The 143398-nt window shown below is 42.0% G+C and overlaps 3 protein-coding genes, 1 long non-coding RNA gene and 1 pseudogene across 6 annotated transcripts; 4 read left to right on the forward strand and 1 right to left on the reverse strand.

Annotated features, from left to right (window-relative positions):
* The first annotated feature begins 1555 nt into the window (after positions 1–1555).
* MATN3 (matrilin 3) lies at positions 1556–20704 on the forward strand. The gene is made up of 7 exons (XM_049652011.1): positions 1556–1772; positions 6780–7346; positions 10390–10515; positions 11309–11434; positions 13054–13179; positions 16821–16946; positions 20544–20704. Exons 1-7 carry the CDS (start codon positions 1556–1558, stop codon positions 20702–20704), a joined length of 1449 nt encoding a protein of 482 aa, XP_049507968.1.
* A 1411-nt stretch (positions 20705–22115) lies between these two features.
* On the reverse strand, positions 22116–25753 carry LOC125937355 (uncharacterized). The gene is made up of 3 exons (XR_007462363.1): positions 25552–25753; positions 24390–24508; positions 22116–22408 (listed from the first exon to the last, which is right to left on the reverse strand). It is a non-coding gene; the product is annotated as an uncharacterized LOC125937355 (long non-coding RNA).
* Positions 25754–25803: 50 nt separating this feature from the next.
* Positions 25804–87035, forward strand: WDR35 (WD repeat domain 35). Of its 2 annotated transcripts, XM_049651979.1 has the most exons (27): positions 25805–25949; positions 26640–26757; positions 28459–28530; positions 29554–29646; positions 31345–31473; positions 34593–34726; positions 35845–36010; positions 36142–36287; positions 40874–40999; positions 43559–43744; positions 48266–48326; positions 55521–55665; positions 59522–59591; positions 61072–61125; positions 65037–65146; positions 65878–66088; positions 71259–71339; positions 73807–73943; positions 74494–74697; positions 75818–75964; positions 76585–76717; positions 79214–79324; positions 80283–80447; positions 81557–81697; positions 82356–82512; positions 84322–84562; positions 84864–87035. In XM_049651979.1, exons 1-27 carry the CDS (start codon positions 25926–25928, stop codon positions 85012–85014), a joined length of 3513 nt encoding a protein of 1170 aa, XP_049507936.1. In that variant the 5' UTR covers positions 25805–25925; the 3' UTR covers positions 85015–87035. The 2 variants fall into 2 exon arrangements, with proteins under 2 accessions (XP_049507937.1, XP_049507936.1); XM_049651980.1 differs by lacking the exon at positions 71259–71339 and having other exon boundaries at positions 25804–25949.
* LOC125937350 (ATP synthase subunit e, mitochondrial-like) lies at positions 43751–46792 on the forward strand (annotated as a pseudogene).
* A 2022-nt stretch (positions 87036–89057) lies between the features above and the next one.
* On the forward strand, positions 89058–95435 carry TTC32 (tetratricopeptide repeat domain 32). 2 transcript variants are annotated; one of them, XM_049652005.1, is made up of 3 exons: positions 89058–90042; positions 93473–93639; positions 94600–95435. In XM_049652005.1, exons 1-3 carry the CDS (start codon positions 89891–89893, stop codon positions 94737–94739), a joined length of 459 nt encoding a protein of 152 aa, XP_049507962.1. In that variant the 5' UTR covers positions 89058–89890; the 3' UTR covers positions 94740–95435. The 2 variants fall into 2 exon arrangements, with proteins under 2 accessions (XP_049507962.1, XP_049507963.1); XM_049652006.1 differs by lacking the exon at positions 89058–90042 and adding an exon at positions 90061–90416.
* Positions 95436–143398: the final 47963 nt, after the last annotated feature.

The raw sequence follows: 143398 nt of genomic DNA on the forward strand, positions 1-143398 counted from the left end.
GGTGAGGGAGGGGCAGAGAGAGAGAAAGGGAGAGAGAGAATCCTAAGTGCTATCATTGCAGAGCCCTACTGTGTGCGTGCGTGTGTGTGTGTGTGTGTGTGTGTGTGAGTGTGCACTCCATCTCACCAACCCAAACCATGAGATCTGACCTGAGCTAAAACCAAGGGTCCAGCACTTAAGGGACTGAGTCACCAAGGCACCAGCCACCCCCACCCCACCCCACCCCCAATTTGGATTTTTCTAGAAGTGAAGTTGCAAGGTTTAAGAAAAGAAGTGATTTAGGGGCACCTGGATGGCTCCCACTTTGGCTCAGGTCATGACCTCACAGTTAGTGAGTTCGTGCCCCACATCGGGCTCTGTGCTGACAGCTTAGAGCCTGGGGCCTGCTTGGGATTCTGTGTCTCCCTCTCCTCCCCCCTACTCCCTCCCTCTCTCTCTCTCAAAAATAAATAAATAATAAAAATTACAAAAAGAAAAGAAGTGATTTTAAGGTTACTGCGCAGAGTGTGGATTTTAGAGGGCTAATAGTCTGGAAGCAGGAAGACCAGATAGGATCTGCTGGAATTCATGTTCATTGTTTCATTTTAGGATCCAGCTCAAATCTCACCTGTTTTTAGAAGCCTGTCTGGTTCCTTCAGGGATATTCAGTCTCTTTTTCCTAAATTCACCATGTTCCTTTAGACAGGTAGACCATTTATGCCTTTTTTCTTCCAGGAGACTGAGTTCCTGGAGGGTCCCCTGGGTGGCCTCCAGCCCTGCACCGCCACCATCTCCCTTCCGGAGAGGAAATGCGATATAGGAGCGCCTTCGAAGCTTCTGTGGGTACAGGCGGTCCTTCCAAGCGGGCAGGGGGCTCCCTGGGGAATGTATGTTTGACTTTCTATTCCTGGCAATATAAGTTCAAATGTTTATGGATGTTTGAAGCTGGGATGAAAGCATTTCTATTCTTGCTGCTAGAATCTGAGGCTTTTTTTTTTTCTTTTTACCGAGAGTCCATAGCAAAAACTTGGGTTACTTGGCTGGGGAAAGGAATGCAGTGTGAGGAGCGAGATGAAACCTCGCCGCAGGCACCCCTGGCCGGAGCGGGAAGGCAGAGCCCTGGGCCTCCTGGGCTGGGGCCGAGGGTCAGGCCTTGCAGGGGCGGGAGGAGGGCGCAGGGCGGCGGGGCTGCGGCCGGGAGGGGGTTCGCAGGCCAGGACCCAGGTTTCAGGAGAGGCGGGGCGCGGGCAGGAGGCGCCCGGACGAGCCCACCCAGACGAGGCCCGGCGGGGGCCTCCGCGGGCCGGGCTCCGGGCACCGCGCCGCCGCCGGCTCGCCCAGACATTCCGTTTCTGCCGCCGGAATGCGCGCACAGGCTCCCGCGGCGCCCGGCCGCTCCTCCCGGGCGCGGCGCCCGGTGGCGGCCCGGCAGGCGGAGTGGGCGGGGCCGCGGGGTGGGCGGGGCGCGGGGCGGCGGGACCTTTAAATTGGCCTCCTTGGCGCGGGGCTCAGGCCCGCAGCTGCAGGAACGAGCGAGCCCTCGACGACAGACCCCTGCAGGAGTACAGAGCCCGCCATGCTGCGCCACCTCCCGGGACTGCTCCTGCTGCTCTGGCCGCTGCTGCTGCTGCCGCCGCCGACCCCCGCCGCCCCCGGCCCCCTGGCCCGCCCGGGCTCGCGGAGGCTGGGGATGCGCGGCCCAGCGGGCAGCCCCGGGCGCCGCCCTGCCCCCGCTGCCCCCACCGGCGCGCCCTATTCCGGGACCGGCCAGCCCGGCGGGGCCCGCGGCGCAGGTACGGGGGCGGCAGTGGGACCCCGGCTCGGGAGGGACGCGAGCGGCCACCAGGGAGGGACAGCCGGCAGAAGGGAGGGAGGGAAGGAGGGAGGCCCAGGCGGGAAGGATGAGTGGTAAGGGAAGCGGAGCATCGACCTGGAGAAGCCCCGTGCAGCCTCCAAGTGTTCCGTCCATCCCAGCCTGAGCCAGACTGCGATGCGAGACAGAGAATCCCGTTTCCCGATGAAGCCTGTGGGGAAACCGGTCCAGAAAGGGGAAGGGCGATGCCCAAAGCCACTCCTAGTGGGGACTAGAATTTGGGTCACCTGAAGCTCAAAGTCCAGGCACTTCCGTCTGCAATTTGGGCCTGGAGGATGGGGCAGCGCGGGAACGCCTCTCAGCGTTCTGGTGCCAGCCCCTACCTCTGAACAAACCTTTTCTTCCTGAGATTCTGCCTTTAGTTCTCTGGAAATCACTTCATCGATAGCCCCACTTCTGTGTGTGTGACCCTTCCTCCCCTGGCCACAGCCTTCAGGCTGTCTTGGTCCAGTCTAGGATCTGGACCAGAATTCAAACTGGACTTCACACGGGGTGGAGGCAGGGGAGGGGGGGATATCGGGGGTGGGGGTGGGGTGGGGGTGTGAGTCTAAGAAGGAAACCTGAGAGGCCCCCTGGATGGCCCCAGACCTGTCTTGTAACCATCCTGGTCTCCATGTCTTCTGCCAAGACCAGGTGTCATGCTCCAACTGACTGGGTCCCAATCCCAACCTTTACTCACTTAGATCCTCAAACACCAGGACGCTGGGTCTTTGGCGAACAATTCCGTTTCCCTGATTGGTCAGTAGTTGGTTCCTCTGGCAGAGGTTTCTAGTACAGCAGAGCTGGAAGAGCATCTGACACAACCTCTAAAAGCACATAAACAGAGGTTTATCAAATGGCTGAGCAAATCAGTGTCAGAGCCCAGAATAAAACTCCTGAGGGCTCCAAAATCCTACACAAGGGTCTTTCCACTGCTACAGCCTACCAAGCTCTTAAAATGGTTTACATACAACTTTATCTTCATTACCAAAATGTCCAGTTTCAGTCTTGCTGAAGATGGGCTGCATCAAGCCATTTTCTGGGTCTCCAGTCTCATTCACCCAGTGACGCTTTATGCCTCAGGTTGATTTGTTTCGTCTCTCCCCTTCTGCACCTTTCTGGATAATGTTGAGAAGGAGCCAAAGGACTCATTCCTGCATCAGCCCCAGTGGGCTGGATTTGAAATGGTGACAGCATTGGAACCAGGGAGTACCAGGGTTCACAAAGGTTAATTTCAGTGGTAACCTACTGGTTGCTCCAGGATGGGAGGAAGGGTGGGGTTGGGAGTGTAGGGAAGCCTTTCTTCTAAAAGGTAACCTTACCTCTTGGTCCTGACCCACCTCCCTTGGGGATGGGACTGGGAGAGGGAGGAGGGATTCTGCATGGGGTGTTCATGTTCCTCCAAAGCAGCACTGGTCCTGCATTACTTGAAATCCAAACTGATCTTGAATGCAAAGCCTTTAATAAACATTACATGTCACCCTTTTTCAAATTGCCTTCTTTCTGCACCCAGAAATTGCTACGCTTTGCTATAGGCTTTTATTTCTAGCAGGACTATCAGAAATCAGCAAAATTGGAAGTATGGAAATCTTTTAGGAAATTCGGATTCTCACTTTCTTGGTTTCTGAGAATCAAAGCGCTGCCATCTATCTAGTAAAGGGGAGTGAGATTCAAAACCAGTGATACTGCAGAGGGCATCCAATCAGGAAGTAACCAGATGTTCACAGAATGTCTTGCCATCGACGTTGAGTCTCCCTGTATTAGTTTTCTATTGATACTGTTATGAATTAGCACAAACTTAGTGACTTAAAAACAGCACATATGTATTAAGTAAGTGTTCTGTAGATCAGAAGTCTCACACTAGTCTCAAAGGGCTAAAATTGTGTCAGCAGGGCTGTTTCCCTTTGGGGAATGTCTAGGGAAGACTGTTTCCTTGCCTGGTTCAGCATGTAGAGGCTGCCTTCACTCTTTGGCTCATGGCCTTTTCCCTATTTTCAAAGCCACCAAAGGCAGGCTGAGTCTCCTCTCCTGCCTCTCTTCCACTTTTAGGGGCCTCTGTAATTACATCAGACCCATCCCAATAGTTCAGGATGAACTCCCTTCTTAAGGTCATTAACTTAATCACATCTGCAAAGTCTTTCTCCCAGATAAAGTAACATACTTATAGGTTCTGGGGATTAGGGCATAGACATCTTTGGGGGGAGGGAGCATGATTCTGTCCACCATATCCCTCTGACACAGGATTCCATGTGAGAAGGAAGGAATCATGCATATTTACTAAAAGAACACAACCTTGGCGTTAGTAAGGACACCATTTGGGTGTTAGTGAAATCATTGTCAAATATGGGCTCACCATGTATTTATCCTTTTACTCCAGTTATGCAGAAATACCTATATCTATGTCCATGGAGGATTTTCAGTATGATTCTTCTTCCTTGTTCCTGATGCATGGTAATCAAGGGATGAAATGAAATTCTGGGTTTTTTTGTTTTTTTTTTTAAAGAATTAATTCCTTTTGACTTAACTAAATATATGACATACAGCATATTTCAGGGTGGTGACTCAGAGACAACAAGCAGGATGTTTACTAGGTACATGAGATAATGTTGATTTTTTTGTGGTGGAAAATACTGCCTCAGAAAGAGAAAGCCATGCAGTGAAAAGCCCCTTTAGGCTGGGAGTCAGGAAACTTGGAATCTAGTCCATGATCTGCTGTTTTCTGACTCCTACACCTCCCTGAACCTCAGTCGTCTCACCTGTAAAATGGGTATAAAAACAACTTCTGCACCTCTGAAGGTTGTTCACAGAGTTACTGTGTTGGTACAATAACTGTGATCTCTAAGATGTTATTGAAATAAGGTATGGTTTATTTTTTTTAATTGAATACCTCCAGGAAGCTGGGTAAAACCAAGAGGATAATTTTCAGTTTTTATTTATTTATTTAAAAAAATTTTTTTAACGTATATTTATTTTTGAGATAGAGAGAGAGACAGAGCATGAATGGGGGAAGGTCAGAGAGAGGGAGACACAGAATCCGAAACAGGCTCCAGGCTCTGAGCTGTCAGCACAGAGCCTGACGCGGGGCTCGAACTCACAGATCGCGAGACCATGACCTGAGCCGAAGTCGGCCCCCCAACCGACTGAGCCACCCAAGAGCCCCGATAATTTTAAGTTTTTAAAGAAAACTATATAAAGGCATCAATCCTGTTCCAGATTGGGCTTTTTCTGTCACAACCCGTCTTGCCTAGGAGTTTGTTTTGAATCCATCTTTTCCCCTGGATCACTGTGTAAATTGCCTTCTTTTTTTTTTTTACATTTTTTTTTTTAACGTTTATTTATTTTTGAGACAGAGAGAGACAGAGCGTGAACAGGGGAGGGGCAGAGAGAGAGGGAGACAGAGAATCCGAAACAGGCTCCAGGCTCTGAGCCGTCAGCCCAGAGCCCGACGCGGGGCTCGAACTCACGGACCGCGAGATCATGACCTGAGCCGAAGTCGGACACTTAACCGACCGAGCCACCCAGGCGCCCCTAAATTGCCTTCTTACAGTAGCATCACCTTCCAGCCCCCTGCTAAGAAAGGCAAGAACCCTGGTTGATGCTTCATGCTCAAGCATCAGTTACATTTCCATTTAGGACTTGGTGTGTACGATGAGTGGTGTGTGTGTGTGTGTGTGTGTGTGTGTAGAGGAGGAGGAGGAGGAATGAATTGAAAAAGATGTTTAATACCTGGCTTTTCTCTCAGCCAGTCCTGACTTTATGACTTGATTTTGGTGGCTGGGAGAGGGAGGAGTGTAGAATGAGATTGGGGGAGAAAGAGAAGAAGGCAGAGACGGAAACAAAGCTTTGCGGTGTTACTGCAACTTGCTTGGTACTTTTAAGTAGGAAAGATACAAGCTCCTTTGTTTCTGTAGCCCCAGGGCTTAATATGTGGGAGGCCCTCAAGAAAGTATCTGGTGGATGAAAAAAGTGAAAAGGGGGTGACCATGAGAGGTTGGTGGGGGCAGAGGGTGGGCACCAGTGGACGTCTCTGCTTCTGAAAACCAGACACACGCACAGAGTTGGAAGCACAGCGGACATGGGTCAGATTTAAAAAAAATTTTTTTTATGTTTATTTTTGAGAGAGAGAGAGAGAGAGAGAGAGACCGAGCGAGCAGGGGAAGGGCAGAGAGGGAGGGAGACAGAATCCCAAGTAGGCTCCGTACCATCAGCACAGAGCCCAATGCAGGGCTTGAACCCATGAACCGTGAGATCATGACCCGAGCTGAAACCAAGAGTTGGACACTTACCCGACTGAGCCACCCAGGCATCCCACATGGGTCAGATTAAGTTGTTGTCATTCTTCTTCCCACTCTCAGGCTTGTGGGGCCCCAGAGTTCGCTAAACCTGATGAATGATGAGAAGGAGGGGGCATTTAGGGCTTCCCTTGGGTCAGTTTTTCCTTAGCACTGGAGTAGGAGAAGGAAATCTCCAGAAAAGCAGTCGTGTGCTTGCCTTGAACTGCAACATTGCCTGAGGTGTCTGTGAGGCCTAGACAGTGTGCAGGTAGGCTGTCCTGAGCTCACCTTTCACACCATTTGGGGACACTGTCCCATTGGCTCATGGCCAAGGTGCCTGAGAAAGATCTGGAATCCTTTCATTCCTGGGAGTCAAGAGGAATCTTGGGAACAAAACTTGAAGCAGAGGGATGAGGTTCTAGGTGAAATTTTGGGGTTCAGCCAGCCTGTAGGTGAGATATTTGGAGAAACTTCACCCCCTGATGTGAATTCTTAGTAAGGAATTTGGACGGCCTTGGAGTTTTCAACATCTAAAGGGAGGATGGTCTTGGGGGAAGATAACAGACAGTGGGGTCTCCAACACCAGGGCTCTCTGGGTGTGAGGATGACTCTATTGCTGATTGGGATCAGATTATTGGTTAGTCATGCCTGTTTTCCCACACCCTCCTTTGCAGGTGTTTGCAAGAGCAAGCCCTTGGACTTGGTGTTTATCATTGATAGCTCTCGCAGTGTGCGGCCCCTAGAGTTCACCAAGGTGAAAACCTTTGTCTCCCAGATAATCGACACTCTGGACATTGGGGCAGCAGACACACGGGTGGCGGTGGTGAACTATGCTAGCACTGTGAAGATTGAGTTCCATCTCCAGACCCACTCGGATAAGCAGTCGCTGAAGCAGGCTGTGGCCAGGATCACACCCTTGTCTACAGGCACCATGTCGGGTCTGGCTATCCAGACAGCGATGGATGAGGCCTTCACGGTGGAGGCAGGAGCCCGGGGGCCCACATCCAACATCCCTAAGGTGGCCATCATTGTGACAGACGGAAGACCTCAGGACCAGGTGAATGAGGTGGCCGCTCGGGCCCGGGCATCTGGTATTGAGCTCTATGCTGTGGGCGTGGACCGGGCAGACATGGAGTCCCTCAAGATGATCGCCAGTGAGCCCCTAGATGAGCATGTTTTCTATGTGGAGACCTATGGGGTCATCGAGAAACTTTCCTCTAGATTCCAGGAGACCTTTTGTGGTAAGTCTTTGCTCCCAAATAGAAAAGATGTTGTATTCAGACACTGTGTATCCAAAGAAAAAGAAATAAAAGATTTATTCTTTTTTGGGGGGGGGGGTGGAAACTCTATGGAAAACCAAAATATAAGCAGTGCTTTTCTTGTTTTTTTTTTTTTTTTTTTTACCAACATAAACACACTTTGTTGGTTTAGGAATATAGAGTTGCTTTATATGTAACTTGGTTTGCTCATAAAATCTTCATGTTTGCATTAGAAATGTGAAGGTCTAGAAATATCCAGGATAAATGATCCTGCTGTTCCCTGATGGGGTCAGAGAAAAATAAAAATAAAAAACTCAAGACACCTCTTTTCTCCCCTCTGCCCACAACTCCATTTTCCCCAGATATTTTCCTTAGCTTTACCATCTCTGAATGTCACAGAATTCTACCTGTTTTCCTGCAGAAAACAAGGAGCAGCAGCTGTCTGTCCATGGAAGGATCAGCTGGCCTGTTTTCCAGTGTAACTGGCAGTCAGGGTTCTGCTTATTCCCTAGATACACTAGTTTTCAGATTTTGTTCTTCCTCTGACTATTCTTCATGGAGGGATGGGATTAGGAATTAGGGAGGTTGGGATTTCAGCTCACTTGTGAGGTAGCAAGAAGCAGATTAAAAAAAATCATTGTTACTGTCCTTCTGTCTTTTTCCCTTTAGGATGGAGTTTGAATATGAGTATGTTAATTAAAAAAAATTTTTTTTAAATGTTTATTTATTTATTTTTGAGAGAGAGACACAGAGACAGAGCATGAGCAGGGGAGGGGCAGAGAGAGACGAAGACACAGAATCTGAAGCAGGCTCCAGGCTCCGAGCTGTCAGCACAGAGCCTGCCTGACCCAGGGCTCAAACTCACGAACCGGGAGATCATGACCTGAGCCAAAGTTGGATGCTCAACAGACTGAGCCACCCAGGCACCCCTGAGCATGCTAATTTAATTGGAACTTTTAGCAATCAAATCCATGAATATGAATTTACTTAAGGCTGGGCTTTATTTTTAGTCACTGATCAGAGTTATGGATGTGTGAGACTCATACTTTTTTAAGTTTCTTTTTTCTACTATCTATCCATCTGTCTGTCTGTCTATCTTTCTCTATCTATATTCATGCTTTAGTTTTTAAAATCATTTAGAGGTATAGTCTTTCAAAGCCCTCCATGGAGTTATCCAAACAGGTATGGGCAAATTTTTAGTTCAGGTGAATTTTATTATTTTTATTTTTTATTTTTAGTTTTTTAATTTATTTTGAGAGAGCGAGTGCATGCATGTATGTGTGTGCGTGCATGCACATGAACAGAGGGGGTGGTGGAGAGAGAGGGAGAGAGAGAATCCCAAGCAGACTCCATGCTGTCAGGACAGAGCCCCACATGGGACTCGATCTCACAAACCATGAGATCATGACCTGAGCCGAAATCAAGAGTTGAATGTTTAACCAACTGAGCCACCCAGGTGCCCCTGGTTCAGGTGAATTTTAAAATGTAGATACCGTTTGCTATGTAATCTATTCCCCATCTCTTTATTTGATGTATATTAATTAATCACTGATGATATGAAGATAAAGATATTCCTTCCCTACTATCAAGCAATAAAAATAGTTTGGGGGTGGTGATGAGACAAACAAGTGAATCAATAATTACAATTGCAAATTTCAAGGAGTCTTTATATCAGAATTAATGTGGAACTCAGCAATCACCAGTTTGTCAGGAAATGGGAGATGAAGTCTTGGTCTGGAGTTAAGTTTGGCCTCATCTCAACCAGACCTGGCTGGTGGCCCCTTGTCTTTCCTGTCCCAAGACACTGGGCCTTCACAAGCTATCCTTGGCTTTGGTGGCATCTACTTAGTATTCATTGGTTTCTCAAAAGAACATGGCTTTCTTTCTCCCAGGAAAACCCCTTATGCTTGTGGGTGAGAGCTTTTCCATAAAGATGCTGGTCTGTGGCAGAGTTGGGTCTCACAGCTAGCACCTGGGTTTGGGCTTGAAGGCCATAAAGTAGCAAGTGGTGAGTGGCAATCTTTTCCTTCTGGTACAAAAGGCCTGCTTGTTCTGGGGGAAAAAATCCCCTCTCTATGGAAAAAAGACTGAGGGCCAGCTTGTTGTAGTCAACGGGTTGGAAAGATCATCCCATGAAAAGGCCCTTCTTGGGCAAATATTAGCCTTGACCTGTTGCCAAAGCAGTCGAGGCTGGGTTACCTGCCCAGGGATGCCAGCCTCCTCCAACAGTCCTCCTTGGTTTCTCAGAAATGACTAAATTCATTGATTCTTCTTCAAGGCGTGTCACTAGGGGAAAAAAAAAATCCAATGAGATATTAACAACTCCAGGAGCGAAACGATGGGTATGCAGTTTAGCTAACATAATCTCATTTATTCTGGTCTGCCTTTTCTTTTCACCTGCTTGCATCAAGCATGTGAGTTTATTCTCCTTGCAGATATTAGAGGCCCTGAAGTTTCATACATAAACATTTGGGCTCAAGCACCATGCTGCACATTCAGGCATTGCCCTCCACCATTTGCATGTTCAAATATGTATTGCCGCCCAAGAGTGAGAGAGTTCCAGGCCCAGAGGGATGCCTGCCTGTGACTTCTGTTTTGACACAAATGATAGAGCCCTTGGAAACCAGATCTCTGGCTGCAATAGGCCAGCTAGCTCGCAGACCTTCAAGAAGTACATTGTAGTTCTCCCCATGTCTTGCAGTTGGGAAGTAAAAAGTCTTTTTTCCTGAACAGGTGGATAAATTGAAGACCTGACCCATGTAAGTGCTTGGCTTTGGCTCCCAATTCAAAATTTCCTTTCTCTTTGAGAGAGTTGACAATAAAATCTGTAATTTTAAATTCATAACATTATTAGTTGAAGAGTTGTATTTCTAATAAGCCAGAGGCCAAAAACAAATACCCAGTGTTTATAGTGAACTATAATTGGAGAGGAACCCAGAGAGTGATGTCTCTCTGACATGGAAGAGAGTTATCTGGAATGTGTCTTACGTGTCGATACTGACTATTGTAAATTTCCTGTGCACAGCCCTGGACCCGTGTGCACTTGGCACACACCAGTGCCAGCACGTGTGCATCAGTGATGGGGAAGGCAGATACCACTGTGAGTGTAGCCAAGGATATTCCCTGAACGCCGATATGAAGACATGCTCAGGTGAGGCTTGCTCAGGGATGGTGTCTGACTGCTACTTACCTGGGGACCTACTCTCTAGGGTTTGGACTGGCCGTATGCTTTTCTCCTGACTGCCTTTTGGTTGGCTTACTCTTGCTTATCCACGTTTTTCCTCCAAAATTGTTGCAGAAAAGTGAGAGGAGAAAAGTGAGGTAATATCTAAATCAGCTTATTTATAGTACTTATTATTAGTTTTAGAGAAAAGGGTTAGTAGGGAAATGGGTTAGGAAGGAAGGGGGCCAACACTTTTGGTCCTTTTGAGGATTTGGAACTTTTCCTGGATTTTACTTAATTAAATACAAGCTTCCCCTTTGTCCCTGTGACCAAAGCTGCTTATTGAATTTAGACACAGAAGAAACTTTAGGGAGCTTCTCACTCATCTAGTATATGAATACTCACATATAATCAATAAAGATGGGAATTAGGTGTATTTTTTTTTTAATCCTAGAAAAAAGTTTTTGAGAGGAAGGAAACTTAGAGATTATTTAATTCAACATACTCATTTTATAGACGATGAAATGGAGACACAACGGAGGAAGAAGACTTACCCATGTCATAGGGTCTGTTAGTGAAAGAGCTAACACAGGACTTTAGTTCCCAACCTCCTGTCCTGTAGTCTTCCTGTTGTGCTGAGCTGCCTTGTTTCAGTAGCAGTATGTGTGTGTGTGTGTGTGTGTGTGTGTGTGTGTGTGTATGTGTGTGCATGTGTGTAGTGGCTCAATTAATTTACCACGTTTTCTGTGTGTTTACATTTGTCCCGATCATCTTTTGATAGCTACCAATAAGTGTGCTCTTAACACTCATGGATGTGAACACATCTGTGTGAATGATAGAACTGGCTCTTATCACTGTGAGTGCTATGAAGGTTACACCTTGAATGAAGACAAGAAAACATGTTCAGGTAAGTGGGAGAGGAGGGTTTACTTTTGCTACCTCCCTATCTATATGCCTCCCTAGCTGGTGTTGGAGGCATAGGTCATGCTGACAAGACACTTGGTTGGTTTTTCTCTCTTGGGGTTTTCCCATTTCTGACTTGTCTAGTAAGTCAGACCGGTCTTATTAGACAAGTCAGAAATGGCAGGATGTATGTATCATGGGCCACACGCATGAGTGTGTAGTTCATTTCCATCTCTGTACCGAGCCCTTTCAGTGCTTTCCAGATGCTGAAGACAGTTTAGTAGGTTAAAATCAAAGAACGCTCCACAAGGTATTTATTACCTACCATGGGAAAAACAGTTACTTCATAGCGGAGAAACCTGGCAGGCATTACTTGAACCAAGTGGTCAGAGTGAACACCTCCAGTAATGCCCCGCGGTGACATCATGCATCTCCTGACATGATGTCCTGAGGGCACCATAGTACTTCTGTTGTATTCTTGCTAAACATCCAGAATCATGAGGAAACTTCAAACAAACCTAAACTTGGAGACATTCTACAAAGTGATTTTCCACCGTTTCTCGGAAGTGTCAAGGTCATGAAAGATAAAGACTGAACTAGGGACATGTGACAATGAAATGCAATGTGGGTCCTAGATTGGATCCTGGACCAGGAAAAGGACATTAGTGGCGGAACAAATGGCAAAATTTGAATGAGGGTCTGTAGATTAGTTAATAGTACTGTGTCAGCGTTAATTTCCCAGTTTTGATAATTGTACCATGGTTGTGTGGGATGCTAACATTTGGGGAGATGGGTGAGTACAGGAATTTTTGTACTATTTTTGGAACTTTTTCATATGCCTTGCGATGATTTCAAAGTGAAAAGTTTAAAGATAAAAAGTAGTTGAAAAGTATCCTGTCTGCATACAGAAAAGTGCGCTGAGTTTGGGTCTTGAGTTCTGATGCTGCTCTGAGTCAGTTGGTTTCCTTTGGATTCAGCTTCCTCACTTATTTATTTATTTATTTTTTACTGTTTATTTATTGTTGAGAGAGAGACAGAGTGTAAGCAGAGAGAGAGGGAGACACAGAATACGAAGCAGGCTCCAGGCTCTGAGCTGTCAGCACAGAGCCTGACATGGGGCTCAAACCCACGAATCGTGAGATCATGACCTGAGCTGAAGTCAGACGCTTAACTGACTGAGCCACCCAGGCGCCCCTCAGCTTCCTCACTTATAACAGGAGAGGGCTGAATTACAGTTTCTTCAGATTCAAATTTGATGTCTTTCTAAATCTAGTGTAATTAGCCACATATTTGCTGGTATCCCTTTGATTCAGCGTAAATACAATAAGTCCTGAAGGAATGCTTTAGAAAGTATTTATGAGATACTTAGATTATAAAAACTCCTTCTTGGTGATTTTGAAGATCAGTTGGGGAAAGATGAAGAATAAGCACTGTGTGTGCAGGATTTTGTTTAACTCAGCCAACGTCCAGTATGAGCCAATAGTACGGATGGCTGTGGAAAGTTTGTAATAGGAAAGTTTGCCTCTTATATATTTCTAGCTGCAAGTAAGAAGATTGTTATATACGGGTAATACAAAAATTTTCTACTTTTCATTTCTCTTCTCCTGGACTTCTGTTTGGCAGCTCAAGATCAATGTGCTTTTGGTACACATGGCTGTCAGCACATTTGTGTGAATGACAGAGGTGGGTCTCATCACTGTGAATGCTACGAAGGCTACACTCTGAACGCAGATAATAAAACGTGTTCTGGTAAGGTCCACTGAACAAATTCTTTCGTTGTTGGCTCTTTGTATGGCAGGGAAACCAAGTTCCAATTCACGTAGTGAGCGATTCTTAAAGACAGTTTAAAGAGTCGGACTTTAGACCGTCCACGGTACTTATAGACAAAGACACACATAGCTCAGACAGCAGTGAGCTCGCTTCATTTTGCAAATACAGCTCACTTCAGAAATGGGTAGGGAGCGGGGGAGATGAGAAGAGCTAATTGAATGTAGGGTCTTGATCCAGGAAAATTTTATAGCTCTGTATACTGGGGACTTGTAAAGCAAATGGGAACTTTAAAGGAAGTCAGTTGGACAGTAACTATTTGGTGTGATAGGCTGAACTGATCTTTTTCCAATTAAAACTTGGCCAGGAACTTTTCTGTAGCGTTAATCTTAAAGCTGGATTCTTTTAGTAAAGGAGACTTTGTCAATGACTAAATTAGACCCACACAGATCTTCCAGTAAGTTTGAAGTAAGTTGTTCCCTGACAGTTTCTAGATGATCAATCTTCAGTGAATCTGAGCCTTATGACTTGGCCAATCCTCATTAATTTGATTTAAACTCACTGGCAGAAAAGGGTGGCATTTATAATGTAAAAACACTTTCTAAGAGAAATTTGTGCCTCTCAAGGCGGTGTTTAATTTTGGCATATTCAAACTTTTAAATAAGATTTTTATGTATATGTTCCTATCCCTTGAGGAGAGATATTATGTGACCTTTTGAAGAGAGAATAAGGGAAATGGCAAATCACCAATTCCCTTTAAAAAAAAAAAAAAAGAGGGGCGCCTGGGTGGCTGAGTTGGTTAAGCATTCGACTTCAGCTCAGGTCATAATCTCCCTGCTCGTGAGTTCGAGCTCCGCATCGGGCTCTTTGCTGTCAGCCTGGAGCCTGATTCGGATCTTCTGTCCCCCTCTCTCTGCCCCTCTCTGGTTCTCTCTCTTTCTCTCTCTCAAAATAAATAAATAAACTTAAAAAAAATAAGAAAAATAGGGGTGCCTGGGTGGCTCAGTCAGTTAAGCGTCTGATTCTTGATCTCAGCTCAGGTCTTGAGATCAGCGTCCTGAGTTCAAGCCCCATGTTGGTCTCCACACTGGGCATCCAGCCTACTTAAAAAAAAAAAGAAAAGAAAAAGAAAACAAAACAAATCAATTAAAGAATACTGAGTACCTATTTTTTTTTCCAGGACTGTGCAAAATGCTGTGGGGATGTAAAGAAATGCATTTTGTGTCTCTGAGCAACTTCTAGACTGGGTGCAAAGAGAACCAACACCTTGAGAAAGCAGAGACTAGCCAGGAAGAGGGGTAGACAGTAACCGAGGGCTGTGGATGCTGGGGAGGTGGGCTGCCTGGAGAAGGGTATGGAGTGGGTAGGGCAGTAGGTGAGCCGTGAGGATGGTGAAGGTTTAGACAGAGGACTGGAGAGCCAGATGGCCAAGGGGAGTGGCTTGTGTTGGTTTGCTCAGTGATAGGACTAAGTCCATTGGGGTGGAGAAGCCTCATGGCTGTACTTCTCAAACTGGTTACAAATATCCCACTTGGTACCTTAAGCCACCAGGAACACTGAAGACCTCGAAAAAGGAAACTAAAACAAATGTACACTTAAATTAACAGATATTATGGAATAAAGTAGAACATTTTATTTTGAAAAAATCAAAGAAAGTGTTCAGTTAGGGCAGACTACCCCAGGCAATACTCCCAGGTCACAATATCCAACATTCTTCAGTGCCTGCTGTATGCTGTGCATGGTTCTAGGCATTTGCTGTGAGCAACTTTATGAGGAAACAAGGCACAGACAGGTTGAATAACTTGGCCCTGGTCACTCAGCTAGTGAGTAGCAGAGTGAGGATTTGAACCCAGGCCCTTACTCTGGTGGTTACACATGCTCTCAAACACCAAGCCATACTGTTTCATGGTTGCAAAGGTAGCTAGAAGAGCAAGGCCAGGTTGTGGAAAGTTAGTGTTTATATATTTTAAAGTAATGATGGATACTGTTCTAAAGCTGGGGTACGTAACCTGGGTCACATCCCCTCCAATGGCCTGCTTTCCCCTGCTGGCCGGTAGCAAGGCTTGTAGATTAAATATGGAGCCCCGGATTGGGGGGGTTGGGGGTGGAGGCATGGCCCGTTGTTGTCGGTAGAGCCGCTGGTAGCCTGGGATGAGGGGAAAAACGAAACATTCTGCTATTTGGCATTTTGCTAGAAAAATCTGAAGTAATGAAGGGGAATATCAATGTTAAAGCTGGAAAGATGATCTATGAATAAATTATGTAGAGACTTGCATTTCACTCAAAGCTCTTTTATTAAAAAAATTGTTTTTAATGTTCATTTATTTTTGGGAGAGAGAGACAGAGACAGAGTGTGAGTGGGGGAGGAGCAGAGAGAAAGGGAGGAAGACACAGAATCCGAAGCAGGCTCCAGGCTCTGAGCTGTCAGCACAGAGCCGGATGCAGGGCTTGAACTCATGAACGGTGAGATCATGATCTGAGCTGAAGTCGGATGCTTAACCAACTGAGCCACCCAGGTGCCCCAAAGCTCTTTTATAGGCAATAGTGAGCCACGGAAGTTTCCTGAGTGTGGAGGAACACTTAAGAGTTAGAGGGGGACAAACCAGTTAGGTTGGTCTCCTGTGATGTTGGACGAAGAACCTGTGTTTCCATGAAAGACTTTCTGGGTTTATTAAGGGAGACCTGCTGTTTTCATTTGTCCTGGGCCAGTGTGGACATGGGACCAGACAAGCACAGCACTTTTGTCTGCTCTCCACTCAAATCTGGGCAAACCATCTACCTCCTTGTAATATATTTACTGTGACAGATAATAAACGCCTCACTATCCAAACATACACATCTCCTCACCATCATCACTGTTATTGCTATCTCTTTGTGTATGTGTGCATATGTGCTCAGGCTCGTGTTTTCTCTCCCACTTTGTACACTTTTTTTTTTTAATGTTTATTTTTTGAAAGAGAGAGTGCAAGCCAGGGAGAGGCAGAGAGAGAGAGAGAGAGAGGGAGAGAGAAATCGCAGGCAGATTCCATACTGTCCATGCAGAGCCTGTCGCGGGGCTCGAACACACAAACTATGAGATCATGACCTGAGCCGAAACCCAGAACTGGACGCTTAACTGACTGAGCCACCCAGGCACCCTTTTCCCACTTTGTACACGCTTAAGGCCAGGCCGTTGGTCAACACAGCATCAAATTTAGCTCCATGCGCAAGTGGGTCTCTAATACATTATTTTTGGTGATGGTGATGATGATCCACGTGTGGCTGGAGATGTTGGAGGCATTCGTGGTCATCACGAAAAGCCAAAGGTAAGGTCTGATCCATATAATCAAAGTCAGAACTGGCCAGGAGCAAGGCAGGAAAGAAAGAGAAGGCACCCCCTAGATATCTGCAAGAAATGAAAGGGAAAAGGGGGGAGCCAGGAAAAGGCGAGGCTAGAGGCATGTGAGATGTAGAACAGGAAAACAGGCTTTCTCCTGAAAAGTGGGAGATTTGTTGCTGACAACTGAAGGGTTCATCCTCAGCATCTGTTGCCTCCATACCGAAGCTTTTCTCACCCAGAAATCTGCATTTGGTTTCCTGCTGTAACTTGGGAATATTTTCTTTCCTGCCGCGCTCCCGGCCAGTTCTCAGCAAGTGTGCTCTGGGCTCTCACGGCTGCCAGCACATCTGTGTGGACGACGGGGCAGCGGCCTATCACTGCGAGTGTTATGCCGGCTACACCTTGAATGAAGACAGGAAGACGTGCTCAGGTAAAGACTGGACTTCAAGCCTATGTCATTTGGAAGGACAATCTTCCAGGAGGAAGCCTTCTTCTCCAAGTCTGAAGCACAGTCCTGATTGTTCCTCCCAGTCCGAATCCTCCAGTGGCTCTCAGTTGTCTTCAGAATGAAACCATTCTGCCCACGGCCATTCATCCCTCGTGGGTCCTTCCTCTGTCTTTGTTTCTCTTTCTAATCAAAGTCCTGTCCTAAGTTAGAGTTTCTGTTGTGGTGGTGGTAAGACACATAACGTACAACTTCACATTTTAAACATTTTTAAGATGTTTTAAAAGTATAGTTAAGTGGAGTGCATTCCTATTGTGCAACCATCCCACACTCCATCCATAGCATTTGATCATTGCAAACTGAAGCTCTGTACCTGTCCCCTCTCTCCCTGCCCCTGGTGACCTCTCTTCTTCACCCGGTCACTCCCTTTATCCCCAGATTCGTTCCTTTCCACGTCCTGTGCTCCACCACGTGGATGTTCCGGAAACATGCCCTGCCCGTTTCCACCCTCTGCTGGGATCCCCTTCCCTTGCCACTTTTGCTCGTCAAAATCCAAGAACTGCATCCTTGCCAACATTTGGTTTTGTTGCATTAATTTTTTGCCAGTCTCATCGATGCAAAAAAGTATCTCCCCGTGGTCTTTATTTCTTTCATTTCCTGGTTGCTAGAGAGGTTAAGCACCTCTTCCTGTATTTTTTGGTCATTTCAGTTTCTTATTGGGAAATGCTATTTATGCCCTTATTTTTCTATCTGGTTATTTGTATTTTTCTTACTGACTCAAAGGAACTTTTCACATCTCTGGATATAAATTTGTGTGTGTGTGTGTGTTGGAAATATCTTCTAGACTGTGTTTATATTTTTACTAAAGGATGTGTCTACAGCAGTATTCATAATATTTTCATTAGTGCAGTAACTTTATTAGTGTTTATTTTCAATATGCTTCATTACCTGCATAAGTGTTCTCTAAATTACCTGTGTGAATCGAATACTGCAAAAGAGTGTTTGTTTGTTTCTTTAATTTCCAGGCCTAGTTTTAATTTTATCCCCTCTACCAGGGTTCCCCTTCTACTTCTGTTGAGCTCCGCCCTCTTTCAACGCAGGATGCCTTGTGTTGTGGTTACTTGTGTGTTCCTTCAACCATTCCTTCATCCATTCGGCAAATAGAGCGCCTACTATGTGCTAGGCACTAGGTATATAATTGTGAACAAAATAAGTATGGTCTTCGATAATAGTCTAAGGGGAAAAGACAAGGAAGTGACAATTTATAAATGAAATAAGAGCCAGGGGTAAAGAACAGGGTCCTCAGACAGTGTGGGTTGGGGGAGTGCCTGGATGAGGAAGTGACATCTGAGACCCGAGCATCAGCCATAGTTAGGTTGGGATTGGGGGGCTGGCAGATGGAGGGAGAGCAATGCCACAGTCTGTGCTTGTGCGGTGATGGCTTTGGTGGGAGAGGAGGGGAGAAAAGCCAGTGTGAGGGAAGCATGACCAGCCAGAAGAAGCGTGGTATTAGATAGCTGGGAGAGTGAGGCAGGGGCCAAGTCCTGCTGATCTACTGGGGTGAGGGCAAGGAGTTTATATTTTATTCTATGGGAAATGGGAAGTCACTGGAGAGTTTTAAGCAGCAGAGGCATTCTGTTTATATTTTCACAAGTCACCCTACCTGCTGTGTGGATTGCAGGGGATGAAAAGCAGAAGACGGGACCAGTCGGAGGCTGTTGCAGTGGTCCCAGTTTGGGCAAGGAGGGTGGCAGTGGTGACAGAAGCAAGATGATTTCAGATACTTTTCAGAGGCAGAATGAACAGGAACCAGGGAATAGGGCAGGAGAGGAATAAGGATGATTTTCCTATTTCAGCCTTAAGCAGCTGGGAGGAGGATGAGGTATCTCTGTTGAGGTGAGGAAGACTGAGGCTGAAGCAGATTTCGGGAGCAAAGTCAGAGTTTGGGACTTGTATGTTTATGCTCCTGTAGACTGTGAATTCCAGTCCCTGAAGGTAGTAGATGTCTGTATTCCTAGCCTCCTCCACGGCCCCTGACAGTTACTTGGTAATTACTTCTTCATTTGAAGTACGGATGGATCAGCTTCTTGAGGAGGGCGAGGGTAATAGGGAGCAGCTTGCTTCTAGAATTTGAATATGTCAGGGTACTGTCACCCTATCTAGGTGTTTAATCCTCAGAAACATCAGTCTTGGGCATTTTTTCTTCTCCTGGAAAATGGGGATTCCAGTATAATTTATGACGGGTTAGGTAACGACCTCACTTGTCTAGCCATTCACTTATTTTCTCAGCAAGTGTTCGTGGAGCTACTCATATATCTAGTACCCTGTCAGGTCCTGAGGAAGGAATGGGAGACAAATCAATGTTTTTGTAGTTTGCAGTGTATAAGTCTTGTACTTCTTTTGTTAATTTTTTCCTAAAGATTTTATTCTTTTTGATGATATTGTGAATGGATCTATCTCTCAACTTTCAATTGTGCTATATCCTAGTTTTAAATTTTCTGTGGAGTGTTTTAATTAGAATACCCCGCTAAGCCCTTGCTCTCATAGAGCTTATAGTCTATCAGGCGAGATAACACTGGAAAAGTATTCTAAGTGCCAACTATATGCTCTGTACAGGGATGATGGGCATGTACTTAATTTCAGTAGCTACTTTCTGGCTTACTGACTGACTGGTTTGGACTGGCTATCCCTAAAAGTCAGCAGGATTTGGATAGGTAGGTAGATTATATTTAATCAAGTGAATTTATGGTCCCCTCAATAGCCTATCTTTGTAAAATGTAGGAGAAAATGTGGGAGCAAAGACCACTCCCTGTCCTCAGACAGTGGTACCACCCGACTGCAAGATTGTATACCAGTCTTCAGACCTGGGAAGTTACTCTTACTTCTGTTAGGCAACTTTGGGGGCTGTGATACTGAGTAGGAATAGCTGCCTCACTGTATTTCAGAAAGAACTAGAAGTTAGCATTATCATTCTCCCAGGTTCTTTGCTTAAATGTTGATACCAACCTGAATTTTTTAGTTCCAAAGTATTTATGGGTAAGAACTAGAACTCTCAATTCAGACCATCCAATAGAATAAGAGTCTGTATAGGACATCAGGAATTATCCTTGAATTTAATCCCTTTATTTCCCTTTATTTCATTTTATTCATTTAATCCTTGAATATTTTGGCCAAAGAGAGAACTGTTTTCCTCATTTTCATGTCTTAATAAGGACACAGTATCATAATAAGATTAATTATCTTAGCTCTGTATGTTTGGCTTGCGCCTACATCAACTTTTTAAAATTTTCCTTCATATCACAGAAAGTTTCCAATGATCACAAAAGTATAGAGAATATAGTGAACTCTCATATAACCAACACCCAGCTTTGGCAACTGTAAGCACTTCCCAACATCTAATTCAATTTCTTCTGTGACATTAGCATTCCAAAGTATTTTCTCCTCTTTCTGTGTGCTTATACCCTTTTACCTCCTGGAAAATGCATTTAGGTAAGTCTTAAAAATGGAAGTATTGAATTCTAGATTTCTTGACTTGCTATGATTTCTAATTAGCTGTAACATTTTGTATACTGTCATCATCAGCCATTCAAGAAGCACGAAGACTCATCTCCACAGAAGATGCTTGTGGATGTGAAGCCACTCTGGCATTCCAGGATAAGGTCAACTCCTATCTGCAGAGACTGAACGCCAAACATATCCTTTCTGGAAGGTTTTCTGCTTCTGCTTTAAGCCACTCTCGGTAGTACAACTAAGCCAAACATTTTAGGACATTCCATGGGATAAGGGCCCTATTCATTACATTTTAAGATGAGCAATAGTAATACAGTGTTTATTTTTTTAGAGTTCTTTTAAAATATTTTAATAGACTGTTTTCCCCAGTTAGTATTTACATGTTAAAAGCTGCCTATTTGTTTCTCCAGTGCTTTTCCAGTAGTATATGCTAATTGAGTTCTTATTAACAGATGGAGCTATTATGCTAGGATCCCTTAATATGGCTCAGTTCAGAATCTGTGCATGTACAGAATGAGTTAGCTGACTAGTGAGGCAATAGCTCAGATAGCACATATACTGGCTAGCCAAGTGGTCAAAAGCAGATTTCAAAATGTAACATGTAAGAAATGTGTAAGATTTCAAAATGTACCATCTAAGAAACTGTAAAAATCAGTTATTTTATTTTTAATTTTTTTAAATATTTATTTATTTTTGACAGAGAGAGAGAGAGAGAGAGAGAGAGACAGAGCATGAGTGGGGGAGGAGCAGAGAGAGAGGGAGACACAGAATCCAAAGCAGGCCCCAGGCTCTGAGCTGTCAGCACAGAGCCCAACACGGGGCTTGAACTCACAAACCTTGAGATCATGACCTGAGCCGAAGTCGGACGCTCAACCGACTGAGCCACCCAGGTACCCCTAAAAATCAGTTCTTTAACCAAAGGAGTAATTCAGGAAAAGTACTTTTTCTTAGACAGCTCAAGTTAACAACACTGTCCCTAGGGATCTTAGAGGAATGGTATTCAAATGGTGATAGGGACATGGGGGTGGTGCACAGAAAGTTGTACCAAATTCATTTGCAAATCCTTAAGTTGACCTGCCTAAAATGCTACAGGGACTCAGTTGGCATTCTCTGTTCCCATTTCTTACTTCACATCGCTGTTCTCCTGACTTTACACCAGGAAGGCATATCTCTTACCCAGCCTCAATCTTCTAAGGTGAACTTCTTGGAAAAGTAAAATCTCCAGAGAGCCAAACAAAGGGATGGATGGTTCAACAGTTTTTAAATCAAGGCCTCATAAACACCACTCCCCCAATTTATTCCATTAAGAGATACTTTTCCAATTAAAGTTTGCCTTTCATCTTTCATTTTTACTAATTTTATGCCAAAATTTGTAATTTATTTGTTGTTTGATCAATTACATGCTTATATTAGTTGTAATGATAACTCAATCCAGATGGTTAAAAATACTGGAGGCCTTATGGTCAAAGAAAATTAATTTAAAGGTAATTTCAATATCAATGTTTATGTGCTTGTTGTTTGTGTTAAGTTTATTTCAAAGAAGTGTTAATAGAGATCAAGAAAAGATTTCCAAGATTCAAAGTAGAATAAAATTCTGTGGAGAAAGTAGAAAGTAAATATAAAGTCAAGGAAATACAAATTCCTTTATTTTAAATATTTTATTTTGGAAGAATGATAGTAGGTATTGATTCAGTATGGTATTAATATTACATAGGACATTTGGAAAACTAATTTAGATTTTATGTTAAAAAATCAGTATTTTTAATATGGCAGATATTACATATTTTGTAACTAAAATTTATGATGAAATTTTCATCTAATTTAAATATGCACAAGGCAGCATTTATTTGTCAAAATTATTTTAGGGGATCGGAGCAAAAAGTTTGAAGACAAGGGCTCTGTATCATCTCTGAAGACCACTGCTTTGTAACAGGACCCTAAAGAACAGAAGTTAGGAGTTTTAGGTTAAATTAGATTTTGCTGAGAAAATAATTTCACTCTTTTTCTTCTTTATTTACAATAGAATGTAATTATTCTCATTTATCTTGTATTTAAGTGTATGAAACTGTGTTTCTGTTTTCTGATGTTTAAAAATGAGGGTACCTTGGCTCAGTTGGTTGAACGTCAGACTTCAGCTCAGGTCACGATCTCATGGTTTGTGGGTTCAAGCCCCGTGTTGGGCTCTGTGCTGACAGCTCAGAGCCCACAGCCTGCTTCGGATCCTGTGTCTCCCTCTCTCTGTGTCCCTCCCCTGCTCATGCTCTGTCTCTCTCTCTCTCAAAAATAAATAAAAAACATTAAAAAAAAAAAAAGGCATTGGCCTTAACAACTAGTCACTTGATGACATTTTAGGGAAGCTGCAAGAAAATGAATCTGGACAAATACATCATTAAATTACTCAAAATTTTCACCTGGAAATACGGAGAGCTTGGTGTGTTTGATACTTTTGCATACTTCCATGTTCCTGCTAATATCTGCCCTTGCAATTGCCTGAATATTACTGGATAAACAGTATGAGGATCTTCTAGAGAATCGGTGTCATTTTTTAAAGGAAATAAACATTCACATCCTTAAGAGCAAACTTTAGTGTCTCTAAGCTATGACTGTGAAACGATTGGTAGGAAATAGAATGAAAAGTTTAATATTTCTTTATTTACCAATTGAGCCATTTAATTTTTAAATGTTTATATTAGTAAGATAACCATACTTACAATGGGAACTTTTGACCTATTTTCTCTTGATAGTATTTATAGTATAAACCAGACTTACTACTCAGAGTGTAAATTGTATGGAGTATTTACACATAAAAAAGTTCATATAACTAAATTGAGGTGAATATAATTTAGCACTGTTTAACACTTTATTTTTTGCTCTTTTTTTGCTAGAGTATTACTGAAGCTGTGATCAGGGGATTGTAATACACATCTCTAAAAATAGATCAAGTGAACATTACATGAAACATTATAAGAAACATGTAACTAAAGATTTTAGTTTTGAATTAAGAGTGTTATAACTTTATACCAAGGAAAAACTATCCTACTTTATCTTTACTGTTTTACCTTAGGATCCAATCAATAAAATTATATTTTTATAAATATCACTCTAACAAGTAACAAAAGTAATGTTGTCTTTTTAAATTTTAGTGATAAGCGTAACCATTCTTCACTTATACATTTGATATATGTATTTTATTTTTCAGCTTGAAAGCTTATAGTTTTTAGAGAAACAGTCCTTTAAATTGTGTATTACTGAATTTTTTTTTTTTTGGTTTGTATTGTCTTCAGTATAATAAAACGTTAATATCTTTACATATTATTGTCATGACTTTTTCTGGCGACCCATATCAATTTTGTCTATTAACATATTTCCTTAAATTAAACTGAATTAACAATTATTTTGAATATATAACAGTTTCTTATCAAAGGACACAATGTGGTAACTCTTCCTATAATCTCATAACTTTTAAGGTTAAAAACGTAAATTCAGGTTAAATAAGCTTTAATTGAGAATATTTTGGGAGACGGAATAGAACAAAATTACCTAAATTTGGATAAAATAATGAAGGTATATTGACATAAGCACCTGAAAAATAAATATCACCTACAGATGTAAGCCCAAAATCAGTCAAAAATCTAAAACAGAAACTTTAAAAGGAAGAAATGAAAAATAAATATATCAAGGCAGTATACAGTATATGAAACATACATGGTTGTTTCTCAACATTTTTGAAAGGAGATGACTTAGAGCAGTATTATTTTCCAAACTTATTTCAACACAGAATCCGTAATATCTATTAATATATCATAGAGAAAAGGTGCTATAGAAGGAATAAATGAGAAGGCACGTGCAAGCACTAGGGGAAAGTATTTAAAGAGATGATTTTTCAAGTGTGACCACCAACAACCAGTTTCAACTTACCATCTCTTAAACTTGACCAGTTGATTGGAATCCCCTTAGATAGTTCTGGTTTGTTTCATGAGTCCAGTATAGGGAGCTTGTGCACAGGTGCCAACATATCTTCAGAATTCAGCTTGATGCTGAAAAAACAGATACACACATTTGAAAGCAAATATATTGTCTGAATGGGATGGGGGTTACGTTTGGAAAGAATTTCTCAGGGAGACCTGATTTGTACATTCGGCTAGGCACAATTGGCAGAGAGGACAGGAACATCAGGGGATATGTAAGATGGCCTTGGAGGCAGAAAGCACATGGACTTGCTTAGAATGGGGGCATGATAGTAGATATTTCGGTATCCAAGGAAAATCTAATTTTAGCTGGGATTTAGATTTGATAGGAAAGGCACTGTGACCATTGTCAATTCTTGAATGTGCTGGGTGAGGCAACAGACTCCCTTCAAAGGATCTGAACATTATTTGTCTGAAATTGGGAAAGACTAGGTGGGGAAATTAGCTGCTGCTGCTACTGCTGCTGCTGCATAAAGTACATTCTAGATTATACAACTCAACAGCAGTGGCCGCAGAATATGGTAAAAGGGAAAATCAGATATAAATTAGAAAATGGGTTAGACTAAGTAATTTCGTGGGATTTTCTACCCCGTGCCCAAATTGCTGTGCTTTGTAACTCTCCAAGCATTCAAAAAGGACAAGGGAGATTGAAGAATTAAGGTAGAAAAAGAAGAGAATACACAATAGTCGTTCTCAGGCCAGGGATCAAACACCAACTTTAATTACTCAAAAACGGAAGGCTATGCCCAAATGGCAATTACATGCTGCAATGGCCCAAAGCTCATATATATACTCCTTGACATGTACCATTGGGCTGCAGTAACACCTGAAATAAGCTGTTAAAAAGTTCTAAAACAAACAGAATAAACGCAGTCTCCTAAAAACTGCTCCAGAGGGTTCTCCAATCCTCAAAGGAATAAGGGAAGGTTTACAGACTTCAAAAATGTACGTTGGCGCTTCCTTGTGTCCCACGGCGCCAGCCGGCCAAACACAGTAAATGACTTTCCACAATGCTGGATCTCTGGGGCTTACAAAATACCCAATCACCGTGACCTCAGGCGCCTTTGCTTGAGTTGATTTTAACACCCCAGGCAAGTTCCACCGCGACCTACTGAGGTTTAGCCTGCTCTTCGAGCCGCTCGAAAAGCAGACAGCTGAGGTGAAGGCAAGGCGCTGAGGGACACCGAGCTGGCCCCCCAGGCGTAGGGCAAAAAGGCCCAGAAACAAAGCAACCAGCCCCAACCACAAGTGCCGTCTGCTGTCTGCTGCTACTCCAACACCCCGATCTCCGCGCAGGCGCACGACGCTCGGCGGTGCGACGCCGCCGCCGGAAGTGTCTCTCAGCGCCCCGGATGCGCCTGGGCGGCGGTGGTTGCCAGGGCGACAGGCGCTTCCAAGAGCTTCTGGTACTCGCGACTGGAGACTTAGAAAAAGGTTTCCTTTGGCGGGCCTGGACGGCTGGGGTCGTCTTCTCGGGGTTCCCAGGATGTTCTTTTACCTGAGCAAGAAAGTGAGTTTTCCCGCTGACGCCCTAGCTCCTCCTCTGTTCTCGCGTCCTGCAGGCGAATCCCGCATCCTGTCCCGCATCCTTCGCCTTCCCACCTCGCACCTTCCTGCCTCGTCCAGCCTCGGACCTCCTCCTTCGGGTCCCGAGTCCCAGATAATTCTCGGCGGAGCCAACAGCCCTTTCGCACGACTCTCTCCCATTCCTGCCCCCTGCCTGAGTCTTTTTGGGGACCTCAGCAGGACAGATCACTGCGTGCTTCCCTACCGCTCCTTCTCCACCTGTTGATCCAGGTGACTTCAATTCACTGGATCGTCATGGGCTGGCGGGCGAGAGAAAAGTAATAACAAAAGGGTATCCTAAGTGTTATGTGTGGAAAGGGAATATGGATCAATGGTATGGATTTATACCTCTTTTCCCCATTTCCTTCCTTTAAAATTTCCCAGGTGACTCTCCCATTGGGTTCCTCTGCAGTCAGTGTCCTTCTTGTGTGCCCCCCCCCCCCCGCCGTCCTTTGGAAAATGGTAGGGCTCGGGGCAGTTCAGGGGATCGTGCCATGCCCATTTTCCTAACAGTACACTCTCTGCAAGGCTGACCATTTTTTATTTCTTGGGGGGATTTCTCCAGCCTGCATCTGTAACTCACTTTCCAACTCCTCCATGAAAAGCTGTGAGAGTGGCTGTGGTTGTTTTTCAGGTCGCCATTCCCGATAACGTAAAGCTGAAATGTGTATCTTGGAACAAGGACCAAGGATTCATAGCATGTGGTGGTGAAGACGGATTACTGAAAGTTTTGAAATTAGAGACACAGACAGGTAAATGAAAGCAAGCCCAAGTGTTTGAACTGGATGGAAAATAGCCTAGTATCGTTTGTTCGGTGAAATTTGCTCTTGGTATTTGTCACTATGCAGTTCTAATTCTTTTAAAATGAAAAACAAACAAACAAGACTCCAAACATTCAGTGCTGTTTTCATAGAGTATTTTTGCAGTAAAGTTCAGAGAACATCGAATGTAAATATCAAATGGCTTTTACTCAAGTTATTGATGGAAAATGAAAAAGAATGAAGAATGCAAACTAAGTCACTACATTGCCTTGTGCTATGTCTATTTATTCTGCTCTATTATTTAGAGTTTAAGAAAAATGACAATTTGAGGTTTTTTTTTTAAATTTTTTTAAACATTTATTTATTTTTGAGACAGAGAGACAGAGCATGAACAGGGGAGGGTCAGAGAGAGAGGGAGACACAGAATCTGAAACAGGCTCCAGGCTCTGAGCAGTCAGCACAGAGCCCGTTGCGGGGCTCGAACTCACATACCGCGAGATCGTGACCTGAGCCGAAGTCGGATGCTTAACCGACTGAGCCACCCAGGCACCCCGACAATTTGAGTTTTAATAAGGTCACAAAATCTCACATTTTGTCACATTTGGAGGCTGGTGTCATCTTTTCTGCTTATCAGATATGTTAATAATTATTCACCTAGTTCTGGAGAACAGAAAATGAGATGTTTAAAAACATTTTTGTTTATAAGTTCTTTGTGTTTACAGCTTGATTTGTCTTTTTTTAGTTCTCTGGAATCATAGCAGCTTCACATTTCTTTAGCATCCCTAGTGTTGCTGTAGAATGGAGAGCTAGACAGTCCCCCGATCTAAGTTGGAGATGTAGGTAAGGTGATTGGAGTTGGAACCTCAGCCCTATCTTTGGGCTTTAGTTCACTCTTCTGTAAGATAAAGGGCTGAAGCAAATTACATTTTGGATTCAGAGCCTCTACACTTGACCCGTGGGGTCTTTGCACTTGGTATTTCTGAGTCTGGACTCCTCCTCCTCCTTTCTCCAGAAAGCCTTCCCTGGCTCTCCCTTCCTCCAATCTAAATCAGTCTCCCTCTGTTACTGTCTCTTCTTATGGCTTTATTTTCTCAATTTATGATTTTACATATATGCGTATATATTTATGTGGGTGGGTGAGTGTGTGTTTAATATCTGTCCCTTCAGTAGACTACAAACTCTCTTAGGGGAGAGGCCTTAACTATTTTATCATTTTATATTCGGAAGCTTCCACAGTGCGTAACACAATGTAGACATTCATTGAATAAATGAATGAATGAATGAGTGAATATAAGATTCTGCAAAATGTAGTAAAAACCAGTTTCCAAAGTCTTTACTTTCTGAGCCCTCTTATGCTTTAGAGTTTTCATTCTATATATCGTAAATATTTCTGTTTGTGATCTTCTGGGAAGGAATAGCAGTAATAATAATTACCAGTATATTTCATATACTAGGTAAACAATGTTTTTAAAATACATTTTGCTTTATTTTGTCAGAATAATATCTCTGCAAGGGGGTATATATTACTGTCCATGTTTCCACCATGAGAAAAATAGATCAGAATGAGGCATTCTTAAAAAATTTTTTCTAAAATCATCCAGGAATAGTAACCCCTTTCAAAATAAGCAAGAAATGTCAAAGTCATATAATCTATTACTTTAATGTATTTGCCATGATGTCTTTTTTTCCTAGATGATGCAAAATTGAGAGGTCTTGCAGTCCCTAGTAACCTTTCTATGAATCAGAATCTAGAAGGTCATAGTGGTGAGTCATGTAATTTTTAAAATCCTATCTGAATGGTCTTATTTTTAGACATTGAGAAACCATCTACTTATTGCAGAAATTATATCATTTTTTATAATGATAATATTTAAAGTAATCATTTCTGTTGAGCCATAGTTAATTGAGCTTAGAGTCCTTCAACAACTTTTACATGATCAAACAACATCTTCGATAAATCTAAAACTGAGTAGTTCTTTTATATATTAAAAAATACTGCTGTCTATGGGTAGGACATAATCCTTTTTTAGAATCTATCCCATGTTTCCAGATTAAAGTAGACTAAAGAGACACGACAACTGAATGCACTCTATGATCCTAGATCTTGGAATGAGAAAAACAAGTATCTATAAAGGACAATATTTGGACAGTTGATAAAATTTGAATGTAGACCGGGGTTAGATAATATTATATCAGTGTTAAATTTCCTAATTTGTAATATGGTTATGAAAGAGAATGTCTTCTTATGAAATATACACTAAAGCATTTAGAGATTAAAAAAACTAAAAGAATCAGTTGTTCATATAACCCAGAGGCTTAAGATATGTTCAAGAGTGTGTTACTAATAGAATGGAAAACAAGAGGGAGAAAGAAGAGAAATTAGGGCATATATCAACCACAGACAACCTCTACACCCCTGGAAAGAAACTCCAAGTTCGTAGTATATTGTCCTTTGGGAATTATAATCCTTGGGAATCAGGCCATTTGGGTAAATCTTACTTATATTTGTTTCTGTCATCAGATATATGGCAGCTTTTGCATTTGACCATAATAGGTGCCTTTGCTGGCCTGAAATAGGAACAAACATGAAAATTAGTATCACACATTGTTGTAGAAAATGAGTGATAATACTGATTGCATCCTGTGAATATTTTGGAATGATATTAAATCCTGTTTAGTTGCACAGGAGCCATATTGATTTTAACATGCTGTTGGTGTTTATTATAAAAATACAAATTTGAAATTGTAGCCTTTTTTTAGTTTCTGAATTGTTTTATGGTTTTTTAGGTTCGGTTCAAGTTGTAACATGGAATGAACAATATCAGAAGTTGACTACCAGTGATCAAAATGGGCTTATCATTGTTTGGATGTTATATAAAGGTACACTAGGAGAGTTTATGTAATCTTTCACAGATTAGAGTCCGGATCACAGTATTTGAATGGGGGAAACAATATATTTGAAATAGACTCCTTTTAACCAGCAGCAGGAATTCATCCTGACCTTACGGGGGTAATATTTCTGGATTTATTGCTGCCTACTTTTCCTTTTAACTTTTTTTTTTTTTTTTTGAGCTGTGACCTTGCATGAAGAAAGTGAATTAGATGACTGTTGGTTATCTCCACAATGAATTTACGCCCTTAGCTGGATAGTTTCTACTTGAGATCTTTTTTTGCCAGGTTTCCGATAAGAATTGTTTTCTGTGTGATCAGTGGCTAGAGTTGGTCCAGTACATAAAAACATTAAGAAGTCAGAGGCAATAATTCATTCCCCTTATGGAGCCATTTAGCATCCTTTCTTTCATGGATACAGATTTTATCTCTGCTCTACTGGCTCATGATTTGTGCCTTTTGCCTACAAGACAGAGCGAGAGAAGGATTAATTTAGGCACATCACTATTATCAGAAAAATAACTCACAATACATGATCTCTTGGGGTCTCATATTTAAATGAGAAGAGTACCTTAGTTCATGTGTGGTGTTTTGAAAACATTCAGGGTATACCATTTAAAAATTCTTAATTGAAAAATTTAGTACCTGAGTTTTATTTATGTTTCTCAAGGTTTATGTGTGTATATGTGTGTGTAGGGATGGAAGGTGAGAGTATAGGAGATGAGGATAAGCTGTATTTTTACTCTGTGGGTCTTCTCAGGTCCTGAGTTCAGACTCTGATAATGCCTGCTCGACTAGTTCTTCCAAATTACGTGGTTATTTGCTTGGTTGCAGGCCAGAGTTCCTGATACCAAAATGGCCTTGTGTTTTGCCTCACATTTGGTTGTACCTTGAGACCTGTCACCCCAGCCCTGTGTACATGAATGTTTTGTCTTTCAGCATTAATGATGTGAAATCACTAAAGTGATTTGAACTGTTGAAAATTTTTGTCAAGCAGGCTTAGAGTTTTTACCTAATATGCTGATATTCAATATACTTGTAATTAATCACTGGAGAGTTTATGCATACATATAAAATTATTGTGGTTATTTTGTTTTTTTCTTTGGTTATCATCTGAAGTTTTTCAAGTGGGAAAAGTTAGGCTTTGAGAAAAGTCAGTTGTTTTGGCCCTTCAAAAGCAAATAAAGTTTTATTTATTTAAAAAAAAATTTTTTTAATGTTTATTTATTTTTGAGAGAGAGACAGAGCATGAGCAGAGGAGGGGAAGAGAGAGAGGGAGACACAGAATCTGAAGCAGGCTCCAGGCTCTGAGCTGCCAGCACAGAGCCCCATCCGGGTCTCGAACCTGCGAACCGTGAGATCATGACCCAGCCGAAGTCGGACGGTCAGCTGACTGAGCCACCCAGGCGTCCTGAGTTTTATTTTTTAATGGACAGAAAGGAAGAAAGAGAGAAAAGATGGGCATTTATTGTGTTTTCTGTGATAATCTTTGAAGCAATTGTTGGTCAAGGCCTCAGCTAATTTTTTTTTTTGTTTGTTTATGTTGGATTTGAAGGTTTTATTGTTTAACGTCTCATGTTGTAGAAAATTTTGCACTCATTTATCCCACAGTGTATTTTGTGGAATGTTTTCAACTCAAATGTGAAAGTTTTGACTTGTAATTTTTTTTGTGTGTGTATGTGCAAATAGGCTCTTGGTACGAGGAGATGATCAACAACAGAAATAAATCAGTGGTTCGAAGTATGAGCTGGAATGCTGACGGACAGAAGATCTGCATTGTGTATGAAGACGGGGCTGTGATAGTTGGTTCAGTGGATGGTAATACTTTGTTGCACGCAGAACTGAGATCAGGATTTGGCTGGCATTTTTATCTTTAGAGGTTTAATTAATTATCATATGTTAGTCTTCTGACAGAAAAACACAGAGAAAATGGTTGATATACAATTTAATAACATTCAAGAAACATTTACTTTTAAGTATACTCAAGTAAAAAAACCCCGTTTTTTATTTTATTTTTATTATTTTTTTAATGTTTTATTTGTTTATTTTGAGAGAGAGAATGCGTGCACGCCGGGAGTGGGGCAGAAAGAGATGGAGGGAGAGAATCCTAAGTAGGCTCGTGCTGTCTGCACAGGGCCTGATGCAGGGGTGGGGGGTGCCGCTTGATCTCATGCACTGTGAGATCATGACCTGAGTCGAAATTAAGAGTTGGATGCTGGGGTACCTGTGTGGCTCAGTCCGTTAATAATGGTCCGGCTTTGGTTCAGGTCATGATCTCATGGTTTGTGGGTTTGAGCCCTGCATCAGGCTGTTTGCTGACAGCTCAGAGACTGGAGCCTGCTTCAGATTCTGTGTCTCCCTCTTTTTCTGCCCCTCCCTTGCTCGCACTGTGTCTGTCTCTCTCAAAAATAAATAAATGTTAAAAAACAATTAAAAAAAAAAAGTTGGATGTTTAGCTGACTGAGCCACCCAGGTGTTCCAAGTAAAAATTCTATTTTTAAAAAATTTCCTACAGTGACACAGGAAAAAGGTAAATTAATTTTTCAGGATTATTTTAAATATGTCTGCCTAATTATGTAACTTATTTTGTATGTATTAGACTGTATTATAAATACATAGATTTACTTTCAAGTATATAGAGATATAACAATCTATGGTTATTTTGAAAAAATTGAACTGTTAAGTATAATTGACATATAACAGTTTTAGGTGTACAGCATAATCATTTGATATTTTTATATGTTGCGAAATGATCATCTGGTCATTTTTTAATAGAACTGAATCTGTTATTGCTACATGTGTTTTGTAGCTTTAAAACTTAGGTCTTTCAAATTTTAATTCATAGCTAACACTGGGGCTTCCGAGGGTCTGTACCTTTGTTTTAATGTGAAATTTTCTCTATAGAGAAATAATTTATTTCAAAATGATTTTCATTTTTCCATTTGTTTTTTTTTCTGTTGTAACTTCATTTATTCCCCAAATGTTTCTGAGAATTCATAAAGTGACAGCTGTAGTTCTAGGCACTAGGTATGATAAAAAGTATTTCAGATCTAGAGCAGGAGAGGTGGATTAGTAACCAAGCAGTTACAGTGCCTTGTGATAAGTGCTGAGATGGGAAAATACAGCAAACATGTAGTAGAAGTATCTAAGCCAGACTTGGAGGGATCAGGGAAGGCATCCTGGAGGAAGTGATGTCTGCTGAGGCATTAGCCACCAGGAATGTGGGTTTGTAGAATGTCCTAGGCCTAAGGAATAGCACTTGAGGAGGTCCACAGGGGTTGAACTTAGCCATGTTTAGGATATTGAAAAAAATTTGAGAGTCAGTGTACTATAATACTAAAAGGAAAAGAGTTGTATGTGATGAAATTAGAGACATTAGTAAAGACAGATCATGTAGATTGTAAGTTATCTAAGAAGTTTGAACTTAACTTTAAGGGCGTAATGAAAGGTGTTAAGAATGGGAGCAGGGTGATCAGGTTTGTTCTTTGGAAGCATCTCTGTGATTGCAGAGGAAGGAAAGAAAGATGGGGCAGGTGTACCACTTAGGAAATTCATATGGTAATTCAGGTGAGAGGTGATGGTGGATGGTAGCTGAACCAGGGAAATGACAAAGAGGATGGAAGTAAGTGGACATATGCTAGAGATATTTAGGAGGTAAAATAGATGGGGTCTCATTATTGATGAGTTTGGGGCTGAGGGGATGGAAGTGTCCAGAGGAATAGCCAGGTTTTTAACTTTGACAGCTGGGTGGATGGTGATGCCATTGAAATAAGGGATGTGGGAGAAAGACTGGTTTTGAAGGAAGATTTCAGTTATGGAGATGTTGACTTTGTTATGCTGTAGGACAGCCAAGTAGTTAGATATATACATTTATGGCTCAGAAACATCTGGACTGGAGTCATAATTTTGGGAATCACCAGCATGTAGATGGTAATTTAAACCATTGGAATAGCTGGAAAACTGGGCCATCTTGGGATAAGAACCTGCAACATTTAATGGGCTGGCAGAAGAGAATTCTGTAAAGGATACTGAATTACAAGCATTGGAGATAAAAGAGTAAACAGATTCACAGAAACCAAGAAGGAAGGAAGGAGTGGTTAAAAAAAAAGAAAAGAAAAGAAAAGCAACAGGTCATTAACAACCTAATGAAGGCCATTTCAGTGCAGGTGTGGGGCAGAAGCCAGATCGGGTTGGACTGAGGGTTGAATGGGAGGGGAGGAAGTGATGATTGCCTGCATATGCTCTTTTAAGAAGTGAGGCTGGTAGAGGAATGGTGGAAATAGGATGGTGACTAGAGGGGAACTTGGGGTAGAGGGAGGTGTTCTTTGTTTTGTTTGTTTTTATTTGAGGTGCTGGTTTTCAAGGATGGATCTGAGTATGTTTAAATACTTGTAAGAAAGGGCTTAGAAGAGTTTAAAGACAAAGAGAAAATGTGCATAATCAGTAGAGGGAGATCTTTGCAAAGCTGGGAAGGGCTTAGACCAAAAAATAGGTGGAGGGATTAGCCTTAGATTGGTGCCTGGTTGGGGACAAAACTCTTCCTTTGTAATGGGGGGGCTAAGCAGAAAGGGTCAGTGTGGATTCACTTAATGTTCTGAATGTTTGAAAGTGGGAATGAGGGATTTCTTCTTTGAAAGCGTTTATTTAATTTTACAAAGTTGAAGATGAATTTATCTGCTAATTGGGAGTGAGGTCTTGGGTCAGAGTTTTGAAGAGAAGGGAGAAAGTTGGAAACAGCTGCTATTGCAAATATTTAGTAGGGTGTTTGGCACATAGTAAGTGCTTAGCAGATATTTATTGACTGAATAAATTGAACAAACACATGGTTCTGTGAAGAATGTGAGAGCTCTTTAGAGAAACACAGTTTTAGAGCAGTTGTTGGAGAATCGTGACCTTGAACTTTTAATGAAATAATTTTGTTTTATGTTTTACTTTAGGGAATCGCATTTGGGGAAAAGACTTGAAGGGTGTACAGTTATGCCATGTAGCATGGTCTGCAGATAGTAAAATCCTACTTTTTGGAATGACAAGTGGAGAAATACACATTTACGATAATCAAGGGAATTTTATAGTAAGTATATATGTATTTGTAGTTTTAGTTACCCAACTTTATATGGTTATGTTATATATTATATATGTATATGTACATTTATTTATTATGATGGTTTGTGTAATCAAGAAAGTTTTCAATTGATGTTTTTTCCCAATTATTTAGATTTTTTTTTAATTAAAAAAAATACTGGGTCTCTTCAAGGTAAATTAATGCTTTTAGTTCTGAATTCCTGGTAACTGGGAAGGACAAGATTTCAGTGTATTGAAGCTGAGGGATAATGAGTCAGATGATATGCAATTTAATCTTTGTGTTGTCGTCTTCTTCTTCTTCTTCTTTTTAAAGTTTATTTATTTATTTTGAGAGAGAACACAAGCAGGGGAGGGGCAGAGAGAGAGGGAGACAGGGAATCCCAAGCAGGCTCTGTGCTATCAATGCAGAGCCAGACGCAGGGCTCCAACCCATGAACCGTGAGATCATGGCCTAAGCCAAAATCCAGAATCGAATGCTGAACTGACAGAGCCACGCAGGCACCCCAAATCTTTGTGTCTTCTGATAGCAGAAGCCAAAGTTTATATGAGATACCAATGCTATATGTTTTTTTCCAATGATATTTTTATAGCAAGTTACTCAAGATTGTAAAAGGAATGGAAGACTTAAACAGTAAGGGATAAGAGTCAGGTCCTGGAAAGAAGGCAAAATAGAGTAGGCTCAGATAGCATGATCTCAAGGAAAACTCTAGCTTTGTGAGACTGAGCTATGTCAGATCTCTGATCTTACTTATGGGGCAGTTTTGTTTGTAGTGAGGTTGAGGGCATTATACAAATGCACTTAACCGGTGTTAAGTGATAATAGCCGACTTCTCCATGACACTGCTGTTCTTGAGGTTCTTTCATTTACCTCTTGTCATTTGAGTCTCATAAATTCTCTGTGAGTTTTTTTTTTTTTAATCCCTATTTTGCAAATAAAGAAAACTGAAACTCTGCTTGAAGTGGTTTGTCCAGGGCTGGTAAACCAGTAAGTGATGGAACTTGCATCTGAAACCAGATTTTTAAATCTCATTTTCAGTGCTCTTTCTATAATAGTCTATACGGATCTGTTTTAAAATATGAAGTATTAACTTAACTGATTTTGTTTAGATGAAAATGAAACTGAACTGTTTGGTGAACGTCACCGGAGCAATCAGTATTGCTGGAATTCACTGGTACCATGGCACAGAAGGCTATGTGGAGCCAGACTGCCCCTGCCTTGCTATTTGTTTTGACAATGGGAGGTGCCAAATCATGAGACATGAGAACGACCAGAGTATGTCATTTTTCTTTCTCTCTTTCTTTTTTAATGTGGAGAATTAAAAAAAAATATTTTAAAATTGTTCTTTATAAAGTTCTTAAGGCTAAGTATTTTACCACAGTTACTTCATTTTTCTTTTTGAGTAGATCCCGTTTTAATTGATACTGGCATGTTTGTAGTAAGTATCCAGTGGAACCACACTGGCAGCGTGTTGGCTGTGGCAGGCTCCCAGAAGGTTGTCACTCAGGATAAAGATGTAAACACTGTGCAGTTTTACACTCCATTTGGTGAGGTAAATGTCTTTTTTTCTTTCCATTTAAATATGTAGTGAGTGTGGTAGAGGAAAAAAGAATGGGGGAAAACGTATAAACTTCTCACATTGTTGAAAAGGGACATTTTGAGTAAAAATGATGAAAAATATCAGGCATCTTGCTTTAAATAATATTCTCACTAGGGGCGCCTGGGTGGCGCAGTCGGTTAAGCGTCCGACTTCAGCCAGGTCACGATCTCACGGTCCGTGAGTTCGAGCCCCGCGTCAGGCTCTGGGCTGATGGCTCGGAGCCTGGAGCCTGTTTCCGATTCTGTGTCTCCCTCTCTCTCTGCCCCTCCCCCGTTCATGCTCTGTCTCTCTCTGTCTCAAAAAAAAAAAAAAAAAAAAAAAACGTTGAAAAAAATTTTTTTAAAAAATAATATTCTCACTTATAAGTCTTAATAGTTGTATTTTATCATGGAATTTAGTTTATACTCTGAACATTTAGAAAATCAGCTGTTTCACATAAGAAATCACTATGCAGTACCTATTTAGGGTATTTTTTCTGTGATCTGAATGCGTATCTTTTCCCAGCTGTTTTCTTGAGTTGTTTTTAATGTGACTTAGTTGTTTCAGATTAATATTTTGGATTTTTAATGTGACGTATTAAACATACATAGATATCAAACACCCATAACTGTCTCTCCTTACCACAAACTTCTAACAGTTTTAATTTGTGCAGTAATCAACTATTTTAAGAAAATCTATCTTGGGGCGCCTGGGTGGCGCAGTCGGTTAAGCGTCCGACTTCAGCCAGGTCACCATCTCGCGGTCCGTGAGTTCGAGCCCCGCGTCAGGCTCTGGGCTGATGGCTCGGAGCCTGGAGCCTGTTTCTGATTCTGTCTCCCTCTCTCTCTGCCCCTCCCCCGTTCATGCTCTGTCTCTCTCTGTCCCAAAAATAAATAAAAAACGTTGAAAAAAAAAATTAAAAAAAAAAAAAAAAGAAACTCTATCTTGGGGCGCCTGGGTGGCTCAGTCGGTTGAGCGTCCAACTTCAGCTTGGGTCATGATCTCACGGCTGGTAAGTTCGAGCCCCACGTCAGGCGCTGTGCTGACAGCTCAGAGCCTAGAGCCTGCTTCGGATTCTGTGTCTCCCTCTCTCTCTGCCCCTAACCCACTTGCATTCTGTCTCTGTCTCTCTCAAAAATAAATAAACATTAAAAAAAAATTTAAGAAAATCTATTTTAATAACTAATCTTAGGTGACGCTACATTAAAATACAAGCATTGTTTTCATAAATGCATGGGTTATCCTTCTCAATAGTGTTATTAATAAATTTTAATGTTTAAGGAGAATTTTGTTGAAGTCATAATGGAAAATATCAAAAGGAGAATTAGTATACTGTGAATTTTTTTTTAATGTTTTATTTATTTTTGAGACAGAGACAGAGCATGAGCAGGAGAGGGGCAGAGAGAGAGGGAGACACAGAATCCGAAGCAGGCTCCAGGCTCTGAGCTGTCAGCACAGAGCCCGACGCGGGGCTTGAACTCACCAACCGCGAGATCATGACCTGAGCCAAAGTCAGACGCCTAACTGACTGAGCCACCCAGGCTCCCCAATATATTGTGAATTTTAAAGAATTTAGGAAACGAAAACTTAATATTAACTAAGCTTAATAACTTTATACTTGTTTTATTTTCTAACTCTAGGTTCCATTTAGTCCCTGTTGGATTTTATAAATTCACCATAGATTTCAATAATATGTGTTTTTGTTGTACAAAAGCCTTCCCCAGTTGTTTTAATATTTTTATGTAATATTTAAAAATATATTTTAATAATTTCTGTGAAAGAAAAAAATGGTGTCAGCTCATGCTTTTGTATCAGTATCTCAAAATACGCAGTAGAGTGTGATGTAGAGAGTAGGTACTCTCCCTACGTTGCTACCTGATAATATTTCTGGTAGATGTTAAAAGCTAAGGAAAACAGAAGTATAGTTCTCAAGGTTCCTAACTATTAAAAATCTGAATTCCAGTTATTTCAATGGTTGCAGCCTCCTTTTTAATTGATGTTCTTTATTGGTTGTTTTTGTCGCATTGGCTTATTGTTACATTGTTTCATCTGCTTATTTTTGTTAGCTCGGCCTTCTCTAAGTAGAAAAACATGGATCCTAAGGCCTGTTTGTTTTACCTTGCAAAACAGTGTGCTATGTGCTCATGTGAAAAGTGTAAGTTGGTTTGGTATGGTTGTAATTAAAAGTATCTAGCATAGTTCCTCGAGGTATATTAGTTACTTAGTATTTTTTTGAATGAGTGAATATATGGGGGACTTATTGTGGATTTATGTTATGAAGATAACTTGGAAGGAGGTTATCTAAAGATTTAAACTTAAGGAAACTTCAAGAAGCAATTTGCTTTTGATCCTGAAGGCCACAGTCTTCTGGTTTTTATACTGTGGTCTCAGCCGTGGAAAGGGCTAATAGAGCATGCGATTTGTAGTCAGGTTGGCCTGGCTTTGGCTTTGAATTCCATTTCCGCAGTGTAGTTTTACTTAGCGAACTTATTTAACCTCTGAGACTCAATTTACTTATGTTCTGAAATAAAGGTAATACTTCATGGCACTGTTGCAAAAATTAAAGGAGGTAACAACGAGAAAATGCCTAGCACTGTGCTTACTACAAGTCAGCTTATCTCTCCTTGCTGCTGCCATCACCTGGCTGGTTTGCAGAGTGGGGAGATAGCCTTATTCTTCCAGTGCAGGCTGTCAGTACAAAGAGTGCTGTCATGAGAGCCTGCTTTCTCCCTTTGGTTTCCTACAGGCAGCAGGACAGATAGAGTGGATCTTTCTAGGTTAAAACATCTTTACCCTTATCCGTTTTCCTGACAAAATGGAGTTTAATACATTAAATTTGACTTTCGAGCATATCTGCTTAAGAACAAAGGATGCCGTTGGGGCACCCTGGGTGACTCAGTTGGTTAAGTGTCCGGCTTTAGCTTGGGTCATAATCTCACAGTTCGTGAGTTTGAGCCCTGCATCGGGCTCTGTCCTGACAGCTCAGAGCCTGGAGCCTGCCTCACATTCTGTGTCTCCTTCTTTCTCTGCCCCTCCCCTGCTCATGCTCTGTCTCTCTCTCAAAAATAAATAAACATTAAGAAAAAATTTTTTTAAAAAAAAGAACAGAGGATACTGGTACAACTTATTAAAATTCTTAGGTCAAAAAAGCATAGATTTAAAATATTTTCTTTTTTTATGACCACCTGAAAATGTCTTTGTATTCATTTATTCACTGTTAACTTAGCCATAAAATGTGCTATGTTAAATTGAAAACTGTAAGTTTGGTATAGTTGTAATTAAAAGTATCAAGCATGTTGTCATATTTGAAGACATTAATTTGGATGCATGATACATTTATATACTTAACAGATATTTATTGAGTACCTGTTTACCAACCAGTCCATTAAGGGGTAGGGACATAGATATAAGCATGATGAAGTTAGGGCTCTCAGGTCGCTCACTATCTGAATTCTCTGGACCCACAGAAGGAGGGAGAAGGCAGGAAGCAGTATTAAAGTTGTGTCTTGGAGGATGGAGAGCGGTGCTCCAGTAGGGCAAGGGAGAGTAAGGATGGGGGAGGAAAGGGAGATTTCAGGCAGAAGAGATATTATCTGGGCCAAAGGTCTGGAGGCATAGTGGTCCTCTCATGAGTGAGAACACAAGCATTATGGCCAGATAGTGGGGTACTGAACCCAAGAGTATGGTTTTGGGCCAGATGGGAAGAGGCATTGCATACTCTGCTAAAGAATGTGATGGTGGGGAGCTATTGATTTTTAAAAATTATTAAACATTTTTTAAAGCAGGGTAGGACATGATTGGATTTGTGTCCCAGAAAGGTAATTATGACAGTAAAATGAAGAATTGAATTTGGGGGATGGAGGCTGGGAATGAGGAAAGAGGTGAGAGGTAAAAATTGCAGTTCGACCGTTACCATCATTCACTCAGGAAAAGAGGCTGTGGCAGTGGAGGATGGATGTGAGCGGAAGCGATGGGACTGCTGACCCACTGGCTGTGGGGGGTGAAAGAGAGCCCAGCCTTAAGCATCGTGTTTACTGCCACAATTCATTGATTCCAAGAAGCACAGTTTTTTAAAAAATATTTTATTTTTAAGTATCTCTACACCCAACGTGGGGCTCGAAGCACGACCCTGAGATCAAGAGTCGCGTGTTCCACTGACTGAGCCAGCCAGGCACCCCCAGGAGGCGCAGTTGTTTTTTTCTTTTAACAACTTCAAAATTGGGGTGCATCGTATAGTCAGAGTTTCTATTTTAATTAACAATGTATTTTTTTCTTTCCTGAGTTGTACATAAAAGTAAAGATGCATATTTAAATCTCTGGATTTCAAATCTTAGATTTGATGAAATTTGATACTGAATTCTTTGGTTATTGTTCATAAATTTCTCCTATCGTATGTATGTTTTTCATTATAAAAATTCAAGGAAAATGATTATGAAGTGAGTGGTAACCTTTCACAAAATAATTTTTATGCCACTCTTGATGTCTGTGAAGTGGTGTGGGTGGTAATTTATATTTTATTAATTGCAATACTTTAGGTTAAATATAATCATTTTTTTCAGCATTTGGGTACTTTGAAGGTTCCTGGAAAGCAGATGTCTGCACTATCTTGGGAAGGAGGAGGACTGAAAATTGCACTAGCTGTTGATTCTTTTATATATTTTGCAAACATTCGACCCGATTATAAGGTGAGTATTATGAGCAGTTGTAAAAAAAAAAAAAAAAAAAGGCTGTTTTTACTAAATAGTTTTGTTGTAGCTTGAAGTATAATATGTTTCTTGCATGTATTCACAGCCACTTTATTTTAGAAACCAGATGAAAGGAGGTGTTTTTAGTGTGGAGACTTTAGAACCAGAAAGCTTTTCTAGAATACTATATATAATTAATAAAATACTCCCAACAGTCAGGGTCTCAGCAGGAAACGCATGGCACACACAAAAGAATAATTGAAAACAGATTGATGAAGGGTTTATTACAGAGGTGTGGGCAAGGTTAAGGGGTTCAGTAAGGGTTGACAAGGCAAGCATCCAGGTATTAGCAATGGTGGGCAAGATAGGGAAGTATTATAGTTTCTGGAACCCACTGGGGCTGTGGTTATACAAGACAGACTGTCCTGTGGGAGCGCAGCTTCTGCTGACTGGCTGGACAGAGACAGCTTTGGGGAGGGAGTACTTCAGCCATCTCTCCACCTGCTGGTGCCTTCTATTGGCCAGACCCAGCTGGAAACTAGAAGGCAAGGCAGCCCACATGATGGAGTTCATAGAAGATAGTTTCCAGGGCATAGTGTAGGGTAAAGAAGGGGAGAGGATGGATCGGAAGAGGAAAATGAAAATAAGCAGCATGATACTAACCAGTACTTTATCTTAAATTTAACATTTGACCCAAAACAAATTCAGAAGTATGAGATTAATTGAGCTGCAAAATGCTAAGAATATTTGTTATGTGTGAAAAACTTAATCCATTTTTTAGAAGGCAAAGCGCCTTGGAGAGCTGTCTGATTCTAGGACTAGGGTGGGAAAAATGCAAGATGAACCTGGAGCCTCTGATAGTGGCAGAAAGTAAGGAAGTCTCAAACAAAAGGATGGGGGCATGCCAAAGAGACAAAGGAGCCAACCTGAAAGAGCTCCCAATGGCCAAAACTGGAACAATTTGAGCAACAAAATAAATGATGTAACATTGGATTGTAACCCAAATTATAAAAATAAGTGTCCACAAGCAAAACCTGATCTAAAATAGATTATTTAAATACATAAATGGGGGAGAAGAAACAAATCTTCCTTACAGAAGTATTTGAGTTACTTAGACACTACCCCGGCTGGTCCCCCGCCCCCCTAACTTGAATGTGAGTCGCATTTAGTGACTCACTTCCAAAGAGTAGAGTATGGAAAGGGTGAAAAGCAAAGTCACTTTACAGTGGAGGAACCTGGCAGACACCACATTGTCTAGGTGATCAAGGCTAGCATCATCACCGGTGTCACATAGATATCACGTACCCCTAATGTGGCACATGAGAAGAGGTCTTCACTTCTCTGATGGTCTTTCTGAAAATCCCAGTCTAAGCAGGAGAAAAACATCACACAAACCCACATTGAAGGACATTCTGCAAAATACCTGACCAGTACTCCTCAAAACTGTCTAGGTCATTAAAAATGGGGAAAGACTGAGAAATCATCACAGACCAGAGGAGCCTAAGGAAACAAGATGACTAAACATAATGTATTCCAAGTAGGATTCTGAGATAGAAAAAGAACATTGGCGAAAAACTCATGAAATGTAAATAAGGTGTGGAGTTTAGTTAATAGTACTGGATCCGTGCTGGCTTCTTAGTTGTGATGAATGTACCACAGCAATGTAAGGTATTCACAGCAGGGGGAAATGGAGAGGACTATAGGGAACTCTGTATTATCCTTGTGACTTCTATATAAATCTAAAATTATTTTAAAGTAAAAAGCTTATTTTAAAAACTAACCATCCTATAAAAAGTAAATATGCCTTAATTTTGAATAGTAAACATAGTCATAATATTAACTTTGAATATTGCTTTATTCAAAATTACATTATGAATATATTGGGAGAGTTAGCCCAAGAGAAAGACATTCCATAAGCCATAATCAATACATATGTGATATGGAGGTAGATAACAAGAGTCAAAGCTCAGAGTTACAAATGGCTACCACTGGCAGGAAATTAGTCAGTGGGGTCTGCATTCTATTTTTGTTTTAAATTAGCTATGTAGAATTATTTGACTCTACACCATGTGCATATGTTACTCTGGTAAAAACAAATGTAGAAAATGTAGATAGGGGAGAAAAAGCAAAGCATCTGTTTTTGAAATTTGGCTTGGGGACCCAGAAGTTAAGCTTTTGACAGGGGTCACTCCTCCTGTTGTCCCTCATGGCAGCTGTTACGGACTACTGAAAAATCCGAGATTTTCACCACCGAAGCGTGAATCTTACAAATGGAAATAAGGAAAGTTAAACTAAACTTATTTTTGCAGTACATTCTTTGTTTGATAACTGTGTTTCTCTTAGATTTTTTGTTATTTTAGTGAGAAAAGGTATTGTGCTGAATGTTCAGTCTTTCTGTCTTTTATTCCTGAAGAATATATTTTGTCAGCACCAAAAAACCACGTATCTGCAGTACATAATAAGATTTTTTGTTCCCAGTGTTAAATGTTCTTTTCCTCTTTCTCTCTCCCTCTTTTCTTCCCTCCTGTTCTGGCCCTTTGCTCCTTCCTTTCTTCCTAGTGGGGTTATTGCTCCAATACTGTAGTATATGCTTATACCAGACCTGATCGTCCAGAGTATTGTGTTATCTTTTGGGATACAAAAAACAACGAGAAATATGTTAAATATGTGAAGAGTCTCATTTCTATTACTACCTGTGGAGATTTCTGCATTTTGGCTACGAAAGCTGATGAAAATCATCCTCAGGTAAGTGTTCCTTCATATGTTAAAGCTAAGATGGGTATGGGTTAACCTCTCCTTCTCAGGTATAGCCTCTCTGCTGGCAGTACAGCAAAGTGTTGGGTCTATTGGCCATGTCTGTCTGGACCTCTGTTTTGGAAAGTTATGTGATTCCATTGTGACTCTATTTTTTTTTTCCAATTAGCTAATCCATTAGCATTTCATACTCACCAGTTCAGTATGGAAGCTTTTTGTCTCTGAAACATATTTAAAATACTACCGTCTTTTTCCAAGTTAAAATTCCACGAGGAAAAATGAATATCCAGATGTCTAGTATAAATGCTCAAGAAGTTATGTAACTATGATCATTATAACACTTTGGGTAGTTTTGACATTGAGAAGTATACTTTTATTTGGAGTTACATTGCTTTAAAAATAACCGTCTCATAGTGTAAAATAAATAATATAAATAATGCCTTAAAAAGTATGAAACAATTTAAATATTTGCAGAAGCATATACATTTTTCAAAAAAGGATTATCATTATCTTTGGCTGTGTTATAAATTATTTTATTCCATTAAAAAGCATAAAGTTTTTGGTTTAAGGTGGCCATTTGAACAGCCACCTTTGGCTCTGTTCTCTCTTGAAACTTACTAAAATAACAGTAAAGGTATTTTTTGAAAAGTCATAAGCCCATAGGGACCAGAAAGAGAAAGGAAATGGTAACATAGTTTTGGGGGTTAAAGAGTGGGTGGATTAGTGGTAATTACCTTAGCAGACCTAAGAAAGCTGAATCCTAAGTCATCAATGGAGAAAGCAAAGAAGTAACCAGTTTTCATCCCAGAATCCTGAAGAGACACAGGACTTAATGGTACCTGGTAGGAGAAAGAAACAAATGGAAAAACAATTTGGAAGTACCAGAGATTATGCAGGAAGGAGAAAATTAAAAAGGCATATAAAGAGTCCTGTCTGGAGAATCTGACCAGTTCAAGAGAAAAGACCTCTAAAAGTTCTCCTATGGGGAGTTCCCAAGGAAATATCCCTGCCTCGTCACCTTACTGTGAAGACCAGTCATGAGGCTCACCCATAAACCAATAGATTACAAGCAGCTTTCAGTGTCATACTCTGAAATAGAAGCAGATAGACAAGGATTGTCAGACGTTTGAGGAAAGCATCTCATTTAACAGACACACACAAAAATAAACACAAGGAGAAAAGAATGGGGAGGAAGCAGAGATTCGGCAGGGAGAAGAACAATTCAGAAGAGTCATTTCAAATTATTAGAGTTAAGGGATACTACATCCATAAAACAAGGAAGGGATACTATAGAAAAAGTTTTTGGAAATTACAAATATGATAATAGCAATGAAAAATTTGGTAGAAGAGTTAGAAGATAAAATCAAGGAAAACTCCTATAAAGTGGAGCAGAAAGACAAGGAAATGGAAAACAGGAGTGAATAAGAAAATCAGAGGACCAGCCCTGGAAGTTCAGTGAATAGGTAGGCAAAGAGGAGGGAAGTAATCCAAAGAGAGAAGAGACTATTCAAGAAAATTTCCCTTCGGTTTTGAGATTGAAAGTGTCTACCTCAGTGAATAAAAATATTTCCAAATCAAAACACATCATTGTGAAGTTTCAGAACATGGGATAAAAAGAAGATCCTATAAGCTTTCAGAAAGACTTCATTCGGTCAGGCATCATAACGGCATTCATCTTGTCAACAGCAATACTTTGGAGAATTGCTTTCAAAATTTTGAGGGAAAATGATTTCCTGTCTTGAATTCCATATCTGAAGCAGACTAATTAAAATGAAGGAAGGAGACTGATTGCACAGTGCTTCCAGCGTGAAGGTTATGGACGAGATTGTGCTGCTGGTGCAGGTCTGACTGCTCCTCGAGCTCGGCTGCTCCTCAGCCCTGCTCCTTGGTGTGGCCTACAGAACCAAGTGCTATAGGTACCTGAAACCTTGGGCAGAAGAGGAAAAGAGGATAGCAGCCGAGGAGAAAAAGAAGCAGGTTGAGCGGAAATGGATGGAGAGAGAACTGGCAGGAAACCAAGACAACAGCATACTAAACAGCATACCTGCCTTTCTCTGGACTAGTGTGGATGAATAGAGCTTTCTGTGTTGTGTGGAAAAAAGATAAAATGAAGGTAGGACAAAGACATTTTTAGATGTACAAGGTCACCAAAAACTTACCTCCCAAGCTTTCTTAGTTACTTCAGAATATGGCCTACCAAAACGAGGAAAAGACCAAGAGGAAGAAACTGGATAACCTGACAGCAGTGGTGCATAGTGGTACCAGTTGACAGTGTGCGGCATGCCTAGGGAGTCATCAGATGACAGATCACGTGGCTCCAGAGGAAACTCAAGATGAAATTAATAGAACGCTTAATGTGGTTGAGCTCTTGAGAGGAGATGTACATAACTGGGAGGTAATTGGGGACTATACCCAATTGGGTAATTGGGTATAGAGAAACCAAGCAAAGAGAAAAAAGAAAGGCAGTTACCAACTACAGGGAAAGCAAAATGCGCTTGAGAATAAATCGTGACGTACTTACAGCTCAGCCGTGGATAGCGTTTACATAATCAAAATGATGCTTTTTAAATTAATTTTGTAATTAAATGGATATTGTAATTAAAAAACTTTTAATTAAAGTATAATCATATTAACCCCTAAAATCCTGATCTAACAAAATTGTAAGTGGAAAGCCGGAATGGTGGAAGTGTACCCCTGTGTGATGGGAGGCTGGAAAGGGGACTGAAAGATAGTGGGAAGTGATAGTGAGAAGTCAGTAGATACTGCTCCAGGTGGAAACAGAACAAAATAAGAAGTAGCATTATCAACGTGTTACTTAGGTTTGTGGAGGTAAATATCAAAAGGATGAATTAAAGGAGCTGAAAGTCATTACTCCAGGGAGCAGAAAATGGGAAGTTTTAGGGGAGGACTTCTTCTTACTCTTCAGTAAGAAGAGTTCTTAGGAACTCTTCCAATTCTTTAAGCTATGAGCACGTAGATGATATGTGGATTAACAAATACAAGTTACTTGTGGTATTTTGTGGCAGTAAATCAGCTTATTTTAAGTAGTGGAAAAGTAAATTATATTTTAGTATAATTTTTGTCATTTAGTTTGTTTTTTTAAAAATTAATTTTTTTCTTTTTTAAATTAAATTTTTATTTTAATTCCAGCATTATTAACATACAGTGTTATGTTAGTTTCAGGTGTACAATATAGTGATTCAACACTTCCATACATTTCTCAGTGCTCATTCTGATGTGTATTCTTGATGTGTAATTCCTGTCACCTGTTTCCCCCATCCCCACTCCTTTTCCCTCTGGTAACCATCAATTTGTTTTCTATAGTTAAGAGCCTGTTTCTTGGTTTGTATCTCTCTCTCTCTGCCTTTTTTTTCTTTGCTCATTTGTTTTGTTTCTTAAATTCCACATATGAGTGAAATCATGGTATTTGTCTTTGTCTGACTTATTTCACTTAGCATCATACTCTCTAGCTCCATCCATGTTGTTGCAAATGGCAAGATTTAATTTTTTTATGACTGAATAGTGTGTGTGTGTGTGTGTGTGTGTGTGTGTGTATAACACATCTTCTTTATCCATTCATCTATTGATGGACACTTGGGCTGCTTCCATAGCTTGGCTATTGTAAATGATGCTGCAGTAAATATAGGAGAGCATGTATCCCTTTGAATTAGTGTTTTTGTGTTTTTTGGGTAAATACTCAGTAATGTGATTCCTGGATCCTAGTGTGGTTCTATTTTTAACTTTTTGAGAAACCTCCATACTGTTTTCCACAATGGCAGCATCAGTTTACATTCCCACCAACAGTGCACAAGGGTTCATTTAATTTACATTTATGAAATTAAAGAAGTTTTTCTTGAGAAGCTGAAAAAAGAAAGAGAAAGTCTGCATGTAAGTAGTACGTAGAGAATTGGTTTATTTGAAGTTGTTATTCCAATCGGGAGAATATCTAAGTAAAATATTATTCTTAGCACAAGATATAGAAAAGGTGATTAACAATAGAAGAATGAAATTATTACTTTAGTATGGTGTAAAGTGTGCATTATGCTTGATTATTTTACTGAATATTAATTATTGATAATTAATTGTGTACATGTCATTTTTATATTGCTTCAAAGGAGGAGAACGAGATGGAAACATTTGGTGCAATGGTAACAAATTAGTTCTTATATAGCTGATTATAAGATAAAAATGAATTTTGAGGTTAGAGCTGATCAGGAATTTTAGAAGTGTAAATAATGAAACGTAGCCAGTGTACTTGTGTTTCTTAGGTGAACTCTTAAAAATGACAGTGTTCCATTATATTGAGAAATCAGCCTTGGTTTAATTTTAATTCGTATATCTTTATGTTTAATGCTGTAGATTATATTTGTCTGCTATTCTTTGCACTTAACAATTTTGTCAGTTATTTCCCAGTTGTGATACTTTACAGAGATAAGCATGATATGTTAAGCATTATTTCTTTTATTGTACAGAACCAGGAATTCTGATACTCTTTGTTTTATTTGTTCACAGTTTGTGCTAGTTCTTTGTAATTCTATTGGCACACCTTTGGATCCCAAATATATTGATATTGGTAAGGAAATGTGTCTATTCCCTCTTTAATCAAGTTTTATTTGTACAACTAATTTAAAAACCTAGCTATGACATTATTAATTAAAATGGTCTTCTAAACAAGAATGACCATTTTTCCTGGTTTGCCAAGTCCAGCACCAGTTTATGCCAATTATCGTAGTCAAATTATTAATAATGCTCCACTTCACCGTATAAATATCCTGTTTAATACAATAAATTATAAGTTTACTCTAAAAGCCACAGTAATCTCATGACTGTTATACTGCCATTATTTGCTTTCAATGGGAAATATACTTGTGTAGGAATTGGTATGCAATGTAATGATTAGCATGTAATAAATGGGATTATAGAAACAATTTTGCTGTTAAACCACTTTTATTATTAATAAGCTTCTTGCAAATACCTCTCTTCTATAAAAACACTTTAGCTGCTTGTAAAAGTGCATTTTCTCTTTCCAGATTTTTCTAATGAAATCAATCTATTAATAGAGACAGCTTTCAAAAATTCCTGATTTTTTTTTTTTTGTTTGTTTTCAGGAGACATTTGTTACTTTAGAGTTACCATTCCCTCTATCCAACAATTATGAAAGTAACCATTAAAAAATTTCTCATCTAACTCTTAAATTTTTTTGTTAAAAATCATTACCAAATATTTTGCGGCGATTTCACTATAACCTCCGAAAGTAATGTGTTTTAAGTGTGGTAGTTTATTGGATATGGTATTAGAAAAATTATTAGACTTCAGAAATTGAAAACCCACTGAATTTTCTGAATCTGAGAGCTAGTCATTTTTTTTTTTTTTTCAGATTTCATATTTAACCTTCATCAAATGTGTCTCCCTTCTAAATATATTTTGCTAAACTGTTTGGGTGATACAAGCAAATGTGAGAAATACTTAATGGGCTTTCAAGATTTTATGCTGTCTGTTTAGAGTTTTGGTAACTCAGTTTTATATATTGACACTTTTCAACTTCATATCTTACGTTCATTGTTATAGAGGTATGTTTATATTTGTACCTGCATATATATGTATATATGTTAGTGTTCCTTGTTAAAAGGCTTAGCTTAAAATTATTACAGACTCTTATCACAGGAATATCTTGTATTGGAAACATAACAGTCTTTAAGGGATGAATTATGTCAGTCTTTAGATTATATGTTTTTTCTTTTGATATCAAAAGTTTTAACAGAATAATGATGGTAGGGTTAGCCTCAAAGTAATTTTAATCATAGGTAGTCTTTTTTTTTTTTTTTTCATAAAGCCAGATGTAAATCCTTCACCTTCATAAAATGGCAAATACTTGAGGGCATGATTATTTGTATTTTTGAGTCTTGAAACTTTTTTTTTTTTTTTTGCAGTCTTGCTGGCTGAAATTTTAACAAACAGTTCTTTCATTGGTTTGCAGTAAACCAAGCCAAGGACTCAACATTTTTGTTTCATACATATCCTGTAAAATTCCTTTTTTAAGTTTGTATGCCAAATTTTTGTGAGGACTGGAGGGTAAAACGAAAAAAGTGTGTAACTGATGTTGCTCTGGAAAGTGTAATTTTTGTGCTGCTCTTCCTCCTGCCAATCTCTGTAGAAACTTTTTAAAAGAACTTTATGCATTATTATACAAGTTTAGTCTGTGGGGCTTTTGTACTATGCATGGAGGAGTTATGTGCCCTTTTCCGGTGCTCTTCCTTTGAGCTCTTAAAATACCTTTAAGAGGTATTTTAAAGGTGCACTTCTGTTCAGAGTACTACTTTTTACTCTGCGCTACAATTACTGATTTTCTCGTTTGCCTTCCCCACAAGATTTTGGACTCCTTAGAGATCTATGTCTTATTAATTTCTGTATTCCTCTAACACTGTGCCTGCCCTATAACAAATGCTTATTGAGCATATGGAAAGTACTTATTTCTATCATGAAAATGGAAAATGACACATTTATTTAACAAACCTTCAGTGAGTTTCTGGTACTGTACTGGGTATCTGGAGTTATAAAAAATTGACTATGAAACTTCCTGTAGGATATCTAAACAAATAATGAAATGTAGTTAATCCGTTCGACACTGGTGTACTGTTCGCCCGCTGTGTGCTAGGTTGGTATCGTGCTAGGTGTTGGATAAGTGGATATTAGTGAGTAAGGACATCAGACGTATCTTTGCTACTTAGAGATGGTTTCATTTGAGCTGAATTTTGAAGGATAAGTGTTTATTCAGGTGACATTTTAAGGAGAGAAAGAAAGCAGCATTTGCAGAGAAACGAAGGCATGGAAAGTGCCTGGAAAGTACCAGGTGCCTGTGCTTTAGCCATTTTGGTGGGAGCTGGTAGGTGGCTTTCTAATGATGGTCTCTACCACATGCCTGGAGTCATGCATAGATTCTAGAGAAAGGCAGTTTGATGAAAACATGTCAGTGCAATTTCAGTTTACCAGATTTTTTAAGAGGCTGAGAAATTAGTAAGTAGGAAAGTAAGGGAACATTACAGATGTAGCCATTTATTTCAGGCCTCAGCATTAAAATATTACAAGCAAGTTTTACTTATATATGAATTCCTAGGTTGTTTTAGGTTATTTTACATCCTTTGCCTGCCTAGTGACTTCTACCTATAAGTGTTAACAAAGTTCAGCTAATGGAAGCGTAATTATTTCCTTAAAAATTTTTGTTTCCAATAATCATTCTAAATATTTGAAATTTTTCTTTCCAAATAATGAGTAGTTGAGAGGAACATGGAATGCTTTTATCCTGGTTGTGTTCTTTTTCTAAAACGTTCTGTCTGTTAAAATTTGGATTCCTAACTTATTCCTGGGGGCTTAGTTCTAGGAAACTAAGAACTAATCCACCAGGATGGGATGGATCTTTTAATGAAAATCTAGCATAGTTTTTGTAGATAGGATTATCTACCCATATGAATTTGCTGAATTTACTCCCATACTGATCCAAAGAATGTATGTTTTAGATATATTTGTATTTGTAATTTTTTTTTTTTTTGTATTGACTGATGGGTTTATATGTGACTTTATTATAAAAACCTATATAGGGGCGCCGGGGTGGCTCAGTCGGTTAAGCGGCCGACTTCGGCTCAGGTCATGATCTCGCGGTCCATGAGTTCGAGCCCCGCGTCGGGCTCTGTGCTGACAGCTCAGAGCCTGGAGCCTGTGTCAGATTCTGTGTCTCCCTCTCTCTGACCCTCCCCTGTTCGTGCTCTGTCTCTCCCTGTCTCAAAAATAAATAAAATGTTAAAAAAAATAAAAAATAATAATAAAAAAAAAACCTATATAGGTAATAAAAATAAAAACAATACTAGTATCCACATCTAATACTATTATTAACCCTTAATTAGAAGCAATATGCCATCATGGTTAAGAGCACAGATTATGGAGCCAGATTAACTGGGCTTTTGTCTCACCTCCGGCTTTCTAGCCATGCACATCAGCAAGTTATTTAACCCCCCCCTCTTTCAGTTTCTTCATCTGCCCAGTGGGGTAATAATGCTTATCTCATAGAATAGTTGTGAGTGTGAGTGAGAATATATACTATGTAATATTTTCATTATATATTAACACAATTATATATTATATAGAACAAAATAATTATAGTTAATGTATTTATAGTATATGGTATATGTACCTGATGTAGATATTTATTAACTTAAATATATAAATAATATATATAATATATGTATATAATATATATATTTAAGTTAATAAATATTGGCTTTGAAATTATTATTAAGTGTTTATTCTATTCCAGAGATTTTGCCATGCTTTGTTATCTCTTTTAATTTTTAAAGCAGCTGTATAAGATATTATCATTTCCAACTGCAGTAAGTAAACTGAGGTTCAGAGAGAATAAGTGATTTATCTAAGGCCACAGAGTTAAGCAAGTACCTGTAGTTTGAATCCAAAAGTCTGACTCTTTCCATGAACCATTAACATTTTAATTTAACCAGGCTAATGATAAGGTATTGTGATTATTTAGGATGTATCAGAGAGGAACATGAGTATAATTTATAGTTGTATGTAAATGTTGGTTAGAGGAATGCTTTCATATATGCTTAGAAAAAATTGTATTTTATTAGAAAATATTTTTTTTAATGTTTATTTTTGAGAGAGAGAGATTGAGAGAGAGAGCGGGAGAGAGGCAGACAGGTAGAGAGACAGGGAGACAGAGGATCCTAAGCGGGCTCCGTGCTGACAGCAGAGAGAGCCCAATGCGGGGCTCGAGCTCATGGAACCACTAGATCATGACCTAAGCCAAAGTCAGACACTAAACCCACTGAGCCACACAGGTGCCCCATATTAGAAAATAGTTTAAAGTTGTGAACTTATTTCAAATCCCACTAAAGGCATTATACTCATCAGCATTAGAGTGTCTGTGGTAGAATTTACTAAACGTTTAGCAAATGTCTTATGATTTAGTGAGAGTGGGGTCAGAGAAAGCTGAGTAAAGCCTGTGCCTGGCATGCTCATTCTTCTCACTCAGCGCTCCCCAGGCCCTTGCTACTTTTCTAGGATCGCCTTTCGGCCACTTGTTCCCTACAGGAAAGGCTTCTGGCTCCCTCTAGAGTTCAACAATAGTAGTGTTTCAAATAGAAAAACCTTGACAATTGTAATGAAAAAATGTTTTTAGCATGATTCAACTATACTGAATTACTTTGTATATAAAAATTCTTGAATTTGAATCACAAAGTTGGTAATCTACTCAATTATTATTTTATCATTAGCCTGGTTTCTGATTCTTTGTCCATTTTCTCAGTCTTTTAATGCCTTAAATGTTTACTTGGACCATGGCAAGAACTCCATAAATGGTAGCTGCTGTTAACACCATTCCTTTATTCTGGCCATATGAATAATTATTTAGCTTAATATTTAATAAAACACAAGTTTTATACTATTCTAATTATTCATGAGTTTAGAAAATAGGTACTAAAATGATCTTTTATGATGGAGTTTTGTTTTGTTTTTACATAGTTTGTGTGAATGTGTTTGCTTAGTTTTATGGTATTTAGTTTGTGTTTTGTGACCTTGGACAAGTTATTTTACTTCTTCCTCTATTTTTTAATCTTTAAGCTAGATTTTATAAGGCTATGTCATCAAAGGGTACACAGGTCCTACAAAGGGTAGGAGCTTAAATGTTCTCTAAGAAAAGGAATAGATGAACAAAGTTATATGGTTAGGAGAATATTTTCCTAAATTAGGAAGAAACTTTGGAGAATTTTCTTTTCTTTTTTTTTAAACAGACAAAAATTAATTTTAATGATACAGCTGACTCTTGAACAACACAGGTTTGAACTGCATGGGTCCACTTGTACACAGATTTTACCATACAGTACTCTAAATCTAGCTTCTCTTCCTCATGATTTTATTTTTTTTTTAATCTCTAATAGTTCTTTTTTTTTAATCAAATTTATTTATTTAAATTCAAGTTAGTTAACATACAGGGTAGTATTGGTTTCAGGCGTAGAACCCAGTGATTCGTCACTTACATGTAACGCTCCATACGCATCCCAACAAGTGCCCTCCTTAATGCCCATCACCCATTTAGCCCATCCCTCCACCCACCTCCCCTCCAGCAACCCTCAGTTTGATCTCTGTATTTAAGAGTCTCTTATGGTTTGCCTCCCTCTCTGTTTTTAATCTTATTTTTCCTTCCCTTCCTCTATGTTCGTCTGTTTTGTTTCTTAAATTCTATATATGAGTGAAATCATAGGATATTTGTCTTTTTCTGACTAACGTATTTCACGTAGCATAATACACTCCAGTTCCATTCATTTTGTTGCAAATGGCAAGATTTCATTCTTTTTGATCGCTGGGTAGTATTCCACTGTGTATATAATTTGGCTATTGTGATAGTGTTGCTATAAACACTGGGGTGCGTGTACCCCTTCAAATCAGCCTTTTTGTATACTTTGGATAAATACCTAGTAGTGTAATTCTATTTTTAATTTTTTAAGGAGCCTCCACATTGTTTTCCAGAGTGGCTGAACCAGTTTGCATTCCTACCAGCAGTGTATCTGTTGTTTCCTGAGTTGTTAATTTTAGCCATTCTGACAGGTGTGAGGTGGTATCTCACTGTGGTTTTGATTTGTATTTTCCTGATGATGAGTGATGTTGAGCGTTTTTTCCTGTGTTTGTTAGCCATCTAGAATTTTCTTTTATAACTTAATGAGGAATTATAAGATGTGAGGTCAGAGGGAAGGATAAAGGCCCAAACCAAGCAGTAATAATAATGGGGATGGGAGGAGGTAGTGGGATTTGATTTATCTCTTCATCAGTTAATTGGACATTTGGGCTATTTCAACTTTTTGGCTATTATGAACAATGCTGTTCTGAACATTGGTGTGTGAGCTTCTGTGTGGACATTTGTTTTCATTTCTCTTGGGTATATACCTAGGAGTGGAGTTGGTGGGGCCTGTGGTAACTCTATATTTAGCAAATGGAGAAACTGCCAAACTGTTTTTCAAAGTGGATGCACCACTATTTCCCTACCATTTCTTACATCCTTGGCAATACTTGTTATTGGCTGACTTTTTGATTGTAGCCATTATAGTGGGTTTGAAGTGGTATGTCACTGTGGTTTTGATTTGCATTTGCTTGATGGCTAATGATATTGGACATCTTTTTCCTTTGCTTAGTGACTGTATATCTTCATTGGAAAAATGTTTATTCAGATCCTTTGACCATTTTTTAATTGGGTTTTTTGTCTTTTTATTATTGAGTTGTAAGAGATCTTTATATATTCTAGAAATAATTCCTTATCACATATACGATTTACAAACATTTTCTTCCATTCTGTGGGTTGTCTTTTCACTTTTTTGATGGTGTCCTTTGAAGCACAAATGTTTTAAATTTGATGAAGTCCAGTTTATCTACTTTTTCTTTTGTTGCTTGTGCTTTTGGTGTCATATCCAAGAAACTCTTGCCTAATCCAAGGTCACAAAGATTTATTTCTAAGGTTCCCCCCACCGCCCCCCTAAGATTTCTACAGTAATTTTAGTTCTTACATTTAGGTCTTTGATCCATTTTCATGTAATATTTTTGTATGGTCCTACAAGCTTTTGGTTATGTTTTTTGATTTTAGAGACTGCATGTTGGGTATATTGTCTGAAATGAGGAGTTGAATACAGTGGTCACTGAATTCCTTTGCAGCACAAACATTCTGTGATTCTGTGTAACTGTAACCTAATTGTTTTAATGCTCTTTTAAATAGTACCATTATTTGTTGCAATGACCAAAACCCATGTGATAGCAGCTTCAAAAGAAGCATTTTATACCTGGCAATATCGTGTGGCAAAGAAGCTCACAGCATTGGAAATTAATCAGATCACGCGGTCTCGGAAAGAAGGGAGAGAAAGGTATATCTTTTGATACATGGTTTTTAGTAGCGCAGCCGTATCACATTTAAACCAGACATAGTTAATTCTAAATTGTCATGCTTGAGAACTGTAAATTGTTTTGATTACTAGAAATAATACTTTCCCATTCAAAATCTTTCAAAATCTTTCAAATTATTTGTTTAAATTGATCAAAATAAATAAGAAGGGGTGTGGTATAATAAAAGAAAGCCCTTAGAGATTAAAACTGGACGTCTGTGGGTTTTTTTGTTTTTTTTTTTATAATTTTTTTTTTTAACGTTTTATTTATTTTTGAGACAGAGAGAGACAGAGTATGAATGGGGAAGAGTCAGAGAGAGAGGGAGACACAGAATCTGAAACAGGCTCCAGGCTCTGAGCTGTCAGCACAGAGCCCGACGCGGGGCTCGAACTCACAGACTGCGAGATCATGACCTGAGCCGAAGTCGGCCGCCCAACTGACTGAGCCACCCAGCCGCCCCAGAAGCCTGTGTTTTTATAAGGAAATAGCTATTCTCCCGCACCTACTCTCACCATGTTAGGGTTATTATGCTATACTTGAAATATGATTATTCAACTGAATGTCTGACCAAAGCTTCATTCTTATGGGTTAGTGGCACAGGTTGTTCTGGGAGAGTGGGGGTGATCCTAGTATCAGCCACCATAGGATAGGCAGGTTCTTAGACACAGATAAGGAGGTCTTCAGGTAGGGTGAACTGGTTACTTGGGCTTCTTTTTCTTGCCCTGGATTCCAGGGAGTTGGGTTAAGTGATAGAGAGGGCTCTACTACATAGAGAAGTTAGGACTAGGATGGGGGGATTCCTGTGATAAGTTTCAAGGTGTAGATGTGTTTACTGAGTTTTTGTAAGTTATATTATTTTGTAAGTTATATTATCTCTGTTGGTACCCTAAGCCTCTGTTGTTGTTACCCTAAGCCTGCCTGCCTGTATGTATGTATGTATGTATGTATTTTAAAGTTTATTTATTTTGAGAGAGAGAGTGCGAGCAGGGGAGAGGCAGAGAGGGAGAGGGAGAGAGAGAGAATCCCAAGCAGGCTATGCACTGCCAACACAGAGCCCTACACAAGCTGGAACCATGACCCTTGAGATCACAACCTGAGCCAAAGTCAGAAGCTTAACTGACTGAGCCACCCAGACGCCCCACCCTAAACCTTTAAATAAAGCATTTTGTTGAGTGCTTTAACCTAATAATTCTTAATCAGGGCTTAGACCTCTGTTGGGAGTGGGCACTGGGGGTTATGTCAGAAACCCTGGGTTGCTTTTTCAGATCATCTTCCCTCACACATGCTTGTTGTCTTAATGCAATCTTCCCTTTCCTTTAAGATTCACTCAGGTACTAAGATAGGAGAAATGTCCCTAGTAAAAATATTCTGGATGCATGAATTCATGTGGAAGCAAAACAAATTAAAAAAAATTGAAAAATACTGTATCGTCTCAGTAGTTCTGAAAGTCTAGATAGGAAGAATCTTTGGTCTTTTGCAGGACAGCATGTGGCAGTGGTAGCAATAATAAGAGAACTGCCATCTGCAGGGAGAAGGTAGATCTAAGGACAAAGTTGGGACAGAAAAGTCTAGCCTCTCCATAGAGTGAGTGTCCTGGGAGCCAGCTGAAGATATTCTGGCTTTAAGATGGCAGCATTTCCTTGTATTTCTATGTGGGATATGACTGGGCAGGTTCTCTCTGGACCTCACTTTCCTCATCTGTAAAATATCTTTGATGATAGTGATAACAGCCAACACTGAATACTTCTTACCTGCCAGATACTCCAGTAAGCCTAGTGAGTACTCTCATTAATCCTGTTTCACAGAGAAGAGACTAAGACGCGTGAGCTTAAATTATTTGCCAAAGGTCACTAGCTGATAAGTAGAGATGGGACATAAAGCCAGGTTGATCTGGCTCTGAAGCACTTCACTCAGATTGGCCTTTCTTGTAGTACCCTACTTGTTTTAAGAGGGGGAAGGGGGTCACGTGATCTCTTGAGAGCCCTCCTATTCTAACCGTTGACTTTTATTTTGTGATAACTAGTAGAAATAGTGGCTGGATATACTTAATAGAAATGTAGTAAAATACAGAAGCACAGCACCTCTAAATTATTTCTTTTTAAAATATATTTTCTTTCTGTCTTTAATACATTTCTGTTAAATTTAACATTTAATCTCCTTATTGATCAAAGTACAATTATGATTTCAGTTTAACAATGATAAAATCTCATGATATTTTTGAGATAGAAAATGGCTTGATTTTCTTATGATTATATTACATTTATGATTTATTGATGATCAGGCTTTGTGCATATGTACTTTACAAACATCATTTTATTTATGCCTCTTAAAAAAACCCTGCAAAAGGTTGCCCTTATTTCCACATGGAGAAATTGAGGATCAGAGAAGTTAAGTGACTTGCCCAGGGCCTCATAGCTACTCTATGTTGTATCTTCCCTATTCACCTCCACTTGTTTTAATATTTTTCCAGCAGACATAGAGCACCTGGCAGTATATGGCACTGTGCTAGGCACTAGAGATACAGCCTTTGGTTCCGGGAAACCCACCAACTAGAGAGAGAGGTAAACTAGTGGAGATACTATGGTGTGAATAGTATTATAATGAAGGTATCAGAGAGATGGGCAGAGTCTAAAAGTAGTCATCATCATCGCACAGGGAACATAGGGAACAATTCTTTAGTTCAGAACAAAAATTCCATTAATTAGAGTTTCCCAAATACATTTAGGCTTTACCTTTATGTATTTTTAAAAAATTTTATTAATTTTTTTAATGTTTTATTTTATTTTTTGAGAGATGGAGAGAGAGAGCACGAGCAGGGGAGGGGCAGACAGAGAGGGAGACCTATAATCCGAAGCAGACTCCAAGCTCTGAGCTGTTAGCACAGAGCCCGATGGGGGCTTGAACCCACGAATGCGAGATCATGACCTGAGCCTAAGTTGGACACTCAGCCAGCTAAGCCACCCAGGCAGCCCTAATTTTTTTTTAACATTTATTTATTTTTGAGAGACAGAGACAGAGACAGAGCAAGCAGGGGAAGGGCAGAGAGACAGAGACAGAATCCGAAGCAGGCTCCAGGCTCTGTGCTGATAGCTCAGAGCCTGATGCGGAGCTTGAACCCACGGCATTGTGAGGTCATGACCTCCTGAGCCGAAGTCAGACACTTAACTGACTGAACCACCCAGACGCCCCTAGGCTTCACCTTTATTGAGCACATTATTAGACAGGAAATTACGGAGAAACAACAGAGAAACTTACTTAGTGTATCAGAAGTTATTCCTGACATTCATTTGGAGAATAAGGTAAAATAGCTGTTGGGTCTTAATGAAATTCATTGAAAATATGTGATTCAATGTTCAAAGATATTTTCGACCTAGCTTTCAGGAACATATTACTTGCATAACTAGGAAACACCTGGTAGGTAGTTTCTACCTTTATATGATTGAGTTGTGTCAAGAACTCTTTTTAAAAAAAAATTTTTTTTTTAATGTTTTTATTTATTTTTGAAGGAGAGAGAGACAGGATGAGACGGGGAGGAGCAGAGAGAGAGGGAGACATAGAATTTGAAGACTGGAGCAGGCTCTAAGCTGTCAGCACAGAGCCCTATGCGGGGCTCGAACTCACGAACTGTGAGATCATGACCTGAGCCGAAGTCAGACGCTTAACTGACTGAGTCACCCAGGCGCCCCAAGTTGTGTCAAGAACTCTTTAAAATAATCAGAACATTTATGTTACATAACAGTATTCATTGGTGACATTCAACCTAATTATTCTAGAGATTATGAAATGGTATAACCTGTACTTAGACTATCTTTGAAATTCTGTCTTTTTTTTTTCCAGAATTTATCATGTGGATGATACTCCTTCTGGATCAGTGGATGGGGTGCTTGACTATAGTAAAGCCATTCAAGTAAGTGATCTTATTGCCAGCAAATGTTAATATCTGTAGATTTGGAAGTACTGTAATTTTAGTTTAAGATCTGAAAAAGAATTTGTTTTTAGTGAATAGCATCATATTCTGGTAATTCTTAAAAAAAATTTCTGTTCTGAAAACCTTTTTCTAGGTGTGCTGTGATTTTTCCTTCTTTTGATTTTTAAAAACATTTTTGTTTTTTTTCTTACTCTTTTTTAAAATTTTAACGTTTATTTATTTTTGGGACAGAGAGAGACAGAGCATGAACGGGGGAGGGACAGAGAGAGAGGGAGACACAGAATCGGAAACAGGCTCTAGGCTCTGAGCCATCAGCCCAGAGCCCGACGCGGGGCTCGAACTCACGGACCGTGAGATCGTGACCTGGCTGAAGTCGGACGCTTAACCGACTGCGCCACCCAGGCGCCCCCTTTTTTAAAATTTTAGAGAGAGAGAGCATGAGAGGGGGAGAGGGGCAGAGGGAGAGAGACAGAGAATCTTAAGCAGGCTCCACGCTGAGTGTGGAGCTCCAATCCATGATGCTGGGCTCAATCCCATAACCATGAGATCATGACCTGAGCTAAAATCAAGAGTCGGACACTCAACTGACTTGAGCCACCAGAGGCCCCTAAAAACATTTTTGAAATAATTATAGGCTCATGGGAGGTTGTACAGATAGCTTAGAACATTTTTACCCCACTTCCCAATGGTGACATCTTCTATAACTGTAGTATAATATCAAAAACAGGAAATTGACATTGATAATGACACCATTAACTGGACTCCCACCGGATTCCTTACTCAGTTTTCACTAGTTTATACATGTACATGTGTGCGTGTGGTTTTATGGAATCTTACCATCATGAAAGAACTTGCCTCATGCTATTTCTTCATTTTCACACTTGTTCTCCACCCCATCCCTGCTCCACTGGCAACCACTCATCTGTTTCCATTTCTGGTTTTGTCACTCTGAGAATTCTTTAAATGAATGGAATCATGTGGCATGTAACCTTTTGAGATTGGCTTTTTCTCACTAAGCATAAGCTCTTGAGACTCGTCCAGCTTGTTGCTGTGCCATGCTGTTTCCTCTTCCTCATTCTGGCACGGTCTGGCCCTTCTGTCATCTGTTCATCTTTTATGACTGAGCTCAGGTGTCCATCTCCCTGCGTACTTCTGTGTAAATGAGATGTTCCTTCCTCTGTTGCTCTCCTAGATCCTGAGCGTACCGCTACTTTTATTAATTAGGTGTTCAGCTCGCTTTCTTCCCCAGTAGGCTTTTGAGTAATCCCTGAGGGGAAAGATTTTATTCGAGTGTCTTCGGTGCTTAGTTCAGCATCTTGCACATAGTAGGTGCTCAGTAAGTGAATGTTTAAGTTAATAAATATATTGAAGTATTCTTCTTAGTGAATTGCATACTACCTTATACCAGGTTAGTCACTCAATAAATATTTGTTAAAGAATAATAATTGATTTATTTTAGGGCACCCGGGATCCAATTTGTGCCATAACTGCATCTGATAAGACACTGATCGTGGTAAGTTCTTAAAAAACTGATTTTATTAATAATAATTGTTTAAATTATAAAAATAGAGTAAAGTAATATGTTTTGGATTTGAATATCATCTTGTGGGCACCAAGTTTTCTAAGCCCAAAGTAGTAAATAAATTTTTAAAGACTGCCTCACAAATTGTTAATTATTTGCAAAAATAACTATTAATAAACGCAGTAGAATAGTGGCCAACTGGGGAGAGTTTGACACCGGCTTGCATGAGCCACACAAGGGTTGGCAGGTGTCGAGTGGATTGGATAGCAATAGTAGGTCTTAGAAAGCTTCCTTCTGTATGTGGCCCACTATTTGGTGTTGGAGAAAGTGCTTTGGCTCAGCTATTTTTATAAGACTTAAAATGAAGAGGTGGTGTGTTTGCTAACCAGTGGGGAAAAAAAAAAAAAAGTCTAGGGCAAATTTTTGCTGAATTTTTCAAATAAAATGAATGTAATGGTGGCTTTTCTTGAGCTCTGGCATTTGAAAATACTAATTTTAGAACTAAATGTTTACTTTAATATAATGGTGGTGGAGTCATTGAATTTCAGTTGTGTAAACATAGCCTTAGTGGTGTATATTTACAGTTCTAGTTATGTTCTTTAGCCATTAGATAATTTTTGGGGGGACAAAATCTTAAGAATGTATTATTGTTTTTCCTCATCAAGTGAATTTGGTGTATTTTTGAAGCAGTTTGTCTTATGGAGCCTCTTTTTTCTTTTTAGAGTCTTTGCTCAATGGCAGGGGTTTTTGGTTATGCTAGTGGTGTTTCTGACATTAGCAAAAATAAAATAACATGTAACTCATATCAATCACGAAAATTGACATAATTCCCAAATGACAGTCTACCTATAACATACACACTTGAATGGTTTTAATACCAGCCAGAAAGTTTAATGGAGAAAATATCTTCTGCATTTAAAATTTCACTGTTGAAATGTAAAAGGTTTTAGAATCATTACTTTTTCAAACCTTTAAAGCCAAAGGGCCCCTTTTTCAAAAACAAAATCTTATTTCTTACCCCAATATGGTAAATCTTCCAAAACCCATACCTCCCTTTTATACACTAAACAATATTCTCCCCCTCCTCCTTCCACCCTTTCTGATAGGCCCCTCTTGAGAATCCACTAAGTGGTGGTGCTCCACTCATTAAAAAGGGGAGAGGGAAAGATGGCCTGAGCCGAGCCTTCCGCTTTGTCCCATTGCCATGGCCAGAGGAACAGAAGGGTTTGGAAACCAGAGTTCGCTCTTGTCTGTTATACCAACTATTGATCTGTCAGCATTAAGGTTTGCACAGAGTTACACTGAAACTTCTATTCTTTTATTTTTTATTTTTATTGTTTTTGAGTATTCTTTTTTTTTAATTTTATTTTTTATTTTTTAAAAATTTACATCCAAATTAGTTAGCATATAGTGCAACAATGATTTCAGGAGTAGATTCTTTAGTGCCCCTTACCCATTTAGCCCATATCCCCTCCCCCAACCCCTCCAGTGACCCTTAGTTTGTTCTCCATATTTATGAGTCTCTTCTGTTTTGTCCCCCTCCCTGTTTTTATATTATTTTTGTTTCCCTTCCCTTAGGTTCATCTGTTTTGTCTCTTAAAGTCCTCATATGAGTGAAGTCATATGATTTTTGTCTTTCTCTGACTAATTTCACTTAGCATAATACCCTCCAGTTCCATCCACATAGTTGCAAATGGCAAGATTTCATTCTTTTTGATTGCCAAGTAATACTCCGTTGTATATATATACCACATCTTCTTTATCCATTCATCCATCGATGGACATTTGGGCTCTTTCCATAATTTGGCTATTGTTGATAGTGCTGCTATAAACATGGGGGTGCATGTGTCCCTTTGAAACAGCACACCTGTATCCCGTGGATAAATGGCTAGTAGTGCAATTGCTGGGTCATAGGGTAGTTCTGTTTTTAGTTTTTTTGAGGAACCTCCATACTGTTTTCCAGAGTGGCTGCACCAGCTTGCATTCCCGACTGTTTTATTTTTAAACATATTTTTTTGGAATCTTTAATCAGCTTTTAATGTAATATTTTATGTCTTGAGACTTCCTTACATATTCTAGAGAGATGCCCACTTTGTTAGGTACATGATTTGCAAATATTCTTCCAATTTGTACTTTGTCTTTTTTCTTCTCCTAACAAGGTCATTCACAGAGAAAAAATTTTGATTTTTGTGAATTCCGGTGTATCAGTTTTCTCTTTTAAGGAATATGCTTTTGGTGTGTCAGTTCTAATCTTCTGCCTAGCCTCATTTATATTCTTTTTTAAAAAAATTTTATTTAGGGGAACTTGGGTGGCTTAGTCTGTTGAGTGTCTGACTTCGGCTCAGGTCATGATCTCACTGTTCATGGGTTTGAGCTTCGCATTGGGCTCTGTGCTGACAGCTCGGAACCTGGAGCCTGCTTCAGATTCTGTGTCTCCTTGTCCCTCTGCCCTCCCCCACTCATACTCTGTCTCTCTTTCTCTCTTTCAAAAATAAATATCAAAAAAATTTTTTAAAAATTTATTTAAATCCAGGTCAGTTAACATAATTGTAATAGTGGTTTTGGGAGTAGAACCCAGTGATTCATCACTTACATATAACACCCAGTGCTCATTCCAACAAGTGTCCTCTTTAATGGCCATCACCTACTTAGCCTACCTCCCACCAACCTCCTCCATCAACCCTGTTTGTTCTTTGTATTTAAGAGTCTCTTATGGTTTTTCTCCCTCTCTGTTTTTATCTTATTTTCCTTCCCTACCCTTATGTATATCTGTTGTGTTTCTTGAATTCCACATATGAATCAAATCATGCAATGTCTTTCTCTCACTGACTTATTTCGCTTAGCTTTATACATTCTAGTTACCTCCACATTGTTGCAAATGGCAAGATTTTAGTCTTTCTGATCACCAGGTAATATTCCATTGTATATATATATACACCACATCTTTTTTTTTTTTTTCTCCACTATTCATAGAACAGTTTATTGACCTACCTCATCTGGCAGGCCGTGGGCCCCTTCTGACCAGAAGTGTCAGTCTTATAACACATCTACTTTATCCATTCATCAGTAGACGGACATTTGGGCTCTTTCCATAATTGGCTATTGTTGATAGCGCTGCTATAAACATTGGGGTGCATGTGCCCCTTAAAATCAGTCTTTTTGTATCCTTTGGATAAATACCTAGTAGTGCAATTGGTGGGTTGTAGGGTAGCTCTATTTTTAATCTTTAAAAAATTTTTGAGGAAGCTCCATACTGTTTTCCAGAGTGGCTGCACCAGTTTGCATTCCCCCCAGCAGCACAAAAGAGTTCCCCTTTCTCTGCAGCCTCACCACATCTGTTTTTTCCTGAGTTAATTTTAGCCATTCTAACACATTTAAACTAATACTCATTGTATCACTGCTTCTGATCATCTCCATTTGCCACTAACTAGTATCAGGTAGATGGCTATAGGATAAAAACGTGGACTTTCAGAAACCACTGTTTCATATGGTGATCTTATATTGATTTTTCATTCATGGTGAAATTTAATGCAATAAGTGCTTTATATTTTAGCTTTTAATGTACCTTAAATATTAACCTAGACAACAACTGTAAGTCACCCTTGTTATTTCTTCCTTGGGATATAAGGAGTTATGTAATACTGAACAGCTAAGTTTCTGACTTCTTTCTTGAATGCTGCATGAAAAAAAATTACATCACCTTCAACCACTTTTAAAGGGGTTTAATTAAATTAGGAGATAAATATGTACTCGGTAACGTGATTTAGTATCAGAATTGGGAATTAGTTATGACACATTCACTTTGGTTTGGAAACAAATGTATGAACATATAGAGAGACCTGTAGTTGTAATTTAATGTTATTTTGTAAATATGCTTTAGTAATCAAAAGTAATTTCCACAGGGTCGTGAATCTGGCACCATTCAGAGATACAGTCTTCCTAATGTTGGTTTGATTCAAAAGTATTCCCTTAACTGTCGATCCTACCAGTTATCCTTGAATTGCAATTCTAGGTAAGTCTGAAAATTCTCTTCATATAGATGCTGGGCTTAGAAGTTATCAATTCGGATTGTTGGATTTATGTAATAAATACAAAGATGTGTATTTGTTTTAAACTTGTCTTATGGTTCAGTGTGGTTTTATTGTACTATATTTATATTTAAATGTTTATTTATTATACGGTATTTAGATGTTTTTCTCTAATTGGCAAAATATAGAAATTCAAATGTAATACTTTAAATTGTTTGCGTGCCAGTTGCTTTAATTCCTTTGGATACTTTTTCCTCACAAGGAAGCAAAATGGAGAGTAGTCTATGTCTTCTATCAAATTTAAGAAATTTTTAAAACCAGTTATTTTTTTAAAGCCATTTCTTTTTTCTTTTTCTTTTTTATTAATTTTTTAAAAATGTTTACTTATTTTTGAGAGAGAGAGACAGACAGACAGAGAATGAGCAGGGGAGGGTCAGAGAGAGAGGGAGACACACAGAATTTGAAGCAGGCTCCAGGCTCTGAGCTGTCAGCACAGAGCCCGACGTGGGACTCACGAACCATGAGATCATGACCTGAGCCGAAGTCGGACGCTTAACCGACTGAGCCACCCAGGTGCCCCTTAAAGTCATTTCTGCCTTCTTCCCAGATTTGGATGAACTGATTTTGCACAAGAAGGGTGATAGGTAATTATATTCGTGATTGCTATTTGTCATTTTACCATCTTGTTTCCTTTCTCCAATTTCAATATTTGTAGTCGTCTTGCTATCATAGATATCTCAGGAGTTCTAACTTTCTTCGACTTGGACGCTCGGGTAACAGACAGCACAGGACAGCAGGTCATTGGCGAGTTGTTAAAATTGGAGCGTAAAGATGTCTGGGATATGAAGTGGGCCAAGGATAATCCAGATTTGTTTGCGATGATGGAGAAGACAAGAATGTATGTTTTCAGAAACTTGGATCCTGAGGTAAACACAAGAAATGAGCATTAGCAGTACATAAATAATGAGCCAGATGTGAAAACCTGGCTATTTCCCTTTTGTTTCCTTAAGAGGTTTGTTGGTGTTGGAGGCGTAAATTTCTGAAAATAAATAGAAACATATCTGTGGATTTGTAAAATATTTGGTCATAAGTGGGAATAATACTCATCCTTTAAAAAGTCTCTGCTTTCTCTGAAAGGCACTTCCTAAGCATTTATCTGTACTTTTTAAAAGACGGAACCATGGTCTCTAATACATAGTCTTTATTTTTTCCTTGTCAGAGTTAAGAAAAAAAGAAAATCAGTAGTAATATTTACCAAAATTGCTTAAAACAACCTAACCAAAAAAGTGTAGGCTTTTATTCTCCTTTGCCCCCCTGTCCACCTTAATCTGTGCTTCCTTATTTATGTTCACATGACCTCTATCAGCCACTAATCCTGGTCTTTCTCACTCTGATGATTTTATGAATATGCAAGTGTGGACTGATTAATCTGCCCTCTCTGGAGTATCAGGAAGCCACTTGCTCACTAATTTTAAAGTTATATTTTGATTTTCTACTTGTGGCTCACATCAGCTAATTGTTTTTTTTTTAAGTTTATTTATTTTGACAGAGAGAGCAGGGGAGGGGCAGAGAGAGAATCCCAAGCAGGCTCCACACTGCCAGCGCAGATCCCGATACAGGGCTCGAACCTACAAACTGTGAGATCATGACTTGAGCTGAAGTCAAGAGTCGGACACTCAGCCGACTGAGCCACTGGGGTGCCCCACATCAGCTAATTTTTAAGTTTGGAACTTCCCTGTCAGTCCGCTCTGGACCAACTGTTAGCATTTGTGTTTAGGAAATTCAATGTAATTTGAGTGGTAGCCTAATCAAAGCATCATTGAGATAAATTTTTATGTAATTTTTGAATAATTAATGGTTTCCAGTTGGGAATTTTCTGTATGGTTGTTGCACCCAACAAATGTAAATAATAATAAATAAGTTGATAGATATCATTAATTGATGTATGGGTTTGCGGTTTCCTTTTTGGAAAGAAATTGCATGCTTGGACCACTGAGCTGCCAAAAATCTTCTAGAGTGATTTATTTAGTGGTGAACTATTAAACTGTCCCTTTAATATCTTAAATTATTTTCACATTTCCCCATTTTAGTGCTACTCAGGATCTTTGGGCTGGGAAATGACCTCATGTGAATTGTTCTCAAAGGCTTTGTCAGGAATTTTAAGGATCTTTGTAGTTTTTAGCCCCTGAGTAGGGTTTAAAGGAAAGGCATTCAGGGCTGCTGCATTTAACTTGTAAGCAGGGGCTTCTTTCAAGGCTCCAAGGGAAATTTGACACTTGCCACAAAGTAAGTGTAAAAATTTGACAGGTAACCACAGGCTAACCTTGAGGATGGGAGAATACTTTTTGAATGTTAGGGCCCTTTTTCCATCCGTGTCCCCATGCGTACTAAGTCAGAAATCATATGCCTGGGCGAGTGTTGTTCCTGGCTGTTTGTAATGTGTGTGTAGCACACACGCTCAGTCTAGCACCAGGGGACGTCTTGGCCTGGTGCAAAGTGCTTCTTAAGTAGTTTTAACAGAATAGCCTTCCCCTCCCCTCCTTTTTTAGAGTCATTTTCAGGCTTGGCAAGTAGTTCAATTTCTATTGGATTTAAAGCTAGATGGATTTCTTTCAACCTCACCACTGACTGGATTTCTTTATAAGTCATGCTGTGCTGTTCTGTTCATTCATGAGGACACTGGCTGGCTGTTGTCCCTGCTTGGTTAGTTATTGGTTAGTTACTCTGCTGTTCATTTCTTTGGCTGTTCATTGACTGATTATGTAAGGACGTACTCTTTAAAACAGGATTTACTGGAGCTCCTTTAGGGCATAGTATTCTTTTACTATTCAGGAGATAAGCTGTTATTTGACAGTTAATACTGAATCCATTTTTGTCCATTTGAGTGTTAGGAATTCTAGATTCATACCTTCCTTTAAGTTGTAAACCTTTCTTCAGATTATAGATGAAAAACGGGTGCCATTTGTGTGTGAAGTTGTAGTTCACTGATAAAGCACACTTTCTGAGAATTTGGAAATGAGTATTTAATGTTGATATTCCCTGCTTGGTCATTTTTATCTCCAGTGACCCCCTAAAGGTACCAATTCAGCTTTTCTAGTCTTTTTCTTGGATCTTCCCTTTCATTGGTACTACTTCATATTCATATTCCTTTCATATCTCATATTTTTATCACTCAGCTCATTTTTATACACTTCTTTACCAAACAAGAAGTTTCCAAATTTTTGAATCCATATCTTCATCTATGCATAATTATTCATTTAGAAATGATATACGTGACTTACCATTATTAATACAAGTACTTTATGAATCATGTCCCTAAAATAGAAATTCTGAAAGAATGAGGAAAAAAATACATTTAAGAGGCTGAAGTGAACTTTATTTTGAAATGTCAGGGTGCTGTAGTTCTCACTGCCATTAAGCTAGTGTCTGAGCATCGTGCACACTTGAATTATTAACTTCGTAAAGTCTTGTGTTTCAAATCGTCTTCTTGATAATTTTCAATTGTTTAGCTGACTTTCTGTCAGATCTGATTCGAATGTGATTGTTTTCACTTTCTAATGTGGCTAACCCCAGAGTTTGTGCCAGGAGTAAAGGGGGTGACTGTTCCGCCTCGTCTTGTTTGCTTGTGCTTGCATTCCAATATTCCACTTCATTCACGTATTCTTTCCAGGGAGATTTTTAAACCGCTTGTCCAATTTATGAGAGTTAGCTCAAAATTAGAGACCGTAATCCCCGAATCCGCTTAAGTAGGTATATACAAACTTCGGTATGTCACAATATGCTGCAATTAAATGGATAAGCGCTCAAGATACCTGTTATACTGTACATGTTCTGAGACCTTCTGATGTATGTACTGGGTAAGAGTACTTAATACAGTATAGATTAGTGAAGTTTAAAATAGTTTCTTAATAAAAATAAATTTCTTATGTACTGAGTAGGAGAGTGTATCCTGCTTTTGTTGACCACTGGTCTAAAACTTCATATTCAATGGAAATATGGATGGATATCTAGTGAGTTTTGGAAAATAATGAGAATTAGATGAGATAATTCAAGTAGAAGTTGACTTTTTAAAATCCGAATAATATAAATATATTTGCATATTTACTTGTGTGCCAATAATCATAGATTATTTTGGAAACTCTTAGTTTTTAACCTTCCTTCCAATCTTTATTTTCTCCCTTTCTCTTTATTTTTGGTATAACTTTTTATCCACACATCATCTTTTATGACTTTATTTTTTGGCTACCTTGCTTTGTTTTTTGTCTAGTCAAAAATAAAGCAATTTTCTAATGATAAACATTTTTATACAGGTATATTTGGATACATATTGTATCCAAATAATTAAAATATATGAAAGGCCTCTATAATTTATAAGAAGTATGTTATTATATACTTAATTCTTGAATTAAATTTTATCCTTGATTCTTTCTGTGTGATCATTGCTCATACTTGCCTTTACATAATACAACTTTTTTTGAGGAAATAAAGAAATTTGGTAAAATTTTCTCGTATAATCAACAATTTTTACTTAAAAAAATTTCTTTTATGTTTACTTATCTTTGAGAGACAGAGACAGAGCGTGAACTGGGGAGGCAGCAGAGAGAGAGGGAGACGCAGAATCTGAAGCAGGGTCCAGGCTGAGCTGTCAGCACAGAGCTGGACGTAGTGCTTGTACTCATGAATGGTGAGATCATGACCTGAGCTAAAGTTGGATGCTTAACCAACTGAACCACCCAGGTGCCCCAACAATTTTTACTTTTTAAGAGAAAATGTCACTTTAAGACTCAAATGCATATAATGTGCACACAGAGCCCCATTCTTAAACTTTGACATACTAAAACTAAATATGATTCAATTTTTAAAAATCTGATTCAATTTTTATCTCTAATTTCCATGCTTTTAAGTATCTTCCTGTAGTTTCTATCACATGAAGAACTAAGTATCAGAGTTATAAATTTGATACATTATTTCCTTTGAATTTTGCTTACTTTCTATTTCATGATACACACACACACATACACACACACACACACACACACACACACACACATATTAAAAACACATTCCAGGGGTGCCTGGGTGGCTCAGTCAGTTGAACGTTCGACTTTGGCTTATGTCATGATCTTGCGGTTCATGGGCTGGAGTCCCGTGTCGGGCTCTGTGCTGACAGCTCAGAGCCTGGAGCCTGTTTCGGATTCTGTGTCTCCCTCTCTCTCTGCCCCTCCCTGACTCAGCTTGGTCTTTCTCTCTCTCAAAAAACAAATAAACATTAAAAATTACATTCTGGTATTATTTCCATTACCAGACATTATCTTATCCTTTTCATAGTGCTCTTGGAGGTAGTAAGTATAGTGAGAGTTTATTTCTTGTTATTTATATAATATTTATATCTCCTTTTTCTACTAGAGATTTAGGGCAGCTACTTTACATTATAATATGCATTTGCTACACTTTATTTCTATAAGCTTGCGTAATACTAAGAAAAGAGACAGACCTGTAACAGACTTGTGTATTTACATCTTGGCAAATTAAATCTTATGTAGAAAATCTATCAGGAATGCTCTCTGGCTAATTTTATAGAGGATGGACTTTGCAGTATGGGGTAAGATTTCTTTGATATATGTACTTACATACGACTATAGTGTTTGTTGGTTTTATTAAGAATTAAATTTAATGTTGCATTGCATGAGTAAGAATTATCAAGTGGTATAAGGCATTTTTGGATTGAGAAAAATTGGACTGATGTTAGATGCTATTAGGGAATTAATATTAATTATATGAGGTGTAATAATAGTAATGAGGCCATTTAAAGAACATCCTTATCTTTTAGAGATATGTACTGAAATATTTAGGGGTGAAATGTCATGATGTCTATACATTTTACTTGATTTACTTTAAAAGACTTCATCCAAAAAATCGACTGAAGCATATTTAGCAAAATGTTAATAATATTTAGGTGATGGACATATGGATGTTAATGACATTCTGTCTAATTTTCTGTTGATTTGAAAATGTTGAAAATAAAATACAAAGTCATATGTTAAAGGAAGGAAAATTTTGTACAATTAAGCATAACATTTGTCTTTATCTTTGAAGGAGCCCATTCAGACTTCTGGATATATTTGTATCTTTGAGGATTTAGAAATTAAATCTGTTCTTTTGGATGAGATATTGAAGGTAATTCTTAAAAAACAATTGTATCTTTGTTGCTGGCTTGACTGGGATTTGTTTTATTTTATGCCCAGGCAGTGTGGTGTTCCTGTTAGGAATGTGGATTGACCCTCCTTGGTCACTTGTACCGCTTTTAGACAGGTTCCTTCATCTTTTTTGAACTTCATTTTCCTTTCTTGTTTATAAGCCTCAATTATTTTTTTCAATTTTTTCCTCTATAAAATGTGGATAATAATGGCTCCTATCTCACAGGATTGTTATTGTATAAAGTAATCTGTGAAAAGCACTTACCACAGTGTTTGGATCAAGAGCTCAAAAAATGGTGGCTAGTTGTGGTTGTCATTGTTTTTATGTTAATAACAAAGAGAAGAAATATTTGACAATTTACTTTGTTCTTTTGAGCTCTAAGACAGGTAACTTTTTGTTTGCAGGGCCACTATCCTCCTATTTTTTTTTCAGGCTTTATAAAATAATCCAGTTCTGATTCCAGCTATCTTTTTGAACCCCTACTTTGGCCTTCATTGACTATCTTTTGAGAATTTCTTTCTCTAAGAATATATTAAAAACATTTTTACTTTCATTTTATACAAAGCATTTACTTTTTTCTGTATACTTCATATATTTTTTGGAATTGGGTTAATAGAGTTTTACATTTCTGAAGTTAGTTGCAATTTGTAGCATGGTTTCATGTTTTGGTTTGATATGTAAATTGTAGCCCTTTAAAGCCCTTTGTTTGTGAGCCTGTTTTTTTTTTCCCCCATGAGAAATTTATTGGAGCACTAGAGCTGAAGGAATACGAAAGGAAAAGGAAGAGAATTTACTAAATTTACATTCACTAAAGTGCCTTCATAGGAGGTGTTCAATTGTCATTTGTCATTGCATGTCACTCTTCATTTGTCATTACAACTGTGCCCGGTAGATAATACACAGACCTCATTTTTAGTGGAGAAAGCTCTTCGTGAGTAAAATGATTTACCAAAAGTCTGTCTGTTCACTGACTCAGCAGATGTTTATTGGCAGTCAGTAAGGCAAGTTCCTGGCCTCAAGTAGAGGGGTTGGGGAGGTAGACAAGAAATTCAGCAACCAGCAAAGGGGCAGGGCTGGCGCAGTTCAGTGGGCAGGTGCGTCTGTCAGAGGTCTGTGGGGAGAGAGCGCTGGTACAGTTCTGAGACTGTGAACCACGTGAGTAGTACAAGGCTGGCATTGTGCTAAACGTTTGATACGTGTTATCTCATTTAATCCTCACAATTCTAGGAAGTCAGTCTGATTATTATCTTCATTTGTTCAGATGAAGAATCTGAGGCTTGGAGAGAGAAACTCATTTGCCAGTGACACCCAGTTGGCAGTAGGCAGAGACGTGAATGATTTCACTCCAAGCCGTCTGGCTTCAAAGCTGGTGTATGTAATTGGTAGCACTGGCGGAACTGAAGGGGAACAGTCGTGGGGGAGGTTGGCCCCAGTCATACGAGGCCTTGTGTGCCTTCTGTGGAGTTTGGACTGCCTCCTGGAGTCACTGGGGGAGTAAAGCAGGAGAGTGATGTGATTGGGTTTATATTTGGGGAAGATGGCCTTGGCTTCCTGGGTGGGCACAGGACGGGGGTACAGCAGGTTTTAGAAAGAGTTGTTACATAGCCAGTAGGCTGAGGAATTAGGATCTAAGCTTAGATCTGTTTGAATCCAAACCTCATGCATTTTCCATACTACTTTCTACTTTGTGCCAGGGATTTCTGGGAGAACTTTTCAGTTTCTAAGTACAGTGGTTTAGTTGCAGGTGGGGAGGGCCAGATGCAGCTTAGTTCTGGGAGCCATTGCTGTTTTCTGTATGTGGGGGCGGGGGGCTCTAATTTTCTCCTGGGCTTCACTTTTTCTTTACTTGGAATATGTAGGATATTGGTGAGTTCATTGTAACTGTTTTCTTTTCTTGGCCATTAGCTAGCTATTTCCTGCAAGACTGGCCTTCAGAAAAAAAAATTTTGGAGGGGTCATCTAGCTAAATTAACAAAAGGAAAGAGATAATGAAAACTAGCTCTTTCTTTTATTTGCTTGTCTGCTGCCCAACAGCACAGGGGACAACTGTCTCATTTCCCCCCGGCAAGGAGAGAGTAGATTAAGGAGTGAGCTGGTAGAGGCCCCTGCACATGTCTTTTCTCAGCACTTTGGGCGAGAAGAGAATAGTAGCTCCTGGGAACATGAGAGTTAAGCTGAGGGAAACAAGGCTGTATGATTGTAAGACAACCCTTCTTCCACTGTCCTCTTTTCCCTGTGGGCAGCCTAGTAACCTCAGGAGGAACTTCACCTGTGGATGTGGCTGTTTTCCAGATAACTCAAAGACCCACACATTGGAATATCTTTTCTTCCCATTTTGGTTTACAACATGATACAGTTGTTTGTGTGTGTGCATGTGTTTTACTGTAAAAAAGAAACACATACTCTAACGGCAGGTATTTGCATTTCTTTTCATCTTTACTTTTAGAATCCAGAACACCCAAACAAGGATTATATAATTAACTTTGAGATCCGGTCCTTGCGAGATAGTCGAGCATTGATTGAGAAGGTTGGAATTGAAGATGCATCTCAATTCATCGAGGACAATCCACACCCCCGACTTTGGTATTTAAAAATAAAAAATCCTCCCAAAATGTCTGGTGTATGCATTTAAAGTTTCAGCTCTATTGTCTCCCACTCTCATGGTAGCCTTCATGGGGGTAGACTTGCATTCTTGTTCTTTTTATTTAAAAAAAAAATTTATTGTTTTTTATTTATTTTTTGAGAGAGAAACAGAGAGTGAGTGGGGAAGAGGCAGAAAGAGAGGGAGACACAGAATCCGAAGCATGCCCCAGGCTCTGAGCTGTGAGCACAGAGCCCAACGCAGGGATGGAATCCATGAACCGTGAGATCATGACCTGAGCCGAAGTGATGCTTAAGTAACTGAGCCACCCAGGCGCGCCCCTTTGCTCTTCTTTTTAAAATACAGAAATTAAATTCAGATTTGGAAGTACTCAAAATAAGCATAATATTAAGTAAAAAATACATAAATATGTTAAAGTAATCACTTCCCACCATGTTTAACTAGAAACAACAGGTATAATAATTAAATTCGGGTTCAAGACTTGTTTATCAGTAATGGCAATAAGCTTTTCTGTTTCTTGTTTTAATAAAGGCGCCTACTGGCTGAAGCAGCTCTTCAGAAACTCGATCTGCACACGGCAGAGCAAGCGTTTGTGCGCTGTAAAGATTACCAAGGCATTAAGTTCGTGAAGCGCCTGGGCAATCTACAGAGTGAGTCCATGAAGCAGGCTGAAGTTGCTGCCTACTTCAGCAGGTTTGAAGAGGCAGAAAGAATGTATCTTGATATGGACAGAAGGTGAGTAATGAAGGTACAGGCATTCTGGAGTACTTCTGGCATTCATGCTTTTCTTCTGTACAAATGAGGAATGTACAGTAGACTAAATGTGTCATACCACTTCTTTCAGAAAATAATCTCAGTTTAGTTACAACCTGGATATTCCACGTGGCCCTTACATTAATTTATGTATTGAAGTTTGGAGGCAGTTTCCTTTTTCTTTTTTTCTTTTTTCTTTTTTTTTTTTTTTTTTACATATATTAATGGCTGGCCATGGGAGGTTTTCTATTTGGTAGAAAAAAAAAACATAAGACTGCAGAGACTGGGGGCTTTTATCATTTATTATGCAGTTCAACGTTTGGGTTTTCTTTTTTGATTTAGACCTTTATTTAATTTTTTGTCGTCAAGGACCATGAAATAAAAATGAACAGTATATAGGATTGAGTTTTATTCTTTATGTTCATTTTAGATTTGCATAAAATAATGTATGTATTTCAGCTATAAACATTATGTCTAAATTTTGTTAATATTATTTGTACTTCAAGGAGATCCCTAATACTGCTTAAGCCCTGAAAAGAAAGATAAAACCAAATATGTGTTTATATGTATGGGTTTTTTTTTTTTTTAATGTTTATTTATTTTTCAGACAGAGAGAAACAGAGCATGAACGGGGGGAGGGCCAGAGAGAGGGAGACACAGAATCTGAAACAGGCTCCAGGCTCTGAGCGGTCAGCACAGAGCCTGACACGGGGCTCGAACTCACGACCACAAGATCGTGACCTGAGCTGAAGTCGGGCGCCTAACCGACTGAGCCACCCAGGTGCCCCAGTATATGTATGATTTTTAAATAAGCCTGATCATGTCTCAATAATTGATGAAAAGAAGTTATTATTATTTAAATCATTATTTTGCTAGGAAAATTGGAAGGCTAGGAAAATAAAAGGCAGGAAGTTATTTCCTTTTCCTGATTTCAAGTTCTCCCCATTGCCTCTTTCCTGGTCAAATTTCTAAAATGTTTGGGGAGGTAACTTGTCCGTCTGTTCACTGCTGGGTATTTTCAGTACCCCGGAATTGACCCTAGCATGGGGTAGGCACTTCACAAGTATTTGTCAGGTGAATGAATGTATGCTATTGTTTACAGAGATCTTGCTATTGGCCTCCGGCTGAAATTGGGAGATTGGTTTAGAGTACTCCAGCTCTTGAAAACTGGATCTGGTGATGCAGATGACAGTCTCCTTGAACAAGCCCACAATGCCATCGGAGACTACTTCGCTGATCGGCAAAAGTGGTAGGCGACCTATGTGAACCTCTTCATCTGTTCATGTAGCACTTGATATGCTGCCTGAGTACTTCCCATTGGCACAAAGCTGGGGACATTGAAGGCCGTCCCCCTGGATTCTTAAATTCAAGCAGATTTAAATTCACAATGGGGAGCAAGAGATCCTTGATAAGTGTTATAAAACTTCAGAGTTTCCAAACTCACAAACGTGTGCTTAGTTTCAGGCAGGTTTCTACTGTTTAAGACCACAGTGTGCATTTCAAAGACATATGATTTATTTCTGAAAAAAGGAAAAGTATTTTATGTTTTCTTGTAGATTATTTTCAGAAGTCATTGGCTTTTATTCTTAGGTTTTCATTTGATCAATACACTTATTTATGTCCGTATTTGGAAGCACAACTGTATATCCAGTTACAACAATTTTTCTTAATAGCCAAAGAATGTTGCAACTAAAATGTGCTTCAGAGTCTTTAGATTTTATCCCCCCAGTTTATACACTTCAAAGACATGCTGTAACTGAAGATGGTAACTAGAGTAATACTAGTAATTCTAATGAGCATTTTTAATGAGAGTGTTTATCAGGAGATTCACATTAGTTTTAGAAATTGTTCTTTTTTTTTCCCCCATAGGTTGAATGCTGTACAATATTATGTACAAGGCCGGAACCAGGAACGCTTAGCTGAATGCTATTATATGTTGGAAGATTATGAGGGATTGGAGAATCTTGCCAGTTCACTTCCAGAAAACCACAAGTTGCTTCCAGTGGGTATTAAAAATTTTAGTTTTTAGGTTTGTTAGGTTATTTTTATTAGGTTTTGTGTTATAGTCAGGAAATATCTTCTGTCAGAAAGAAAATTTAAAATCTATAATCTCATAGTTTCTTAAATGTGGAATGATACTTTTAATTGTTAAAACAATATATCAATATTACAGACTGCTTGAAAATAGAGGGAAAATTAGTCATATTCCCACTATTTTAACATGTTCACAATCTCCTATAGTATTGTCAGTTTTATAAAATTGCTTTTAAAAGTTAGCTGACACATGAAATATTTACAGTTAAAATCTCTTGTCAGAGGTTTGCTTCAAAATTATCTGAGCTGGGTCTGGGGATTAGTGTGTGTGTATGTATGTTTGAAATTTGCTGTAATAAAGGTTTAAAAAGATAGCTTGACTTTTATTAGGTTATGTTAACAAAGTATTTAGTGTTAAAAAAGAAAAAACAGAGTTCTCTGGAAATTTGTTTTGAATGTCCTTTTTAAGCCTCTTAATTCTTGAATGACGTTAATGAGTTTATATTTTATTTGTTTTATGTAAAATGTAAGTCATTGAGCTGTATAGTACCTGTAGAGTTAGCATCTCTCAACTGCAGGGTCGGGACATGTTATCGGTTGTGAGTTCTACCACAAAATTTTTGTTTGTTAATTAGTAGATGATAGAATTCTGATAATTCAGTTTTGTCTCTTGTGAATTAGAGCCATTATCCCTGTTATAATGGCATTTTCATGTACTTTATTCTCAGTCCTGTGTTTTCTTGAGTAGGAAAGAAACTGAAATTAGTTACAACCTTGGATATCGGGACAGTGTGTCCTGCATTAATGTCATCTGTTCGGTGTGTCTGATGATGCAGAAAAGAGTATTGCTGTAGGATATCCAGAATAGTATTATTACTGAGTAAATATTAAGTTATTATAGCTATAGTAATAATTAAATAATTAAAATGCTTAAAAATTTTTAGTAGTGCAAATGTTTTTTTTAGTATTGCAAATTTTAAATCAAGTTTTTGAAGGAGTTTTTAATAATACGGTAAAATTTACATAATGTTTAATTGAAAAATACAGAGAACGGAACTATATATAGTATGAGCACAATACATACACCAACTCACACATACATATAGATTCCTAAGACACAGATGTTAGGAAATGACATCAGACTATTGAGAGAGATTTCCTATGGGTAGTAAGATTGTAAGTAACTTTACATTTTTTGTGCTTTCTAATTTTTATTTACCATTACAGTCTATTACTTTGTAACCAGAAAAATATAAACATTACTTTAATTAATTAATTAAATGCTTAGTTTTATTTTAGAGAGAGAGAGAGAGAGAGACTGTGAATGGGGAGGGGCAGAGAGGAGGGAGGTACAGAGGATCCAAAGCAGGCTCTGTGCTGAGAGCAGAGAGCCTGATATTGGGCTCAAACCCATGAACTATGAGATCATAACCTGAGCCAAAGTTAGACACTCACTGAGCCACCTAGGTGCCCCTAAACATTACTTTTAAAAAGATGGTTGGATCTAAAACATACTTTTATGATTTTCCCAAAATATTTTATTATTTTTTTTAATGTTTATTTATTTTGAGAGAGAGAGAGAGAGACAGCACAAACAGAAGAGGGGCAGAAACAGAGGGGGAGACACAGAATCAGAAGCAGGCTTCAGGCTGTGAGCTGTCAGCACAGAGCCCGACATGGGGCTTGAACCCACAAATTGTGAGATTATGACCTGATCACAGGCTCTGTGCTGATAGCTCAGAGCCTGGAGCCTGCTTCCGATTCTATGTCTCCCTCTCTCTCTACCCCTACCCTGCTTGTGCTCTTTCTCTCTCTCTCAAAAAATAAATAAATGTTTAAAAAATTAAAAAAAAAAAAAAAGGGTAGGGAGAGGAAAACTTGCCAATTAGATATCCAGAAGGAAAAAAAAATTGATTTTCTTAAGATGGAGAGTGAGCCAGATGGGTATGGTGGGTTTGTGTTGTGGTTCTCCTTCCTTCCCACCACCCTTGGAGGGAGCTCTGTTTGGGATCTGGCTTCCTGAATTAATGAATGGCCTATCTGGGGCATTTCTTCAGAGAGGTATTAGAGAGCTCTGTGAGTGTGAGATTTTCCTTAAGCCTCTAACATTACCATTGTTATACCATCAGTTGCCTTAAATGTTTTTTTCACACACTAGTATGGGGTTTGTTTCCCAGCTTGACGTTTCTGTGCCCTAGCTACTAGAGGAGCAGAGTGCAGGATGTTCCGGACCTGGTTAAAAAGTAGATCTGCAGCCGGAGCCAGTGAAGCCCCGGTTTCGTAGACAGTGATGCCTTAGCCTCCTTTCTGGTTTGTAGCCTCTGCCCCTGTGTATGTTGCAACGAAAAATTACTGTAACCACCAGTAAATTTAATATTCGTATGTCCCTATGGAGTTTTGTAAATTAAACTATAAGTGATTTCCTTGGTCTGTGAGATCTGATAATATTGTTCTGTCCTCACAGGAAATAGCACAAATGTTTGTGAGGGTTGGAATGTGTGAACAAGCAGTGACCGCATTTTTGAAATGTAATCAGCCAAAGGCAGCAGTAGATACCTGTGTACATCTCAACCAGGTAAGGAACTGAAAATTAAGGTCCCTAGTCATCCTTTTAGACTGTTGCCACTGTAGGGTTGAGGTGGATTTTGTGAAAGGAGCTAGATGCTTTCTTACTTTGTTGAGGACCTAGAAAACACTGGAGTTTGCATTTACCTCTTGAAGTGCTACCGTTAAGGGTGACCCACTCGTAACTAAGTCGATATGGGGACAAACCCTGTGCTTTTTAGTCAGGCAACTTGTTGTCTGGAAGTAATTTCATAATTTTCTGCATTTTATTAGGGTTTTGTTTCCAAAGAAGGACTAGTTAATGGTCATTGCAAGAGGAAGGAATTGAGTTACCTTATCAGTATTTATTTTGGCAGTCTATTTTCCTGTCTCTTTAGAGAAAACATATATTTGATATTCTTGGGAGCTGGAATTTAACTAAAATTAAAGTGCAGAATTGTGGAAATTGTTGAATATCAGTATATTCCTTTAAATGTTTTCTTGAAGTATTTTATAAAGCTCCATTTGCTTTTTAAAAATAACTTTTAAATGTTAAATCTGATAGGACATTTTCTTAACCGAAATGGCATATTTTGTTCTACTATAAGCAAGTATAGCTTTTCCTCACTTCTAGCTGGTGCAAAATTGAATTATAATATTGTAATTATAAACTTTGAAGCTTTCCTTTTCTGATGTCCTTCTTAAGCAAATCACAGTCTTGGGCCATTTAATCATTTTGACATGTTTGACTTATAGAACTTATAATTGCTCTGATTTTAATTAAAGTTACTGTGAACTGCCTGGCAGGCTCAGTTGGTAGAGCATGAGACTCTTAATTAAAGTTACTGTATTAAAAAATATATATACTGGTTTTTAATTTTAATATAGTGTTATTTATTACTATAAACTTAAATCTTTATTGTGTGAATTTTATGACATGTATGACTATAAATGCTTCAGTAGCTGAATGGCATATTTTTCCCCCTCAGTGGAACAAAGCTGTTGAGTTGGCTAAAAATCACAGTATGAAAGAAATTGGATCCCTGTTAGCGAGGTATGCATCTCATTTATTGGAAAAGAATAAAACTCTTGATGCCATAGAACTCTATCGGAAAGCCAATTACTTTTATGATGCTGCTAAACTGATGTTTAAGGTAATACAATAATCTTGGTGAGTATTTGCTATGTTCTAGTTACCAATGTTTTCTTATGTACTGAAGAACACATTTTCCGTTTTCTTTGAGAACAAGTACTTGCTATAGCAAAAGCCCTCTTGTTTTATTACTGCTATAACTATGCATTATCTTAGTATTATTACCTTTTACTAAAAAAGCTATTCATTAGTGTTAGCACCTTACTGATCCCTAAACAATTGAATATTTACTTAATACTGAAGTTAACAAAGAGTTATAGAATTTTCAGGGACCATAAAATACAAATTCCCTTAATAATGGGAATTAAATCCTGTTGATAATAGAATTTTGTCCTTTTAAATGTATACATTTTAAGGGGCATCTGGGTGGCTTAGTTAAGTGTCTGACTCTTGGTTTTGGTTCAGGTCATGATCTTGTGTTTCGTGAGTTCAGGCCCCACGTGGAGCTCTTGTGCTGACAGAGCAAAGCCTGCTTAGGATTCTGTCTCCCTAGCTCTCTCTCTCTGCCCCTCCCTCACATATGCATGTGTGCACGCGAGTTCTCTCTCCTTCTCTCTCAAAATGAATAAAAAAACTAAAAAAAAATAAATGTACACATTTTAAATACATTACTGTTTCATAATATGCATTTGGAAGGAAAAGGACTAATACAGTATTAATGTATATACATTTTATATTCTGTTCTATTTTTTTCCCGTTGATTTAATAAAAAAGGGAATATTCCCCTCAATCATTTAGATAAATCCTTCTTTCTGAAGTCTGTACCGTGTTAAAGTCCTCTTATCTCAGTATACTTGGAACACTGTTTTTTAAAATCTCCTTATGGAAAATGCTACCTCTTCCACAAAAACTTTCTTCATTTTGACTTACTTATTTAAGAGCATTTGTTATGAGTTGTAACTCCAAGGGCTAATGCCAAGGAAAGAACTGAGTACTTATAAGCTAAGGAAAAGGAAATGGGCTTAAAAATATTTATCATAAATGGGTGGTATTTATGTTCCATCCTACTGGTTTTTTTCTTCTTATTAAAGAATCAAATTTTAGAGATGATTGTATGTGTACAAATAAAGATTAAGAAATATCTTCCCCAAGTTCTTTAAATGTTTAAAGATTGCAGATGAAGAGGCAAAGAAAAGAACCAAACCTTTACGTGTCAAGAAGCTGTACGTACTGTCCGCTTTGCTTATTGAGCAGTACCATGAGCAAGTGAGAAATGCCCAAAGAGGAAAAGTGAAAGGAAAGAGCTCAGAGGTAAGGTAGAACATTACAGAACATGAAGTCATCTCAGGTGTTTAAGGAAAAAAGACTATCAAACTTCTCTTTAGGGACAGGCCATTTAATTTGCTTGTCTGCATTTATTGTCTTAAATGATATGAGGAAAAGGAGTCACTGACTTGGAATTAGTACTCAAATTTAGAAATTTCTGCTGAAGAATATTGGAAACTTTTCCTGCAAGACTAATTTGTAGACTTTGCTTTAATTTTTTTTACTTGGTAAACTCTTTCTAACCAGTGAGTTTTAAAAACCTTGCTAGAATATGTATATTACTTTATGTGTAAATGAATCTCTTACTAACTTAAAGTTTATAATGAGTTCTATTAAAAAATTTGACCACACCATGGGGAGAATTGTTTCACAGCATGTATGTTTGTCAGATCACATCAAGGTGCACTTGAAATAATTTACAGTTTTATTGGTCAATTATAGTTTAATAAAGTGGAAAGAAATTTTTGATTACAGCAGCTTAACAAAATACGAATTCTAATGGAGAAATGAAGTCTGTAATGACAGTTTTGTAATGATCAAATCTACTTTCCTTAGTTTAATGTATAAACCGTCTCAGAAGTTGTCTTCGTTAGGGTGACTCATGGTTGCACTGACAGAAAACGTGGCTCTGCTTGACTCATAGGCCACATCTGCTTTGGCTGGTTTGCTGGAAGAGGAAGTTCTGTCTACAACTAGTCGTTTCACAGATAATGCTTGGAGAGGGGCTGAGGCTTACCACTTCTTCACACTTGCCCAGAGGCAGCTCTATGAGGGATATGTTGACACTGCATTGAAGACAGGTGGGCCTTTGACCCAACGGGTACAGTGTGTTTAAATTGAATGTGAAGAGCCAGCTCCTTCAGATTGCCCATATATTAACTTCAGTAACACTTTTATCCATGGGTTTATTTTCATGTTTGAGATTTGCTGTCTATAGTCTATTTTGCACATTCTCCTTTGTTTTGAAGTTCTTTTGATTTTTTTAAATACATACGGTTCACATTAAAGTCAGAGGTTTGAGATAAGCAAAAAGAATGTCTATAGCATTCACTATTCTTTTCATTAAAAGTTAAAGTTTTGAATATATATAAAAGTTTGTGTTTTTTATAATAACATATGTCCTTTTTAAAAAACATAATGTGTTGTAAAATATTTCCATATTAATAGATTTCTATAGTATTTAACTTGTTTTTTTGTTAAAATGACATTGTAAAAAATATAATGTCACTTCTGTAATGATTACAGTCAAAACAGAAAAAAATAAAATAATCTAATAACTTGTAAAATAATCTTATAACTCAGAAGTAATGATTACTAACATTTGGGCGAACTTCATTTTAGACATTTCTCCATGCCTATAAAATTGTGGACAGTTTTCCTTAAGCTAGTATCATACAATATATGTTGTTCAGGGGCTTGCTTGCTTTATGCCCTCCGTTGTATATTGCAGTCATGTTTCCATGTTGGTAAACATAGATCCATGTTATCCCTTGTATTAGCAAGGGGACTGTAACAGTTTTTTTTCTAATTGGTTATTATACATAAGAATTATTTTTATTTTTACGTGTTTACAACTGACCTTTATTTAATTTTAACTGATTAATATGTGGTATAAATTATGTAGTTAGGTTTAAGATAGTTCTATTTCATATAACTTATACACAGTTTCTAAACTTGAAAGATAAATTAGAATTTTAACTTGAGAGTTTTCATTTACTGGGTGAAGAAATCCAATATACAATCTATTAATTCTACAGTACATTTTAAAGAAAGATTATAGGGGCGCCTGGGTGGCTCAGTCGGTTAAGCGGCCGACTTCGGCTCAGGTCATGATCTCGCGGTCCGTGAGTTTGAGCCCCGCGTCGGGCTCTGGGCTGATGGCTCAGAGCCCGGAGCCTGTTTCCGATTCTGTGTCTCCCTCTCTCTCTGCCCCTCCCCCGTTCATGCTCTGTCTCTCTCTGTCTCAAAAATAAAATAAACGTTAAAAAAAAAAATTAAAAAAAAAAAAAGATTATAGCTCTAGTATAGAAAAAGTAAAAATAAGATATGGCAGCTATCAAACTAAATGTCTGAACTGACAACTTAAGAGGCACATTGTCACTTCTCTTTTCTCAAAGTTCTGTTTCATTCAGTAAGACAAAAAAATCTCTTCAAAGAGATGCAAAGAAAAAACACGATTTCGTACTGCTTTGCTTTTTTATCAAAAAGAAACCTGATGTTATTTTGAGTGTTATGACTAACAGTATAATATTAATTTACTTTTTTCTGGAATGCCACAGAAATTTTTAATATATTAACATGAAACAAAAGATGTGGGTTTTGATACCAATTTTTATTTTTATTTTGTCTTTGTGTGTGTTTCTGAATGGCAGAGCGTGCACATCATTTGATGGTGGTTGTTTTGTAGGACCTGAGCTGTTAGCTAGCATTACAGAACTGGGAAGTCATGTAACCTGCTTCCTTCTACCAGTGCTTCGATCTCCCACCGTTATTTTAAGTTTGTAAGAGTTCATGTAGGTTAAACTAAAGCAGCTTAACATAGACTCTTTTCCATGCACGATCATACTAATGATTTCTTTTCAAAATCTAAGTTGTCCTCTTTTCTCTAGCTCTTCACCTGAGAGACTATGAAGACATCATCCCTGCCGTCGAGATCTACTCTCTGCTAGCACTCTGTGCGTGTGCCAGTAGAGCTTTTGGTACTTGTTCAAAAGCTTTTATTAAACTTGAATCTTTAGAGACCCTCAGTTCAGAGCAGAAACAGCAATATGAAGATCTCGCTTTGGAAATCTTCACCAAACATACTCCAAAAGATAATAGAAAATCTGAATTGGACAGCCTTCTTGAAGGGTAGGCTAATTGTCATTAGTATATGTTATACACCCTATTAGAAGCTGAGATTTCTATAAGTGTAGTAGTGTGATATAATAATTTAAGCACTAAATTTTGAAGTAATTTACCTTAATATTACAACCTATTTTATTTAGTCTTGTGAGTATATTAATGCTTTATTTTCTTATTGTAAGAAAAGTTTTTAATCGAAAGTTGCCTTGAGATGTTTTTCATTCCTTAATTTTTTAATTGTGATAAGTAGTTTAAGTAATTAGAAGTTTTAAAGTATAATTCATTGTTTTTCCTCTTGTTTTTACAGAGGGGAAGGGAAATTGCCAACATGTGTTGCCACGGGAAGCCCAATCACAGAATATCAGTTCTGGGTGTGCAGTGTGTGCAAGCACTGTGTTCTGGCTCAGGAAATCAGTAACTACAACTTCTGTCCCTTATGCCATAGTTCAGTGGGATGAAGAAATGACAGATTGTATCTAACTGTAACATACATGTAGCATGTATACATAGCTGTAACTGGATATACAATAAAGTTGACTTTCATACATTTTATATAAAAATCAGCACCATTATTTCATAGTTGTATATTTACACAAAGTTACAAATTATGTGTATATAACATCTATATTATATATACATATATGTATTATGTATACATACAATTTTGTGTAAAAATACAACTATGAAATAATGATGCTGATTTTCATATAAAATGTATGGAAATCAGCCTTATTTCCTACCTGCCTATATCTATCTCTCTGTCTATAAATTATGGTTACATAATACTATGAAAAAATTCCAAATAAGAAATTTTTCTCACAGTTTCAAGGTTACTAATTCATTAAGAAACCTTGGCAGGGGGCAGGTGGGGGAAGCATGGGAGTGGGGCAAAGTTGAATTTAGGGAGTTGACATAACTTGTATTAGAAGAATGTTAAACACTTGTGATACTAAAATTAGCTCTGTTGCTAGCTGTATTTAATTAAATAAGTATTGAATGTCTTCTGTATTTTATTTTCAGAAATGAGAAGACACTTAAAGATATTTTTTATAATTTGAATTGTTTCTAATAGCCTTATTTTTTTATATAGCTTTTCCTTTTTTTATCTACCCTTTTAGCCTCATCTGAAAGATGGCATTTGGCATTACTCTTTATATTGTGGAGAAAAATTGGCTGTATTTATAATGATATAAATTTATACAAAAACATCCATTTTATAGTTATAGTTTTATTTGAAACATTGTCTCCAAGCAGGGCCCTTCATTTAAACAGCTCTGGGGCTGTGGGGAATGATCCTTTCTTAATAATGTGTCTGTTTTATCATTAATTTAAAAAGAAAAAATTGCAAGCATTACAATGGGTAATTGCTTACCTGTTTTATATAGCTAGAAGTGTTCTCCACTTCTTTCTCATGAATTTATGTCCTTTCATTTTGTGGCTGCAGGCCAGACTCTAGCACTGTTTCATCACAGTTATTTGCTCAAGTTTGGCTGATGTTTAGTAGAGGCAATAAATAAAGAGAAATATGCCACGCTACTATTGCAGCTATAATACTTAGGTTAGTTACCACAATGTCTGAAAACAACCATTATACCTTGTAGACCTAGTTATCACATATGTCTACATGTGTATACATACATATATACATACATGTGTAAACATACATATATATATAGAGAGAGACCTATCTTTTCTACTATTGTAAAATCTTATGCCTGTTTGGGATTTATATCTCGGAAAGTTTTAGTGATCTTCCATAATGTCTTAAGGACCTTTGTTTTGCATAAAATAGTACTAGAGACTAAAGACCCACAGTATGAACTGACTTAATTTGGTTTATTCAGCATGAAGGAAATTTCAGAATAACAACACCAAAAAACTCTCCCCTGATGAAAGGAGCAAAGAGAAGCAAAATTGTCTATATGTAACAAGTACTTGGAGAGAAGTTGGACAGAATGAAGCATATAATGAAAACAGTATAATGAAGCAGTTATGTTTCTCTTCCTGTAATAAGCATGTACTGACTCCATTTAATTAATGCTGAGTTGTTCTTTATCATAAAACTTGGCCTGAATTATGTGAGGTTTCAAAGTATAATTGTATTACATTTCAAAGTTTGAAAATACTTTGGTAGGCCAAAGTATTGAGATGATGGGACCAACTGATAAAATTTATGGTGATAAGCAGTGTGCTTAACAAGCAACAAAGATTGTTGACCTGCTATCATGCCACAAATGCTAATTTTATTACACATGTTGTTTTTTGTTTTTGTTTTTGTTTTTTTTTGCTAAATACACTTGGAAATGATCTTTTGTATTCCAAGAGCTGAGATTTTAGGTTTTACATGGCATTAAAAAAAAAAAAAGGAAAGACTAAATATTGACTTGTATTTATTCCTAGTTTCCTCTATGTATAACTTAAGGGTAACGTGGTATTTGTTTTGTTTTGATTTAAATTTTTCAGTGGGGGTTGTTTAGGAATGTGTTGGGCTCCAGAGTGGATAAGAGGAGAAAGGGACAGGAGGTACAATAGATGTAGAATATCATTTTTACTACCAAACAGAAAAAACAACTTTGACAGGTACTAGGCAAATGTCCGATGATTGGAGGTTGCAGTGAATTACTCTAGAGGTCATATAGAGTTCTCATTTAGAAATGGGGGAAATTTTTACCAGATTTTTAAGAGAAAATCAGAAGTACTTATTTGATAATTTATAGCTCTAAGGTATTGCTACTGAGTTTCTAAAATGAAAATGACAACAATATTATGTTGCCCCCTACTGTCTATTCTTAGGATTAATTCATTTTTAAAAATTAATGTTTTTTTTTTTAAATAAACATATTTTTAGAAAAGTAACATATATCCCTGGTAGAAAACTACAAAAATACATAAAGGGTATTTATGAGAGATGGGAAATGAAAATGGTCTTAATAACCTTTTTAAAATTAGAGACATTAATTTATATTTTAGTAGAATTTGAAGAAAAAACGGGTGAAACTGAAGAAATCACTGTATTGTAAGTTCTCTTCATAAGAACTACTTGTTCTTAAGAAATTTCTCTAAAATTAAGAGAAAAAGTAGACATTAAGAGGCTTGGAGTTAATATTTTATTTAACTACTAATTATTTGGCATAGCTTATATTTCTAGTAAGTAAGATTTAGAGAAAAAATGAGATACCTCTCACAGATACCATAATAGCCAAAATTAAAACTGCCAAGTATTGGTCAGGATATGGAACAACTGAAACCCCTATATATTGCTGGTGCAAATGCAAAATAGTACACTCATTTGGGAAGAGTTGAGTTTCCTAAGTTCTCTATATATTTTGGGGGGGGAAATATGTATGTGTATGTGTGTATGCATGTATACATACGTATTTGTGTGTATGTATATATATTTTTAACTGCTCCAGTCAGTGAAAGTGAAGCTTTACTGAGGCCCCAGGATCATAGGGTCAGGCAAGAGGCTGCCCTGTAGGGGAAGGAGGAGCTCATTGAGGGACCTTATTTGACTTTTCTTCTCAGGGCTTGGGTTGTTGGTGTGGCCATACTTTTTTCAACAGTTGACAGTATGAAGTTGCAGGGGAACATAACACATTCAGCAGATTATCGTGTTGCAGTTGTATTTCTGGGTGAGGAGGCTCGTTGATGCCACCCCACAGGCAAAGCACCGCATGCAGGTGGACTCTGTGGAAGACGGACTTGAGCGTCAGAGAGGGACAGCAACTGAGCCTAGCGCCAGCAATGAAATTACAGGGCAGGCCCTCCAGTGTCATGTAGACCAGAGCTTCTCAAGTGTGACAGAGACGCCAACTCAGAATCTTGTGTGTCCTATCAGTAGATGGACACATCAGCCCAGCATCTCTCACAGAACACGATTTGCAGATATTTTCTCCCATTCTCTGGGTTGTCTTTTTACTCTGTATAGTCTTTTAATGCACAAAAGTTTTAAATTTTCATGAAGTCCAATTTATGTTTTGTCTTTGGGGTCACATCCAAGAAGTTGCCAAATCCAATGTCACAAAGCTTTTGCTTTATATTTTCTTCTAAACATTTTATATTTTAGCTCTTACGTTTAGGTTTTTAATCCATTTGGAGTTAATTTTTTTATATGGTGTTTCAGTCCAACTTCATTCTTTTGCATGTGGATATCCAGTTTTTTCAGCCACATTTATTGAAAAGGCTGTCTTTATGCTAATACCACAGTGTTTTGATTACTATAACTTTGTAGTTGAGTTTTGAAAACAGGAAGTGAGTACTCCGACTTTGTTATTTTCAAGATTGTTTTTGGCTATTTGGGATCCCTTGAAATCCCGTTATTAATCTTAGGATGGATTTTTTCTGTTTCTACAAAAGTATCATCGGCATTTTGAAATGGATTCCATTGTATCTGTAGGTCCTTTTAACTTGAACATGGGATGTCCTTCCATTTATTTATGTGAAATTTCTTTCAGCAGTGTTTTATAGTTTACATTGGACAAGTCTTTAACTTCTTGGTTAATTCCTAAATATTTTATCCATTTTTGATGCCATTATAAATGGAACTGTTTTCTTAGTCTCCTCTCTGGAGTGTTCACTTTACATAATTCTTACTTGAACTAAACATCTACTGTACTTAATCAATTACAATCTGGGTTTCCCTTTGGCATTAACAGCCAGAGAATGTAAACTAACATAACAGACCAAATTTTTAGCACAACATATTACTTAATGAATTCTTACACTATTCCACAGATATGAGAAGTTTGCAATCTAGGATCTCGGAGCTAATAAATGGTAGTTTGAATTCGGACACCTTCTCGACAGTGTCTCCGAATGGCCGCAGCCTATTCAGATCATCCTCTACCGGGTGTTTGGCTAAGAGTGGTCGCTGGAACCCCAAAGGCGTGCTACAATAAATCTGCTGGCCAGTTAGCCATTCGTAAAGCAAACCAAGGTTTCTTCTGCTTCCGGCACAGTGAGGCTCTCTCCCCCCATAACTCGCTGTAACAAAGGACAAGCTCCTCGCAACATAAGTCCACGGATTTGGAAACCAGTTTGGAACCATCTGTCTACTGCTTTCTAGAAAAAAAGGCAGGCAGGACCAGCAGTAACAGCAGAACCGCACTTCACCGTAGTCGGTCCAAACTTTACCGGTACGACTGAGCTCCCCGCCAGCACCGGGTCATCGATCTCGCGAGATGATGGGTCCTCGAAAGGCACAAACTTCCCCCTTTGCGAGCACCGAGGTTTTGCTGTCAAATTCCGGGAGTGCGGAACTGGCCCCGTGGTGCTGCCTCTAATCGTTCAGAAGTCAACTCCTTTTCTACACGAAAAGCTAGGCCTCAGACCGCTATGGATGGGCAGCAAGGGCAACCAAGCCAAGCATCGCTGGCACTCGCCCAAGCTCACTTCAACAAGGGCGAATACGCGGAAGCCGAGACGCTATACTCCGCTTACATTCGCCAGTGCGCCTGTGCAGGCTCCGAGGGAGCTGCGCCCGGGAGGTAATTATCGCGAGAGGTGGGGTAGCTGCACCTCGGGGAGGTGCGAAGCAGGGGTCGTCAAAGCCCGGCGCTCAGCCGCCTGAGTTTAGGGTACCGAGGATGCTGGGGGTGGATGCTTGCCTTTTCAGAAGGGCAGCAAGGGGCGCGTTCTTCTGGGACACCCGGGGCACCCGCTGCCTTCTCCCCCCGCCCCTGGGAGTTCTGTGTTACTCACTCTGACCCAGAGCGGCAGCTACGCTTTTCCGCCTGTCATTTTAACAGGCGGATATCGGAGACCTTGTGATGGCGATTGGACACGACTGGGTAGTGCCACGCGAGTACGTGGGACTGCGACTCCAACCGCCACATCCCAGCGAGGGTGTTTCCTTTTTCAAGTGTGTGTGTGTGTTGCGTGGGGGGGGGGGGGGTTGGAGATCACTCGGCCTAAATATTATTTCACCCACACATCATTCATCCATCGATATTTCAAAATGCATTTCTAAATATTAAGGATTCTTAAACAACCATAATATCATTATTGTCACAAAATTCCTTAATGTGAAATACACAATTAGTGTTGTGTCCTGATTAATAACGTCTGTTGTTTGTTTGTTTGTTTGTTTGATTTCTTGGTTTGTTTTTTATAGCATTTGGTTCAAGTCAGGATGCACCAGGTCTCAATCTATAAGGCTCCCCTTCTTTTTTTCCCTCAAAGTCTGTCGAGGAAGCCATCGTGTGTTTTGAGTGTTTACTGAATTCATCTCCCTGATGTCTCCCGCACTGTTTGTGAGTTGGCATTTAAATCCTGAGGCTCGATCCAATTCAGATCCTGTATTATGGCAAGACTATGTCACAGGTGGTGGTGTGGACTTCTGTCAGAAAGCATATAATGTTTTTCTTTTTGTGATGTTAGCATCCTCACCTGCTAATACCTGCTTGCCCGAAGTACTTTGGGTTTATACCTGGATGTGTAGCTTTTGTTGTTATTCCAAATTTTGTCTGTGTTCTTATTGATGGAGTGGGGTGGACGAGGATGAGAAAAGAAAGAACAGAGACGGGTGGAATGAACAGCTTTTTGCCAGTTTTGTGTCTTCTGCACCATCACTCTTCTCTCCCTTCAGGGATTTGGTTTTTCTTGACAGGATGCCAGTTTGTTTTTTGAATGAGCCTTATGATTCTTCTCCAGGTTGTTAAACTCATATGGAATGAAACCAGAAAAAATAAATTTGCTTTCTTGTTTTGATAACACACCAAGGTAATAGTTAATAGAAATTTCTGAACAGGCAGGAAGACAGTAGCACCATTCCCTGAGCTCCCCCGACCCCTCCAGCCAAGGGAAAAAAAAAAAAAAAAAGATTAGTAAACATAGAAAATGTAGTTTTCTATCATTGTTTCAAGCTCAAAGAATAGACTTACCTAGTAGGTTTCAAAAAGTATTCATCAGCAACATAAATATTGGGCCATCTAGTCTCCTTTGCACATCCAGCCTGAAAGCACTGACTATGTTTGTAGCAAATGTAGTATCTGCGTCTTAACGAAGGCAGGACAGAACATCTGCCAACATTTGGTAGAAGGTGGTCAGTGTGCCTGAATGAACCTTACTTCCTTACAGTTCTGAAAATCTTCTAGGATCTCATGAATTTACAATGAATTCTGTCATTTCAGATTTTTTCCATCAAATATATCTTTTAGCTTCAATTTATTTTTTAAAATAGTAGGTCACTGAACCATTTTGCAAAAGTATTTGCAATTTTTGCATTCCTATCACTCTGAATGGTTTACAACATTTTGTTTTCATATCCTAAAGTGCAGTGTTAGCCATAAACCTAACTTCCAAATGTATTATTATTATTTTTTTTATTTTTTGCTAAAGTGTGCAAATGCAAAAAATCCACATTTGTGTTAGGTAATTAAATTCTAGTATGATAAATACTATCATTACTAAAATCTCAATATTGTGAAAATAAATTTCGGCTTCAACTGTTAGCCCGTGTGTTTAAAATATGAAGCGATTTCCACATGAAAAGTACATTTTTAGAATTTGTTGTAATGAGATCTAATTCTGAACTAAACATTTTACGGACCTCTGAATATAAGAAATTTGTAACAAAGTTTTAAAGCTTAAAAATGGAATGACTAAAACCTTCCTGGAGTCCTGAGGCTGCATTTTTAAAAAGAAACCCTTTACTGGACGGCAGTTCACTGAGTATCGTAACAGAGATAGTTGTAGGGAGCGTGCCCTCCTGTTCCCCAGGTTTCAGCGATGGTGCTGGTGGCATCCAGAGTATTCTCGCACTCAGTCTCTGTCATAGTTCACGGAAACAGAAGTTTTCTCATGTTGCAGTGTTTCTGTCCATAGTTAGTGAACTTAGACTTTGAAGGAGACCCCCGTGAGGACCTCTGGTGGAAGCCGTGGTTGCAGTGCCTGTCAGATCTCAAGGATCTCGATATTAAGAGAATGTCACTTTTAATATCACTGACTGCAGTCACAGTGTTTTCTGAGGACTGTACTTTGCACCGTGGGGCATCACAAAGAAATGAGAGCTGAGTGTAGCCTGTGCCTTTTCTATTTGGCTCAAATTTGAGAATTCCCTTGGAAAAAAAGAAAGGAAAACAGAATTGTCTCGGACACGGAGCAGCGTCCATTAATGTTCTCTGTGCAAGTGACTCCTCTGGCAGGGGTGGGGTGACCCGCTGAGTTGGTGGCTGGTCTGGCTGCCTCGGCTAAGCCCTTAAAGAAAGTCTGCTCACTCAGAGCCCCTTGGGCAGCCTCTGGAGGCTTCAGAAGCAGAGCCGATTCTGCACACAGGACCCCCAGAGCCCTGGGGGCTGATGCCCTCCTAGCAGAAGGCCCGTGTGGCCTTGGGGGCGATCCCACCTAAGATGGGAGGGAAGGCAGCTTTGTCCTGAGAAGCCCTCCCTGGGGGACAGCATACTGAATTTCCAGTCAAGGTCAACTTGTATTTCTTTATTGGTGAAAAATGATTAGAAATCTCATTTTTGGGGGGATCACTTAAAAATTTGAGAGTAACACTGATGATTCAATCTGCCGTATGTCTGTTGCAGACTGGAACTTTAGGCTGGCTTTTCCTCCTTGCTCAGCATGTCGTCTTTGCCCTGCTGGTATGTGCTGAGAAAATGAACAACGATTTTAATATTACATTCTGCAAAACAAGTAGTCAGTGAACAGGGTCTCTGAACATACTATGAAATTAACGTGTTTTTTCAGACTGACCAGGTAGCGCTACCTCCCTACAACGTAGATAACGGGATTAAACAAAAACTGATTCCGCTGCTTTATTTCTTCGCATTTCCTTTCTTCAGCGTGGTGTTCCAGTGTAGATACTGCATGTTATAGGCGATGAAGTTTGACAATACCCAAAAGACAGTGAAAGTGGAAGCGGGAGGCGTTTGCTAACACACGTTTTTAATGCGAACTTTTTGTTTAAAGTAAATGCAGCCCCGAGGATTTGGCTACTGCGTATAACAACAGGGGGCAAATCAAGTACTTGAGGGTTGATTTTTATGAAGCCATGGATGACTACACATCTGCCATACGAGTCCAGCCCACGTTTGAAGTTCCGTATTACAACAGAGGGTTGATATTGTATAGGCTGGGTAAGAATTTTTTCCCCCTTTTGTCTTTGACTATATTCTGTGAATTCAGAGCTCTCAGATGCTGTGAAACTAATGTAGTAATCACCAAGTCTCCAATTTATGTTAAAATTGAGGCTTAGAGCCTGGAACAAAGAAAGCATTTATTCTGGGCTTTTGGTGGGCTTTACAGACCGCAGTGGAGCCCTGTGGTGGGGTTTGGACCTAGCGCCGGGTGAGGGTGAGCCTGTCACTGGGCGCCTGTGCCTTCCCAACTGCTACTTGAGGGCAGTGCTGACGGCCACCTGGGAAACTTGTCTGAGTTAAAATCTATTTTTTTTTAATGTTTATTTATTTTTGAGAGAGAGAGAGAGAGAGAGAGAGAGAGCAAGTGACGCAGGGGCAGAGAGGAGGGGACAGAGGATCCAAAGCAGGCTGTGCGCCACGGACAGCAGAGCCCGATGTGGGGCTCAAACTGGTGAACTGCGAGATCATGACCTGAGGTGACACTCAATCGACTGAGCCTCTGAGTTAAAGTCTTTAAAGGCACCTGAGACAATATAAAGTGAAAGGGTTTTAGATCCTTGCATTAATGGGACTGTAGGTACTGTTTCTCTTTTAAAGTGTTAAAAAGAATATGAATTTCCTGTTTTTAATTTTACTGTCATTGTGTAAAATTGGTGTTAGGATTTTGTTGAGATTTTATGATGATTTATGCTATAAATAAATAAACCCAGAGCTAATTTTAAGTGTTAATTTAAATTGAATTTAAAATTTTAATTTTAATGATGGCGTAAGGGCATGCAAAATTACTTTGATATACACGTGTATGTCATTACTAAGAGAAAAACAATCCTTTACTAGGAGTGGTTGAAAGGTCGTAAATATAAAAGCCAAAGTGTGTGTTATCTGAACTCTGCTATGAATAATGTATAGAAATACTCAGTTTTATTACTCTTTTTCATTTTTTGTGTTCTGGTACAGGATACTTTGATGATGCTTTGGAAGATTTCAAGAAGGTATTAGACTTAAATCCTGGATTCCAAGATGCTACTTTGAGCTTAAAACAGACTATTCTAGACAAAGAAGAAAAACAAAGAAGAATTAATGAAAAAAATTATTGAAAGTTTTAGCATAATTGAAATATTAACTCATGATCCTTATACCTGGCATCTCGTTGCTTGTAATGTCAAATTAGGTGTTGAGCTATTTCGATTTATATTTAAGGTAGAGATTCATTATTAGCACTGAAAGTTAAGTGATGTATTTAAAGTAGTTAATTTCAGATTGAGTAACTATGTTGAATAAGTTGCTTTTTATAAAGTGTAAATAAATAATACCAAGGTATAGTGTGTTATTACGGTAAAATATTTAAAGAAGAGTGTGGCATTTTCTTCAGTAAAACTATATTTTTTGTTGTTTTCTATTCCCAACTTTGTATTTAAAAAATTTGGCATCTACAGAAAAGTTGAAGTACAATACAACGAACATCTATAAACTCTTCACTGGGATTCGCTAGTTGTTACCATTGGACCACATTTGCTTTCTCTCTGTATTTAAATATATAAATTTTGCTGGACCATTTGAAAAGAAGTTGCAGATATCCCAATACTTTACCCCTAAATGTTTCAGTCTGCAGCTTCTAAGAATCGAGACATCCTCCACTGCAGCTGCAATACCATTATAGTACCTCATAAAATTAATCATTCTATAATATCGTCCATACCCAGCCCATGTTCGAATTTCCCTGATTGCTTCCACCGTGTCTCCCGTAGCTTTTTATTTCTGGACCTGGAATGAATAAAGTTACATTGCCTTTTGTTGTTGTATCTCTTTGAGTTCTTCTAATCTAGAATAGTTCCCTGCCATTTTCTCCCCGTGGCATTCACCTGGCGAGCAAAGCTTTTTTATACAGCTAAGCTAAAGAGATGCCACACTGGGGCTTAAAAACAAACACATGTTCTACATGCGAACGATTTGAAACCAGTCTAGATTTTCTCCAGAAATCATTGATAAGATAGGTTGATATTTAAATACGTAAGTCTTCTGTCTCTGGATAATGACAGGAGTTATCGTCATCAACATTTATTGACTACTCACTACAAGCCAAGTACTCTTCAGACTCTGTGTAATGAATTAGGAATTGGAAGGGGGTGGATAGAGAGGTGAGGAACTGAGAAAAGCACTTCATAAACATAAGGCTTAAAAAAAATCTGATTTATTTGGGTGCTGTCAATAAACAGGCTGATAAAGCTGTCTAGAATGGGCAAGAAGGGGGAGACAAGACAATGCCGTATCTCCTCTACGTTTTTTTGTTTGTTTTTATTGTTGAGGTTTGACTTTCAAAGATACATATCCTCCATCTTGGGATCGCCCACACCGTTTTACTGTTGCCGTGGGAAAAACCGTTTTGGGGTGGCAGTGACCCTCGGGAGGAGAAAGGCCAGGGCATTTGCCCGGTGGCTTTCAAGGAAGATGTGCTGTTAGTTCTCCGGCCGGCCCAGAGGCAAGCACCGGATCGGCCTTAGGGTTGTTTCGAGTTCAAGAGGTCTCGTGAAGCAGAAGTAATTGCCCAGCTTGTAGTTCATAAACAATATCTGGCAAAATACATGGAGAATTTGGGCTGCAGGTGAATGAGTATTTTTGCAAAGAAGTTTGAAAGGAAACTGAAAGTATCCGTATCTCTGGAATTCTTCACATTTTCCAGCGTGGCTTCTCTTTCCATTTGTTGGAAATGTCTTTAAAACAATTTGTAAAGTTGCATTAAAATGTGAAAAAAAAAAAATCTCTCTTAAAACTTTTATTTAAAAAGCAAAGTCCGTAGGCCTTGGGAGAACTTCAAGCCCTTCTATCCAGAATATCAAATATTTATATAACGCTCCAGTAACTTTGTTTTCTCTTGGCTTCTATTCTCTTTTCCCTACTGTTGACTGGGGTCAGAAGTAATATGAAAAACAAAAACCAATCCCCCCACCCCACCCCGCCCAACTCCGTAAAAGAATTTATTTGGTTTTTTAGATTCAACATTTCTTCATCCTTTATCGGAAGAAAAGAAAATCACTGAATGTCTGAATCAGCACTTGCTAATTAGAACCCAGGCACGGCTTTTTCTCTTGATACTGGAAATAACTGAAGAATAATGTATTTTTACCACTTCAAAACTTCAGGCATTATGCATCCAGATTGTAAATTTCTGATTGACAAAATAATACCTTTGCTATGTGCCTTAAAGATATTCTTTTTTGTGTGCTATTACTCAGATTTCTCGTATTTTAGTATTTCTACTAGAAAAGTACCCAAACGATGTCATTTTCCAGTTTTTCTCTCTGCAAAAACAAGGCAGAAAATTGTGATTTGTTACAAAGTACGGTAAGATAGAATAAATGGACGTAAGTTACTTTTGAGCTTAGAAAATAACTCTTCCACCAGTTGAAAGCCGGGAACTATTTATTTTTGCTGAAATCTAGAACTGAATGAAGCCTGAGGACTTAACTCCGACAACAAACTACAGTCTGCTTGTGGAACAGCAAACTAAATTTCCAGGTCAGCTTTTAATCATTATCTCTTTGCCCTCTCTTGGCTCTTCTCTGGTGTTTCCTTCTTTCACTGGCCTCTCTACCCTTCCCCCACTCTCAACCTAAATCTTGGCCCCCTGTCACCGTCCAGGTCTTAAGTCTCTTCTCAGTGGGTGTGATAGATGTCAACCTGCCTTCAGGGCAAATCAATTTGGCATTTACACTGATCTTCATCTCAGTACCAAGTCTAATCCCCCTTAAAATTTTAACTCAGTTTCAAGTAATTAATTAAGCCTCTTTCTTGCTTAACAGCGTTTATTTGTCCCTGAAAATGTTTCTAGTTGAAAAGCTATTATTAAAAAAAAAATCCATTCCATTAAGTTTAACTGGAAAAATTATGAATTCCATTTTAGCCCAAGATACCCAAATAGTTTTCACAGGTAGAAAAATATATTAATTGAGCAATGAAGACAAGTTTATATAAGTAATAGGAATTTGAAATCACATAATTACATTTACAACAATTACATCAAGTGTTATGTCATGAATGTTGACTTATACTCATTTTTTTCTTCCTGTACTATTAAAAAAAAAGCTTTATTGAGACATAACTCACATAGCATACAATTCACCCCCTTAAAGTGTACAATTCAATGTTGTTTTTTTTTTTTTTGAATATATTCAGTTTCTGTCCCGCTTTTAAAAGCAAGTTTTCAGCATTTTTGGGTTTCATGGTCCTCTTGTAAACTACACTTACTGAAGTTATAACAGAAAAACACTTTTGGGCAAATGAAGGGCTAAACAGTACCTAAGAGCTTACACACAAAACAGATGGGGAGTCCTGAAGGATCGTCTCATCCCCTAAGTAGCACAATGCCAGCTGAGTACACGGGAGGCTGTGGCTCTGCCCGAAGCTGACATCGGAATTTCACTTCTGCAGCACATTTACCTTGTTTGAGTGAACAGGTTGTTATTTTTAAAAAGTGCTGACAAACACATGGTATAACTTTTCAAGACTCTAGTGAAAAGCCAACAGTCGCTACATGAGCTAAGTGTGTTATTATAACAGCTTCTAGATGAATTCATGTTTTGGTGTTTTCCATACTTCTCAAAAATGTGACAATAGGGGCGCCTGGGTGGCGCAGTCGGTTAAGCGTCCGACTTCAGCCAGGTCACGATCTCGCGGTCCGTGAGTTCGAGCCCCGCGTCAGGCTCCGGGCTGATGGCTCGGAGCCTGGAGCCTGTTTCCGATTCTGTGTCTCCCTCTCTCTCTGCCCCTCCCCCGTTCATGCTCTGTCTCTCTCTGTCCCAAAAATAAATAAAAAACGTTGGAAAAAAAATTAAAAAAAAAATGTGACAATAAATTACGGGAAAGGGATTCCAGTTAAAATGGCATTTGGTCAGAGACAGAGAGATTTGTTGAATTTCACATCTGATGTCAGAGGGCTTAAAAACAAACGCCACTACATTCTTTACAAAAAGGAAAGAAGATGAGAAATACAATTGTGTTTTTTTGAGAAGCAAAGCAATTGGTAAGATTTAAAAACAGTTTGTATCTTTTAAAATCACAAGCAGATGAAAGGACACATCCAAAAGGCAAATGATAAAAGATGTAGCAAAAGACAAATGATAAAAGAAACCCAAAAGGGAAGCCCTCAAAGAAATTCTGACCTGAGAATACGCATGAACAGAGTGAACTCAGAGCACAGCAGTGTCCTCCCAGGTTTGTGTGTCTGTCAGCATATAATCTCACGTGCAACAACACAATGAAGGAGGTCTTGTTTTTCATAAAGGGTGAAGCTGGGGCTGAGAAATTCAGTAACTTGCTCAAAATGATGTTCCAAAATCCATGTAAACGTTCGAAACTGCAGTTAGTTATCAACTGATTTTTGTTGCTAGCATCAACTCAAAGCAGACATGAGAATTTTTTTTTTTTTTTTTTTTTTTTTTTTTGCCTGCTACAAAATTTAAATCGCTGCTAAATTGTTTTCATGTCCATCAAGGTGAGTACCAAACCAATATTAAAATTGGTTTTTACAATGGAACATTACTGCAATTCTAAAGTTCCTTGTTGGTAATTTTCCTTCTTGATTGAAAACAGACACAAAAGATGGTGAAAAGCAGATTAATATTATGAGCAAACTGCATTTGGAAAATGGAAAGCCACAGCTGCCAATATGTAAATTTGTATCTTATGTTAAGAAAAAGTATCCAACATCTATAAATAAGGCAAAAGGAAGATTACATGTCCTTTCAATAGCACACTGAGCACAGCCTAACAGACCCACCCAGGGACTATTTAATTCTCTGGGATTACATGTAATTTACAGATCTCTATCCAGAGGAGAAGTAAATGATTTCTGTCTGGTAGAAATGATAACCCTAAAGATCATGGTTTTATCGCCCTGGCGGACATTAACCAGTTTTGATTCCAACCTAGTAACTTTATTCCCCAATTCTTTCTTCATTGACTGTAAATACTCAGTTCCTCAAATGCTCTTTTACTATCTTGGTGTTTCTCCCATTCATGAGTTAAAAAGACATTTGTCACGTGTTCATTCTGTTTTCTTAGAAGAGTCATGCATAGTTATAAAAAAAATTTTTTTTTAACGTTTATTTATTTTTGAGAGAGACAGAGCACGAAGAATAGAAGAAGACACAGAATCGGAAGCAGGCTCCAGGCTCTTGAGCTGTCAGCACAGAGCCCGACACCGGGCTTGAACTCACAAATTATGAGATCATGACCTGAGCCCAAGTTGGTCACTCAACCGACTGAGCCACCCGGTCACCCCAAGTTGTGCGTAGATTTAAACAATTTATATTTTTGCACTTCTATTGAAAAAACAATACCAACTTTAATTGAGTTTGCCATTGTATAGTCTCTTAAGTTATTTCTCGCAGGACTACGAGAAAGGAGGGACTGGAAATTTCTACTGCCTGCTTATTTGAAATTTCAATAATTCTTGTTTGGATTATGTTGAGGTTTAATTGAGCTCCGAATGAAGTGGAGTATAGGGAAGGCCCTAACCTTAACTCACATACATGTAAGTACTCCCTTTAAAAGTAGGCAAAAGCTGCAGAGAATGTGTTGTAAAAAAAAGGAAAGCGCCCCCCCCCACCCCCATCCCAACCCCCAGGCCCTTTCCTGCTCTCACCCTGCAGAAGGAGCCACTGTTACATTGTATCTATCCTTCCAGACCTTTCTGGTTGTACAAATAAATACACAGACACACGTATGCATATGCATGTACAGAATTACGGCTTACGTATCATTATAAGGTAATTTAAATTATTGATTGTCTTGGACATTCTTCTTTGTAAGAACAGAGATCTGCCTCATTCTGCTTGGACCCATGATTTTAAAAAATCACATTAAGAATGCTTGCCAATTTTTTGTTATAAAATTAATAATGCATATGGTAATAAAAATTAAAAGCGCACCGGAGGGATAAAAGGAGAGTAAGACCCTCTCCTCCGCATTCCCCTCCAGAGGTGACCGCCTTAACCAGAACAACGGGAAAGTGTTGAACAGCTCACTTTCCTGTTCCTGCCGCTCACATCTTTAAAACATTTGTTTTAGTTCTTTTCACCACCTTTATGGATCTGTGCCCTCGAGGCGGTTTTGGCCAGTTTGTACCAAGAATACCTCTGAGTATATATCCTTTTGACACCACATCTGCCGGAACCTATTTCCACTTCTTCAGAGCGCTCTTTTTAAGGTTACAGTTGCCACAGCGCAACCTGAGCTTGTGCGAGTCTGAGCTCCTGGGCCTCCCCACTCCGCTCCCCGCTGCTGCTGGAGCCAGACCCCAGCCCCAGACTCCCCCGCCCTTATCCCCGCTCCAGACCCCTGCCCCAGACCTCCCCCGACCCCAGAACGCCCCCACCCCCCCACCCCAGACTCCCCTGCTCCCGACCCCTGCCCCAGACCTCGTCCCCCCCCCGCCCCACCCCCTCTCCCCCCCCCCCCAGACTCCCCTGCTCAGGACCCCTGCCCCAGACCCCTCCTGCCCCCGGAAGCCCCAGCCCCAGACCCCGCCCCACAACGCCCCTGCCCTAAAACCCGTGCCCGGAACGTCCCCGCTCCAGACTCCCCCGCCCCAGACCCCGCCCCACACCCCAGATCCCTCACCCCAGAACCCCCGCTCCAGCAGCAGCACAGACCCTGAACCACGTGATTCCCGCCTCCTCCTCTGCTACCACCCCAGGCCCCCTTACTGCCCCCTCTTTCTGTTCAGGTCTCCCAACTGGTCTGCCTTGGCTCTCACCCCATAGTGGCTTGTCTGTAGAAAAGCAGGTTTCTCCCAAAGGCACTTTGTGCTTGCGGCTCCCTCCCGCCCCTCCTCCTGAGGCCCTCCCCTCCTAAAGGCCTTTGATCACTTCACCTCAAGGTGGCCCGCATCTGCCCTACAAGTCCAATTGACCCCCTCATCTCACTTTCTCTGCCGGCACCGGCACCGGCACCGTGTGTGGACTCCTTGTGCCTCCCAGTCTTCTCCCACTGGAAGGTAAGTCTCCTCCAGGGTAGGGGTGTCTGTCTGCCCTGCCCACTGCTCCATCACCAGCACCTACAACAGAGCCTGGCACACGGAAGGATCTCCAATGTGTTGAATGGATGAATGCATTACTTATCAAATCTGCTAATTCACTTGCTGTTTAGCTCTCGCAGATTCGTTGGTGGCTACTAGGTGTGGCGTGAGCAAGTGTTTGATCCCTTGTTTCTCGATCTTGGAAAGGGCCTGATTTATAGTTGTTTCTATTTTATTTAAAACAGCTCACTGTTCTAGTTTAGAGGAAGAAGTCCTCTAGAAGGCAAGGTTAATTCAGCAGGGACTTTATGTTTTAATATGGCTTTATAACAGGTACCTGTTATGGGTTGAATTGTGTCCCCCAAGAAGATATGCAGAAGTCTTAACCGTCAGTACCTTAGAATGTGAGGCTATTTGGGAAGTGGGCTATTGCACATGTAACTAGTTAAGGTGAGGTCATATTGGAGCTGGGTGGGCCCTTAATCCAATATGATTGATGTTCATAGAAGAAGGAATTTGGACACAGACACAGGGGAGAAGGCCGTGTGAATATGGGAGCAGAGACCACAAGCCAAGGACCGCCTGGGGCCACCATAAGCTGGGGGAGGGCAAGAAAAGATCCTCTGCTAGGGTGTCCAGAGGGAGCATGGCCCTGGTGAACCTTGATTTCAGACGTTGAATCTCCAGAACTGGGAGAGAATACATTTCCGTTGTTATCAGCCACCCAGTTTGTGGTGCTTTGTTACCAAAACCCTGGGAAACTAAGCCAGCACCTAATGACTGTTAGTTCAGTTTCCAAATGATCTGTGTTTTGCACATATGCCTTTGTGTTCTACTCTGTAGAAGGAGCAGCAAACATTTTGTTGTAATGAACCTGTAAAGTAAAGATTTCCAAGGGAGGGGAGGGAAGAAAGGGACCTTCCTTCCCTTTCTTCAGGCTGAATCAGGACAGGGGCTCATGACTAAGCACCCTCCAAAACATTCTGGGTTTTCCTGGCTGTCTGCTGAGAAGTCCATAACCACCCCATGTGCCTTCAAGACACTCAACTCTTGGAGGACAGAGGCTCCTCTGGATTGAGGCTGAACAGAAAAGTGGGAGTCCTTTCAGGCTGCCAAGCAACAAGCCATTACAACAAGCCAGGTGAGACGCCATCCAAATTGGCTGAGCCGGCAGGATTGGGAGCGGTCAGTGGGGCTCGCAGAATAATCATTTCCATTATGAAGACCAGCTGCCAGTAGACTTCTTGGAATTGGAGCAGCCTCTTGAATGGGGAGGAGAGGCGGAGGGAGAATGGAGTGAGGTGTCTGCATGCCGAGCCCAAGCCTGTTTCTGTCGCGGATGCCAGCATGTGGCAATGGCCCGTGTCTACTTCTCTCCCCTTGTTATTCCCACTCCCACCTGTCTGTCTCTGCTCACAGTGTTCTCTCTTAGTGTTGCTTCCCTCATTTATTCAAACCCTGCCCATTCTTTAAGCTTCAAGAACTACCATTAGCCCTTCCCTGCCAAGATCAGCTCAGACTCCTCTCCTTATTCTCCAATGTTTCATTATGGTCTAGACGGAGCATCGTTGCCACTGAATGTGGCCCACACAGCCGTGGTGTTGGCATCAACTGGGTCTGTGTCTCAGGGTTCCCAGAGTGTGCTCGCCGGACCAGCAGCACCAAGGAACCTGTCAGAGAGCAAACATCTGGACCCCACCCCAGGCCCACTGAACCCGACTCTCTTGGTCAGGGGGTAGGCAGCCTTCTGCGTTTCACTGGCACCCCCAGAAGAGGCTGATGCCCACTCAAGGTGAGAGCCACTTGCCTATCCTTCAGCTCAGCATTTAATTTTGCTCTTTCATGTTCTGGGTGTTTCTCTCCCCCTTCAAGCGGAGGACCCTGAGGACGGGAACTGTATTTGTGTGTGTGTCTCTGGCACTTGGCCCAGGTGTGAGCATGGACGCCTGATGTCCAGAGGTGACTGATCAGTGTCGCCTCCCCCATCTGTTCTATTCAAGCATGTGGAGAAGGGGAGAGGAGGAGAGTACAGAGGAGGGAGACTTCCCTTTGTTCTGCTGAGTCTCTCAAGGATTTCAGGTTTTTGGAGAGGGTGGGGTGTTGTTTCCTCTCTCCAACTGGAGACCAAATCGGTACCACAGAATTTTGCACAATGGGTAATATTGAGTTATCACGTCGGGGCCTGCCTTGATCCAAAATTTTGTCTCCAATAGTTTTATGTGGGATTTCCTCTCTGGAAAAAAGGTCATTGCTATTGACCAAATAAAGCAATGCTGGCTAACTGTTCCTTTTACTGGATCAATAAGTCCTTCCTCTGGGCAAGTACCAGTGGCTAGTTCTGCTGGCTTCTAGCATCAGCGAGAAGGATTTTCAGACATGACTAATGTATAGCCTCCTCAGGCTCCCTACTCACGGGCTCTCATAAAACACTGCTGTGTTCCATCATCATCAATTAAGGCCACAGCCAGCAGTCCCGGGCTTGGGGGGGGGGGGCGGGCCTTGCCTCAAGTGCTCTTCCTCCTCTGTCTGCTAGCTTTCACATTTCTAGACATCATTCCTTTTGAGTTGCTTAATGGGCATATAATTTTAATCGGAGTCATATGACACTTGAGCTGGAAGGAACTTGAGAAATCATCTACTCCTTTATTTTTATTTACGTATCATTTGCTTATTTAAAAGACTTTATTTTGTAGAGTTTTAGCTTTGCAACAAAATTAAGAGGAAACTACAGAGATGATGCATAGACCTTCTACCCCGACACATGCACAGCATCCCTCGTGACTGACATCACTCACCAGGATGGTGCCTTTTTAAATTTTAAATTTTAAATTTTTTTTTTTTTTTTTTTTTTACCAAGCATGAACCTAGCTCATGCTCTGCTCTGCTAAAAAAACGTTAAAAATTTTTTAACGTTTATTTATTTTTGAAGGAAAGAGAGACAGAGCGTGAGTGGGGGAGGGGCAGAGAGAGAGACACACATAGAGTCTGAAGCAGGTCCCGGGCTCCGAGCTGTCAGCACAGAGCCCGACGCGGGGCTCGAACTCACGAACCGCGAGATCATGACCTGAGCCCAAGTGGGTGGCTTAACCGACTGAGCCACCCAGGCGCCCACGTTAAAATTTTTTTTAAAAGAGTAACAGTGACTTGCAGTTAGTGAAGCACCTCCGTTTATACTTGCTTTCATTGATCCCGACGCCAACTGTAGACTGCTTCAAGATGCAATTCTTTGCCCGGGGCCCTCCCCAGAGTGGGAGCCCGTAGGCCCAGCCCTGTGATGAGTTGTGCAAGAGTTCAGAAACGCGATGCAAAGAAGCATTATGTACACAGGGACCCAGCTCACACCCCTGAGTAGAAAGGATGCCCCAAGGCCCGGGTAAGTTGTGGGGCCCTAGCTGGGGACTGCGGGAAAGGAAGCTGCTATAAAGAACTTCGGGAGGGTAGAAGAGAAAGGGTAATAGAGACTTAATGGTGTTTCCACCCATGTAAATGTGGGTTATAATTTTACCTGTGAACATGGGAAGGAGAATGGAAATTCACATAAAACTGGAGGTGCAAGAGGAGGAATGCTACTGGGATTAGGGTCAAGGACTAGTTAGAGAAGCTTCTAGTAAACAGATGCCTGTCATCTTCCATTGGTTCTCACTTAAGCCTCATGATATCCCTTCCAAACTGACGGTATTTCTATTTTACCAAAAAGGGAAGAGTCCTGACTTAACTTAGGTTTCAATTAGCCTTTAATTAGGCAGGGGTCAACGTTTTAGAAAGTCCCAGGTTCTTCCTCTCCTTGCACCTGAGCTGCCTCTGGGGCGACCAGCTTGTGCTGCTCTGCCCAGGACTTTCTTGATTTTGAGACGGGAAGTCCAGCATCCTTGGAACCCCCTCAATCTGAGCAAAACTACTCCTCCTCTTTTTGCTCCTCCTCCTCCCAGGGTACAGGCACCACTTGACAGGAACCACTCTGGCTGCCACAAGGCCTGAGTCAGGCCTGCTTTGCTCAGCTGACTGTGTTGGCCCCAGGGCAGGTGGCTGGCTCCCTGATTCTTTGGTGACATGGGATGGAGTCCACAGCCCCAAGCTGCCTGCTCATGGCCAGCTCCTATCACACTGCCTTCATCCATCCATCTATCTATCTATCTATCTATCTATTTATTTATAATACAATTTATTGTCAAGTTAGCTAACATACAGAGTATACAGTGCACTCTTGGTTTCAGGAGTAGATTTCCACGATTCATTACTTCTGTTCAAGACCCAGTGCTCATCCCAACAAGTGCCCTCCTCAATGCCCATCACTGATTTTCTCCTCTCCCCGGCACCCGCACCAACGCTCAATTTGTTCTCTGAATTTTTTTTTAATGTGTATTTATTATTGAGAGACAGAGAGTGAACAGGGGAGGGGCAAAGAGAGAGGGAGACACAGAATTGGAAGCAGGCTCCAGCTCTGAGCTGTCAGCACAGTGCCTGATGCGGGGCTCGAACTTACAAACCGCAGGATCATGACCTGAGCTGAAGTCAGACGCTCAACCAACTGAGCCACCCAGGCGCCCTGTTCTCTGAATTTAAGAGTCTCTTATGGTTTGATTCCCTCTCAGTTTGTAACTTTTTTTTTTCCTTCCCTCCCTCCACGGTCTTCCGTTAAGTTTCTCAAATTCCACATATGAATGGGAACATATGATATCTTTCACTGACTGACTTATTTCACTTAGCATAATACCCTCCAGTTCCATCCATGTTGCTGCAAATGGCAAGATTTCATCCTTTCTCATTGCCAAGTAGTATTCCGTTGTATATATAAACCACATGTTCTTTACCCATTCATCAGTAGATGGACATTTGGGCTCTTTCCATAATTTGGCAATTGTTGACAGCGCTGCCTTAAACATTGGGGTACATGTGCCCTTATGAGTCAGCACTCCTGTAGCCTTTGGATAAATTCCTAGCAGTGCTATTGCTGGGTTGTAGGGTAATTCTATTTTGAATTTTTTGAGGAAACTCCACACTGTTTTCCAGAGCAGCTGCACCAGTTTGCATTCACACCAGTAGTGCAAGAGGGTCCCCATTTCTCTACATCCTCACCAACATCTGTTGTTTCCTAAGTTCTTAATTTTAGACACTCTGATCAGTGTAAGATGGTATCTCAATGTGGTTTTGATTTGTATTTCCCTGATGATGAGCAATGTTGAGCATCTTTTCATGTGTTGGCCATCTGGATGTCTTCTTTGGAAAAGTGTCTATTTGTGTCTTCTGCCCATTTCTTCACTGGATTATTTGTTTTTCAGGTGTTGATTTTGGTAAGTTCTTTATAGATTTTGGATACTAATCCTTTATCCGATATGTCATTTGCAAATATCTTCTCCCATTCCACTGGTTGCCTTTTAGTTTTGTTGATTGTTTCCATTGCAGTGCAGAAGCTTTTTATCTTGATGAGGTCCCAGTAGTTCATTTATGCTTTTATTTCTCTTGCCTTCAGAGACGTGTCAAGTAATAAGTTGCTGTGGCTGAGGTCAAAGAGGTTGTTGCCTGTTTTCTCCTCTAGGATTTTGATGGTTTCCTGTCACACATTTAGGTCTTTCATCCATTTTGAGTTTGTCTCTGTGCATGGTGTAAGAAAGTGGTCCAGTTTCATTCTTCTGCATATTGCTGTCCAGTTCTCCCAGCACCATTTGCTAAAGAGACTGCCTTTTTTTCCATTGGATACTCTTTCCTGCTATAGAAAACTTATGAAAGAAATTGAAGAAGACACAAAGAGTTGGAAAAACATTCCATGCTCATGGATTGGAAAAACAAATATTGTTAAAATGTCGTTACTACCCAAAGCAATCTACACATTCAATGCAATCCCAATCAAAATAGCACCAGCATTCTTCTCAGAGCTAGAACAAACAATCCTAAAATTTGTATGGAACCACAAAAGACCCTGAATAGCCAAAGTAATGTTGAAAAAGAAAACCAAAGCTGGAAGCATCAGAATCCTGGACTTCAGCCTGTACTGCAAAGCTGTAATCATCAAGACAGTATGGTATTGGCACAAAAACAGACACATAGACCAATAGAATTGAATAGAGAACCTAGAATTGGACCCACAAATGTATGGGCAACTAATCTTTGCCATCACCCTGCATTTTAATGCAGAACACTGGTCTCCAAGAGTAGAGTGCTGCCTGGTTGTGCTTTAGCCCAGACTAAGAGGTTGACAAACAAGAAGACAAGTAACTCAGCCATTGGGGAAGACAACCCCTGCTGTTTCCACCTTGGGACAAATTTAGGTGCAAGGATCAAAACTTATTCAGATTCAGCTTAAGTCAAAAGGGACTTTATTTTAAGGATACAAGTTTCACGGGGTCCAAGAACAAGCTGCCTGAGTGGGCCTGGGGAAGGGGAGGTGTGGGAGTAGCCTGCCTGCCTTCCAGTTCTCTCAGCCCAGCATCCCTGGTGTCCCGAAGGGCCCAGTAAATAGCGCTGGGGTTCGAATCAGACAGGCACATTCAGAGGGGATGCTGGGCTTCTTTGGAAGAGGGACTAGGTTGGAGGATTTAGTTTAGAGAGAGTGGAATGCTTTTCCGACAACGGAGCCTTAGAGCTAGGATGCCTCACCTGCCCACACCGCACTGCCAGGCTGTGGTGGGGAGGTTGCTATGGTCCCAGGTGAGACTCACAGTGAGGAGGGGACGAGAGAAGCACAGGCTGAACGTGGGCTTCTCCCGAGAGAGTGAGGGAAGGGAAGACATGGCTGGGCTCTAGACGCCACTGCTCAGGGAGGTGGCTGAGGGGTGGGGGCACTGCATGAGATTAGGGGGGATAGGGATGTGAGGAGGGCACTGCTAGGCGGGCCCCACCCACCTGGGAGGAGGGCTCAGGAGCCAGGGAGTAAGCCTCTTCTGTCCCTCCCAGCAGTCTGGCTGCAACAGCCTTGGGTCATGGCCACCGTCCACACACCAGGAACAGGGTGTGCTTCACCTGGCCCTCCTCAGGCTTAGAGCCCCCTTCCCCCCCCCCCCCCCCCCCCCCAGAAGGCTCTGGATTACTACTTCTTTGCTGAAGCCTTTCTCGTGCTCCTCAGAGCTCTTCTCCCTTCTCTGAGTTCTTATACCCGTCAGTTTATCCCCGCTACTTAGGGCCTTTTGCTTTTCAAAGCACTTCAAGTGTTAGTGATCACATGCAAATCCTGTCTTCTTAGGGCCCCTGTAAGAATCTCCTTTATATAAACTAATATTTGTACTTAAACTGTCTTCTTCCTCTTCTTCAATGCTTTTGGTGTTTCTAAAATTTTGATCATGACCTGGGGGCCTGAGGTCCTCACCGGGGAGAAGCCAGCCTCTTAAAGCCGTTATGGCCCAGCAGGGGTTGCAGCCCCAATAGGGACTTCTGAGGCCAGGGCTCTTAGTCGCCAAGGCTAAGAGCTGCCCCCCAGCCATCCCACCTTGGCCCTTATAGCTAACCAACACATGATGCTCAGCTGGGTTAACAAAATGGACCACCCATTTTTACAGTGAGAAACATTGCCCTCCTGAGAAAGTTACGTGGGCCAGGAAGCAGAGTGGGGGCCGGGTTGAGGGCTCAGTCCATTACAGCATCATCTGGAAGTGGGACAAGCTCTGGAATGGGCCCCAGAGAGACGTTCTTACCACTCTCTTCTGAGACTGCTCCAGGACCTGGCCAGCAAGGGCCCCAGAAACAATAGGCTCACATTTCAGGCACCAGATCACATGTTCAGGAAGCAAGAGCCATGCCAAAGGTAATCTCCAGAGCGAGACTGTGTGCTGTGAACTCCCAGAGTTGAGTTAAATATTGACCCTAGGGGTTGAGGATGGTCGTGTGGGCACCCCTGGCAAACACTCATGTGGAACAGTGGGATAGTTGGACTTATAAGTAGTCTCTATAGGACATGACTGTCCCTCACAGGTGGGCAGAGTCGTGAGAAAGTGGGGTCAGGCTGACCAAGCTGCTGAAAACTCTCATCGGAAGCTATGTTTCCTGGGCAGTTCTCTCCCCTGCTGATGGCCTCTAGGCCATGAGCCCCACTTGAAGGGCCTCTGCTATGGAGCACGGAGAGCTCTCCTTTGTTAAGGAAGGAGGCAAGATCCCTATGGTGTAGCAGGGCCACTGTGTGCTTGGATAAATATGTTTATCATACTTAAAATCAGTTGTCATCCATGGAATGACTTACAGGCCATCTTGGATAGGTTCAGCACAGTGGCCACCACTGTGATGAGGAAGCAGATAGCCAGCCAGGACCACGGCCAGGACTTTTGGGTGCTGCTCTGTGAAGAGGCAAAAGACAGGGTCTCAGGGTTGGCAGGGGTCTCAGGTGATATGCTTTCTAAAGTCTCCCCCTCAGATCTTGACCATCTGGCTAGCAGGCACATTGCCCCCACAGTCACTGAACCCAGGATGGATAGTCAAGTACATTTTCCTGGCCTGAGTTCAAGGTGGATGTGGGGTGGGGCTGTCACTGAGGCAGGAAGACTGAGATTTTGGACTCATGTGGACTTTCTTGCAGGACTTCCTTCTCCTAGATGGATAACCAGACTTGTTAAACGTCTCATAAAATGCCTGAAAATTAGCATAGCCAGACACTAGACAAGCTTGATGGGTGCAAGCCAAGTGGTTTTGGCCAAAGAGTCTTTAGAACTCACCCGGATCAGCATGCAAGCCCCCTTCAAGCAGGAGTTCCTTGGGCTGATAGAACAAAATGGGCCTGCCCAGATGCAGCGTTGATGCAGAGTGCTTTTCAGAGAGCTCTGAAGAAAGGTTAGTTCAGAGTTCAGTCAGGGCTCGAGGCAGCTCTCAGAAGGTTGGGCTCATCTGGGAGGATGGAAGGGAGAGGGGGAGATGTTTGTGGGAGGACTGTGGACAGAACTTCTCAGTGTCACCACTGTACAACATGAGAGGGCTTTGCTCTCACCTCTTCTTCTCCCCTGAGGAGAGCACTGGCCCGGAAAATGCCCCATAGGGTTCAGGTATAGGCAGACTGGGGCCAGGCAGTGTAGACATATGCGAGAACAAGAGTGAAGAACAGTGGAGACTCCCTAACAGAAAGTCAATGTATTGAATGCTTTACCAACACTTCTAAAGTCTTCAGTAACCTTAATGAGGTTCAAGTTACTATTTTACAGAAGGAGGTGGTAAGGTTCAAAGTGGAGAAATGACTGTTCCAGGTCACACAGGTAGTAGCTGGGTAAGCAGATCTCCTAGAAGTCCAACTTATGGCAGACTGCCTCCCACCGTGCTTAATCCTAGTTACTAGTTACCTACCATCTGTTGGACCTGACCTCTGGACATTGATGCCAAATCACAAGCAGTATGTGTGAGCCAGATCTCTTACAGAAAACCTAGAAAGTACATGGGACCTGGGGCTCCACAGGGACTTTCCTCAGTGTTACCAAACTGTCCATATAACTGGGAGTCTAGATTCTTGGTTGGCCCTTTGTGGTTTTCCCAGAATTCCCCTTTCTGGGTCCAGATGCCACATGCTTTACTACCAGCCTCCTGACCAAGGAGGGGTGTAGGACTCTCACTCTGGGAAAGAGGGTAAAAGTCTACCTCCAACAGGTCACTCTCTGCAGCTGCCAGGAAGAATTTGGAGACAAGGTGTGGGGCACTCTGGAGAAATCTTGCATCCATCAGCATTTGCCTTCAGTCCATCCTGGCCCCTTCTTTTCACTCAAGGAAGCCTGCACAGGGCTGGAGGGAACTACTTGGAAGTCAGGGGAAGATCTTGATTGAGAAATTGCTCAGAAGGAATGGATAGGTCTTTTGGTAGGCTCAGGTGGCACTGAGATTCACTGGAAGATTGGGGGTCTCGCTCTGACACATGACATGTCCTTACGGAATCTTGGGCTATCATATCCATTAGGATTGGCTTTCTGGTTCTGCTCCCCTCAGCTTTTAGGTGAGTGTGTTGCCCATTTACAATGATGCTCCACTTGGGGCTCCTGTCAAATTCTGGTGACACTGACAGCACTTGTCCAGGAGTAATTCTGCCATGGCATCCACAAAGTTCATTAGTTCCACCTCAAAGAATACCAACTCCAATGACTGACTCATGGTGTCATTTCCCCACTGTAGAACTTGGTAAAGGGAAGCATTTGGTATATTCATGGAGAAATTTCTTTTTCTGCCATCTTGCCTCCAGGATACCCTTACCTTTGGCTACTCTTGTGTGGATCTCCAGTGTCTGTTGGCCCCTCCTGGGCCCTGCTGAATGAGTGTCAAACCAAGGGCAACTGGGTGGAAATGCTCAAGGGAAGTTCTACCTCAGCCCTCCAGCCATCCACTGACCTCTGATCTGGGACTACAACCCCACTGAGCCATCTCCTGGTGGCAGAACAGTTTTCATCCCTGGCCTGTCCTCATGCCTGCCCACTTGGGTTAGTGTTTCTTTAACTGAGTAGTAGCAGAATAGCATTAATCTAGGATGAGAGTGAAACCAAGAGCAAGTTCTTTGGTTTATGGAATTGCAGAACAAAAGAGGACTCAAGGTAACTTGCTTCATGGTCAGGGGGACCTGAGGACCATACAGGGTTAGAGATGTCACCAAGGTCTCAGCTTATAAATGACAAAGATGACAGAGTTGGGGTTTGAGCCCAGTACAGACAGCTTACTGCAGAGATTTATTCTACTGGTCTTTTCCATTGGGTGATTGGCTACATTCTTGATGGATCATGATCTAGTCATGTGATAATTTGTTTTTAGCAACATCACTTAATCTTCTAAAGGAGAGGGTCACTCAATATTTTTCCAATTTACATTATACCTCCAACATGAATAAGTATCTGATGAGGAAATAAGATAAAATAATAGCTCAAAAATAAAAAGAAAATCAACCATGGAATCTAAAGCATTCTGACATTTTGAGTTCCTTCCACAAACTCTTCTTCAGTGTTCCCTTCCATAATCAGGTGGATTCACTTTAGATGGAGGTGGGGATAACAGTGGGGCTAAGCTTAGGGATACAACTGACCTTCATGCAGAGAGTGGCCATCTTACCTGTAGTCAGGGTCTCTGGTATTGTGGGCCATCCCTTTACATTAAGAGCTTTCTTCTCATAGATGACTTCATTTTCATATAAAACATAGTCACCTTCACAGTAAATAATACAAGGTGTTAGGGTATACTGAGAACATGGGACTGAGAAGGAATACCATCTAAGCTGTTCCAAGAACTGGAAAGAATAGGTGACCCTTGCCTTACCTCCACAGAGATACTGTAACAGTGATATGAACTGGAAGAAGGCTTGGTTTCTGCTAGACTCTCTTGGTTTGCAGGTGTGGTCCTTCATGTGCCCTTGCTCATGTCAGTGGAAGAGTCAGAGGCCATCATAGTGGAGATGGCCACATTCCCGTTGGGGAAACACACTAGTTCCTGTGGCCATTTCTGCTCCCCAACCATGCTCTGACCAAGGCCTTTCCCACTTTATCCGGGACTGTGTGGACAAGATCTGGACTGAACCTCTTTGCTGCTGTCATATAGGATTGGCTCCCTACCTGAAGTCTTATCACAACTGACCTCAGGCATACTGATTTAGGTTGTATCCTTAGGCCCTTGAGTTTGGTGAACAAACAAGGCACTTGACTCATTTCCACACACATTTTAGGAGTGGAATGCCAAGGCTAAATGTTATCAGAGGCAGAGATCATGGCCCTACCTTCAAAGAAATCCATACGAAAGGGAAAATAATGATAAACAATTAAGGACAAATAATCAACCAAGGTAGAATACGGCTGTGACTCTGTGATTACAAGAGTTTAAAGGGAAAAGAGTTGGGAGTGAGGGAAGGAAGAGGAAAAATTTGTGGAAGAGGCAGAATATGAGAATTCACCTAGGAAGAGAGGGGGGTACTTTTCACAAAGAAGGTATGGAAATGATGTAAAGTGAGTTTGAGATGTGACGGTCTAGTTCATCTTCATCAGTGGGGCAGAGAGACCAGTGAGTCTGCAAATAGATTCCACCAAGGCAGATGCTCAAAACATCCTTCATCCAGCATGGAAGCTGATGCTGTGGCTTATGAAGGTGAGCAAGCAACGGTTCTGAAGACAGTGTTGGAAGATGGAACAGGCAGTGTGAAGATCATGGATCTAACAGGACACAATGATGTTGGAGGCTAAGGAGTCCTCTTGAAACACCAAGCAGGAGGCCACATGAGTGGAGAGCCAGAGGCCTATCTACTTAAGAATGAGGTCTGAAGAGGGATAGACATACTCCATAGGGAAGGCTTCTAGGGTCTCTAGTGTATCTGCTTTCTTCAGAGCCACCTCAAATTGGGCCTGCATCCTCTGGAGGAAAAGACCCTGGGACCCTCCCCACAGCTGGGTCCAGCTTCTTCATCAGAGGGAGACCCAGAAGTCCTCACCACAAGGGCAGATTATGCCCATTGGGCCCAGGGCTTCCAAGAGTTGCCTGCTTGTCTGAGGGGTCCAGGATCTAGAAGCCACTTCTAGTTCTAGGGGTTAGAATGGCACACCATGCACCCAAACACAGGCCATTCCTCATGATCCTGACCCTGGCTTATCTTAGAGACACAGGACGCTCTCTCCATGAGAGCACCCAGACAGAGATGGCTCAAGCCTGCACCTTGCTGCTTGGACACATGCTTCAGATTCTGGCGACTGCCTTGTGGCCTGCCAACACATCCCTTTATGATTGATGGCCCCAGACCCTGCCGGCACACCTTCTCCTTGCCCTCTTTGGCCCACCAGCTCAACCGCTCTCAGGACTCACCGATAGCACCTCTGGGGAAAAGAGTTGTACTGTCAACAGCAGACACGGGGAATTATTCCTCAGGAGGCCTGAGGTCCCAGCCCAGGACTCAGGTCCAGGTAGAGCTCCCCATAGCAGACCAAGCCAGTCACTGGGATGGTCACACACAGGTTCTCAAGACTGCAGTGCTAGTAGCCCAGGTAGCTCTGTGGAATGTGCAGAATGGGTACAGCAGACTCAGATTAGGGTCATTCTCCTTGTTTATTATCTAGTCCTGGCCCTCTGAGGCTAAGGTGTTAAGTATTCATTTGTCATCATGCTCTTTGGTCTTCCTTCTCCCACTAACGCTAGTGAGAGGGCCCTCAAGTGATAGGGTTTGGTCTTAACAAAGAGGATTTATCTTGTGGGAAATCTGTAGGAGAGCCGGAGGTGGGGACATGGCAATCTGTGAGAAATCCATGCTCAGCCCGGGGTTCTGAAATGCCAGTGGGGAATCAGGGGGCGGGGGCTCTGGTGCCAGCTGCACCCCACACCAGCTACGTGATGAAGCCCCTCTTAGTCCATTGCCACCACAGCTTCTGCTTGTCTTGCAGAACCGTGGGGGCAGAGGAAGGAGAATCAATTTCAAGGGTGCATCTTGGTGCTCAGCATGCATTTGCTTTCTCCTAAAGCCCCTCGGAGGAACTGGTAGTAGAGAATTGGGGTTGGGAGAAGTGAGGTTCCTGAGTTCTATGCACTCAGAGCTCTCAAAAGCCAACTACAAAGTCTTTCCCAGAACTACCCCCTCCCTTGCTCCGCGAGGGTCAGAGGAAGCTCACCCAGGTTACTCCAGACACATTCCTGGAGTCGGGCATTTCAGGAAGGCTTGAGTGTCCTTGGAGCTGTAGCCCAGTTTGGCTGCACTGCTCACCAGTACCATCTTCCTCCCAGCAGGGGCTCACACCCCATCTGCCATAGCTTGTAACAGCTTCCAGAGCCTGGCAGACAGAAGTGGTGTTGACCGTGTCATGGGATTTAAGAGCTAAAAGCTGAATGCAAGGCAGGAGATGGGCACTGGTTACTCACGTCAAGTGAGTATGAGCCCGTATGTGTTCTTCCTAAAGAGGTGGTGATGCCCACTTCTCCCACTTCTTTCAAACTCAAGGCAACTACTCGATGTTTTACTAAGTCAATGAGGCAGAGCACTATATAGCCTAAAACTTGTGACTGTAATCCCCCCTAGGGAATACTGGGCACAGGGCCATACTTGGAGTCCTATATCCTATATGAGCTGCACAGCTACACTCTGCAGCTCTTGCTACCCTAGCTTGAGCAGAGCTCAGAGGAGAGGTCTGGTGAAAGCGGCCTGCATGTGGAACTTTCTGGCCCAAATGGCAGTTTCCTAATTGGAGGGAAGACTGGTAAAGGTGAGGACCTCCCAGGTGGGCAAGGTGAAATAGGTGTGGCTCCCTTCTCCAGGATTTCAGAAGACCACAGGAGAAGTGATGTGGTTTACATCTGGGTTTTGAACGTGCCCTCTGGAGTGGGGCCATCTATATCTTGTATTGGAAAGAGGTAAGTAGATTAAACCAAGCTGGACGAGGATTGCCCAGCCAGTCCTTGGTCCTCCCTCTGAGAGTGCAGCCGGCCAGTGCTCTGACATCCACTGCTCTGGGTCCTGAGCTTCAGAGGCCATGGACACATAGCTCTTCATAGACACCTGACACCCAGTAGAGTTCTTTATATGGTAGATACACACAAGTATGTTCTTCCATCTCTGCCCAAACAGCATCCACCCTTCAAGGCTCAGAGAGCCTATCTCTGTACCTCATGAGCCTCCCTTGCCCACAGTCATGTGCATTTGGCCTCTCCTTTGGGTCACCTCCTCTGCAGGTCCTCTGCAGTTCACTCACATTCCCTGGACCTTGCCCAGAAAATGCCTACAATGATCCTGTTACATCTTCCAGAGTAGGAAATCTGCCCAATGTGACAGTTCATTCATGTGAATGGCCTTTTCTGTTGGGACCTAGATTCTCCCAAGACATCCTAAGGGAGGAGGGCCTGGTTGGGGCACCATCTCTGACACTACTTTTGTGCCCAAGGGAACAGTGGGAAGCCACCTGGTGGGTAGAGATTGCATACAGCCCTAGTAGGCCTGTGACCCTTCACCTTAAATACTCTCTTTTCTTCTAACACAATCAGCTGTTGCTTCCAGGAAAAGATCTAGTTCAATGGCTGATCAGGCCTAAATACTTAGGGACTCTGTTCCATGGAAATATCATATTCATTCCATGGAATGAATGAAGTAATTTCAGTCCCTGGAGACACGGCATTCTGGCTGGCACTCCTCGAGCTTACTGTACCCCACTCTGCTCTGCTCACCTCCACGTAGTTCTCTTCTCAGAGAATCTCCCTTGGGGTCCATGTGAAATAGGAACCAGACACGGTGTAGCTAATAGATGGTCGCGTCACCAGGTTCTACAAACCCACACTTTTATGTTCAGTGAGTGAGAATCATTTATCAACGTTCAAGAAGAGCAAGAAAGCACTTAAGTCCCAGGGTCAGGGAAGACTTGGTGAGAGTTGAGTAGAGAGGTCTGACCAAGTCCTACATGTGTTCATGGGACTGGGGTCCTAGTGTCTTGTTAGTAGGTAGACAGGCGGAAGTGTGCAGGGAAGGAACATACGATAGAACAGAGCAGGTAGAGAAGCACAGAACAGGCTCAGGATTTAAAGATCTAATTTCTGGGGGCACCCGGATGGCTCAGTTGTTAAGCGTCTGACTTCATCTCAGGTCATGATCTCATGGTTTGTGAGTTTGAGCCCTGTGTTGGGCTCTGTGTTGGTGGTGCAGAGCCTGCTTTGGATTCTTGCTCTCTCCCTCCCTCCCTCTCTCCTCTCTCTCTGTTCCTCCCCCACTTGTGCTTTCTCTCGCTCTCAAATAAATGAGCTGACAAGAAATAAAGATCTAATTTCTGGCTGCCTGGCTGGCTCAGTCAGTAGAGCCGGTGACCCTTGATCTCGGGGTCGTGAGTTTGAGCCCCACAATGGGCATAGAGATTACTTTAAAAAAAAGATCTAATTTCTAATCTCACCTGCTCTGTTTAAGAACTGCCAGCAGCTCCCTGTGTCCTCAAATCCCCAGACCCCACATCCAGGCCATGCTGGGGCTCCGGTCGGGCTTCCCACCCCCCCTTACGTTGCAGCCAGGCCAACGGCTTCGCCATCCCACCTCGATCGCTGTCACCTAGAAGATCAGCACCCCTAAGCCTCACCTGAGTGCCAGCCTCCTGTGGGCTGCCTCACCTGAACTCCTGTAGCGGTCTTGGGGCTGTGTAAGTCACAGCCACTAGAGGTGGGACCCAGCTTTTCTTGGTGCATCCTACAGAGCTGCTGGGCTCGTTAAGTCGGCCCCGTCAGGGCGAAGATGGAGCCATGCATGCTCTCTGCTCTTAAAACACAAGAGGACTCTGCAGCTGGGAAATCAGCCTGTGTGGAGCTGATGCAGAACGTGCCCAGGAGGGAATGCCGGATTCCCCAGACGTCCTCAGCAACAAGGGCAGGGCCTGGGTGTTCTTCCACGTTGTTATGTGGGACTCGCCTTGGCTACTGTTTGAGTTTGGGACTTGGGCTCCTGTTTCTTGGGGCAGTTGAACGAGAGCCCCTCGGAAGTCCCCTCAGCTGGTCGATCACGTGAGAGCCCAGCACAGAGGCCAGGAACACAGGGTTTCCCCGGGTGTGTTCACACAGCACACAGCCACAGCGGGAGGACAGCTGGGCCTCTGGGGGGAGAGCAGCCCCCAGAGGGGTCTGAAATGGGAGAAGTAGGGTCACCTTCCAGCATGGGGGAATGTGGCAGCCCTCAACGCCCCTGGTACCAGGATCACTTAGGGCAACACTCCAGGCTGATCCTGGGAGCAGATTCCCTGCAGGTGGCCAGCCTCTCTCCTGAATGGGGGGTGGGCAGATGGATGGAAGGACAGGTGCTGCCCAGCTGGAAGGTGGGTTGTGGTGGGGGCCCTTTATTCACCATCCCACCTCCCCCTTGCTACGCCAGTCTGGCCCAGTTGGTTGGGGGCAGAGAACTCTGCTGAAGCGGGGGACAGGAGGCTGCCTTGGGTACAGCTGGCTCTAAGAACCCACAAGAGCTCTTCCCTTCTCATCCACAAGCTCTAGGTGGAAGGTTTTGCTTTTCAGAAAGCTTGGGGGTAGATGCATACAGAAGATCCTGGCCACTCAGCTGCTCTCCAGGAAGCCTGGGAAGATCCTGTGAGAGCATCCCCTCGTGGCTACCTGTGTGGAAACTTCGCAAGGGCACTTCCATCCCATCGTTGATGGACCTGGGGGCAGTGAAAGGCTGGCTTGGGTGCCCCCCTGCCGGAGCCCTGGTGAGAATAGGAGCAGCAATAGTGAGACTGGGGCAGAGGAGCAGGGGGGTGGTGGGGCGGGCACTTGCCCTGAGAGCAATGGTGACTTGGGCGGGGCCATCCAGGCCATCCAGGTGGGAGGGTGGGCCACCTGCAGGGGGTCGGCTCCAGGTGCGCTGGTGGGCTGCAGACCATTTTTACTTATAAGGACCTAAGACCTAGGGACTTCCTTCCATTCATCCTCATCAGGACCGTGTTGTGTCAAGGGCCACAGACTTCATGGAAGTTCGGAGAAGAAATAGCTACAGTGAATCATGTAGCGGTTCTGGGGGCCCTTCAAGGCTCTGCCCCAGATGGGGTTCGTGCTTCTGGGGCAGTTGGTGTGTCCTAACAGTTCTTGAATCTACCTTTTAAAAAGAAAAAAAATAATCTCTCTCTCGCCATCCATACATCTATTGTAAAACATGACATAAGTGTAAAAATGCATGCAATAAATGCACAGTTTAAGATAATTGTAAAGCAAACACATCACGCTCTGGATTACCCACGATAAAACACTGCTTACTTCCCAGAAGCCTCCCCTTCCTCCTCCACAGTGATCCTGATTTATTTACTTCATCTTATCTGTTTTCCTGGTTTTATTGCTTTCGTGGTTACAGGGTGTTTGTGCAAAACTGTGCCTCTTCTTGAGTTTGCAGTGTTTAGATGTTACATATAAATAAGGTGGAGAGAAACATTTGCTCGTAAGGATGCTTTCCTTAAGATGAATTCACAACAGTGACGTTTTTAGCCAATTATTTATTTTCAAGGTTCTTGGAATACGTTGCCACAATTCCCCACTCCCCCAAAGAGTTTTGCGAATTTACACATCCATGAGCAATTCCATTTAATAAGTGCCCACAGTGATCCAGTCCCTGGGAAGAAAGGGGAGTCTATGTATTAATTGCCAGGTTCATCGCACCCTTGCCAGCACAGGGTTTAAGTTTTCTTAGACCATCAGATCGAAGGTTCATCTTAGTTTGCAGTTTTTCTGACACTGGAAAGCAGAACATCCCTGTGTGTCTGTTTACTAATTAGAGCATCTTCCAATTGTATGTAAAAATCGTCCATTTAGCTCTTGGGATGTTGATATTCTTACCTACCTGGATGCATTCTTTATGTAATAGAAATAGCTGCCCTTTGGCATTCTGTGTCAGAGACTATTAGAGCTGAGGTCTGGAGTTCATTTGGTCCAGGCAGCTCCCCAAAAGATATGTCTATGACCTAACCCGCAGAACCCATGAATGTGACCTTAGTTGGAAGGAGAATCTTTACAGATGTAAGTAAGGTAAGGATTTTGAGATGAGGAGATTATCCTGGATTATTTGGGTGGACCCCAAATCCAACGACAAGTTGGATTTTTTTTTTAACGTTTATTTATTTTTGAGACAGAGAGAGACAAAGCATGAACGGGGGAGGGTCAGAGAGAGGGAGACACAGAATCTGAAACAGGCTCCAGGCTCTGAGCTGTCAGCACAGAGCCCGGCGCTGGGCTCGAACTCACGGACCGCGAGATCATGACCTGAGCCGAAGTCAGCCGCTTAACGGACTGAGCCACCCAGGCGCCCCAAGTTGGATTTTTTAAAATCCAGAGACAGAGAAGAGAAGGCCACATGCAGTCAGGGGCAGAGAATGGAGTGATACGGCCACAGCTAAGGTGGGCCAGGAGCCAGCAGAAGCTGGAGGAGGCCAGGAGGATTATCCCCAAGAGCCTCCAGAGGGAATGCGGCCCTCCCGACACCTTGATTTCAGATTTCTGACCTCCAGAACTGTGACAGAATAAGTTTCTGTTGTCTTAGGCCACCAAGTTTGTGGTACTTCGTTACAGCAGCCCGAGGAAATTAACACATCCTTCATTTTACAGATGAGAATAGTATGGGTGGCAGGACTTGCTGAGGGTCGGGTCCAGGGAGAGACTGGCTGGGACATTTGCCCTTGGGTGCCCTGTGGCATAGGACCTGGCCTTCCTAGGAAAAGCTCACGCTGTAGGAAATGGAGCTGGTGATGTTATCTCACATGTTAGGTCAGAACATACAAGAAGCTAGGCTCCAGTCCCGCTCAGAATCATCTGTGGTCTGGACAAGTGTTACTCCTCCAGATGGGCCTCTGTTCCCTCACAGCTGTCTGAATACCACAGTGGCAGCTGGATGGGTCCCTTGAGTCTGTGAGATGAGCAGACAGGCTTTACCTTAATTCTTTACAAGTACGGACTCTTTGGGATAGCGGCTTCTTGCTCAGAATTTGCACTATGTTTTCTTTCCTGTTCTCTGAATACTTTTCTTTATGCTTGATTCTTGATTGCTGCTCGTACTTGTGGGTCATAAAAAGGGACCTGGGACACACTATAGCCAGCCCTATATGTAAGAAGCCCAAACACACTGACTTCTTGGACAGGGCAAGAACAAAAGACATGGGTTTTTAAATTCTTTGTCTCTGAGTGTGATCTTATTTAAGAAGTACTCAAAGGATCTAGAGCTAAAGTGGATAAATTGGTAGACACTAGAACATGTGACTTTTAACACTTGCAATGTCTTCTGCTGCTGAAGAATTAAATTTTAAATTTTGTTTGAATTAAGTAAAAAAAATAATCGGCTTAATTCCTGGAAAAATTTAAAGGATTTTTGGAGCAACAAATGCAGTCTGTGAATCTAATAAATCTAATAATCTAGTAATAAAATATGTGAATCTAATCAGGTATGAAAATGAATTGGAGATGTAAAAATGTAAAACATAAAATGTAAAAAATAAAATTGTAAAATAAGTAAAAAAATAAAGTATGTGAATCTACTTTTCCAGCTGCAAAGTTTATGAAATCTAAATACAGATCCAGTATTTTCGATGAGAATTTAGTGTCCACATTGAGATACACTGTGTTATATTTATATATACATCAGATATTGAAGAGTTAGTACCAATGAGAGAACATAAAATAATCTCATTAATAATTTTTGTACTGACTATGTGTCAAAATTATAGCATATTTGGATATGTTGGGTCAAATTAAATAATATTAAATTCAGTTGCACCTGCTTCTGTTACTTCTGAAGCTCTTGAGGGTAAGTTGCTCATAGTGACTCAGAGAGCATGTGAGCTGCCAATGTTCTCGGAAGTGGTTTACTATAACTCCATCATCTCCCCCTCTTCAGGGATAAGGTGCATCAGGTGAGGCGAGGGGGGGGTTGTTATACACATCCGGGTGCAGAGCCTGGGCTAGAACCCAGGTGGTTACTGAGTTCCCGCCACCACCTGATGCTGGGCCTGCTGGAGACACCAGGAGTCCGGCTGTGGGTTTCCCCTCAGGGGAAGAACCCTGTGAAAGATCAGCCCCACTGTCCACACTCAGCGTGACAGGTCTGAACCTCAGGGCTCTGCTGCCCCACTTTTATACATGGTTTGTTTCTTTTAAATAGCTGTGTACGCCATTAGCTGGTTCTGTGAAAGTAGAGGAGTGCTTGTTGTCTCTCCTAGGATCTGGAGTCCCAACTTGGAGCCCAGAGGATGTGGGACTCAAATCTAACGCTGCCACTTCTATTTATGCATGGCCCGAGGCCATGAGACCTCTGTTTTCCTGCCCAGCACCGCCCCACCCCCGCTCCCGGGGCCTGAGCATGTCATTTCCCATACGACCACTAGGTGTCGCCATTGCCCCACAAGTGGGCCTTCCTTTCCGCAGTCTAAGGCTCCTTGAGGGCGTACTAGGTGCTGACCTGAGGTAGGGGCCGGGAAGGTGGGTCCCTCCTCCGGCTGTGAGCTCAAGGCGGTGGGCCTGACTTTGATCTCCGGTGATCACACTTTAATAGCGATGTTGCTCCCTGAAAGCACAAGCTGTTTGTAGGCAACATCAGGAGTTTATTGGTCTCGTTCAATAGAATGCTTGCTCTCTGTGGAAGTCTCAACCACGTGGTGTCAGAGGCTTGCCCATGGGTGGTGTACCCTGCAGTGTCCCAGCTCCCTGTCCCTGGAGCTTGGGAGCGTTGGTGACTTGGCTCATGTCATTATTTGAGCAGGGATGGAAGGTCCTGCAGGATCTACTCAGGGGAGGTCCTGCTGAGACACTGCCCAGGTGCCTGCAGAATGCAGGCCTGTCCTCGTGGACACTCTGTGCATGCAGGGGTCAGGTGGAAAGGGACCATCACCCACTTTCCCTGGGCCACAGATGAGTAAATGACAGTCAGACTGAAGGATGTCTTGCTCAAGGTCACTTAGCTAGTCAGGGTTGAGCTGTCTTCTGTCCCAGCTCTATCCCAGAAAAGCTGCCTGTTATGGGTTGAATCTGTCCCCTGCACCAATTCATGTGTCCATGCCCTAACTCCCAGTACCTCAGAAGTGACCTTACTTGGAAATACGGCTACTGCGGATGTACTCAGTTAAGACGAGGTCATACTGGACTGGTCTGGGTCCCAATCCAATATGAAGGTGTCCTTGTAAAAGGGGGACATTTGCACATAGACAAGCACACAGAGAGAACACCATGTCAAGGTGAAGGCAGAGGTCGGGGTGATACTTCACCATTGCCATGTTGCCAACGGTCCCTAAAGTTGCCAACACACCAGCAGAAGCTAGGGCAGGTGCCTGGAACAGATTGTACCCCATAGTCCCCAGAAAGAAGTGGCCTCGCTGACACCTTGATCTCAGACTTCTGGCCTCGAGATCTGTGAGACAATAAACGTTTGCTGTTTCAGCTGCTGGTCTGTGGTACTTTGTTATGGTGGCTCTAGCACACTAAAGCAGTGCCCAAGTCTGAGAGGCCCTTTTGGATCCTCAATTCTTCCCCGCAGGGCCTCTGATGTGATCACAGTCTCCTCTCCTTTTTCTCCTTGTTTGGCCTTCTGAACAAGTCCTCTTTCTCTCCCCCATTCTTCCAGCTTCATAATACGCCCCTTGCTCCAAAATGACCCACCCTGTGTCAGTCCCCGACGGAATCCGTTCTTTTCGGAAGTTGAATTCTACCAGAAGGTACAGGAAAGCAATCTGATTAAGCTGATTCATACTAACAGGTGAGTGACTAACACCTAAGTGATGTGATTGATTCTAGGGAAAGGTCTCACTTAGTTTTCCCAAGGGCAATTATGTGTTCGAGAGGAGTTTGCTAATTATTGAAGAAGACACTTTGTCGAGTGAAGAATACTTTTGTTATGTGAGTGCCCCTAAGTAATCCATTAAACATGTCATATGTTTTCCTTATGATGAGGGCAGAACCCTGGAGCCTGTGTATGTGCTGCTATCCTGGAAGTCCAGGACTGTTCTGGCTTCTTCACAGTGGAGGCTCTCTATGCGGATCCACCCCTAAGCCCAGCCCAAGAGGCGAGAGCCAGTCTTCCTACCTCCCTCTGCAGTGGAAAGGACCAAGACCTGAGTTCTGCTCAGGCTTAAATACCTCTTATCCCTATGTCCCGCAGCTCTGCTCTGCCCCTGTAAAAGTGGTTTGCTCACAGGGCTAGGGCTGTTTCAGTTGCTCTGACAAGACAGGTTGCTCCTGGGGATGGATGGTGCTGGCAGCCAGGCCCAGTTGGTCTCCTGGGAGTGGAGCTGACTGGGTATGATGATGCCAGCCGCAGGCCACCCTGCCTGGCTTCAATGAGTGGTGGCCTATGGTCTTTATCTGAGAAGGGCTGGCATGGAGTGGGAGCCAAGGGCTTCTGGGAGGAGGCAAGAGGTGGGGCTGCCTTCTGAACTGGGTGCAGGAACCCCTTTCTCCAGGAGCCTTGAAGAAGGACCTAGAAGCTCTGGTCCCTAGGCCAAAGGCTGGGAACATGAGCAGAGTCCCTGGTGGGTAGAGAACTGGGTAGGTAGGTGCTGCGGTGGCTGAATGGTCCCCTCCCATGCCGTTCTCCCTCAGGATTGGCAGTCTCTTCCGCAGTCCTGGTGTGCCCTGGGGTAAGCCACACTTACACCATAGTGGAAGAAGTGGTCCTTCTTCCAGTAGAATGCGGTCCACTGTGGTGATGCTGTGAACCCATGAGATGTTTGCCCCACCTTGTCATGGCCCTCAAAAGGTGGCTGGGCTGGGCAGAACAGTAGTAATTGGAGTGAAGGGAATTCAGGGAAAGCTTCCTGGAGGAGATGGAGTTTGAGAAGGGCCTTGAAAGATAAATGGATTTGTCCTTGAGAAAGGAGTAGAGAGGCCATGCTGACGAGGAAACCCTTGAGTGTGGATCCTGTGGGCAGCAGGCTGCCCCTCCAGGACCTTCTGGAGCCCTTCTGGCACAGGCAACATCACCGTGGATTTACTTATCCTAACTGCTGCACCCACTTCTGGATTCCCTTCTCATCTCCAAAGTGCTCATCACATTGAACCCCTGCTCTTCCCTCCGCACACTCCCACCCCTGCCCGCTTAGCTTTGCCATAGATTCCCTCCACCTTCATGCTTTCCTGCCCTTGCTGAAATCCTGCTGTCGTGTCCAGGCTCCACCCCCAGCTTGTTGGTGAAACTTTCCCCAGTTTCTTTCAGCCCTTCCTCCACATCTGAAAGCACTCCTTTGCCCCCATGACCTCCCACAGTCACCATTCAGCAAACATCGGCTGGGCCTCTAGCTTGCTGGGCTTTGGGGCTCCGTGCCCCCAGCCCGCAGAAAGTCACAGTCAGGGGACAGGCAGACACACAAATCAGTCCCCATGCAGCATGGCCAGGCCTGGATCGTTGTAGACCTGGCCATCTGAAAGACTGGGTCCTTGCTGAAGCCTTGGCCACCTCTCCCGGCATCTCTTGGGAAGCCACCGTGGGGGGGGGGGGGCATCCCAATTAGCAAGTCCCTGTTGCTTGGGTATGTTCCCTGAGGTATTAGGTCACTCAGGTTTTAGCAGAGACCTTATTTGGAAAGCCTGGCTTCCTGGTATGAAATGGGAAGCCAAGGAGCGTCAAGCCTGCTGCTCTCAAGGGCAACACCATCAGGAACGAGATCACGTTTCTGTTTCCCCACAAGCCTTGGGAATTGAAGTATGTGCAGAAATACAATTCATAAATCGATGGACTTTATTTTCACTGTTCCCAGGCTTTAATTTCCAGAAACAAAATGTGAGTGTTATGGCTGAAATTCTCCTAGTTTTAGGAACCCCACCATAACCCAGATTGTTTATGCATAGTTCACATATTATATGACAGGACTGGTTTGAGGAGTAACGAAGGGTCACGGGATTGCGGTCACACTGGAACAAGACGATCTGAGTGTGGTGACCTGTTATTTATACTATTTAGACCGCAAACCCTGCCCTTACACTCCTCCCCCCACACTCCGGGGAACACGCAGGGAGCCAGGGAGCGGGGCCTCTCCCGGAAGTCGAGGTTGCAGGTGACTGACCGCCAGGGCACGTCAGGGTCTGTCACTCACGGAGAGCCGCGCATGCGCGCGTGCGCGCGCGCATGCGTGCGAGCACGTGTGCTAAGTGGGAGAAAGGAGATGGCTGAGTGTGGGAGAGGGCTTCTTAGCGGCGCCAGCCCTCACCTCAGTCTCCCCGTCTGGAATATGGGTGCGTCACAGGGAATCCCCTGGGGATTTTGATACCTGTGTGTAAAGAGGGCAGGAGAAGGGCTCCCAGGTCTGCCTGCGGATTCCCAAAGTGCTTCCTGGGAGCCGACGGGTGTTAGGCGCTGAGCCTTTCAAATGACACTATGACCCGGGGGTTACTCAGGCACTAGGGCCTCTTTACCTCCCTCTGTTCCATCACCCCGATTTTCAGGAGGCTGCTCCGTGTGCACACCCGCCAGGCAGGTGGGGTGAGTGCTGCCGTCACTTCTGCTCCTGGCATGAGACCCATTGCCCAGGGCACCTTCTCTAGCTCCGCTTTTTAGCGTTTATTTGTTTTTGAGAGAGACAGAAACAGAGCGTTAGCAGGGGAGGGGCAGAGAGAGAGGGAGACACAGAATCCGAAGCAGGTTCCAGGCCCTGAGCTGTCAGCACAGGGCCCGACAAGGGGCTGGAACTGGTGAACCCTGAGATCTTGACCTTGCGGTGGTTTAACCGACTGGGCCCCCCAGGCGCCCCCTAGCTTCGCTTTTGAGCAGCGCCTCAGTTTTCTCCCATCCTTTAACACCTGCCCCCAAATGAACACTGCGCATCAGCTCAGTTCATTTTAGTAGAGTGCTCAGCCTTGCTGCATGCCTTTTGTGAGGAGGGCCACTGCTTCTCAGGAAATCCGGGCCTCTGTAGTGCGAGGCAGGTGCCAGCTTCTCTCCTGAGACTATGGCAGGGATCTCGTGTGCTCTGCCTGAAGGTGTGCTCTGGACAGGTGGTGGTGGGGGCTGGGGACCTCCGGCCAGGACCCTTCCCCAGGTGTAGAGCCCCCAGTGCGTCTGCCTCTGCCAGGATCCTCAGCTCCCCACTCCAGCCTTTCTTCAGACCCCAGAAGAGGGTTTTCAAATGGCAGAAACTGGCTGAAGCACTCAAGATCGTAATATGGGTTGTTTTGACTTAGTTTTTGCTTTCCCTTAACAGAACTCCCAGTGTGCTGCCCTCAGTGGAACTTCACCTATGTCTCCGAGGTGTGCAGGGCACCTTTCCGGGAGGATGGAGCCCTGGAGGATGGCTTTCTGTTGACGCTTGCAGCTGTCCCCACTCACCATTGCATCCCTGTGAGGTGCAGGGACAGCACAGGGGACTCCACTCTTCAGAACTGAAGAGGGCACCTTCCAATGATAAGAATCCGCCTTGGCCTCTGGCAGATGTGCTCTGGATGTGATTGATTGATACACTGGTGTCCTTCCGGGACAGTGTCCCATCTTGACCAGATACATGCCCATCCTTTGGAACCGAGGGCCAGACCGGCCTGGCTGGCTGAGATAGATAAGGAAAGGACTCAAGGTCTGTCTGAGCCCCCTCTCCCTGCTAATCACAAGCTGTCTGGGATCACAGTTGGAAAATCAGGCAAATAAGAAGGGGTCGAACATCATCTGCAGCAGACTGGATCAGGAAGGAGGAAGAAGGAGAAACTTGGAAGTCACCAGGCTGCTTCTCACCAGCCCTGTGTCCTCACCCTTGACGACTCAGGTGTCATTGCTTTGACAAATGGACTGTGAGCTCAGTCCTTGTATGTGAGCGGGTGTGGAAAGCCTCTCCCTTCCAGACGCGGCAGCTCAGTACTTGCCTTGTGCACAGGCACGGCTTTCTTCTTGGAGAAGGAAAAAAGGCCGTCCTCACAGTGAAACTTGCTTCATTTGTCTCAGGAGTAATGGTGAGCCTCTCTCTGAAAGCCACTTAATTATGTGGCGAGGGTCCTGCTGTGGTGAGCACTGCAGAGGCCGTCCAGCCAGGCACGCTCCCCTTGTAAGTGGTAAAATATACAGTACGATTAAGTAGCATGAGAAACCCGAGTGTTGTTTCTGAAGACATTAGTCCGTGTTTGGACTGTTTTGATTTACTGTTAATTTGGGGAGGCTGGCTTCTCCTTGAAAAGCATGGAATGTGCACTTTTAAAATAATTGCAATCAAATCTCACCCTGATAGGGGCTTTCTGGTTCCCTGGACACTGGGCACTAGTACTCTGGGGGCGGGATATATTCATTCTGCAAAACATTTTCCCGAGTGTTCTTTCAGCCGATTCCCCCACACTCTTGTCAGGAGCAGGGTTGCATTGCTTCCCACCCCCAGATTCCTTCTTCATCTTTAAAGACTTCCTGGGGTCTGAAGAAGGGAGCTGGGGGCCTGGTGGTGCCTAATCTAGGCACCTAATCTAGGTTGTGGAGCCTGCCCTCCTAGTGCTGTTCTTGTAGGATTTCCTTTAGTTGGAGTGAACAGGGAGGTGGGAGCACATCTGTGTTCTATGAAAACTGACCCAGCACTCCTCATGCAGCAGGGTCTGCCTTAACTTCCCTCTTGTGGTTGGAATTGATAAAATGGGTTATTGAGTCATCCTCTTGATGGGGCCCACAGCATCGGAACCTGTCCAGGGACCAAGAGGTGAACTGAGGCAGGATGCATGCTTTACTCCATCTGATTATGTAAACCAGGCACTAGGCAAATCCAGGAGATGTCAGTATGAGGGGCGGCAGGTTTTCGGCTGAATCGTTTAGGGGAGTAAAGTGAGAACCCATATTTTAAAAAGTTAATGCTAGGAGAGGAGACAGAGGAAGCAAAGAATTTTTACTTTTTCATTTTGCCTTACAAGGTAATTTGAAAATAAAAATTACCCTTTGAAATGTTGCCAGCAGTGACTGAGTGAAAACCAGTGAGGGTTCAGAAGTTAGAGTCCTACTCTGGTTTCAAATAAGGTACTTAATGGGCCTTTCCCATCATTGAGCACAAATACATATCCCCAACATTTCTCCAAAATTTGATTTTGTTCTCCATTTCAAGAAAAAAGTGTTGTGAACGGGCTGAGCCTGGTTTCTCTGGCCATGACAAATTCTCATGAAACCAGCATACAGGAACTGGATTTTCACAGCCGTCTTCGGGTGGGGGAGGGTCCCCAGGTGGTGGGGAGCTGCCCCTGATGTGGGTTTCTGGGAGTGGGAGTTGGGGGTGGGGGAAGCTCCATACAAATTGGATGCGAATATAATTGATATTTAAGTCTCTCTCTGGAAACTTAAACTTTGATAGTTTACATCTCCGCTTAATAGCATATTAAATCATTTTATAACCCTTAACAACTGTTTAATCTTTTCATTGTTGAAAAATGAGGTAATTGATCTAAGCCATGTCAGAATATGCCAGGAAAAACTTATTTAAATGTACCACCCTTCGCCATGGCATTCAAGGGATTCAAGGGACCTGTATGTGTTTTAGGGGAGCCCTCCTCTCCCACAGTGGGTCTCACCCTGAATGGGGTCAGAGACAAAGAATCCTTAGTGGGCAGAGGCTGGGGGAGGCCAGTAGGGGGGAAAGGCAGAGCCTGAGATTTGGCCCTCAGGCTATGGTATTGTGGCCATCCAGGATTTTGGCTTCTAATTGGGCATTGTTTAAAACATGCTTTTCTGGCCGACAGTATGTTCTATGATCTCTCACTGCATTCGGCAAGGTTGTTTGTGGGCCATCACAATTGGAGTGCTCGTGGCCCAAGCGAGGGAGAGTGAGAACAAGAACAAGAACAAGAGAGGAGAGAGTAAGTGCTCTGTTATTCCAAAAACAAGTATGCCTTCTCCTTGGGAATGACACCAAAGAATACCTTCTAAATGAAGTATGTTTCCCTTCAGAGATTACAGCATCAGTGGATCAAAGTCCCCTGGAAATAGCTTTTGGCAGCTCTGAGGTTCTCTGTAACTCTTCTTTGACTTGAGCAGGGCAGCCCTGTGCTGGGAGCAGCGGCTGTCCTGCCTTTGGAGGCCGCGGAGCCAGGGGTGGGGACAGATAGGTGTCCTGTGGATCTGCTGACCACTCTGCAAACCCTGTGGCCTCATGTTGGTTTGGAGTTGGTTTGGTTGGACGTGGTTTTGTTTCTCTGGAAAATTGATTGTGGCGCACGGGCTGGCTCTCTCTGTCCAAGTAATGCAATACAGGCATCTTCTAAACTTAAACAAGGCTTTGGCAATGCTGGTGAAATGTATTGTCGTCAGCTCCGTGTCCTGACGTCCTCCATAGACTTGAGGAATGTTTGGACCTTGGCCCCTGAGCCCTTTCTGGTTTAAGTTTAATGAGAGTCCGGGCAATCCAAATGTCTACCTGGCAGCAGGGAAGAGACCCTTCACGTTAATTATTGCTAAGCTCAACTGTCTCCTTCCAAGCCCCATATACAGCCCTACACATTTGTATACATTTTATATGGTCTATTTCCATTATAAATTGCCCATAAATTAAATACAGATTTTCTTGGGAACATCTTAAAAAAAAGGGAAAAGATCCGTGTGATACATGTTTCTGGTATTGGAGGTGATGTGGGTTACAGAGGGGGAGCGTGGGCCCGTGTGCTGACTCCCCAACACGGAGGTCATGCGTCTGGGTTAAGGCAACCTGAGTGGTGTGTGAACGGATATGCAGCGTGCCTTTTCTCCATCTTTCCTGTTGTGAGCTGCACATCGTGATTTTGAAGAGAATGGAGACTGATTGATTGACCTAGACAGGCTGGAGCAGGTCCAGAGGAGGACAGGAGGACAGTGAGGGATGGGAGAGCTCCCCTCTCTCCTCTAAGAGAAGGCTGGGCTTATTGCATTTGTCTGGAGGGGAGTGCTCTCAGCACCGTGCAGCGATGCTTTGGGGAGTCATCTTCATTGCGAGGTGTGTTGCCAGTGTAATCTGTTGCTAATAATGAAGTACTAATGTACGTTAAATAAGAAATTAGAGCAGATTCAAGGTTCATCTCTAAAATGTCCTTCTTGTTCCCTTCCATTCCCAAAAGCTGTGCCCCAGCCTTTGCTGCCTCAGGGACTTTGCACATACTGCTTCTTCTGCGTAGCTCGCTTGCTCTCTCCCCTCTTTTTGGTTTGTACTTAATAATTAAGTCTTCCTTGGCTACTCTATTTACAAATGTACCCTGAGTACTCTCTCCTCTTTCTTTATTTCTCTTTATTTTATTTATTTTTTTTAATGTTTATTTTATTTTTGAGACAGAGACAGAGCATGAATGGGGGAGGCTCAGAGAGAGAGGGAGACACAGAATCTGAAACAGGCTCCAGGCTCTGAGCGGTCAGCACAGAGCCCGACGCGAGGCTTGAACTCACGGACCGCGAGATCATGACCTGAGCCGAAGTCGGACGCTTAACTGGCTGAGCCACCCAGGCGCCCCTTCCTTTATTTCTCTTTAACTATCCCTGTTTGACATTCTGTGCATTTTATTTATTTTTTATTATTATAAGCAATAGTAAATATAGGGTCTATGAGGTAGACCTTTTTTTTATCTCTTTTTTTCTTTCTGTCTCTTTCATGCTCTATTCTATTCTGGTGCCCAGCACCTGGTAGGTGCTCAGTAAAATGTGTTAAATGTATATATGAATGCCCACGGATATGTGGATATGTGTTTGGAGGTTATTAGTTACATGTTATGAGGAACAGACATTGCAAACATTGCTTTAGGAGACTAGACTTGAACCAGTTACTGGAAATTACAAAAAGGTAGGTTCTAGTCTAAATTTGTTTTTTTAATGTTTATTTATTTTTGAGAGAGACAGACAGAGGGCAAGCAGGGGAGGGGTGGAGAGAGAGGGAGACACAAAATCTGAAGCAGGCTCTAGGCTCTGAGGTGTCAGCACAGAGCCTGACACGGCGCTCGAACTCATGAACCATGAGATCGTGACCTGAGCGGAAGTCGGACACCTAACCGACTGAGCCATCCAGGTGCCCCTAAAAAAATAATTTTTTTAAAAAGAAATACAAGTTTCCACCAAGGACTGAGCTGACCTCTAGGGGTGGGAATGCCTGTGGAGGAAGTATCTAAGACAAGTGAGGATGGCTGCTCATCAAGGGGGCTGTTGAGAGGACACCTGTCCTAAGGTAGGGTTATGGGATCACAGGTATCCTGACTCTCCTTCTCTGTGATTTTGTTCAAGGCCTTAAAATGCTCTATCCTGGGCTCTCCTAAAAATCAGTATGCTTTCGGGCGTTTGTGCTGGATCACACAACTCTGGCTGGGCTGAGCCCAGATGGCACAGGTTTCTTGCTTAGAATGTGAGCCCCCAGGGTGCTGTCATCCTGCTGTGGCTGGGGTGGCCTCTGTACCTCCAGCAGGTGGTCTGGCCCTGGTGGTCTCCAGGCTGCCTTTCTCACAGTCTACTGGACATTTTCCCAGGGCCCAGTGGTGCTGCAAGTTAATTTGTCCCCAAATGAGATATTCGTGTCTTTATTCTCCATTCAAGTAACTATTAAGTGTTATGTTCCCCCTGTGAATCTGCTCTGGTCATTAGGGCCCCATCCCCCAGGCACTGGACTTGACACTAACTCCCTCTTCCTCCTTGTGTCCCGCCAGCCCCAGCTCAGACTCCCACAGAGTGGGGAGAATGGCTGTGTAGAGACTTAGTGGTCAGCACACCAGTCAGGATGCCTAGACCTGGGCTGTACAGCTTCAGAGCTTAGAGGTGGAGGAGAGAGTTTCTAGTAGGGCTTCACTGAGGGAGCTCTGGAGGGGGGCTCAGCTGGAGTCTTGCACTGGAGCAGGATGAAGCCAGCCCCAGCAGGAGCCCCAGCAGGAGCCCCAGGAGGAGCCAGGGCTGCAGAGCTGGGAGCGGAGGAGCCTGTTGGTGGGTCAAGTCCAGGGCCCTGGGCCCCACGTGTGTGCAGGAGGACTAGAAACCATCCCCCTTTCCCATCTTTCTTCAAGGCAGGCCCTGCATCAGTGTGAGGCTCAGGAATAGACAGAAGGCATGTTGCACAGCCCAGCACCAGGATGCAAAGTGTAGAAAATGCCATCTAGAGGCACCACTCACTTGAGTGGTCAGAGCACCTGGGCTCCATTACACATGAGCTGAGTGATCTTGGATAAGCCATCTGACCCCTCTTACTGCGGTGTCTGCATCTGTATAGTGGGGACTAGACTCTAATCATGAGATGGTTCTCTTGATGTTAGGTGGGGGTGTGTGGCTTTTTCTTTTCATTATATGACTTTGTGTGCTATTTGATTTTTCTAAACTCTACATAGGCATACGTTTGATTTTAATAATAAAATAGATATTCGGAAACTTCATGAAATGCTATGTGAGTATGTCAGTCTCTGCTTTCTATCCTGGGGGCAGAGACAGTAGTAACTGGCTTCTGGAGCCCTGAGCTTCTGCCTAAGTATTCTGAAGCTGTGACACCCAGACCTTCCCAGGAAAGCCTTTGTAGAACTAAAACATCTCTTCTGTGTTGGAGCCTAGAAGAAAATGCTTTGAGGGGGCTCCTCTGTTCTAGCCTGGGGCCTGTGGGGCTGTTGGGGAACAATCATGCGACCCTGTGCTTTATGGCCCTGCGTGGTGCATGAAATCTTCCCCACTTGGGCTTCATAAATTATTCTGTGGGGTCCATTAGAGCTGGGTGGGGAGCAAGAGAGTGATTTTATGGGTGATTTACACATGGCCTTTGTCTGAGATCCCACATGTTGCCAGCTGGACAGCGGCTTCTGGCTGCTTCCATGGCAAAGCCCTGGCCCTGAGGGGCCCCCACAGTGTGAAATCATACCACATGACCTGTGGCTGGGCAGAGGGGCTCTAAGACCCCACAAAGAGGTCCGCCTCCAGAAAATCTAGGAAGGAGGTAAAGTCATGTAGCCCTGTCTCTTCATCTGTTTTCAGGAGGACTTGGAGTTCAGTCCCTTATGGTAGACATGGCTTGTCCCCCTGGAGTAAGAGTCCTCCCAGGAAGAAATCATGATTTTGGAGCTTGCTGTGCCTTTGAGATCATAAAACCCAGCTTTGGATTTTACCATGGAAGAAACAGGCTCGAGACCTTACAGAGGGTCATGTAGTTGGTCAATAGCAGGGCTGAGACCAGCTCTCTTTCTCCTACCTCATGTTGCCTCTTTGGACCAAGGGAAGCTGAGGATGGGGGAGATTGGTGCCTCTCCATGCCTAGATGGCAGTCTTCTAGAGACCCTGAGCTTATGGGAATGTGGTCCTTCTGCCTGGGTAGGGAGTCTGAGGCATCAGTTGCCTTCCTAGCCTGGGACCACATATCCCCCTGCCTCCAGCACTGGGCCTGGTGCTGCTGGGATGTCCTGGTGCCTTCTCTGAGGCTGCCTGGTATTGCCCAAGGTTGCCAGAGCACTCACACCATGACTTCCTTCCTGGGCATGGCCGTGGAAGAATGACTCATCCCTCACATGTTCTGTTGATGGTGGCAGCAGTTGGGTGTGGGGTGTTCATGGCTTCAGCTCCATCGGTGTCCCATCTGACGTGGGGGAGTGGGGAGGCCTGGCCTGGGGAGTGCACTTGTGCTACTACTCACTACCTGTGTGGCCTTGAGGGAGTCCTTTCATTGAGCTTTTCCAGGAGCTATTGCTTCTCCTGGGAGCATTTTAGGAACATTGATGTGACTCAGCCTTGGTGGCATGGAGACCTGTGTGATACCTCACTCCTGCGAGTGCCTCTGTCTTACTGCTTCCCCACTTTGCGGGCTCATACCTGAGCATCCATGGAAGATGGACATCCATCTTGAAGCTCTTTATAAGTTTTGAACAAGAGGACCCACATTTTCAGTCTACCCCAGGCTCCTGGAATTATGTAGCTGGTCCTGTCCCCACGCCCAGCTGGTCTCTGATACCCTTCATGCAGTTCAGATGGATGACTGGGGAGGGATAGGGTAGGGGCAGAGCAGAGGGCACTTCCAAATGGTGAAGGATACTTGCTGGCTGGGATGAAAGGGTAGGATCTATTTCCAGAGACTATGAACTTGGCAAAGCTCTTCTTGGAAACTCACAGGCCCTGCTTTCTGTGGCTTTTCTCCCCGTGTTCTCCATTTAGGCTTTCTACATTCTGCTAATTTCTTACCTCCAACCCCAAAGGTCTTGTTTTTAGGGCAGGTTTTATGGGGTTCGCCATTGTAGTAGTTAGAGTAGGCTAGATCAGGTAGTAAATTAACCTGGAAATCCCAGTGGTTTAATACAATGTTTTATTTCTTGCCCGTGCTTTCTGTCTATCACAGATTGGGGGTGGAGATTCTGTTCTACGCAGTGACTCAATGTCCTTAGCTCATGGAATCTCTGCCACTTGTATCCATACCATACAGAGTACACAGTTTCTCTTGATTCCTCTGGCAGGAGAATGGGATGAAGGAGGGTCCCCCAACTGTTCTTTTATGCTTCAGCTTGAAAGTGACCTGTATCACCTCTGCTCATAGCCCATATGCCCAGAATTAGTTCTGGGGGCTCCATCTAACTGCAAGGGGACTAGAACATGGGGCCTTCTACTTTCAGGAGGAAGAAAAGAAATAGATACTGATGAACACCAGATGTGTCTGGTCAAATGGCCCCAGAAACTTTTGTCAAATAGGTGAATAAATGGAAGGAAAGAGAAATGCTATGCTCACATCTCTTCATCTGAAAAGAATTGTGTTTAATCTTTACGTGAGAGTATTTTCAGTGTTCACTTATGGATTCTTAAATGTAAAGCCCTCAGCCAGGCTCTAAATATCCCTTGTGGCAGAAAGACATTGCCCTTTGCCTGTTGTGGGGTCTGGAATGTCAGTGAGCCAGGCCTTCCTTGGGTGTATAGGGTATCTTCTGGGGTTGAGCAAAGTGGGAGAGAAGCTGATATAAAGTGGTGCTTAGTATCTGTGGGTGTGGACTGCTGGCAGACTTTAATTCTGATAAACTTAAAAACAGGTGTAACCAATATGAATTTGATCCCATTTGATGCCATTTGGGTGTAAGAAATGTCACATTTATGTTTCTAAACCATGAAGCAAATCCTGTAGCTACAGCTAAGGTGGACTCTGTCTCCTTTTCCCCACACCTCTCCATCCCAGAACGTTGGTCTGAAGCCCTTGATCTGTTGAATGTGCTAGCTCCCAGCCCCATGGCCACTTGATTGGGGTTCTGCCTGCCTGCCTGCCTGCCTGTCTCCATCATTTCCACCGACACTCAGAGGCATTAGCCACCAGCCACAGTGTAGCCAGAAGATTTAATTATGAGTTACCTCATTTCATTCACATTTACGTGGCCAAAGCCCATTGCAGACAAAACACCAATAAAAGCCCAGGCCCAGAGAAACACAGGGCTGTAGAGCAGGGGAAGCAGGGTTGTTCTCATGGCCCAAAACTTGTGTCTTTCCCCCCGCCTCCTTTTTTGGCAAAAGAGAAAATGAAATGTTTAAGAACGACGTACAGTCCACATTTGATGGCTGTAGAATGTGTATGGCCTTCAGCTGCTTCCAGCAAATTATTCATGATCTATTTGAGCATTAGCTAGACGCTGACACCATGTCTCCCTACACTGACTCAGCCCCCGCTGGGGCCCTACTTGGGGCCTTCTGACTGGGGCCTTGATGGAGTCTATACCTGAGCCAGGTAACTCCCCTTAGGAGCAACTCTATGCTCATGTCCACTGATGGGCCCTGGAAAGTGAAGCATTTGCAGGACCTCGAAGTAGGCCCTGACACCTGGCTTGGGACTTGGGGGCCGTCAGTCTGTCCTGGGAACAATATAGCACAGGCACCCGCCCAGGCCCCAGGCACCCTGGCCAAGCCTGGATTGTGTGTGGTTTCCATCTAAGGAAAAGAGCCCATTTATTTGTATTTCTTATGGTTCCCAATAAGGGAGTAATTGCCCCTCACCTCACTTTTAGTATCGCTGTGCAGCACTTTTGCCCTAAAGTGGCCCTAAAGCTTGGGTAAATTGGAACTCTGGCTGGACAATCAGGAGATCCCCACAACCCATTTTGTGACCTTTGCCAATTCCCTTCTTTCTCCGGGCCCTGGTTTTATTTTGTCTTTTAAAAAGCAGGAGATATCCAAAAAAAAAAAAAAAAAATCTTTTTTTAAAGATCCATGAGAGCCGTTCTTCAAACAAAAAGCTCCATATATAGAATAGGTAACCTCTGAATTGCTCTTTTGAGACTGTGGGGCAGGGACAATGCTGCTCATGTCCCTGATTCTAAATTTTTTTTTTTTTTACATTTTTATTTATCTTTGAGAGAGCACAAGCAAGGAAGGGGCAGAGAGAGAGAGAGGGAGACATAGAATCCAAAGCAGCCTCCAGGCTCTGAGCTGTCAGCACAGAGTCTGATGCGGGGCTCGAACCCATGAACCGTGAGATCATGACCTGAGCTGAAGTCAGATGCTTAACCGACTGAGCCACCCAGGTGCCCCTCATGTCCCTGATTCTACCTTACACCTATGGTCCACTCCCCTGGCATCCTGTAAAGGACTCTGTACCCTGAAGGACTCCATCTGGCCTAGTTTGAAAACCAGCAGGGTAGGTCATCTGTGAGGACATGGTGATTTTTACCAGCATTCTGATTTTTACCTCATCTCTCCTTTGACAAAACAAAATAAAGCCAAAAGGGCTACAGAACTCCCATAAGACCCAAGAATTAAGGCAGAGAAGATGGGGCCAGTGTCTTCATGAGAGTTTCCTCTTTCTCCTCTGTGGTTTGAAGCACTATGTGTTGACCACTGGACTGCCTCCATTCCCTGGGCCTCCCCTTGTCAGCCAAACAGGTCTGTTTGGGCCCTGGGAGGGGTGGTGGCCCACCCTCTTCTGGTCACCCTTCTACTGACCTGGTCTCCAGGCCTTGAGACTCTCAGGATGGAACACTTGGGGGTGTTCTGTATCCTCTGGAGAGGCCTCTAACTGCCCTCCCCAACCCCCATGTCAGGAGTAGATGAAGAGGTGAGGTGAAGAGGGGAGTACTGGCAGCTGGGGATTCAGGAGAGCGTAATTGTTCTCTTCAGATTCTAGTTGGGTAAGGACTGTCTGCTTCGTTCGTAGTAGATGATTAATAAGTATTTGTGGAGTAAATCTAAGTGTGGTGGGGGAAAACAGGAAAGCAGATTTCAACACATGGAAGAAAATGTTGAGATTGTGATCATTCACAAGTCTTGGTCACCGGTGGTATTGAGTCAGTGGTCGATGGCCCTGTGGCAGAAGCTCGAGGCTCAGAACACTGGATGGGCTTGTACTCGAACACCTCCAAGTGTGCTCTCACCTCACCATGGAGGTCTTAGAATCTAGAGAAGAAAGATGGCCCACTTTGTCTGTGGCAATTTCCTGGACAAAGTGACTTTCTTTGTCCCAGGAAAGTTGCCTTACTCTTGCCCAATTAGCCTGGTGAGGACTAGCTGAGGGAAATCTCCACTTGTTAATGGTGTGGAGACTGAGCGGACAGAGATGTGTGTGTCCTGGGAGGCTCAGCCTGGAATGCTTCACTGCAGGCGCCAATCACAGGGTGCCCCCCCCCCCACACACACATCGGGTGGCCTACTTCCCTCACTGGGTCAGTGCAGTAGATCTTGCTTTGCTAGGCTCATGTTGCAAGTGAGTTTTCAATTTCTGGATTGAGGAGGGAGGCTTGGCATTTTAGCTTTGCAGCTAAGTCTAGGACATACCTGGCCTAGGAGGTTTCCTTTTCTGAATGTCATCAAAACAAAGAGCTTCTTCCTCTGTGATGTTTGGGGCTGTCCTTCAGTGCCCTGAAACTTGATGGAGCTGGGCAATAATCCCATAATGGCCTTGAAAACACCTGGGTCTGGAAAGGCCCTCAGGGGCATCTTCTTCCTCCCTTGCCTGCTAGAGAAACTCCTGGTGCAGTCTTTGGCAGGTGGTCCTCCAGTACCAGGATCCATCTTGGAGTCACCACCTTTTGAGATGGCCCGTTACACTCTGCACTGAGCAGATAGATATGGACGCATCTTATGACCCCAAAAGTGGCACAGATGTAGTAGTATCACACTCCTGTAACTTCCCAATAACTTGTAGCTGTCCCTGGGTCCTGGCTCTGCCTTCTGGGGCCCTGAAGCCTGTGTTGTGCTCCCTCTGATCCAGGAAAGCCCTTCAGGATCTGCAGGCAGCAAGATCCCTGCCCAGCCCCTCAGCCAATCTAGGACTGCATGATGCTGTGAATCAGGGTACTCTCCTCCTCTTCTGAGGGAGGGTTACCAAGGCCACCAAATGAGGAGGGGTCTCCTGTCCTGGTACTGCTGTTGGACAGGATTGGAGCCCCAGGGGAGAGGTGCAGCAGGCTTAGGGCTCTAACCGGCAGGAGTGGCTTATCCAGCAGTCCTGAGAATCTTGGAGTCTACCTGGTTGTGGCATTGGAAGGGGCTGACATGCTCTCATCCACTGGGGTAACCTTTTTGGTTTGGGCCATATCTTCAAAAGCATTATCTAGTCAGATGTTGGGAAGCAGCTAAGGCTTTGCTGCTTGGCAGAAGAAGGTAGGAGCAGAAAGAGGTAGAGCTCTGTATTTATTAAGTTCCTATGGTGTGCTGGATTCTTCTATGTAGTGTCCCATTTAGCTCTCACCTAACTCCATGGGCTAGTGGTGTTTTTATTTCACTAGAGAAGTCGGTGTTGGCCCTTGGCCACAGTGGAGTTTAGATTGAACTTAGGACCACCTGCCCCAAAGCCTGTGTTCTTGGTTGCTGTCCCAGCCTGGCTTCATGGTCTAGCTCTGCACCACTCTGGACAGACCTGCCTTCTCTCTGGGCCTTAGTTTCCCATTTAGAAAACGAGGAATTGGACTGTATTTCCTTCCAGAGCATCATCTGTGAATCTTACCCTGGAGTTTTCCTGAAGGTGAGTGTAGCCAGCAGGTGTTTTGGGAAGGAGCAGGCCTTTTCTGAGTGGACAGCAGCATGTTCTAGAACTTTCTGGTCTGGAGAACAGCCAGTTTCTGGGTTTACCTCTTTCCTCTGTCACCATTGGTGTGTTTCCCAATCATAAAAAGATCTTCAGCATCCCTGTTGCGACGGTGCCCCTCTCCCTAAGCTGGAGAATACCTGAGCTGGCTCATCCTCTGTGCCCACAGTGGGTCTCCTGTGCTGGCAGTGTTGACTATACACTGAGCCCCGGGAGTCTTTCAGCTAGAGGAGCCCCAGGGCAGAGCTGATGAGCGGATTTGCAGCTTGTAGGTGGAAGTGTGTGAAGGCTGGGCATCTGGGGTACAGGCACTTCTGTCTGGGAAGGAAGATACACTCAGGCAGGGCTCAGCTCAGAAGCCAGGAAGCATGGCCCGTGATCAACTCCCAATAAAGAACATTCTTGTTAGGATCCTCTGGTGGGAAGATGCGACTCGGTACTACACTCTGGCTGGGTTTATGCCTTTGCTGGCTTTAGGATATGGTTAGAAAAAAGCCACCATTTGAGAGAGGAGCCCATAGGAGACTTTTGGCCCCACCCCCTCCTTTTACTTCCTGGGAGTTTCTCCCCTGACCTCTAGTAGCTACTTCTAGAGGGAGCTTGCTGGAGCTCACAGAGGCATTTATTCCTCTGTGTGTCTAAGGGTTTTGGTGTTTAATGGGCACATGTTTGTGGTTGCAGACATGTACCTGGGGAATAGTTGCCAACTGCAAAACTCCATCATAGCACCTGGGCTCAGTGAACACAGATCCTCTCCTGTAGGCAGCTGTCATTGTGGGGAACACATGACTTGCTTTAACTCTGCGCCTGGATTTGTGAGTGGGAAGAGGGCCATTAACTCCTGGAATATCTAAAATGACTTTTCATGACAATGGACGGAGTGTATGTGTGTAGCAAGATTCCATGAGCTGGTTCAATATCCCATTCTCAGATAGCTGGGAAACCAGAGGCGTCCCAGCTGCAGGCAGAGGCTGAGCTCACAGGGACATGCCCACCCATGTATGTGTGTGTGAGGTGACATCCTTGGGGGCTGGTTGTATGTGGTGTTGTCCCTGTTGTTATCCATACCCACTGACATGCATGTGTCCATCATACTTAGCCTACTCCTAAGGCTTCCATTCGGACTTTGACTCCATGTGACATTTGTCACCACATCTCTGTCATGTGTGATCCTCTGTAGAAATTTCTGGCTCAGTGGGGGAAGGTCACTCAGCGGGAGCAGCTTCCTGGGAGGCTGCACAGAACTCCTTCAGACCTCTCTTCTGGCCACTGGCCAGCCTCAGTTGGAAGGGAAGGGGCTTTGAAAAGACTTTTGCCTGTTGGCCATCCAATACGACTGAAAGGATACCAGCCTGATGAGTGAAGTTGCAATAAATCAAGACCATGTGGTCGGCTCCCCCTTGAGATGCTCCCTGTTAAAGAAATTGGTGGGTGGGAAACATTTTTGGCAATCAGCCCTGAAGCTTCTCTTATATCCCCTTTCTCTTTGCTCTTCCACCCTCAGATCTGCAAGAGTCATATGGTTTATTTTTAAAACAGAAACAACCCTAAACTCTCATGTCTCTGGGGCCAAGAACATCGCTTCCCATCATTCAGGTCTAGACTGGGAGCAGATTGCATCCCTGGTGTAAGTGCTGGAGAATTCAATGTCATGAAGTTTGGAGTAATTGGGGGGGGGGGGGAAGAGAGGGCATCTTTTGTGCTTACAGTGGGTCAGATGATGTAGGAAATCCTGGAATTTGGGTGCTATGGCATTGGGAAGGGAACTAAAACCCCAAAGAGGAGGAACTGGCCAACACTGTCCAGGGAAGCAGACCCAGGATTGGCTCCTACCCTCAGGTTTCCTGCTTTGAATTTAGGCTTCTTTCCATTGAAGAGCCTGAGATTTGAAGGTTGTGTTGGAGTTTGGTTTGAAAAAGAAAAACCATAGCAAAAGAAGGGAGAGGAAAGCCCTTAGGTCATAGAAATGGGAGAAGGAATTCTGGGATGATGGGAGAGAGGCGGTCTAAATGGCCAAGGGAATTTGCTCAAGATGTGAGGGCATTGCAGGATCTTAGTGTCACAGGGATGGCTGAGCTGAGGGTGAGTCAGGAAGTATTTGTATCAAGCCTGGAAGAAGATTACATGTACCTCATAAAATGGCTGTTTCCAAGGGGAGGTAGGCTGTGGTGGTCCAGGACCCTGTTCTATGACAGTTTACATCATGGGGAGCCCAGGAGCCTGGTGCTCATGTTTGGTGGGTCATTGGGTTGTTAAATAGATCATGCCTTTGTCCCACTGTTCAGGAATGTGTTCTGACTTACAGTGGATTAGAAAGAACTGGCATGGGAGTTTGTGAACATTCCTGGCTCTTTCTAAATTGTTCCCAGCCCTGCAACAAAGGAAATGGGTGAGCAGGGGAAGTATCCTGAACCCTGGGGCTGGGGTTTAAGCTGTGCACCTTCCTCCCCCAGTGACTGGGCACATCTCTTACCTTCCCTAGGTCTTCCTTTCCTCATTAGTTGGTGGTAATGACCCTCCTTGCCCATGATGGGGACCTTTGTTGTGCCTGCGTGGCTCTTAGTTCCCTGTTCTTCCAATAATGGTTCTGTCTTCCTATGGCATGGACTCTCTTCCATGTTAATTGAGTGGTCTTACTGGAGACCACCAATATACTTTCTCTTCTCCCACTTATGCTGATGATCATAAGAGGATCAATGGATTTATCCCACCCTTCTGGCCACGGTCATTTAACAAGAGTGTGTTTTAAAAGAACATGACCAGAACTGTTGTTGCTAAACACATATAAGATGCCCATGTGGGAAGTCCCCACCAAGTAATAACTGAGGAAGGAGCACCTGAGTAGCTCAGTTGGTTAAGTGTCTGACTCTTGGTTTCTGCTCAGGTCATGATCTCACGGTTTGAGCCCTGCATCAGGCTTTGTGCTGCTTGGGATTCTCTCTCTCCCTCTCTCTCTGCCCCTCCTGTGCACTCTCTCTCTCTCAAAATAAATAAACTTAAAAAAAAAAAAGAAATAACTGAGGTAGCCTGGGAGTGGTGGTGCTGAATCCCTGTAGGTAGAAGTAGAGGTGGAAGCTAAGAGCCACTATTCTGTTACTGATGTGACCAGATGTCTCTCATTGACTGGTGAGGCCTGAGATGAGACTGAACATAATGGGATTATATCCACTTGGGCTCTTGCTTTTCAGGGACAGAAATTCAAACCCACACTACCTTAAGCAAAAAGAGAACTTACCATTTCACTTCTCTGAAAAGGGCAGAGGTTGGGCTGGTTTCAGGCTTGGATTCAGGCAGGACCTTACTCAGTCAACATCACCAGGATTCAGCATCCTTCTCTCTCTCGTCCTCTCTCTCTCTCTCTCTCTCTCTCTCTCTCTCTCCCTCTCCCCCCATCTCTCTCAACTGTTTCCTTTGGGCTGATTCTATCTGGAAGCGTAATCCCTCCCTCAGGGTACTAAATGACTGCCTTAACTCCCAAACTTACATTTCCTCAGATTCAAGGCCAGCAGGAAATAGTAGCAGTCTC

This window comes from Panthera uncia (genome assembly GCF_023721935.1).
Source record: "Panthera uncia isolate 11264 chromosome A3 unlocalized genomic scaffold, Puncia_PCG_1.0 HiC_scaffold_12, whole genome shotgun sequence".
NCBI lineage: Eukaryota > Metazoa > Chordata > Mammalia > Carnivora > Felidae > Panthera > Panthera uncia.

Bases quoted from the DNA above. Each gene is read 5' to 3' on its own strand.
- MATN3 (XM_049652011.1), top strand. From the start codon at position 1,556: ATGCTGCGCCACCTCCCGGGACTGCTCCTGCTGCTCTGGCCGCTGCTG. The intron at 1,773-6,779 runs GTACGGGGGCGG...CCTCCTTTGCAG, and splicing joins CGGCGGGGCCCGCGGCGCAG to GTGTTTGCAAGAGCAAGCCC. The intron at 11,435-13,053 runs GTAAGTGGGAGA...TCTGTTTGGCAG, and splicing joins AGACAAGAAAACATGTTCAG to CTCAAGATCAATGTGCTTTT.
- WDR35 (XM_049651979.1), top strand. From the start codon at position 25,926: ATGTTCTTTTACCTGAGCAAGAAA. The intron at 26,758-28,458 runs GTAAATGAAAGC...TTTTTTTCCTAG, and splicing joins GAAATTAGAGACACAGACAG to ATGATGCAAAATTGAGAGGT. The intron at 76,718-79,213 runs GTGGGTATTAAA...CTGTCCTCACAG, and splicing joins AAAACCACAAGTTGCTTCCA to GAAATAGCACAAATGTTTGT.
- TTC32 (XM_049652005.1), top strand. From the start codon at position 89,891: ATGGATGGGCAGCAAGGGCAACCAAGCCAAGCATCGCTGGCACTCGCC. The intron at 90,043-93,472 runs GTAATTATCGCG...TTTTGTTTAAAG, and splicing joins GAGGGAGCTGCGCCCGGGAG to TAAATGCAGCCCCGAGGATT. The intron at 93,640-94,599 runs GTAAGAATTTTT...GTTCTGGTACAG, and splicing joins GTTGATATTGTATAGGCTGG to GATACTTTGATGATGCTTTG.